Source organism: Castanea sativa, chromosome 1 (assembly GCF_040712315.1).
Source record: "Castanea sativa cultivar Marrone di Chiusa Pesio chromosome 1, ASM4071231v1".
Taxonomy (NCBI): Eukaryota; Viridiplantae; Streptophyta; class Magnoliopsida; order Fagales; family Fagaceae; genus Castanea; species Castanea sativa.
Window position 1 is genome coordinate 16136536 of NC_134013.1, and position 142153 is coordinate 16278688.

The 142153-nt window shown below is 36.3% G+C and overlaps 12 protein-coding genes and 1 pseudogene across 23 annotated transcripts; 5 read left to right on the forward strand and 8 right to left on the reverse strand.

The window, feature by feature from the left end:
- The first annotated feature begins 14510 nt into the window (after nt 1–14510).
- Nucleotides 14511–20626, forward strand: LOC142621659 (DEAD-box ATP-dependent RNA helicase 45). Of its 4 annotated transcripts, XR_012841822.1 has the most exons (5): nt 14511–14746; nt 14863–14915; nt 15034–19331; nt 19490–19590; nt 20017–20626. XR_012841822.1 is itself a non-coding variant. In XM_075794986.1 (3 exons), exon 2 carries the CDS (start codon nt 15059–15061, stop codon nt 18779–18781), a length of 3723 nt encoding a protein of 1240 aa, XP_075651101.1. In that variant the 5' UTR covers nt 14512–14746; nt 14863–15058; the 3' UTR covers nt 18782–18783; nt 19490–19923. The 4 variants fall into 4 exon arrangements, 1 of the variants encoding a protein (XP_075651101.1); XR_012841823.1 differs by lacking the exon at nt 14863–14915; XR_012841824.1 differs by having other exon boundaries at nt 14512–14746; nt 14863–18783.
- Nucleotides 20627–33698: 13072 nt separating this feature from the next.
- LOC142621856 (protein PIN-LIKES 3-like) lies at nt 33699–40379 on the forward strand. 4 transcript variants are annotated; one of them, XM_075795224.1, is made up of 11 exons: nt 33699–33820; nt 35048–35219; nt 35477–35556; nt 35683–35807; nt 36675–36796; nt 37160–37411; nt 38121–38213; nt 38834–38934; nt 39326–39378; nt 39482–39667; nt 39871–40379. In XM_075795224.1, exons 2-11 carry the CDS (start codon nt 35085–35087, stop codon nt 39993–39995), a joined length of 1272 nt encoding a protein of 423 aa, XP_075651339.1. In that variant the 5' UTR covers nt 33699–33820; nt 35048–35084; the 3' UTR covers nt 39996–40379. The 4 variants fall into 4 exon arrangements, with proteins under 4 accessions (XP_075651339.1, XP_075651340.1, XP_075651337.1 ...); XM_075795225.1 differs by having other exon boundaries at nt 33732–33820; nt 35045–35219; XM_075795222.1 differs by lacking the exon at nt 33699–33820 and adding an exon at nt 34222–34343.
- Nucleotides 40380–41167: 788 nt separating this feature from the next.
- On the reverse strand, nt 41168–43304 carry LOC142616886 (cyclin-dependent kinase B2-2). The gene is made up of 8 exons (XM_075789643.1): nt 42846–43304; nt 42525–42666; nt 42352–42413; nt 42149–42260; nt 41949–42042; nt 41786–41855; nt 41547–41685; nt 41168–41457 (listed from the first exon to the last, which is right to left on the reverse strand). Exons 1-8 carry the CDS (start codon nt 43079–43081, stop codon nt 41365–41367), a joined length of 948 nt encoding a protein of 315 aa, XP_075645758.1. The 5' UTR covers nt 43082–43304; the 3' UTR covers nt 41168–41364.
- Nucleotides 43305–44093: 789 nt separating this feature from the next.
- LOC142616876 (protein FAR1-RELATED SEQUENCE 5-like) lies at nt 44094–50515 on the reverse strand. Its single transcript, XM_075789636.1, has 2 exons — nt 48148–50515; nt 44094–44572 (listed from the first exon to the last, which is right to left on the reverse strand). The coding sequence occupies exons 1-2, from the start codon at nt 50281–50283 to the stop codon at nt 44408–44410; spliced, it is 2301 nt and encodes a 766-aa protein (XP_075645751.1). The 5' UTR covers nt 50284–50515; the 3' UTR covers nt 44094–44407.
- Nucleotides 50516–60236: 9721 nt separating this feature from the next.
- On the reverse strand, nt 60237–63746 carry LOC142639024 (UDP-glucosyl transferase 74CD1-like). 2 transcript variants are annotated; one of them, XM_075813115.1, is made up of 3 exons: nt 63654–63746; nt 61756–62425; nt 60237–61135 (listed from the first exon to the last, which is right to left on the reverse strand). In XM_075813115.1, exons 2-3 carry the CDS (start codon nt 62398–62400, stop codon nt 60413–60415), a joined length of 1368 nt encoding a protein of 455 aa, XP_075669230.1. In that variant the 5' UTR covers nt 62401–62425; nt 63654–63746; the 3' UTR covers nt 60237–60412. The 2 variants fall into 2 exon arrangements, with proteins under 2 accessions (XP_075669230.1, XP_075669238.1); XM_075813123.1 differs by having other exon boundaries at nt 61756–62437; nt 63654–63743.
- Nucleotides 63747–68549: 4803 nt separating this feature from the next.
- LOC142607889 (UDP-glycosyltransferase 74E2-like) lies at nt 68550–71267 on the reverse strand (annotated as a pseudogene).
- A 4345-nt stretch (nt 71268–75612) lies between these two features.
- On the forward strand, nt 75613–78298 carry LOC142620020 (non-functional pseudokinase ZED1-like). Its single transcript, XM_075793491.1, has 2 exons — nt 75613–76482; nt 77481–78298. The coding sequence occupies exons 1-2, from the start codon at nt 76107–76109 to the stop codon at nt 78290–78292; spliced, it is 1188 nt and encodes a 395-aa protein (XP_075649606.1). The 5' UTR covers nt 75613–76106; the 3' UTR covers nt 78293–78298.
- Nucleotides 78299–79196: 898 nt separating this feature from the next.
- LOC142637986 (pyrophosphate--fructose 6-phosphate 1-phosphotransferase subunit alpha) lies at nt 79197–86236 on the reverse strand. Its single transcript, XM_075811975.1, has 19 exons — nt 85917–86236; nt 85014–85186; nt 84809–84921; nt 84359–84433; nt 84159–84272; nt 83995–84062; nt 83713–83796; nt 83267–83320; nt 83013–83093; nt 82802–82895; nt 82630–82703; nt 82310–82420; nt 82163–82207; nt 82023–82079; nt 81243–81347; nt 81031–81147; nt 80565–80668; nt 80096–80261; nt 79197–79721 (listed from the first exon to the last, which is right to left on the reverse strand). Exons 1-19 carry the CDS (start codon nt 86004–86006, stop codon nt 79599–79601), a joined length of 1848 nt encoding a protein of 615 aa, XP_075668090.1. The 5' UTR covers nt 86007–86236; the 3' UTR covers nt 79197–79598.
- A 4848-nt stretch (nt 86237–91084) lies between these two features.
- LOC142614219 (bZIP transcription factor 60) lies at nt 91085–93660 on the reverse strand. Its single transcript, XM_075786787.1, has 3 exons — nt 93105–93660; nt 92399–92622; nt 91085–91508 (listed from the first exon to the last, which is right to left on the reverse strand). The coding sequence occupies exons 1-3, from the start codon at nt 93533–93535 to the stop codon at nt 91249–91251; spliced, it is 915 nt and encodes a 304-aa protein (XP_075642902.1). The 5' UTR covers nt 93536–93660; the 3' UTR covers nt 91085–91248.
- A 3422-nt stretch (nt 93661–97082) lies between these two features.
- Nucleotides 97083–101063, reverse strand: LOC142614560 (splicing factor U2af small subunit A). 4 transcript variants are annotated; one of them, XM_075787126.1, is made up of 4 exons: nt 99876–101063; nt 98024–98108; nt 97871–97943; nt 97083–97745 (listed from the first exon to the last, which is right to left on the reverse strand). In XM_075787126.1, exon 1 carries the CDS (start codon nt 100772–100774, stop codon nt 99923–99925), a length of 852 nt encoding a protein of 283 aa, XP_075643241.1. In that variant the 5' UTR covers nt 100775–101063; the 3' UTR covers nt 97083–97745; nt 97871–97943; nt 98024–98108; nt 99876–99922. The 4 variants fall into 4 exon arrangements, with proteins under 4 accessions (XP_075643241.1, XP_075643231.1, XP_075643221.1 ...); XM_075787116.1 differs by having other exon boundaries at nt 98037–98108; nt 99876–101062; XM_075787106.1 differs by having other exon boundaries at nt 97083–97943.
- A 2175-nt stretch (nt 101064–103238) lies between these two features.
- On the reverse strand, nt 103239–108127 carry LOC142608326 (mitotic spindle checkpoint protein BUBR1). Of its 2 annotated transcripts, none has more exons than XM_075780090.1 (11): nt 107834–108127; nt 107674–107733; nt 106834–106978; nt 106558–106715; nt 105678–105759; nt 105516–105582; nt 105380–105425; nt 104299–104458; nt 104114–104184; nt 103660–103740; nt 103239–103560 (listed from the first exon to the last, which is right to left on the reverse strand). In XM_075780090.1, exons 1-11 carry the CDS (start codon nt 108034–108036, stop codon nt 103497–103499), a joined length of 1137 nt encoding a protein of 378 aa, XP_075636205.1. In that variant the 5' UTR covers nt 108037–108127; the 3' UTR covers nt 103239–103496. The 2 variants fall into 2 exon arrangements, with proteins under 2 accessions (XP_075636205.1, XP_075636198.1); XM_075780083.1 differs by having other exon boundaries at nt 104114–104193; nt 107834–108126.
- A 9080-nt stretch (nt 108128–117207) lies between these two features.
- Nucleotides 117208–123948, forward strand: LOC142638144 (chlorophyll a-b binding protein 7, chloroplastic). The gene is made up of 6 exons (XM_075812146.1): nt 117208–117461; nt 117574–117740; nt 120026–120172; nt 120940–121072; nt 122721–122813; nt 123516–123948. The coding sequence occupies exons 1-6, from the start codon at nt 117300–117302 to the stop codon at nt 123816–123818; spliced, it is 1005 nt and encodes a 334-aa protein (XP_075668261.1). The 5' UTR covers nt 117208–117299; the 3' UTR covers nt 123819–123948.
- A 15563-nt stretch (nt 123949–139511) lies between these two features.
- LOC142620106 (uncharacterized) lies at nt 139512–140798 on the forward strand. Its single transcript, XM_075793554.1, has 2 exons — nt 139512–139679; nt 140049–140798. The coding sequence occupies exons 1-2, from the start codon at nt 139512–139514 to the stop codon at nt 140796–140798; spliced, it is 918 nt and encodes a 305-aa protein (XP_075649669.1).
- The last annotated feature ends 1355 nt before the right edge of the window (nt 140799–142153 follow it).

Sequence of the window (142153 nt, forward strand, 5' to 3'; positions counted from 1 at the left end):
CATTTTCAGAATGTTACCAAACACTTGAAATTATTTTCTAATATAATTTTTAAAATGCAACCAAACACTATAAAATATTTTCCTTTCCTGAAAATATTTTCACCTGAAATTATTTTACACCCGAAAATTAATTTACACCGAAACAAACGCAGCCTAAGTGTCAGCTGTAACCCATCCATAACACGACAAGTTTGACAATATATATTTTAAACAAGTAGTAATGAGTAAAAAGTCAAATTAAATGCTGTGTTTTTTTAGAAAATAACTTACCCAATTTAGTTAAATATTCAAACCTACTTTTATCAAAATTTATTTAGATGGAAACAATATAAAAAAGTAATTAATTATTTTTTTAAAAAGTAATTAAAAAGTGAAAGACTTATTTTTATACATATTATCTATTATTGAAATTAAATATATATAAAAATAAGAGTTATAATCTTAAGTAGGGGTGTCAATGTTCGACCCAACCCGCAAACACGACACGGGTTTTTGCAGGTTAGGGTTGTGCCTTGTTTGGATCATAAACGGGTCGACTTAAAAGCGACACAATAAGAGACATGTCATAAGTGGGTCAACCCGCATAACTCACAATAGGCACGTTTAACACACCGATTTATTTATGTCAAACCAAAATGATCCACTTAACACAACCTGTTTAACTCGTATAACAAATAATATTCATTTTATTTTAGATTTGTCAAATACCTTTTATCTCCAACATATATTTTAAATTTAAAAAGAAAAATGAGTAATTACAAAAACTTACAAGGGATATAATTGGAAATTAAAACTTTACAAACCCTAGATCTCTAGACCCTACAAACCCTAAATCTCTAAACCTTCTTATAAATATCTACTTTTATTTTATTTTTTAATTTTGGTCGTGCTACTCAATCTACTATTTTATAGTCTCATGCCCAATTCTCAAACTTAAAGTCTCAAACCGGTTATTGCTTTCTCTCTCTCTTTCTCTCTCTCTCTCTCTCTCTCTCTCTCTCTCTCTCTCTCTATGGATGATAATTGTAGTCATAGTCATGATTAGTCTACTATTTGCTCCAATTATTTCAATATTGATACTTAGCATTTAACGAGTTTCAAGGATATTATATTTTTTGTTGAACTATGTTATTTTTGTTAAACTATGTTATTTTGAATTTGGGTTGAATTGTATGCACTTCTTTTAGAGTGTAAAGAACTTATTTTTATATATATGTTATATTTTTGTTGAACTATATTATTTTGAATGTGGGTTGAAAATTTGAAGTGTATGTACTGCTTTTGGAATGTAAAAAAAAAATTATTTCTCGATGGATGTTACGTTAAATATTATGCAGGTTAAAATTGGTTGTGTTACATTCGTGTCAACCCAACATGACTCGTTTATTAAGCGTATCAAATGGATTGGGTCAGGTCAACTCGCCTTATTAACAAATCAGGTTAGGGTTGAAGGATCATGACACGATTATTAAATGGGTCGGGTTAAAATTGAGTCATTTAGTCGAATATCCCTATCTCGACACGACAGGAACCCGACACGCTAACCCGAATTAACACCCCTAATCTTAAGCTTACACAATTTAAAGTTTACAAATATCACCATAAAAATATAGGTGGTTTGAGTTAAGTGCCAAAAAAGACATAATTTTGGTTTTTCGTGTTTGTTTGGCAAGATTATTTTTGGCAACTTATTTTACTATTCAACTTATTTTTGCTACTATTCATGGATCTCATTGCACTTTTTGGTACTATTTATGGGTCTTATTGTACTATTTTAGTTAACTTTTACTTTTATCTATAGTACTTTTAGCAAAAAAAATCTAGTTTCAATAAAATAAGTAGATTCCAAACAGACCCTTCATAACTATCATTCCTGGCTCAGCTAGGTTGGGACGGTCTGAAAAAAAAATTATAAAAAAATATTCTTAGGATTTTTACTATAAAAAAGAACAATAAGTGTCTATAACTTTGATGATATTCTCATTATACATTCCTTTGATTCTTGTTTTTTAAAATACAAACTTTGTTCCACCTGAAAACAATGAAATTTATGTTGGTTTACTTGCAAAAGATGAGACTAACAATGACAAGAATCTTATGAATTTGATTGCAAAAATGTGGGGTTTATACTAATACTCTAAGTATTTTATCACACCAAAGAATATAGAGATGTTATTTAAATCTAAGCTACTCGATGCTCTCAAAATTTATATTATAAACTTAATTTCTCTAAATCTTGTTACCTTATGGTCAAACTAGGAAAAAACAATTGGCGACCTATATTTGATTTAGTGTAGCAATTACCTCTGGATGGTTGATATTGTGAGGGGTAAAAAACTCCTGAATAAACATTTGGGCTTTGGGCCTGATTGGCTGGTACCAGTTTGTTTTTTATCAGGGCCTCTAGGCCTACAAGTCAATCTGCACTGTAAAGGTCCGAGGAGTTGTCCGAGGAGGAATGTCTCTTCAGACAGGCTCGGCAATGACCCTAGGACTTGCTAACGGGTTAAAGGCAGAATTCTGGAAAAATTAATGGGTAAGAGGGTGATCCAAGCACCCTCTAGAAGCGAGGATGTGAGAGAAATATCTAAGGAAAAGGCTGCTACCGCCACATTAAAGACCCTGCATCTACCTCCCTGGCCGCATTAATGGGGAAATGACCTCTGAATAGTAGGATTCAGCCTCCTTGCTATTATTTGAAGACTTCAAGAAGGTGGTTGAAGTGACAAGTATTCAGGGGGAAGATTTGTATGACACGTGGATGAACCAGTGAAGAAGAAATATATAAGGAAACGAAAGAGGAAAGAGGGGGGGATCTGCGCTTTCTGCTGAGAGAAAACAGGAACTAAGAATTGTAAATTTTGGCATAGAAAGAGAATATATATGCACACATCGTCCTCGGCTTACGTCCGAGGAGGTCTCTTTGTCATATTCGTTTACCTTTTGTTTAGATTATGACATTCTAGTCTGTTAATCAAACTTCCAACATCCCGAACCTAGATTTCAAATCCATTCTCTACAAGTTTATTGTATAAGGCTCATTGGGCCCGAGCCCAACACTTGTTTTTGGGACCGGGTACAATTGTGCCCTTACAATTGGTGCTGTCTGTGGAAACTCTAGCGTTGAAGGAATTGGAACATCATGGCAGGCTTGGGTTCGCATCATGCGAAATCTCAAGGATCACAGCCCGAAGATCTTTTTGAGCGTCTTGAGCGCCGGAGGGATCGAGAGGGAAGTGTTCATACCGTATATCCTGGGGCGAGTCATACGCGCGGCGGAGGTAGTGCCACCCATGAGGATGATGCCAAAGCCATGCGGAGGGAGATTGACCACCTCAAGAAGAAGCTGCGCCGTGTCAGACGAAGGCGGGCTTCACCCCCATCCAATCCTTCTTTAGGGGAATCCTGGGGAAGCAGTTATAGTTCAAGGTCCAGGACTCCCCCCAGCGAAACCTTCTCTTGCGAAGAGGATGACCTACAGGGTCGTAAGCATAGGAAGCTTCCCTCTAGGGGCTTGGGGAACGACGCTATGAGCCGAGCGCTACACCAACTCTCCAAATCACCCTTCTCATGCAGGATTGAGAATGGAAGGCTCCCTAGGCGGTTCACCCAGCCCACCTTCACCATTTATAATGGCCGAACAGACCCGATGGAACATGTGAGCCACTTTAATCAGAGGATGGCGGTGCATTCTCACAATGAAACCTTGACGTGCGAAGTCTTTCCTTCTAGCTTAAGACCTGTTGCTATGAGATGGTTCAATGGACTAAAGTCAGGGTCTGTCGGTTCGTTCCGGGAACTTACTAGGGCATTCGCGTCTCAGTTCATTACATGCAGCAGAGTTCCTCGACCGTTGGACTCGCTATTATTTATAGCCATGAGGGAGGGTGAGACGTTGAAAGCATACTTCGACAAGTATTAAGAGATGTTCAACGAGATAGATGGAGATTTTGACGAGGTGGTGATCAATACTTTTAAAGTGGGCCTTCCCACTGATCATGACTTGAGGAAATCCTTGACCAAAAAGCCCGTATGGAGTGTACGTCGCCTCATGGACCGTATTGACGAGTACAAAAGGGTTAAGGAATGTCAACAGCAGGGTAAGGGTAAGGCGAAGGTTATCCCGCAGGAGAGAAGGGATTTTAGGTCGGACAGGTATCACAACAATAAGCCGAGGAGAGATTACTCTGGGCAGTCTGGCTTAGCCACTCCTCAAGCAGTTAATACTGTATTCCGAGAACTAGTGCACCAACTACTGGAGAAAGTCCGTAAGGAACCCTACTTCAGATGGCCCAGTAAGATGGCGGGGGACCCTACGAAGCGAAATCAGAATTTTTTTTACCGGTACCATCAGGATGTGGGTTATACTACCGAGAATTATCGGACCCTCTGGAACCATCTAGAACAGCTTGTTAGCGAGGGGAAGTTGAAGCAGCACTTGTACCAACCTAACGGGCGAGGCAGTCAGTCAGGCTCAAATAATCAGAAGAACAACTCATCTCGGCCACCCTTGGGAACGATTAACGTCATCTTCGCTGCACCTGGCAGGACCGGTTCCTGTCCTACCCGGGTGATGGCAGTGTCACACTCCCAGGCCGAGGAGTCAGGCTTGAAGCCAAAGAGGATTAAAGGGAATGCGCTTGTCTTGGGATTCTCGGAGGAGGATAAGGTTGGGACCATCCAACCCCATGATGACACCCTGGTGGTCACTTTGAGAATAGGGAATTACGACGTCAGAAGGGTGATGATCGATCAAGGCAGCGGCGTGGATATTATGTATCTCGACTTATTCAAGGGGCTAAGGTTAAAATTGGAGGATCTCACTCCTTATGACTCCCCACTGATAAGCTTCAAAAGGAAGGTTGTCATACCAAAGGGACAAATTCGATTGCCTGTACAGTCGGGCTCGGAAACAGTCGAGGTGGATTTTATTGTGGTTAACGCATATTCCTCATACACGGCCATCCTTGCCAGGCCTTGGTTGCACGCTTTGGGTGCTGTCTCCTCAACTTTGCGTGTTAAAGTAAAATTCCCCTCGGGGGGATTCATCGAAGAAATTCTTGGTAGCCAAACAGTGGCAAGGCAATGCATATCGGTTGCAGTATTGCATCAAGCCAAATTAGAGTCCTCGGCCTCGGTTATGAAGGACTTATAGCAATTAACGACTCTGGATGCGCCCGATGCGGTGACAGCAAAGGAAGCCATGTGTGAAGATTTGGAGAGGTTTCTCATAGCCAATGACCCCGAAAGGTTCTTTCAAGTTGGTATACGGTTACTACACCAAGAGAAGATGAAATTGGTGAAGTTTTTGAAGGACAATATCGATGTCTTTGCTTGGGATCCTTATAAGGCTCCGGGGGTTGACCCAAGCTTCATTTGTCATCATTTGAACGTCAACCCTGTTGTTGTTCCTAGGAGGCAGCCACCTCGGCGTTCCTCCAAAGAGCATTCCGAGGCTGTTAAAGAAGAAGTGCTCAAGCTCAAAAGGGCTGGGGCTATTAAAGAAGTTTTCTACCTGGAGTGGTTAGCGCATACAGTTGTGGTGAAAAAGAAGAACGGAAAGTGGAGAGTATGTGTGGACTTTACAGATCTAAACAAAGCTTGCCCAAAGGACTCTTTCCCAATGCCACGCATCGATCAGCTTGTGGATGCCACGGTCGGACATCCTCGAATGAGCTTTTTAGATGCTTTCTAGGGGTATCACCAAACTCCATTGGTGGCGGATGATCAGGAGAAGACTGCTTTCATTACTCCAACAGGGAACTATCACTATAAAGTAATGCCGTTCGGGTTGAAAAACGCTGGGGCTACTTACCAAAGGATGATGACCAAAATGTTTGAGTCGCAACTTGGAAAGAACATTGAGGTATATGTGGATGATATGGTAATAAAGAGTAAGACAGTACCTACGCATGTGAAAGATTTGTAAGACAGCTTTCAAATACTTAGAAAGTATATGCTGCACCTTAACGCCTCAAAGTGTTCTTTTAGGGTGGGTTCCGGAAAGTTCCTAGGCTACATGGTGACTCATAGAGAAATGGAGGTGAATCCAGCGCAGGTTAGAGTCATCCAAGGCTTACAACCACCTCGAAATCCAAAGGAAGTTCAGAAATTGACCGGAATGACCGCCACCCTCAACAGGTTTATCTCTCGCTCAACTGACAAGTATAGACCTTTTTTCTAACTGTTGAATAAATGGAAAGGATTCCAGTGGACCGAGGAGTGTGCTTTAGCTTTCCAGCAACTTAAGGAATATCTTTCCCGGCCACCCATTATGTCTCAGCCAGAGGTTGATGAAATCTTGTTTGCATACCTAGCTGTGGCTGTCCATGCAGTCAGCCTGGTCCTTATAAGGGACAACGGTGGGGTATAGAGACCGGTCTATTATGTCAGCAAATCCTTGAATGAAACTGAAGTGTGTTATTTGCCTTTAGAGAAGGCAATTCTGGCTGTAGTTCATGCCACGCGGAAGCTTCCTCACTATTTCCAATCCCACACTGTGGTGGTTTTGACCCAACTGCCTCTCAAGTCAGTATTGGGAAGTGCTGACTATTCGGGAAGGGTAGCTAAGTGGGGAACTATTTTGGGAGCTTTTAATATCAAATACATGCCACATACCTCAGTGAAGGTCCAGGTTCTTGCGAATTTGGTGGCAGAGTTAGCCGAACCATCATTAGAAGAAACTGTGAAGGAATCACACATGGATGAAAAATCAGTTGGCATGATCACAAGCAAAGGACCACCGATTTGGAACGTGTATGTTGATGGGGCAGCCAACCAAAAGGGGTCTGGGGTTGGACTTGTTTTGGTGTCCCCTGAGGGGATTGTCTTTGAAAAATCGTTGAGATTAGCGTTCTCGGTAACTAATAACGAGGCCGAGTACGAAGCGGTTTTGGTAGGTATGAACATGGTACGTACAATGGGGGGAAAGGAAGTTCATATGTTCTTGGATTCTCAGTCAGTGGTTGGCCAAGTAACGGGGACCATGGAGGCTAGGGACCCAAGAATGCAAGAGTACCTGACCCATGTCAAGTGCTTACAATCTGAGATTGAGTCTTTTATCCTTTCTCACGTTTCTAGAAGTGGAAACACACATGCAGACTCGTTGGCCACTTTGGCGACGTCCTCGGCTCAGTGTTTGCCTAGGATTATCCTCGTTAAAAACTTGCTAGAACCAACTCTGACCACTGCAAGTGCCGTCCGTATCCATCTGATAAGGCCCGGACCTAGTTGGATTGACCCTGTGGTATCTTTTCTAAAAGGCGACATTCTTCCCGTGGACAAGTTTGAAGCAGATAAGATTCGTCGAAAGGCGCATCGATTCTGGCTGTCCGAGGATCAGAAATTATATAAACGCTCTTTCTCCGGACCATACTTGTTATGTGTACACCCTGAGTCAACGGAGGCACTTTTAGAAGAATTGCATAAAGGGAATTTGCGGAAGCCATACTGGGGGAAGGTCCTTAGCCCATAGGGCTCTGACTCAGGGATATTGGTGGCCCAATATGCAGAAGGAAGCTCAAGACTACGCGAGAAAGTGTGACCAATGCCAAAGGTTTGCTCCCAGCATTCATCAACCTGGGGGAGTCCTTAGTCCTTTGTCCAGTCCTTGGCCTTTCGCTCAATGGGGATTGGATATAGTAGGGCCTTTTCCGAGGGCTGTGGGAAACAAAATGTGGCTACTCGTGGGAACCGACTACTTCATCAAGTGGGTCGAAGCTGAGCCCTTAGCAAATATTAGGGATATCGACTCCAATAAGTTTATCTGGAAGAATATTGTCACTAGATTTGGGGTACCCTACACACTTATTTCAGATAATGGCGTTAAATTTGATAGTAGAGCTTTTAGGAAGTATTGTAGTGACATAAGCATCACAAACGAATACTTCACCCCAGCTTATCCTCAGGGAAATGGGTAGGCCGAGGCCGTTAACAAAATCATAGTCAGTGGACTCAAGAAGAGGCTAGATGACGCGAAGGGTAGATGGGTAGAGGAGCTACCGCATGTTTTATGGACGTATCGGACTACGCCGCGCAGATCCACTGGAGAAATATCATTCTCTATAACTTATGGGGCCGAGGCGGTGATACCTTTAGAATCTGGTTTCCCCACGCTAAGGATGAGTTCTTTTAGTCCAGAAAATAACGATGGTCTCTTGGAGAAAAGCCTGAATTTGGTTGAGGAACGGTGAGAGACCGCTATGGTCCAAATGGCTTATTATCAGCAGAAGCTTAAACAAGGGTATGATGCCCATGTGAAGCTAAGGCCACTAACGCCTGGGGATCTGGTGTTGAGAAAAGTTGTGGGTACTGCCAAAAACTCAGTATGGGGAAAGCTAGGACCAAATTGGGAAAGACCCTATCGGATCATCTCTGTAGCAGGCATAGGATCATATCGACTAGCTGATCTAGATGAAAAAATTGTACAACGCTCCTGGAATGTAAACAACCTACGAAGGTATTATTATTAATAAAAAGCACTTTTATCGTTCGTGGTTCAAATTATCAATATGTATTTGGGTTTATCTCTTACTATTACCAAGTATCAAACAGAAACTTGGTCATGGATGGTCCTCGGATCACATACCTTGTGGAAATTAATATCTTATAATTTGTTAAATAGAACCTTAGTTATGTTGGGTCCACAAACCTTCTACTTTGGGGAAATTAACATCTCAAGTTACTATTACCAAGTATCAAACAGAAACTTGGTCATGGATGGTCCTCGGACCACATACCTTGTGAAAATTGATATCTTATAATTTGTTAAACAGAATCTTAGTTATGTCGGGTCCACAGACCTTCTATTTTGGGGAAATTAACATCTCAAGTTACTATTACCAAGTATCAAACAGAAACTTGGTCATGAATGGTCCTCGGACCACATACCTTGTGAAAATTGATATCTTATCATTTGTTAAACAGAACCTTAGTTATGTCGGGTCCACAGACCTTTTACTTTGGGGAAATTAACATCTCAAGTTACTATTACCAAATATCAAACAGAAACTTGGTCATGGATGGTCCTCGGACCACATACCTTGTGGAAATTGATATCTTATCATTTGTTAAACAGAACCTTAGTTATGTCGGGTCCACAGACCTTCTACTTTGGGGAAATTAACATCTCAAGTTACTATTACCAAGTATCAAACAGAAACTTGGTCATGGATGGTCCTCGGACCACATACCTTGTAGAAATTGATATCTTATCATTTGTTAAACAAAACCTTAGTTATGTCGGGTCCACAGACCTTCTACTTTGGGGAAATTAACATCTCAAGTTACTATTACCAAGTATCAAACAGAAACTTGGTCATGGATGGTTCTCGGACCACATACCTTGTGGAAATTGATATCTTATCATTTGTTAAACAGAGCCTTAGTTATGTCAGGTTCACAGACCTTCTACTTTGGGTAAATTAACATCTCAAGTTGCAATTTATAAGTATTAGATAAAGCTTGGACATGCATGGTCCTCGGACCACATGCCTTGTAAAAATTGGCATCCTACTTGTTCTAGAAAGGAAGTTTGGTTATGTCGGGTCTTTGAACCCTTTACTTTGAGAACATTAGCAAAAAAAAAAAAACCATTTCACATTAGTACTGAGGAGTTAATGAAACACTTGGATTGCTTTATGTCCCAAGTTAAATTCTAAGTTAAGTTTTTTATTGTATATTGCTGTTTCACATATGTTTTGTTCTTGGGTCCTGATTTGCAAAATATAAGCTAAGTATATGTGCTTTTATTTAAAATCATGACAAATTAAAATATTGCAAGTGGTGTTAATTGTTCCATTCATTCATTTTTGTGCTGATGAGCATTATTATACTAAAAATTGCAAGGCAAATGAAAATCGAACCAAACAGTTTGTCATTAATTTTTGTCAATGTACATACAAAGCAAAAATTCAAAAATTTGTTACACGATAAAAAGAGAAGTCCTAAATACCCTAAACCCTAAGCCTTAGAAGGGGGGTTCTGCTCGGAAGTGCTGGCAGCTTCTATGCTTTTTAGCTCCATTTCAAAAGAGGACTGGACTTGTTTTCCCTTGTTTGTTGCCACTGGTGGAGGGACATTAGGCTCGGCGCTTTGGCTAGTAGCCTCCTCGGCACCTTCACCCTGTTCCTTCTCTTTATTGGAACTCGTAGGTTCTGTAGGAGTAGGAATGGGCTCTGGGATCTTGGGAGGGAGCATGGAAGGTGCTATTTCAGGGGCAGGGGCGACAAGAGGAAGTTCTTCTATCTCCTAGATGTCTAAGGGAAGCCAAACGTTTTCGGGCTTCCTCAACTCGGAAGTTGAGGGAATCCCTGCCACATTTAAGGCTTCCTCCCAAACTTGCTGGCAGTACTCTCAACACAGCCCGGCGAACTCCTCAGTTCGCTGGTTTTCTGTCGCCACTACCCCTTCCTTGTAAGCGGCCTTCTTCGCGGCCTCCATAGAGTCCTTGAAGGTACGAGCCTCGTCCTTCATCCTGGCAAGCTCCTTCTTCAAGTCAGAGTGTTCCTGTTGAGCTTTGGATAACTCTTCATCCCTTTGATGAAGAAGCTTGCGTTGCCCCTCCACCTGGGTCCTCATTGTCCTCAGGCTGGCCTCGACACCATCTTTTTCCCTTTTTAGCTCCGCTAGCTGCGTGGTTAGCTTTTCATTTTGCGTAAGGGTCTGGCCTAAGGACTTCTCGGTCTCCAGCCTAAGCTCCAGTTCAAGTCCAGCCTTCTTCCGAGAATCCTCTACCCACTTCTCGGCAGCAAAGACTTCCTGGTTGGCCTGTGGCGAAATATCAAAATATCAAATGCATAAGAATGTCTCTTACAATAAGGTGTGATGAAAAAATAAGGTGAAGATAAGACTTAAATACTTACCAAGGCCAAGTCCCTTTTTAGCGAAAGGAACAGATGGGGCTAGTTCATCTTGTCCAGGGCTTCCATGTCCTTGGGCAGAAGAAGGGGACATTCCAAGGCATCAGCCAGGTGGAGAGCATGACCTTGTTGGAACACCCTAATATTAGACTGGGAAGAGATTGGTGCCCCATCCAGCATAAGCTCGGGAGACCAGTTAGCCGGTGCACGGCGCACCTTGGCAAGGTCCCTGTTCTCCCCGCTTTCTACCGAAGAGGCACGTCCCTTGCCCTTGTTGGGTTTTTATTGTTGGGGTTGTTATTGTTGTTGTTTCATCTTCTTCTGCCTCTCTCCATCTGCCTCATCGGCCTCACCCTTCCTTCTCTTCTTAGGCTCCGCAACGGGAGGCTTAGGATCGGAGGGAGGAGGGGGTGGGGGCAAGGATGGAGGAACTTGCGACCCACCTGTTCCCTTTTGGGAGACTCTCGCGCCCCTTTTGTGCATCAATTGCTTTAGCGCGTCCATTTCTTCTTCTTCTTTTTCGGAACTGGAGTCAGGTTGGGCAATCACTAGACCTTGTATCCCCGAAGTCTCGGCGGGCGCGTGCTCGTCGTCCGAGAGAATAACAGATGGATTTCCTCTAGGCCTTTTGATGTCCTCGAGTTGAAAATTGTCTATCTTTTCGTCCGACGAGTGTTGCGAGGACGCTTGCTCTTCTCGGACGGCGGTTGTCTGGGATTGCACCGAGAGGGGAATTGCTGCTATAGGGCGCGTGTATAGAATGGTGGTGGGATCGTCGGGAATTTCGCGGTCGAAAAGGAAGCCTGGTCTTGCCACGTCTATCCTTCTGCGTTGCTTATCTCCTGCGATGATGGCTTTTTCAATTTCTTGGAAGTCCACCGATATGGGGTCGTATCCCAGTATCAGGTGGGCAGCTCTCAATTGTAGGTCCTCACTGACAAATACTTCGGAGCGAAGGACACGGTTCAGGTCGGCAACGTTGCAGAGGCTGAGGCGTGCACGTACGTGTTGTTTATCTGTGAGGAGAAACATCCGAGAAGAAGAATATGGTCAGACTAATGATAAACATCAAGACAAAAATGAACAATATGCAATAAAAATTAAAAATGGTAAAGGCAACGGGGTTGAATCATGGGTTTGTAATTCTAACTCCTAAGGATTCACACCTGGTTCTCCCCATTCGACTGGGCAGTGAGGACCGTCATACCAGTTTCCTAAGGCGATGAGGTAGTCGTCCTTCATGCCTTTGTTAGATTTAGGAAGACAGGAGATCAGTCTAACTATGCTAGATCGGGATTTAATGCAATATCCTACATTTTTGAGTTTGTGGCACTCGTACATGAAGACAACGTTGTGCCATGTGAGGTTTAAGCCCATTTGCTTGTTCAGAGCGTCGACACTGCCTAAGACCCTAAACACGTTTGGTACACACTGGTCTGGGCATAACCTATGGTTGTGAAGGTATTCACTAGTCACATTTCTCATGGGGAGAGTCATCCCACCTTCTATAAAGGCAATCATGGGAATAATGACTTCTCCATCTCTCCTAGCGCTACCTACGGCTTCTACTGGACAGTATCTCAAGCCTATGTCATTGGGAATATGGTACTTGGCCCTAAAACCTTCCATACCAGCGTCAGTATCAACTAGACACTTAAATCTACCCATTTGGGAGAAGTGAAAATGAGAGTTTGAAGAAGAAAAGAGGTTTAGATGGGAGCCGATGACAAAAGCCGAGAAGGAATGAATAAAGAAAAGCGAAAACTTACTGGAGTTGGTTATGCGATTTTTCACGAGCTTCTGGAGAGAAAAGGTGATGATTGACACTTTGATACGATTGATTTTTGAAGAAATGAATGAAGGCGCAGGTTTCCAGGCGTTTTGACGTGCGGGAGGCGGCCTTGAAATTAAATTTGTCCTGCTCAAAATTTCAGGGGCCAACTTGGACCGTTGGATGTCGATCTTACCGTTGAACGGGGGGAACAGGATGTAACTTGCGGTCATAAATGCGCGCGTTCTGGGTTTTGAAGCGTTAGAAGCATTTTCAGGGAACAAAAGGACCCATACACGCGTGGCGGTTTACAAAACGTGTGGGAGGTACTCTGGTCGGATCAAAACTCTATTTCTCTCCTCGGATGGGTGGGAAAAATAGAGTTTTGAGGGGCTATTGTGGGGGGTAAAAAACTCCTGAATAAACATTTGGGCTGTCGGCCTGATTGGCTGGTACCAGTTTGTTTTTTATCAGGGCCTCCAGGCTCACAAGTCAATCTGCACTGTAAAGGTCCGAGGAGTTGTCCGAGGAGGCATGTCTCCTCAGACAGGCCCGGCAATGACCCTGGGACTTGCTAACGGGTTAAAGGCAGAATTCTGGAAAAATTGATGGGTAAGAGGGTGATCCAAGCATCCTCTAGAAGCGAGGATGTGAGAGAAATATCTAATGAAAAGGTTGCTATCGCCACATTAAAGACCCTGCATCTACCTCCCTGGCCGCATTAATGGGGAAATGATCTCTGAACAGTAGGATTCAGCCTCCCTGCTATTATTTGAATACTTTAAGAAGGTGGTGGATGTGACAAGTATCTAGGGGGAAGATTTGTATGACACGTGGATGAACCAGTGAAGAAGAAATATATAAGGAAACGAAAGAGGAAAGAGGGGGGGATCTGCGCTTTCTGCTGAGAGAAAACAGGAACTAAGAATTGTAAACTTTGGCATAGAAAGAGAATATATATGCACACATCGTCCTCGGCTTATGTCCGAGGAGGTCTCTTTGTCATATTCGTTTACCTTTTGTTTATATTGTGGCACTCTAGTCTGTTAATCAAACTTCCAACATCCCGAACCTAGATTTCAAATCCATTCTTTACAAGTTTATTGTATAAGGCTCATTGGACCCGAGCCCAACACTTGTTTTTGGGACTGGGTACAATTGTGCCCTTATAGATATCATGTTACTTTCATATGGTTTAGCATTTTAGAGTGATTTGCTATTATCAAGTTGCTTTGAGTAAAAAATTATCGAATTTAGATACAATATTTTTCCTTTAGGTTTAAGCCGAGTTAACAGATGAGATCCAATTTTACTAGTTATTTATTTTCATACTTTTATTTTTCAAAATAGTTATTAGATAGTTTGAGAGCATTACTCCCTCCTCTCACATAAAAAGGGATTCAGATCCTCTAGAGTTCCTAGGTACTCTACCAAGTAGAGTTCATTAAATCCTAACCACTCTTTAATGATTTAATGGTTTAGATTCTGCCATGTCAGCATTTCATTAATAATATTCTTAAAATAATAAAATAATGTTGTAAACAAAACAATTAAGATGATTGTTAATAAAATGCTGAGATGACAAAATCTAGACCATTAAATCATTAAAGAGTGGTTAGGATTTAATGAACTCTACTTGATAGAGTACCCTAGAAACTCTAGAGGATCTGAATCTCATAAAAAGAGAGCTCTCACTAGAGGAGAGAGCAATACTTTCGTGCTATCCAATAGATTTCCTATTTTTCGTTAGTAAATTCATGGCCCGCCCAAAAAAGAAATTATCCGCTATAAGAAAGTCCAAGCCAAAGCCCAAACTGTATTCATGACCCATCAATGGACAGCCACACCTACTATATAAGGCCGACCCAGTGGAAACACACAAGAACTCTATGGCGGTTCCAGCTACAAAATTTTCGGCCCTAAAAGTTTAAAACGCACCCATAGTGAAGTCAGGGTATCCTTACGCTAGCCGCTAATTCTTATATATTCGACCAAAACAGAGGGTTAGGGTTTAGACTCTCGAAACTTCTTCTCTCTCTGGATTCAACATTCCTCATCGCCACGAATTTGTTTTCCGCGATATCTTGCAAAATTTAGGAATCGCTTAATTTTTCTGGTAATTCTATTTTCCACTTTTGAAAGATTAGCATACAGTTTTCAGTTTCCAGTTTCCAGTTTTCGTTTTCGTTCTCTTCATTGTTTGCGTGCAATTATTTTTCTTTGTTAATTCAGGTCTCGTATAATCTCAACCGCTCGTACTTTCATCACATAATAAAGAACTTGAAGTTAGTCACTCGTATCATATAGTTGAGGGATTGTAGAATTGCACGAATTCTCTTACCTGCTAGGGTTTCGAATCTCTTTCCTTTTTTCTTCTTTAATTGATTTGTTGTGGATTGTTAGGTTTGTGAATTCATAGGAGAAAGCAATGGATGAGGGGAAGCATAAATCTAGGAGGGAGGATTCGGAGAGGAGTGAGGTGGAGGATTTGAAGGAGTCGAAGCGGAGCCACCGTGATCGTGATAGAGAAAGAGATAAGGAGAGAAATGGGGAGAGACATAGGGACAGAGACAGGGACCGGGATAGGGTGAAGAAAGACCGTGATAGCAGGCGTTCTGAGAGAGAGAAGAGTAGTGAATCTGATGACAAGGAGAGAAATGGGGAGAGACATAGGGAGCGGGATAGGGAGAAGAAGGACCGCGATAGCAGGCGTTCTGAGAGAGAGAAGAGTAGTGAATCTGATGAGAAGGAGAGAATTGGGGAGAGGCATAGGGACCATGAGAGGGAGAAGAAGGACCGAGATAGTCGGCGTTCTGAGAGAGAGAAGAGTAGTGATTCTGATGACAAGCTTGATAGAAATAGGGAGAAGCATAGAGACAGGGACAAGGATAAGGATAGGACACGAAGTCGGGACGACGACAGAGAAAGAGAGAGAGCCAGAGAAAAGAAGAGGGAAAGAGACAGGGAAGAGAGGGAGAGAGAAAGGGAGAGGGAGAGGGAGAGGGAAAGGGAGAAAGAGAAGAGGGAGAGGGCAAGAGAGAAAGAAAGAGAGAGGGAAAGAGAAAGGGAGAAGAGGGAACGTGAGAGAGAAGAGCGAGAGAGGGAGAGAGAGAGGGAAAGGGAGAGGAGGGAGCGTGAAAGAGAGAGAGAGAAGGAGAGAGAAAGAGAGAGGAGGATACGGGATAGGGAGAAGCATCGAGAAGCCGATAGTGATGATGGTGATGATAATCATAGGGAGCATGATAGGAAGCGACGCAGGAGAGACGATGATGGTTACAAGGATAGAGATCGTGAACGGAGCAATAGCAGGCCTCGCAAGCACAGGGTTGATAGTGAAGAGAGCCCAAGAAAAAAGAGTACTGAGGATGATTCTGATAAGGAGAATAAATTGACCCGTGAAGAGGAGTTGAAGGATGAGCAGCGGAGATTGGAGGAGGAAATGGAAAAGCGGAGGAGGAGAGTGCAGGAGTGGCAGGAGACGAAGAGAAAAAATGAAGAAGCTGAGAGAGAAAAGCGTGGGGAAGGGAATGCTGAGGAACCCATGTCTGGGAAGACCTGGACCCTTGAAGGAGAATCTGACGATGAAGAAGTACCTCCTATGGGGAAAATAGAGACAGATATGGACATGGATGAAAATGTCAGTCCTATTGACATTGAAGTTGGGGATTCAATGTTGGTTGATACTGAGAATGGAGTAGCATCCACTTCACAGAATGGGGCTGATGGTGATGCTGGGGATGAGGAAATTGATCCATTGGATGCCTTTATGAATTCTATGGTATTGCCTGAAGTTGAGAAGCTAAACAATACTTTGGCACCTCCAAATTTTGATGATACGGATGTGGACTCAAAGAATAAACCTAAGAAGGATGAATTAAGTAATGGTGAACAGCCAAGGAAAGGTTCAAATAAATCTATGGGGAGAATAATGCAGGGTGAAGATTCAGAGTCAGATTATAGTGACCTTGAGGATGATGAGGATCCTGTACAAGAAGAAGATGATGATGAGTTCATGAAAAGGGTGAAGAAGACAAAAGCTGAGAAGCTTTCTGTAGTTGACCACTCTAAGATTGATTATGAACCGTTCCGGAAAAACTTCTATATTGAAGTGAAAGAGATCGTTAAGATGACTTCTGAAGAGGTTGTTGCTTACCGAAAAGAATTGGAATTGAAGATACATGGTAAGGATGTACCAAAGCCAATTAAAACCTGGCACCAAACAGGGCTTACGAGTAAAATCTTGGAGACAATAAAGAAGCTGGAATATGAAAGTCCAATGCCAATTCAAGCTCAGGCTCTGCCTATAATTATGAGTGGTCGAGACTGCATAGGCATTGCCAAAACTGGCTCAGGCAAAACCCTTGCATTTGTGCTGCCAATGTTGAGGCATATCAAGGACCAGCCACCTGTGGTAGCTGGAGATGGACCTATTGGGCTTATAATGGCACCTACAAGGGAGCTTGTACAGCAGATTCACAGTGATATAAAGAAGTTTTCCAAGGTACTTGGTATCAGGTGTGTGCCTGTGTATGGAGGTTCTGGTGTTGCTCAACAAATCAGTGAATTGAAGCGTGGTACAGAGATTGTTGTCTGTACTCCGGGTAGGATGATTGACATACTTTGCACAAGTGGGGGGAAAATTACAAATCTGCGTAGAGTCACATATTTGGTTATGGATGAAGCTGATCGGATGTTTGACATGGGTTTTGAGCCTCAAATTACTCGAATTGTTCAAAATATTCGGCCAGATCGCCAAACGGTACTCTTTTCTGCAACTTTCCCTCGTCAGGTAGAAATTTTGGCACGTAAAGTGTTAAACAAACCTGTGGAGATACAGGTTGGTGGGAGAAGTGTTGTGAACAAGGATATAACACAGTTGGTTGAGGTGAGGCTGGAAAATGAAAGGTTCTTAAGATTGCTAGAACTACTTGGGGAATGGTATGAGAAAGGGAAAATTTTAATTTTTGTCCACTCGCAGGAGAAATGTGATGCTTTGTTCAGGGATCTCATCAAGCATGGTTATCCTTGCCTCTCGCTTCATGGGGCTAAGGACCAGACTGACCGTGAATCCACCATTTCTGATTTTAAGAGCAATGTCTGCAATTTGCTGATTGCTACAAGTATTGCTGCTAGGGGTTTAGATGTGAAGGAGCTTGAATTGGTGGTTAACTTTGACGTTCCAAACCACTATGAAGATTATGTCCATCGTGTTGGTCGTACAGGTCGAGCTGGTCGGAAAGGTTGTGCTATCACATTTATTTCTGAGGAAGATGCAAGATATGCACCTGATCTTGTAAAAGCATTGGAACTTTCTGAGCAAGCTGTTCCCGATGACCTGAAAGCTCTTGCTGATGGTTTTATGGCAAAAGTGAATCAGGGACTTGAGCAAGCCCATGGTACTGGTTATGGTGGAAGTGGTTTTAAATTTAATGAAGAGGAAGATGAGGTGAGGAGAGCTGCAAAGAAAGCACAGGCCAAAGAATATGGTTTTGAAGAAGACAAGTCAGATTCGGACGATGATGATGACAGTATACGGAAGGCAGGTGGTGACATATCCCAGCATACTGCCTTAGCTCAGATAATTGCTGCTGCCTCCAAAGTCAGTACTGCGAGTACACCTATGCCGACCCCTGTCTCTGCTGTACAACTGCTTCCCAACGGTGGACTACCTGTTACACTGCCAACAATTGGTCTAGCAATACCTGGAACAACGGCAGCGGTGTCTGCGACTGGCTTGCCTGTTGTTGCCAATGATGGAGCAGGGGCAGCTCGGGCAGCAGCAATTGCAGCGGCTCTCAACTTACAGAAAAATTTGTTGAAGCTTCAAGAAGTTGCTATGCCAGAACACTACGAAGCGGAGTTGGAGATAAATGATTTTCCCCAGAATGCTCGATGGAGGGTTACCCACAAGGAAACTTTGGGCCCAATTTCGGAGTGGACTGGAGCTGCTATTACTACGAGGGGGCAGTATTTCCCACAAGGTCGGATCCCAGGACCTGGCGACCGCAAGCTCTACTTGTTCATTGAGGGCCCTACTGAACAGTCTGTCAAGAGAGCTAAATCAGAATTAAAACGAGTTTTGGAAGACATCACAAACCAGGGATCACAACCAAACAGTGCAGCCCAACCTGGCAGATACCAAGTTTTATAAGTGTAAGCACTTGATTTCAATTCATACAGCCATTATTGGCATAACATTACCTGCTTAAGTTGGATTTAAGTTGAGACCCAACTTCTGGTTATTCTCTCTTTCTTAGTTTATATGTTGGATAAATTTCTGTTAACTAGTTTTTTGCCCTCCACCTTAAACAAGGGAAGGAGGTGCCATTTGAGCTAGTTCATTAGCTAGGAAATGATCTTTTTGATTTTAAAAAATCTTTACAAGTGGCTTGGGGATTGTTTATATTTTTATGGTGTAACTTTAGTTTGTGAGTAGCACAAGATATGTAATATTATCTAGAATTGAAATTGTGACTTTCTTGTTCTTCTTTTTCCAGATTTCCCTCCCTCCCTCACCATTGTAATACCTTGTGGTGTCTTGGATGTAGCATAAAATGTTATGAATTGTTTCTTGCTTACCACATTTGTTCGACCCTTTTGATTTTTCTTTTCTTTTGGTTTTTCTTTTCTCATGGCACGAGGGATGTTTTAAGCCTATGCTCGCATTTGCTATCGTGGATGTGAAAGAGATGGCGATTATGGTGCGATACTTTTTTCCTCGCATTCATGTTGTTTAGTTTAGTCTGATGTGTTTTGATCTGGGTTTTCCATCCTTCTTATCTGACTCTTAGCAGCATGAGTTTTAGGATCTGTGATGTTATGTTATCTAAAAAATTTAATTTTGTTGTATGTTTTTCAGGTTCAGTTGGAAAATTTCAGGAGCCAATTGTTGCTTTGTGTGCAAACTTTTTTTATGGTGAAGATATCGACAGGACTACCATCTAATCAGGACACCTACTAGTAAGAAGATCTCCATTTCTTGGTTTTTCATGGGGTTGCTTAAAGTGATTAAATTTAATTGGTTTGGCTGAGCTTAAAATGGATGTCTATATCATACTTCATAACAAGTTACTTGGTCTCTTTACAGTAATAATCACCTCGAGTGCAGTATGTGTTCCATATACTTGTGAACTTTGGGGATGTAACATATGACCCCTATTGTTGATGTTTTTGGTTTGATTTTTTTTTCTTTAATTTGGATGTTCCTATACGATTGATATTGGAAATTCTTCTTGGTTTGTTATTGGCCATGTGGAATTGTTAAAGTGAAAGTCTGCTAACGTTTTGTTTCTCTATTTCAGCCTGAACTCTCAGCAGATCAATTTCTAATGGTTTTTTTAATTTTTATGCATCAAAGTTTGATTTAAGCATTTTTAATTGGTTCAGCCACCACCAGTAAGCCTTCCAGGACTGTCAATCTGTAACTCTGATCATATCAGAAGCTAGTAGGGAGAGAACTGAAAGGAGGTTTGGAAGAACTGGACAAGACTTAAATCAGCATATTGGATTGGCATACTGGAACTCTGGTATGCTTTTTTCCGAACTCGTGTCTTGGATGTCCTTTATGTGATGAAGGAATTGCTTCACTTGGTGTTGGATTCCTATGGATCAATCTGCTCGTGTCTCAGAAGGCTGCTTCCTTCGTTTGATTTACAAGATTAAATGTTATTTTCCTTGTTTTATTGTGATGTGCAATAAGTATGATGCGGTGCTATAGAGAATTGTTAGGTATCTTGTGGGGGGGCAAAAGGTTATGTGGTGTTGAAAAAATGAGTCCTTGCAATTTACTGCCTTAAAAGTCTGGGTCACTCTGGTCTTGTCCCCCAAAGTTTAAAGTTTTAGATTGTGACCCATAGTGTTTGGAAACAAGTCCATCCCTCAATGGCCAGTGTTGACGTGTCTGTTAAGTGTTAACTAAGCTCTAAACAATGTAGTTTTTGCTTAGAACATGTATAAAAAGAAGAATAAAAAATAAAAAATTTCCTTTTTAACTTTTTATATTAGCTAATTTGTAAATATCGGGTCCCCTCTACAAACACCTTCCGCAATTAGCCACCCAATGATGTTTATGGAAGGATGGGTTCTCTTGCCTTTAAGAGATTAATCTTACGCGTCTTTCCTTCTCCTCTTGACCAACGCACAAAACTAAATCTACACTACAATATTTTCACCCAAATAGATCAACGAAACATTTAACCCCAAGCTCTAGCCACCAAAATCAAGGAGCATACCATCATTGCCATGATTAAACCCACAAACTACTCAACCTACACTGCAGATTAAAGTCAGTAAGCCGTCGGCCAAGCTCATTGCCACGGGCTTGAAATTTTGAGACCCATTCTTAAATCAGGGGGGAGAGAGGGTGTGTGTGGAGAGGGGGAAAGAGAGGGAGAGGAGGGAGAGGGATCAGAACAAAGGGAAAAAAGGGGGAAAGCGAAATAAAATAAGGAAAATGAGGGCAAAAAAAGAATGATATATGAATTGATAAAATAAATACGCAAACATGAGTTTAATAGAGTTTAGAATGAATAACGTTGTTTCGAGCTTAATCAGCACTTAGCAGAGGGATTACTGTTTCCAAACGTTATGTAACGTTAGAGATCATAAGTGGAAATTTTAAATTATGTTCACTGCCACATTTTCTTCTTCTCAAACAACAAAATCTTAAGGAGAAAAGATACAATAGGGCTATGGGCACAATAAAATACACAATATTTTGATTATTTTCACAATAATGCCCATCTTCCTATCCCCTCATACAAATCTGAGTCCACTACAACCCCAATTGGAGAGACAAAACTCGAAAGGGAAAAGAAGAAAATTATGCAAAGCCAACAGTTACATACATTTGATGGGAAAGAGGATTTCAATCCTGGTTCCTGGAGATATCGAGATGATGCAAAGTCCTTGGTTCTAAAAGTGATTTTCAAAGCTAATTGCGTTTTTAATCCAAAAAACCAATGGGAGAGAACAATGATGACAAGAATATTGAGGAAATAAAAATAATAAAATTATGCACACAACAAATACAAATAGGGGAAGTGCCAAATTTGGCAAAAATCAGGAGGATAACCATCACGCTAAAATTCAGCCTCTTCATCACGACCTCCGACTTTGTGACGATCATTGTTGTTGAGCACTTGCACTTAGGGATGGCAATTTAAATCCGACCCGCGGATACCCGGTCTAGCCCGACCCTCGGTTACCCGGTCTAGCCCGACCCTAATGGGCCGGGTTTTACCCGGCCCGATAAAGAATAGGGTCGGGTATGGATTTTAAAATAAAAACCCGAAGCGGGTCCGGGTCGGGTCTGGGTTTTATCAAAAAAATCCAGACCCGACCCGGAACCCGACCCGGATAAATACCCGGTTAAATACCCGGTATATGAAATTACTAAAATACCCCTTATATATATATATTTTCTGATTTTGTATGGAAAACCCTAATCTCTACTCTCTACTCTCTACTCTCTCACACTCACACCAGCCGCCTCTCACACTCAGCCCTGCGCCCCTGCCCTCTCGCCTCTCTCACACTCACAGTCAGCCGCCCTCTTGCCTCAGCAGTCAGCACACAGCCCTCTCGCCTCAGCCCGCAGCTCTCGCCTCGCCTCGCCTCGCGGCCTCGCCTCGCCTCGCCTCGCCTCGCCTCGCGGCCTCGCCTCGCCTCAGCACAAATTTGAGGCAATGATTGTTTTTGCCTTTTGAAAAGCTCAGCTGGGTTTGATTTGGTTTTGTTCAATTTTGTCATGTTTTGGTTTGTGATTATTGTTTATGATCTGGGTTGTGGTTGTTGAGGAAATTTTTTCAGAACAGGGAAAAAAGATTGGTTGGGCTAAATTTGGTTGGCCTTGCGGCTTAATTTTTTTTTTTTGGTTGGGCTAAATTTGGGCCCAATAAGTTAAACGGGGCCCGCGGGGCGGGTCTGGGCCCCAAGAAAAAAACCCGATTATTATTCGGGCCGGGTCCGGGTTTCGGGTATTGGCCCGCGGGTCGGGTCCGGGTATGCAAAAACCCGGCCCGAACCCGACCCGTTGCCATTCCTACTTGCACTTGAGCATCAACTCAGATTATCTAATGCTCTAGAATAGGCTCAACGAAATGAACCTTGTCGACATAAAAGAAAGGGCCTTTATTCTTTCACACCTCCACTTTTTTACATCTTTTTTTTTCCCATCCACTTTTATATTTTAAATGTGGACAAGTTTTTATTTTTTTATTTTTTTTTTCAACTTTTTATAATGTGTATATATATTTTTTCAATATCAATTATAGACGTGTCAGTGGCAGAGTCAAGATTTGACTTCAAGAGGGGGCAAAATTTATACACATTATGTGCATTCATTAAGACATGTATATGCAGGGACGGACCCAAGTGGAGCCCAATGAGGTTGGGTCCCCCGGACCAAGGAAAAAAGAGATTTTTTTTTATTGGTTATCTATATATATATATATATATGTATGTATGTATGTATGTATGTATGCATGTGTGTATATATTTTTAATTATTTAATTTCTAGAGTTGCACTTCCCTCTCCTAAAAACTTAGACCCCATCTCTTTTAATAAGCCTAACTCAACTATCAAACTCAGAAACTTAACAAAAACAAAATTTTAAAATAAAAAATAAAAAATCTCAGTTAGCCCCAATATTAGAGTACTAGCATCAGGTATTCTAAATGATAAATATTAAGTATTTAGAACACCAAATACCAAAAATACTACTGTACGAGACATTTCAAATGCTATATTAAAGTAGTAAAAGTAAATTTTGGTTTGTGAAAATAAAATTTTCTTGCAACAGCTGATGCTCTTAAGAAACAATATTATTTTGTCTTTGTTGGTAAATGATTACATCTTAATGTATTAAGAAATAATGATTTTGTGTATTTATCTTGGTTGATATTTGTTAGCACTATATAGATACCTATTTGAATTTTTTTTTTCTTATGCTTTGGCCCCTAACTTGAAATCCGCACCTTATATGTATATTACTTGATATAAAAAAGCAATACACATATTCTATTGATATTTTAATGCAATAAGACCTACATAATTGAAAATAAAATAATAGAATAATACTATTACTTCTTAAATAGAGTATACTATAGAACAGTATATCAGAGCCTACTTAATATGAATACTCTAAGAGACTAAGGCACGTTGCACTAAAAGAAAAAAAGAAAAAAAAGAAAAAAGAAGACGTGTAACACTAGGAGAATATAGCTCAGTTTTCAAAGAATCTAATACCTAGTAGTCACTAGAGTGTTGGTCTCATTTCTGGAGTTTAGATCAAGTTCTCTTCATGTACACGTTTAGGATTGAGAAGAAAACAAGAAAATGAAACCATCACAAGGCAAAGTTAGGATATCTCTTAGTGCCTAATATTTTTTGACGGGCCAAGGGGGATAAGTGCCCCCCTTGACTCCCTGGCTCCGCCCCTACATGTGTGTATGAAATAATGGATGTAAAGTAATGTGAGCAAATATTTTCTCTAAAATAAACAAACTCGAAAGTGTAATAAAAAGGCCACTAGCACAAATATATTATTTTTATCCCATTGTTTATCTCGTCAATTTTTTTCATTAACTACTTTACGTCAATGACTAAATTAACACATTTCAAAAGTTAGGAACTATATTTAATCATGGGACAAAGGTTGAGGACCAAATTAGTAATAATATATATATATATATAAATAAATAAATAAAGGATTATAAAAAATAAATAAATAAACCCGAAGGAGAGATGGACATCTTAAACTACAACTTATTGGGTGAATTCAGGCTTGATCCTTGACCATTGAGTTTGACATCTCTAACATGGTCAAAGCTTCCTCACCCATTGCAATATTTGCTTAGCGGACCACTGAAAATGCTTGAATGGCCCTATCCACCACCGATTAACCCATACTCAGGAGAAAGAAAAGGGAAAAATATGAATTAAAAGAGGTTTGTACCATTGCTTTTAACCTTGAAAATGCTGAGGCTGGTTATGGAGAAATTATTAGAATGGACCAGTGTGGTCCTCCTAAATCCTTCCCACCCAAAAGAAAATGCCACCTATTTTAAAATTATGACTCAACTCTCTCTCACCACTTACATATTAATTTAAATGTGGTTAAAATTAAAATAGAGACACAGTTGTTTGACTCAACCTATTGAGTCACAAAACCAGCCGCTTATAACCCATAATCACTTTGGTCTAAACTTCTAGCCCCAATTATGTTAGCCGCTTCTCACCTAATTTTCTGAAACTCAAATTTTTACTTTACTAGCTCAGTTCTCTTCTCTCTTCCTTCCCACATCATTGAAGGAGCCTTTCGAACAATTTTATGCTGATCTTGTTTCTTTTTTTTTTTTCCCTTGGATGAGTAGTGAGTACAACTTGTTGTAAATTATGACTAAAGTGGTTGTTGGAATCCAAACTTCACAATTGGAACTAACCATGACGGATCAGGGTTATATGTTATAAAGACTCATTTCACTTTTCAATGTATCAAAATTTTTTTTTTTGTCTCTATGTAATAATTTCTCTGGGTTATGACCGCGAATGGAGAAAATTGATAATTTTTAAGAACACAAATTGAATAGTATATAATTATCCCTTAGGATTTTAAGATTTTATTTAATTCATTTTGAAATTGGTTTAGATTAAATATCGCCACCATCAATAATTTAAATAAATATAAAAAAGGTGTTGTATAATATCTATTTAAAAAAACTCTCTCTTGTTAATTTAGACTTTTTTTTTTAATAAAACAAAGGATTCATTAATTAATTAAGGAGCATTGTTACAAGTATTTTTCATTGGGCACTCTTAAGGAGTGCCTAGTTACAAAAATATCACACACACACACACATGTTACATAAACAAAATTTGGACATTCATTATATTCTCTAACATTGCATTGGTGCTCCCGTCCTCTCTTTGCTAATTCATCTATCATGTCATTTGCTTCACAAAAGACATGACGTGGAAGGACAATCAATTCTTGGCTGAGCAGCATCCTGCAATCCAAAATTAAAATAGAAAGTTCTGGTGCCAAAACACCATATGTTGTTAGCCAATTGAGGAGAATTTGAGAATCAATTTCTAGATTTATTTGTTTATACCCTAATTCCCATACCATTTTTAAACCATATCTAACAGCCAATATTTTTGCAATATTATTTGAGGCAATGCCAATGTGAATTAAGAAACCTTTTATCCATCTTATCTTACTATCTCTTAATACACTGCCACCTATTGTTTTACCAGGATTATATTTAGAACTACCATATGTATTTAAAGAAACAAAAGGGGGTTATGGAGGATGCCAATATATTATTTTAGTGAAATTTGTACTTTTTGTTTTTCTATAATATGCAAGATGATAAAATTCTACAGCTAAATGTAAAGTTTTGTGCATAAGCGGGTTAAGTGTTTCAAAAAGAAGATTGAATATCCTATTATTTCTAGAAAGCCAAAGTTGCCAAATTCCATAAGCAAATAAAATATTCCAAGGCATCATTTGAAAGGAGCTGAGGAAATATATTAGTCAAATTTTCATGTAACCATTCTACCAGTGATTTATAGAAAAAGATTTTTCTCGTTTTCCAAGAAGAGCAATGCAAAATTCCTTTGCCCAAAGGTAGTCTCGAATGACATGTAAAGTACTCTCAAGATTTTGAAGACACTCAGGCCAATACCATATTGGTGGTGAGAAATAAAGGAATGCATCGGTAATCAATTATGGGTGCATTTCCATAAAAAAATTTGAATTTTTCATGGACTTGGGTTTTCCAAATCCAATTTTAACTACTTTTATCAAATTGAATCCTTTCATGTGTGTATATGACTTTGGATGCTTCTTTCACAATGCACTAGCCATTACTATTTGGCCAAATCAGTTTGTCTCGTTGGACATGGTATTGTACCAAAGGGATACCTCTAATAAGTTCCTTAATTTCGTGAAGTAGTAGAATGGTTAAAGATTTTATATTCTATGCAACTACTTGATGTATAAATTCAACTCTAATTTCGTCTGCACGAGGTGATGGCTCTCAATGCGATACCTGAGAGGTCGTCCTGGCATCCAATTTAATCTTTCTTGTTTGATCACGCATTTTCTGTCTCCTCGTAAACAAGTTTCAATTTGGGTATGATTCTAAAAAATAGAAGTTCTAAGAGCATCCACAGCAGTGGAGCTAAAAATTTAGCTTTTTAGCTTCACAAAAAGTTACTTTATCTATTTTACCTATACATTTTACAAAACATGCTGCAGCAGTGGATCTATTTTAACTTTCAACACAATAAAATAATATAAACTTCACAATAAAATAATATATCTACTACAATAAAATAATATATTCATTACAATAAATAACAATCACAACCAACCACTATCACTACCACTACCACCACCGCCACCGACTCTTCCACCGCCACCGCAATCACTACCGCCGCCACCGCCGCCACGTAATAGAATAATATATTATCTACAATAAACAACAATCACAGCCACTGTCATCACCACTGTCACTACCATCACCGCCATTGCAACTGCCACCACCACTGCAACCGCCACCATCAAAAAAATTATTTTTTTCTCACCAATATTAAATAGTAATAATCTACCGCTTAAAATTTATTACAAAAATATTATAAAACATTACTTAATTTTAATTTCTTATTATTCTTTATTTTATTTTTCTTATTTATCTTATTTGTTGGTTTCACCCAAATCCCCGTATTTTTTTTTTCCTCTTTGTTTGTTTCATTTCTTCAATCCTCTGAACTTTTCTTTCTGAAAGTGAATGAGAGACAGAGAGAGGCACGGTGATAAAAGATCGGCGGTGAGCTCAACCAAAAACCCAGATCAAACTCATAAGGATCGGCGGCGTGGGTCTGAGCTAATCGGCGGCTTGGAGGGTCGGTGACGGTGTGGGTTTGAGAGCTTGGGACGGAGTGGGTCTGAGGTTGAGAGGGTTGCTCGGCGGTGGGTCGGTGACGGTGGGTCTCAGCTGGTGGGTCTCGGCGACGGTGAGCTTGAGAGAGTTGAGAGCTTCGGACGGCGTGGGTCTCGGCGACGGTGAGCTTGAGAGAGGACGGCGTGGGTCTCGGCGACGGTGAGCTTGAGAGTGTTGAGAGCTTCGGACGGCGTGGGTCTCGGCGACGGTGAGCTTGAGAGAGGACGGCGTGGGTCTCGGCGACGGTGAGCTTGAGAGAGGACGGCGTGGGTCTCGGCGACGGTGAGCTTGAGAGAGTTGAGAGCTTCGGACGGCGTGGGTCGGTGACGGGCCGGCGGCGGTGAGCTTGAGTGAGTTGAGAGAGTTGAAAGAGGAGATGAGAGTTGAAAGCTTCAGTGCAAGAGTGACTGAAAGAGAGAGAGAGAGAGAGAGAGAGAGAGAGAGAGAGAGAGAGGCCGAATAAAAAATTCTTTTTTTTTTATAACTCTCAGCTACAGTGCTCATGTATTGATACATGAGCACTGTAGCGCAAAGCTAAATTTTTTTAGCTTTGCCTCCACTGCTGCAGGATGGTTTTTGGGGTTTGAGTGGAGCTAAAATAGCAATATAGCTATTTAGCTCCACTGCTGTGAATGCTGGGGTACGTCTCTTATGCCAATTGCAATTTGTGTTCTGCTTTTCCTCTCCTTCTGTCTTTTCATTTATGTTTATCTTTATCTTTATCACTCTTTTGCCTTTTGGGAGTTGCATCTGCAATACGCCGGACAGTGATGGGTCTTTGGTTGGATCATAAATGACACGTAAGAGAGAATCTATAAACACAAAAATATATAAAGAGAAAAATCAGTACAAACTTGTCGTATTAGCAATGTAAAAAATATCGTCAAATTTTTGGTATGTGTAGCATTGCTCGACTTATAATCGAGCAACATTACGATTAATGATCCAATATTAATAAAGAAGGCCATCACAGCTAGGTTAAAAGAATGCTTTCAATCTAATGAACTGGTTTACTAATCAAATTAGTTTTCTTATTTGATAAACTGAGAAAGTATTTAGAGAAATTGCATAAAAAACATAAGACTATATAAAAAGAGCCAATGGCTCTTACTACATTACATTCAATCTTTGCCTTTTGTAACAAGTCAAAAAGGTGAGTTTGGTGAGAAAGAAAATTTTTTAACATTAAAATTATGCCTACAATATTTTCACAATAAATATTAAGTAACAAGTTATTATTTATTATTATTGGTGGGAAAGATAATTGTAGTAATGGGTTCAAATTAGAATCATTAATATCTTATGTGGGGGATAAAAGTACTTGAATATACGTTTGGGCCTTGAGCCTGATTAGTTGATACAAATCTGTTCAATCAGGGTCTCTAGGCCCACAGATCAGTCCGTACTAAAGTGATCCGAGATATTGTCCGAGGAGGAGTATCTCCTCGGACAGGCCCAGCAAAGGCCGTGGGACTTGCTAAACGGTTTAGAGGCAGAATTCTGGAAGATCTGTTAGGTAAAGGTGTGATCCAAGCACCCTTTAGAAGCAGAAACATGTGAGAAATATCTGAGGAAAAAACTGCTACTACCGCATTAAAGTCCCTGCATCTACCTTCCTGGCCGCATTAATGGAAAAATGACTTCTGAACAGTAAAATTCAGCCTTCCAGCTATTATTTGAGGCCTTTAAGAAGGTGGTGGATGAGACAAGTATTTGAGAAGAAGATTTGTGTTACACGTGGATGAAATAGGGAAGAAGAAGAAGGATATAAGAAGACGAGAGAGGAAAGAAGAAAGAAGGGCTTCTTTTTTGAAAACTAAACATTGTAATCTTTTGCTTAGAGAAAGAAATACTATACAAATTGTTCTCGGCTTACGTCCGATGAGGGTTTTCCTGTCGTATTCATCTATCACTTGCATAGATTGCGGCATTCAAGCCTGTTGATCAACTTCCAACATCTCAAACCTAGGTTTCAAACCCATACTCTACAAATTTCATTGTATAAGGCTTTTTGGGCCTGAGCCCATCACTTGTTTTTGGGTCTGGGTACAAATTGTGCATTTACATCTTACAATTGAAAATTTGTTGAAAAAGTATTGTAGAAGTAACAATTTTGCCTTGTTTGGATTGAGGGGGAAGGAGGAGAAGTGAAGGGGAAGTAAAGTAGAGCAAGCTGAAAATAAATTTAATTTTGGACCAAATCTACTCTACTTTAGTCCACTCCTCCTCCTTCCTCCTCAATTTAAACAGACTATCAGTATTTAATACTATTACCACAACTAAAAATAAAGGTATTGCGAAAAAAAATACTACATCTACAACATTTTAATAACAATTCTTAGATGGGAGATTGTTATTCTAATTTAAACTTATTAATGAAATTACTTTATTGCCCACCAATAATAATCTGTAACAACTTACTACTTATAATTTGTTATAAATGTTGTGGACATAGCATTTCTCTTGTGAAAAATATTAAGACATCTTGTTGTCGTCACAATATTTTCACAACTACTGATGTGTCAATTTTTTACAAGTCAAAGTAAAATATAACAAAGTTATACAGTTATTATGAAAATGTTGTGTCATTCTTTGTGTTTCTAGAAATTCTTTTTATTAGTTAATTTTAGTTAAGCCAAAATTCACTCTGTTATGTATAGTTTTCTTAGGTTGATTATATATATATATATATATTTTTTTTTTTCTGCACTATTTTAAGTGAAAACACATTTTTACACAAAAAAAAAAAAAAAAAAACTTAGGATTAAAATACTTTTCATCCTTTATGTTTGGGGTAATTCACAATACTTCCTTAAACTTTAAAATCAAGTAATTTCCCCCTTAATATTTAGGAAAAGAACAAATATGTCATATTGTTATTCCATTGTGTAATATCTAAAATACTGCCACTAAATTTTAACATCCAAAAAATTTTCTTCATGTATTTGAGTTTTAGATGGTAGTAATATTTAGAAAGTTTGAATGGTAATATAAGGTATTTTATCTTCTTGCCTTTTTTTTTTTTGTGCCTAAAATGGGTGTTCATTAAAAACTAATTAAGCTAAAGATTGTATCTAGACTCATGTACAATGATAAAAAAGATAGTATGAATGACAAATTTTTCAGTGTATGGTTGAAGGTATTTGATGAAGAGTTTCAATTATAGCATATGACATCATTCATTATGAAAATTTAAATATTGTACAAGGTTTTAGCAAAAATCAGTTGCTTATTGTTAGAAGATATGATATTTATTATTATTCTTAGAAGTTTTTAATGAGTGGATATTGCCTTTAGCAAATAGGTATCAAAATTATTATACGAATAAGATTAAGTTTGTATGACATGCATTTTTTATATATTTTTTATGTTGAGAAATAGCATTTTTTGTGTATATAGTTTCATACTTCTTCAAATAATTCTATCTTAATTTTTTCACTCAAGCGGTAACACTTGCCTTTCACATGCCACCCACACTAGTAGTTATAACATCTCTTTTTATTTTTGGTGTAAAATGTGGACGGTTTCCTTGTCATTCTCTTGTTGAATTAAAGATGAAAGTGCAAAACTGTGCCAGAATATGATGCAACGTTATTTGGTAAATATTTATTGGCTATTATTAGATGCTAAGAAACCAACCTTAGGATCAAGCGGGGTGGTATTTAAGTTAACATTCTCTCACTTCATAATATGGTATTTGAACTCGAATTTAAGTACACTGATATGTCTTTTTGATTGTAATGTAAGCGTTTTAGTAATTTTTATTTTTAAGATTGCAACTAAAAATAAAAGTTATGTAATTTCATCATTGATGCACTTGTTATTTCTTTTAGTAAATGAAGGTTTCTTTAATTTTCATCACTGTTCTAATAATTAAAGCGACAACTTCAGTGTAAAATTCCTCTACTTATAAGAGTTATAGACATCCATGGTTGATTCTATACTTTGAGAATTGGATTAGGGAATCCAAAAATACTCAAGTCGTTGGCCAATCTTCCAAATACGAGACGCTTTTAATATTAGTTGTTTTCTTACAAATTTGCTACTTTTGGTATCATTTAGAATTGGTAATTCCCTCCAATCTTTTTTTTTTTTTAATCCAGTTTACCATTTTGAGATATCCCAAAAATATTGTCCATTCACTCCAATGTGAAAAGTTAAATAAACAAAATTTTATAACTTTCTTAATTTTATCTTTTTTATTTGAAAAGTAAATACATTTTTAAAGAACTATTTTAAATTAAGAAGAATCCTTTTCAAAATGAGTAATTTTTGTTATAACTAAATATATTAAATAGTTTTTTGTGAAAGCATAGATTTTTTTTTATTTTTTAATCGTGGAGAATCAAGGCATAAGTCTCTCTCTCTCTCTCTCTCTCTCTTTTTTTGGAATCAGGCAGAAGACGTAGAAGTCTTTGTTAATACACTCCACAATAAAGTGATAAAAATTGAAATCGAATGGTTATGGAAAAGTTTGATGGTTTACATTGAAACATTATTTATCTAGACAAAACTTAAGCAAAACTTAAGCATAGTTTTTTTAGTGTTATATTTTAGATTCCTCATTTATATTCTACTATATTATTGTATTGATTAATAAATCACAAGATTAAATTTAATTATCTTTTAGAAAATAAAATTATTTACGCTCAATCTAACAATATAACTGAATTTAATTAAAGACAAAAAAGGTAAGTATATAAGTTTTGTCCTAAATATTTTTTCCCTTTTAAAAAAAAAAAAAAAATTGATAGTTAAGAGTGGAATATTTGCACCGTGGATGTCACTCTTAGAAACATTGAAAAGTGCCAACAAGCTACAAATAAGGACCTTCTCAAAAAATAAAGAAAGAAGAAGCTACAATTAAGGATGGCAATGGGGTAGAGCAAACTAGATCATGGGTGCCTCGTACCTACCCTACAAGGTAGTTGCCTTGTCCTGCTTTGCTTTCATGTGTTGAGGCAAACTGCCTTGCCCCGTTCCTCCCTCACCTCACCTTGCAAAACCTCACCCCATTTTTTTTAAAGAAATAACCTCACCCCATTTTAATTTGCCTACCCCTATACCATTACAATATTTCTTTTAATAAAACTTGTTACAATAATATAAATCAAACTTGAAATTGTAATTAAATTGATTACATCAAATCAAACTAATTTTTACTAAGGACTTAATAATAAAATTAGTACAAAGTATTTAACAAGATAATATAACAATATAAACAATAAGTCTTAACATCCAAACATTTAAATGCTTTGTAATACAAAAAATCTAAGAAAATGTTGTGAAAATTAATAACATGAGCATTTTTGTAAATATATGTGGGGCAAGGCAGGTTAGCCTCTGCCCCGCCCTAAGAGGTGAGGCAAAAATCTCAATCCATCCCCACCCATCACCTTTATGATGTAGAGGAATGGACCATGGTAGATTGGAGTGAAACGAAGCAAAATTATCATCCCTAGATAAAAGCTTTTGGCCTTCCCAATTATTTTTGAGTCTAATAAATTTGGGAGCATGATATTAATCACAAGTTGTAATCTTTTAAAGATGTGCATTAAAGTTTTTCAAGAGTCCTACCATACTCCAATTATAATGAAGGATCACGTTAATGGATACTCTTAGGGCAATTGTTAATAAATAATAGTTGACAAGTTTTGACACAACTTTTATAAGAAATATAAAAAATTGTCAACAATATTTAGTGTGCATTTGGCATGGATTATTTTTGCCAACTTATTTTACTATTTAGCTTATTTTTGTTATTATTCATAAGTCCCACTATACTATTCATGAGACCCACTATTGTATTTCAACTAATTTTTACCTTTTTCTATAGTATTTTTACCTTACTTTTATCTACAGTTTTCAATTTTAATAAAATAAGCCGATCCCAAATAAACATTTATTATTTTATTGTTCGTACAATAAAATGTCTCTACAAATCACTCCAACAATGAAAATGAAGAAAAGTAGGTATCATGGTGTGAGTCGGCGGTCGCAAATGGCAACTAGAAAGTAGGCGGTTTCTCTCTAATAATTTGCTCCACAGAAAACAGAAAAAACAGATGCCCATCGTGTTACAAACATTTTACGCGTCTCTTATTTGTTGTCATCTGTGACATTATTTGCCATTTATATACTAGACAACACATACACACATATGAGATCATTCATCTGCTACTTTCTTTTCGGAGTTCATTTTGGTCTTTGGACTTTGCTACCACTTCCTACGAGTTATTAGGTGAGAGAGATAAGTCTTTGTTTTTGCTTATGTGTCAACACATTCATTTTATATTTTTTATGTTTCAAAAATTAGGAAATATTAATGAATGCCTTAAGAGTGTTTATTAATAAACCATTTCAGAAAATATTTTATAAGAAAAGAGTAAAAAAAAAAAAAAATAATTTAATATTTTGATAGTTTTGTCAACTTCCCATAAAAGTGATATAAATTTTTTTTAAAAATAATTTATTAACAATTGTCTTAAATTTACCTGTAATCACAATTAATATTACAATTTTAATCAATATTTTTTCATTATTTAAGATGGTAAATCAGATAGACATTTAAATATAGTTTGTCTTTCCCCGTCTTACGTGTCATATCTATCCTTTTTTTTCTTAAATACATTCATGAAAAGTAAAGTTAATAAGGCGTAGGAATTGGCTTCATTGAGTTCTTCACACACGTGGGGTTCATTGCATGGGAGAAAAATAGGGTCGATTGACACAGAGGAAGAGGAGGGTCTCTTGACATTTTGAAGGTGTGTTTTGTTCTGTTCTGTTCATGGTTTACAGTTTGTGTGTCATATGACAGCAAACTTTTCTGAATCTTTCTTGTTTGGAAATTCAGAAAAAAGTTTTTTGATTCAGAACGACTTTTGGTGCCAGCTCTTATTAGCTTTGTTCAATCATTCTTTTATGTAAGCTCCTGAAGCTAAACATATATGGGTTCAGGTTAAATGAATGTATAACATTTAACTTTTTCCATGTCAGTAATCATTTTCTTTTTTTTAACCTTTACGCATGTTTTGGGCAGGAGTTGTTTAATCTTTAGCAATAGTTTAATGAATGTTTCACGGCTGTCAAACATACATCATACATGTTCTTGACTTCTTGTGATATATTCGGTGCAAATGTACAGTTCTTTTTCATAAAAGCGTGGCAAGAAAATCTTAAGAGAACTCTTTTGTATAGAAAATTTTGAAATAGTCTAAAGAGTGCCATGTGAATCATGTGATTCACTCATTAATCTGTTCTGCTTTTTATGGCATCTGCTTGTTGGGTTTAATTTGTAGGAATGGCATTTTGTTTTGTTTTATGCCTGTTCTGTTTAAGATTAACAATGCCAACGTTGTGTTATGCCCCATTATCTCTAACGAATCAATTCAGTTTCTGACAGCATATTTCAGATATAATTTAAACTATCAAGGCATTTTTCATAATATTGGCTTTATATATATAGCAGGTGAAGGTCATTTTCAGAGTTGTGAAGAGATCTCAACATGGGCATTTTGGAGCTCTTCATCACCGCATCAATTCCGGTGTTGAAAACGCTATTGATAACCGCACTAGGGTCTTATCTTGCCCTAGAAAGTGTTGATATCTTGGGGGAAGACGCTAGGAAGCATTTAAATACTGTGAGTTGTTGATTTATTCAGTTCATGTTAGTTTTACTTGTAACATATGGAAGAAATGATATTGAAAAATTATACATCTGAACATATAATTTTGATTTTGTTTTGGGATAACAAAAAGGAAAGGTACTTATTTATGTTTTATGTCGTTATGTAAGCATTATCGAATCAAGCTGTAGAGATGGTGAGACATACATTCTGATTATCCAATGCACTGCTCAGTTTCTTAGTGGGTTTTTTTTTTTATAAATGTTTAACAGGTAGTATTTTATGTATTCAATCCAGCCCTTGTGTCCACCAACCTTGCTAAAACAATAACGAGCGAGAGCATGCTTAAGTTGTGAGTTACACTCTAATCACTGCATCAATTCATTTAATCAATGCCAAAGCTTTCCCTGGGAAATATTTGACACCCTTTTAGCATCAGAATTATAGTATTTTGAAGTAAATTTGATTGAATGTGTAGGTGGTTCATGCCAATCAATATCCTCATCACATTTATTATTGGCTCATTACTTGGATGGATTCTTGTCGTAATTACAAGAGCCCCTCCACACCTGAGAGGCCTTGTAGTGGGTTGTTGTGCTGCAGGTAAACATATAAAAGATCCTAACTTGTATTTGAAAAGATTGCTTCAACTTCTATGTTAAATGCAACTAAATATAGTTTAGAAAGTACAGCTTAAATGGTTACGTGGACTCAAATAAAAAGAAAATAAAGTAGCATTGTCCATCCCATCGTCAAATTGGTTATTACTTTTGTCATGGATAATTTCTTACAAGTTTGTTGTTTCCCCTACTGAATTTCACCTATGTGCTGAAAGATACCAAGGAGAAGACTAAGACCACTAACTCTTTGTTTCACCCAGAATTGAGAGTTAATGTTTTCACCATAGCAAAAACTTAATCTATCAGCCTCATTTTTGCTGATGGTGACAAAATGTAATTATTAAGGATGTCTCTCTGTCACTTGGAGTGTACAAGGACTTTCTTATTTAAGGGAAGGGACTTCAGGAAGCTCTATGTCCTAACAAAAGTTAGATGTCTTGCTACTGCTAATCAAGCTCCTTTAATATTTTTCTATTATAACTCTAGTTGGCCAATTATGTATTGGAGAGGTGCATTGGTGCTGACTGTCAAAAACTGGATCACTATAATAGCTTGTGAAGGCTTATGAGCTTTACTTACCATTGGCTCATTGCAGAAATGATGGGTTAGTTTGACCAAGGATATTGGGATTGTAACAGCTGCTTACCTTGAAAACAAGCAATAAGCAGGATATATTCCTATTTGCATAAATAGTTTCCCAAATTCTTTTCTTTGGTATGAAACATAGCTGCATTAGCTGCTTCAAGAAAACACTGTATAAAATCTTCAAAAAATGCTCCAATGTTTGTTTGACTAAATATATACCACTTTGTAAATCATTGACAAACATTTTCTTTCCTTATAAAAATAGGAAATTTGGGGAACATTCTTCTTATTATGATCCCAGCTATTTGTAAAGAAAAAGGAGGGCCATTTGGAGCTCCTGATGTCTGTCATAAGTTTGGAATGGCTTATGTTTCACTTTCAATGGCGGTATGTATCTTTTCATTTGCTTCATATATCATTTTGGACTGAAGGTTCTTTTCAATCTTCATGGAATTCAAGGGAGAAGGATTTTAGCTATTTTTGCTTCTTGAATGTACATGGTGTTTATAAGCACTTTTACTATATAATAACCACCTTTAATTCAGTACACACAGGCCAGCTCTTGGATGGGTTGTGGTTGGTATCTCCTGAGGAGACAATATTTAAATCTGGTTGTGAATAATCATATTTATTATGTACAATATATGTGTAATTTGTGACTTTGTTTCAGTACATCTTGCCCAGTTTAACTATAATAGACTAATTTCCACATATATTTCTATATTGGAATTGTTTGTTGTGATACTTCAGATAGGAGCCATTTATTTGTGGTCTTATGTGTATAACATTGTTCGGCTATCTTCAAGGAGAATCACCATAGAATCCGGAGGAAAGGACATCTCTAGAGAATCCTCCACCTCAGACCTGGGGAGTTGCACGGAGCCACTACTTTCTTCCACCAAGGAATACTCTATATGTGAGGTCCCCAAGGAGTACTCAATAACTGAGGACCATGAAGAGCAACATTCAGTGCCCTGCGCTAGAACTGTAACAAAATCTGAGGTTGCTCCAGCATCATATTTATGATGAATTCTATGCTTTCTCTGTGAATTACTTATATTATCTTCTAGTGAGGTGTTATATATGGCTTTTCTTTGCCATTTTTCAATTTCACTGCAAAGCTCACCAAAACTGTTTCAGAACCTAATTTAAGGAATTCTTGTGCAAAACTGTGAAAGAGGCATGAAAGGGTATAGACCTTCACTACTAAAGTTTCAGAACCTAATTTTGATTTGGATTTTTTTTAATCTCATCAAAGTAATTCTGAATACAGATTTACCTGGTAATGACTATTTACAGGTGGACTTCTTTTTCTATTTTTGTTTTAATGACTAGAGAGCTTTACTTCTAATTAGTTATATTATGCGGAAACATTTCTATTTCTTTTTTCTTTTGGAAAGTATTTTCTGGTATTGACAGTTTCAATTGTATTATTAGATCACCTGACTCAGTCAGGAAGCCATGTTGGCAGCCTATGATGAGATTGACTTTTTTCAAAGAAAAGTTTCATCATAACAATGATTTTCTTTTATAACTTTTATCCCCAAGTAGTTGACATATAAAGTTGCCTATATGATTTTGTTATTTGATTCGTTGTGGTAGATCTAGTAAATACTTCACACTGCCTGTGATATGATAAAACTATGCTATCATATTTGTTCCTCTTCAATGAAAGCAGCATTCTGAAATCTCAATATTTATTTTATTGCAGGTTGCAATCGCAGATAAAATAAAGCAAAAGTTAGCACAGCTGTTTAAAAAGATTAATCTGAAGGCAATATTTGCACCTTCAACAACTGGAGCGGTATGACCTTTTAGCTTATTGTTATCATCTCATCCCTTTTGACGTACGTTTTAGCACTCTTTGATTAGGTACGTACAGTCCTAATGAACCTGTCATGATATAGACTAAATTTTATATGAAGACAATATTTTCCCCTTCAACCACAGGAGTGGTTTGATCTCAACTTATCATCGTCATTTCATTCCTCTTGATGTACTTTTAGCACCATTTCATTAGACTAGTTCCAGTTCTAAATGAGCCTGTCATGATCAAATCTAACTTTATCCGGCCTCCTTGGAGTGTACAACTTGGTGAAGGAGATCTATTATGGTTCTTGCTTCTGTATAGAATAAATTTTCAATTTTTTAGAGAAACAAGCCATGTGCAACATCCTAGTTCAAACTGAATGTATTTGAGGTTGGAATTAGGACCAGGATCATGTCTGAAGCCACTTTCCCCCCAAATTGAACAAGAAAACAGGACTTCATTCTTAAGTGCCCAAGCATGTCCATCCTGGCCATGAATTCTTTATGATTTGGCTAGTGTTGATTGGTTTTCTTGCTATGGCGGCTTCTGAATAAATTGAAGCTTTTGATAATTTATTGATATGTGGACTAACCTCATGCACTTTTCTTGTGTAGATTGTTGGGTTCACGGTTGGACTCATCCCTGAGATCCGAAAGTTATTGATTGGTGAAGTTGCTCCTCTTCGTGTGATCCAAGACTCTGCTTCCTTGTTGGGGTATATGACAAGAAAAAATCTATTAAACTCTAAATAAGTTGGTCATGATTTTGTTTCAGGATGCAGGATAATAGATAACCACTAGTGTCGGTAGATTGAATGGTTTTCATCTGTTTGTAGAACTTAGCACATATCATTTATATAATGTGCACTCTCAAATCTCAATCCTCAAATATAATGGTGTTGTTATATGTCATTTTGAGAGTTCTTGCTACACTAAGTCACTAACTCTATGGCCTACACAAACTATTTGCATCATATGACACATTAACTTGGATTTTCTCTACAATTAATTGGCTCATTGTATTTACATAGTTACTTTCTGTAATGAGAAATTTTTCGATATTACTTCTCCCTTTTGCTAAGCTTCTGAATTAATCTATAACTGCAGTGATGGAGCCATCCCAGCTCTCACTCTAATAGTAGGTGGAAATCTTCTCAGAGGTAATACTAATAACTGATATGGAGATTAGCCTGACTTTTGTTGGACCTTCGTTCTCATTGGCAATAGTAAAGTTGTAATTGATATTGGTTTTTTTTTCTTCAGGTTTGCATGGGTCAGGAATTAGTAAATCCCTCATCTTTGGCATTGTAGTTGTTCGTTATATAGCTCTGCCTCTGACAGGGGTTCTCGTCATTAGAGGTGCACATCAAATTGGTTTGGTGCATTCTGATCCATTGTATCAGTTTATTCTTCTGCTCCAATATGCAGTCCCTCCTGCTATGAACATAGGTATATAACTTAGAGCAATTTCACAACAATTTTACAGTTTTACCACTGTTTTTTTGGTACTTAAAAGTAGAGAATCCACCATTACATATTAAAAAATGACTCAAATCTGTTAAAAGCTTAGTTGGAAATGGAATTTTCTAAAATCACTCAGTTGGCTGGCTGCTTTGTTCCCATATTTGATTTTTGACATCCTTGAATGGCAGGAGTTATCACTCAATTGTTTGGAACCGGAGAGAGTGAATGTTCTGTAATCATGCTGTGGACTTATTCCTTGGCTTCAGTGTCACTTACTGTTTGGTCAACCTTCTTCATGTGGCTTGTGTCTTGAAGTCTCAGCCTTTCATTAAAATGACTTCCACCTCCAGGCATTGCAGATTTGCAGCAGATTTTTAATTCAGAGAGAGAGCTGCGTGTAGCTCAAAGCAGATTTGATCGACCCTTGTAGTTCCACAAAATTTTGAAAGTTTTGTGTTACTCATATAGTATTTGATATTCACATTCAATTAATGTATTTTGAGCATGGAAGAAAAAAAAGTCGAGAAAGTTAAAGAGAGCCACTGTTTCCTTAATGAGTTTTCATGCTTTAAGTTAGCAGTTATTATCATTAAAAAGAAAAGCAAACTTGTGTACCGGCTGTGTGATGTAGGTGATTTAACATCTATATCTGCTCAGTAGGTGATTTCAATTTAATATTTTTAATCTTTTAGTCAAATTTTGTGTATCATGTCAGATTTCTTGATTATATTACGCAACTAATTTCTTAAAAAAACCACCCCCCCCCCCCCCCCCCCAAAGATAATATTGAGAATCTGCATTATCAATTCGTTCCTGTAGCTTTGTCTTCCTTCCATGCTCGCGTTTAACAAACTATCATATATGACTTTCTTAAGCACTAAAAGCCATTATTAGTTTGCACAAAGTTTTTTGTCTTCCAAAAATTCCAATTTTGTTGTTATAACTAAATACAAATCAACTGTCAATATGAATACAACATGCACTAAAATAATTGACTAAAACTTGCTTTACCATCAAAATTCACAACCACAGCCCAAAAATTTTAGGATCAATTATGGATCCTCAACAAACATCAAACTTGTTTGGGATATATGACTTTCTATCTAAAGATTAATTAGAATGAAAGTCAATTGAAGTGCGAGATGTGGATTATAAAATTACTCTTTAAGGAACCAACGGATATGGTAATTACTCTGAATGGACTGTCAAGTAGGAGGATCCAAGGTGCTGATTCATTGACACCTCCACCTTTCACCTCCCCCTTGCGCACGTATCTGGCCCAATATTTGAGACAATTCATGTTAGCTCATTAATCACCACAATTAAAAAGAACAAAATAGTCTCTCTCCTTTTCAATGTGGGATTAAACATTTTTCACTAACTCCTCATCTTCCACATTCACTCTCACATCTTTACATTTATGTTATAAAATTTATTCATTTTAATTATTTAATATTAAAATGTTCCAACAGATAACTCTAATTGGAAGGACTAATATATAATAAGCAAACCATATTGTCATTAGAATTGCATAAGCAAGGTTGAGCAATTGTCTAGAACAGATTCTTCGTGCTACAAACACAATTAACATGACTTGAAGTATGCTTGAGGGAAGCAGATACAATTTGCTACAGAACTTCTGTTACAAGCCAAAATAAGATTTCTCATCCACATAGCTCTGTTCAGAGAGAGTCCTTGTTCAGATCATCAAAGTAAGGATGTTCCATAGCTTTCTTTGCTGAGATCCGCTTTGAGGGCTCATACTGCAACATTTGCTGCAAAACACGTGTCAAGCGAGTGTCAATCATCATAAAAATAAACATTTTAAATTTATTCAATGCCAAATTATAAGCAACCAACTTACTGCTAGCAGATCCAGTCCATCTTTATCCAAGTTAGGCACAGATGTTGACAGATTTTGAGGGCTCCATTGTGGGTACTCATGCCAATTCATTAGTTTGCTGACCCCAGGCCACACTTGTTCATTTGGAGTACCTAGTAACCTGCATCAGAAACCAGAAAAAAGAAAAAATTATGAGGACACATCATTATATAGAAACCAGGGAGGCCATTAGAAATGGATTGTTGTTGTCTTTACTGAACCTGAATATATGAAGGAGCTGTTGCAGTTCAGAATCTCCTGGGAAGAGTGCTTGCTTTGTGACAAGTTCAGCTACAATTCAGACAAAATAGATCAATTAATCACACATTAAGGAAAAGTAATATAATTTGGTAAACAACAAATTCATGGAGTGGGGATGTGTACCAAATATACAAGCCACAGACCACATATCTACAGCAGTAGAATAATGGGTCGAACCCAGAAGGACCTCAGGAGCTCTATACCAAAGAGTCAATATCTAACAACAGCCATGACACAAAAGTTTGATTAATTACTTGTTAATCAAGCATAAAGAACAAATAAAAAAAAATAGTTTGATTAATTACTTGTCATATTTTTTTTACCTCATGGGTATACTTCTTAATTGGCACAGTAAATGCTCGAGCTAGTCCAAGGTCTGCAATCTTAAGCATCATCGTCTTTCGGTCCATCAACAGATTGTGGGGTTTCAGATCCCTGAGTATCATAAAAACACAGTTGATTCCAATTAATTACCCAAAAAAAAAAACCCAATTTGAGAATGAATTGTTTCAGATGAAATTAAAACCTGTGTAAGATTCCATGACCATGGCAAAAGGCAACACCCTTGCAGAGTTGGAACATTAAACACTGCGTTGAAAAAAAAAAAAACCCCAAACATCAAGAACACAGACTTTGATAGAAAAACAACTATGAACAATCACAAAAGAGTTTTCAAATGTAAAATTAAGAATAATTAACCTTAACAGTATTAGCAGGAATGTCCTCTCCAGTTTGACGGAAACTCCGAATGAACTTCTTGAGATCAGTGTCCATATACTCAAACACCAAGTACAGTACAGTCTTCCCTTCTTTATTCTGACCTTGTTTCACATCCATCAACCTTTTTTTTCATCACAAAAATTTAATAACACAATCTTTTTCAATCTTTAACAAAATTGAAGGATCTAAAAATCTAAAAAACCCTAGAAATCTGACAAGAAAGAAAAGAAATTCAAGAAACCAAGAATCCAAAAAAAAAAAAAAAAAAAACCCTAGAATTGGGAAAGTGGAAATTGGAACCTGACGACGTGGGGATCGCGAGAGAGCATGCGGAGAATGGAGACCTCGCGAAGAGTGGTGGGAGGGACGCCTTCTTCGTCCTCGTGGAGACGAGTTTTCTTGAGGGCTACGATTCTCCCAGTGGCTCTCTCTCTCGCTCTGTACACCTTCCCGTACGTCCCTTCTCCTACTTTCTCTAGCTTCTCGAACGCCTCCATGGCCGACACCGCACGAGTCGCACCAACTGCTTTCTCCATTTCCTTTCGCTTCTTTTCTTTCTCTCTCTCTCTCTAACGCTCTCTCTCTCTCTGTGTTTTTTTCAAAATGTAAATGTACGTACAGGGGGGCTTAAAGTGAGGGATTTCGATATTTATAACGGTTTGGGGGAAAAAAAGTAGGGTTGGGGCGTGGAATGGAGTGGGAGTTCTGATCGTTGCTCAACGGATACTTTTTTTTTTTTGAATTTCAAAATGAAAATTTGTCCAGATCAGATCAGATCACTACTCGTACTTTTATGGGCCTATGCTCCTTTTTTAATTGGTTGGGTACAACTGGACGGCCCATCATTATTAATACTGAAAATAAACCCCAAATGGAGTATTTTCTAGCTCATGAAAAAAAATCAATACGGTGTTTGAAGCAAAATAAAAATGGATTTTTGCGAAAAATGTTTTTTCAGGAGTTTTATCATTTCAAAGGTGTGAATACATGGTAACAAATATACCAAAATTAATACATTTTTATTTTTAGTCATTTTCTATTTTCCTTTCCTCTTCTCTTATCTCCCCCTCATCTCCTTCCATTCAAAACTTTGGAAAATAAACCCAAATGTATTATCTTAAAAGCGTCACTTTCTGCCATGACAAACCCCCGTGATAGATGGCCTCGCCAACCCGGTATTAAACCCAAATACTAAGGTGAGGCATACAACTTGCTTAACCACTAAACTCTCCCACCTTAAGGTCGAGATAGGGAAAGAATGGAAGAGAGAAAAGGTGCCCTAGTACACTATTTTTACTACATTATGGTCGCACTCACTTTTTTCTCTCCCTTTGTCCCCATCTCTCCGTTGAAATGCGCCATTATACAATCGGACTCGAAATTTTTCTATACCCGAAAGCTTGGCCGTAAGTGCACACATTGAAACATAACAAGCAGCAATAATGCCAATACCTATTCCAGAGGTCGAAAAATAGTTTGGTATTCTACCTCTAATTTAATGAACTCCACCTGAAATTCCTCATTTGAGAGCGCATCACCAAAATTACAAGAACAAAGGAACTGATCACTAACTTATAAAAGCGCATCACAGTTTATTCGACTTTCACCACCACCCACTACAGAAACTATTCTATGGTCACATCCAAATATAAGTCCACATAGCTTATGACTATCCTAAACTAGGGGGAAAAATTTATATCCTCTTTTTAGTAACTAAACAAATATGTTAACAGTGAGCACTAAGTGCATGCACCCTTCCTAGATGTATTTTACAGCCTTCTAAGACAGTTTTCAGTTGCTACATGTATTTTACGTGAATGATGATGGAAATGGCACCACCAGCCCATCACCAACCAGAAAAGTTAACTTCTTAGATTGAGCCTCACATTCTGAACCTTAACTGATATCTTTAGCTTCTGTTCTTCCAAGTTTTTCAAAACAGCTGACAGTTTTGCTCGATATGCTTCACATTGCTGACTTGCATTCTCCAACTCAGCAGTCAATGCCTGAATTTCCTTGTCCTGATCCTACAAAAGGGAAACAAAAAGACTATAAATTAATTTAAATTGAGACACAGGTGCACATATAAGAAACAAATTAAATGCAAAAAATAACCAGAATGAAGAAAGCCACTTCTTGCACACAAACAGCTCCAAAATACAAATTATTGAAGAGGTATAATACGAGTTGATTTTTGAAGATTCAGAGTGTATGTTTATTGGACAATCTTCTAGACTCCTGTTTATTAGCTGAGACTTGGCCAACAGATTACACCTTTTTTTTTTTTGTTCACCTTTTTGTTTTATATTGATAAGTTCATTTGAGTTTGAAAATTGAGGTTTGAGAATCTTATTTGACAGTTGAATGAACTTGATCAGTTCTACAAGTCCCATACCAATGAAGTCAAATCCTCATGACAAGCACATTTATTATACAAATAACAAGAGATTTTATACCAGAGTTGGTCTTTTCAACAGAGATATAAATGAATAGCAACAGTCAAGAGAACAGGAAAAGAAAATAAACACCAGTAGCCATGAGTTCAAAGCTGTTCAAACTATGATAGACTTGAAACAGAACATCCAATATCTTCATTATCATCATACTTACTTCCCCTGGTACTAGGCTTATCTCCAATGCATGCAAATGATGCCAAAGCTCTGGAAAATTTGCAAGCTGTAAAACTTACTATATTCTTGACTATGGATAACAGCAGCACAGAAGAGAAAACGAACTTAAGATAAGAACAGAAGGTTTAAGGAATCTTGAATATTTAGAAGTCAGAGCTCAAGATTTTTTTTTATTCGACTTACATGTAGTGATTAGAACCAGCAATGATTGTCTTTTTCACAGACTATATTACCTAAAACAGCATTACTAGATTACATTTCCTACAATAACAATGGTCTGGTAGCAAAGTGGTACTTCTCCTTGGAAACGTGGAGTTCTAAGGATCAACCCACTGTGGGTGAGATTTACGTGATTTCTATCCACCAGATTTGTCCATCAACCTTAATATATTCATTCATCTATCCCAATAAAGAGGGCAAAGACAGACAAAAATGGAGAGAAAGGAACAAAAAGAAACCATTCCTTTGTCTACAATTACAAAAGTTTGAAATGCAACAAGCAATGGAGGGATGATAACAGGGCTGGTATCCTATTCCCTGCCCCACTCCTGCTTCAAGGAAAGTTTTTTTTCCCTCCTGCCCTGTCCTAGAGGCCACCCACCCCGCCCTGCCTCACTCAATTTTTTTTACACAGTTTATTAAAATTTCATTTAAACTATATCATACATTAAATTAAAAAACATAAAACATTTATAAAAAATAAAAAAAAAACACTAGTTCTAACATTACAAAACCTTCTTAAAGCATAACCATTCAAGTCTTTAAAAACACAAGAACAATTAAAACATAACAATTCAACAATTAAAAAACACAAACAATTTAAATCTTAAAACATAAAAATATAAATACAATAATACAATGCCAAAAGACAACATAAATTTAAAGTTTGATGGCTTAATGTACATATATATGCCTTATAAAAAACCTGTATAAAAAATACTTTTTAATTGTTGAAATATAAGTGGGGTAGGTACAGGAGAAAAAGTTAACTCTCGTCCCCACCCCATTTGCTATGCAGGGTAGGGTGGGGAGAGGTGGGTGGGTACCTGCAGGGGCAGGTTTAAATTTCCATTCCTTTATTTACTCTAAATACCAAGGCCACTCCATGAAGATGCTGCAGATAAATCAGCACTTGAATCAAACAACTATCTATATAATCTTTCACACTGAACTGACCAACACACGAACATCTTCCAAGTAAATTCCACACCAATATCACATCTAAATTTAACTGAACATGCATACTTCTCAAAAGTACTCAAACCACACTTCCAACTTCAAAATGACCTAATCCACTCCTAAATGACAGGAACATGTTCAATACCATAGTGTATATCAAGTAATCTTTTTTAATTTCTCTCTCAAAGGTTATTTAAAACATAGATACTTTATAATGATTGACAGCATATATCTCACAAGAACCCATTCAATAATGCCCCAAGTTTTGGTGAGCTGTGTCTTTGAAGTGTGAAGGACAAAGTCAAGTCAGGTCCAAATCAGACCCACTTGGAGAAGAAAACCTTTCAGTAAACAAAATTTCCCCTAAGAGTAAATTTTGTAGCATAACATACAGCCAAGGATTCCTTCCTTCATATGAATCAAGTGTTACATGTAAAGAGTAAAAAGATAATACCATAAAGGAATGCATTATCCATGAACGGCATATCTTCTAGCATTGTTAAGCAACAATGTCAAGAAGGAAGAAAAGTTTTTTCCTACACTGGGGTTGCTTATCTGCTGTTATGCTAATAATAGGCAGAAGCAAAGCTTCAAAAGAAAACTCAAACAGATACATAGAGTAAGATGTATCTAGAGTTCAAAGAATACAAAATTTCTTGATTGCCTGCTGCTGATCCTATTATAGAAATAGCCGATTTTCTTGATGCAATTTTTTTCTAACCTCATAATCTAACTTTTAGTCAAGAGATTACATTCAAATATTCAGTAGAATATGCGACAGCTTAGAATATTGCTCCCTATAACTTTCGTTTTAGTTTGTCCTCACTTTTATGTTTGTTTGTAGCCATTCTGGTTTCATCAACCCACATAAAGACATCTCCAGACCTTCAATAGACAACAGATACAAACGCTGAAGTTCTTGAAAGATAAGTAGAGAACAAAGTACCCACACAAATAATAATACGGTTCAGTAGTAGGACTTTCAAACCTCATAATCTAACTTTTAGTCAGGAGATAACAATCAGATATTCAGTAGAATATGTGACAACTTAGAATACTGCTCTCTATAACCTTTTCCTTTTTTCTTATTATTATTATTATTATTATTATTTTTTATTTTTTTATTATTTTTTTATTTTTTTTTATTTTTTTTTATGACGAGGAACCCCCTCAAGGTATGGGGCAGTGGGACCCCCCCTGAGGGGCAAACCCCGAATGTCTACATGCCGCCACTGAGCAGGCATTGGGTAAATTGCAAAATACCTCAATTAGGAGTTGAACCAGAGATTTCTAGGTTTACAGTTAGTCCAGGCACTCTCCCTTACTGCTGAGGCATGGGTAGGGGATTTTTTTTTTTATAACTTTAGTTTTAGTTTGTTTCACCTTTAAACCTATAAAAAAAAAAAGTTTGTCTCATCTCTAAACCCTCAGGATCCATGCAATGGATCCACACTTTTATGATTGTTTGTAGCTGTTCTGGTTTCATCAGTCTACAGACCTTGAATAAACAATAGACACAAACGCTGAGGTTCTTGAAACATAAGTAGAGAATAAACTCCCCTCACAAATAATAATACAGTTCGGTATTAGGACATATCCAAGGTTCATGCTAATAAAGCAGCATTTTTATCTAGCAATAAATCAGCTCTTATTCCTGTGGAAGAGGAAGATTACTGAAGAAAAGACTCAATGAATTAAGTAGATCATGTTTACTAGGGGGGGGGGGGGGATCAGAAGACGATATGATGCAGAGGCCATGAAGGGAGGATATCTTTTATGAGAAAAGAACATACCAAGGAATAAGACTGAAGCTGTGGACTCCCATTATCCAGTGCACTCTGATGAACCCCAGAACCATGCTTCTTGGCTGCAGCAACCTTCTTTGCAGCCTCTTGAAGAGCAGCCATCGCCACATTATAAATAGGCACAGATTCAGCCCCTTCTTCTACATATTTGATGGCTTCTTGTCGTAGATTGTCATAACGAGCAGCAGATGACTCTTGAGAATCACTAGGCAATCCAAGAGTGCACTGATCCAACAAAACCCCACTTTTTGCATTTCTTGTCCACCGTTTCAAGATATAATGAGTTGGAAGTGTCAAAACATTGGTTACTCTAAATACTGCTAATATGTGCCTACATATAATACCTGCAAATTCAAACATTTGACAGCTACAACTGGCTTTCTTTTCAAAAATGTTGAACCTAACAAAGTGCGTTTTGTGGTCTTCCCCAAATTTTGCTACCCGGTACATAGTTTCTGATCCTGTATCATCAATTATAGTTGCAGGGTAAGCAAGAGTTTCAACCAATTCTTCTTGGAATATCATAAATATTTTCCTTGTGTAAAGATTTGCTGCTTGTTTTTCCATGGGAGATGGTGTTTTTAGAACTGGTAAAGTATTAATCGTATCATAATCTGCCTTTACTTCTTTTTCATACCGAGTGGCAATTGCCTTTTCATACTGCTTAATCAGCACCTGAACATTAGTTGATGCATTTATATAGCCATCAAAGTATGAGTTTATGTTATCACTTCCTTGATTAATTGACATCTCCCCAAAGAATGTGTCCCGTAGATATACTGGGACCCATTGGTGGCGAGCAGTATACATTGACTGAAGCCATTCATTATCCCCAAGATCATATCTTTGAAGAAGGGACTCCCAACATGACTCAAACTCATCGATTGTCTCTGTCACATTGATGCACTTCTGGAACTCCACTTCAAAATTAGGACGTGCGTGATACACATCAGACAACTTCTCTTGAGCTTCCCTTAACACATTCCATTTACAAAATCGGTGACGGGTTTCAGGAAACACTTGCACAATTGCTGCCCGTATGATCCGGTCTTGGTCTGTCGTGATTGAGATGGGATAGCGACCAGACATTGCAGCTAGCCAAGTTTGGAATAGCCAAACAAATGAGGACTCTGACTCATTAAGGAGTAATGCACACCCAAACAATACAGGCTGTCCATGATGATTCCACCCTGTAAATGGAGCAAAAGGAACTCGGTAACGATTAGTTCTATATGTTGTATCAAATGTAACAGTGTCTCCAAAGTAATTATAATTCATTCTTGAATTTGGATCAGCCCAGAAAATGTTTCCTGTTAAAATTTCAAAATCACCCTGGACTGCACAAAAGAAATCAGGATCCTCAGCCTGCATCTGCTTCAAATAGTCAAAAACAATCTGACCCCCACTCCCTAGACTCCTCTGCCTGCTACTACTCATATAATTCTGGCAATCAACTTTAGTAAAACCAACATTGTTAATTCCACCAGATTCTTTGATCAACACAGACATCACCCCACTAGGGCCCATCCCAGCCGCTTGAAGAGTATCAATCAGGCTTCGAGCAGGGCCAGATACATGCCTATGTGACCGGAGGCAATGCACCTTATCGGGGGGCACAAGCTCATGATTATGTTCCTTGACGAGTTTTGACACAGCCCATTTCCCAGAACTCTGCTTCTTCACAGTCATCTGTGCTTTACACCCAACTCTAGTAATCGTCCGCTGTCTCTTAGACCTATTTTCACCTCCCTCGCGACGAAACCCTTCACGGGAACACACAATTTGACGGCATATGATGGAGCCATCACGGCGTGAACGCTGGTAAACACTGACCCGGGTACTAAAACCAATACGCCGGGCATACGAGTTATAGAAAATTCTCGCAGCCTGTTCGGAATCAAATTCCATACCCTCATAAGGTTCAAGATTGGGTTCTTCCCCATTGTGGGTCAAGAGCACATTAGACATACTAGGATTAGAACTCTCAAATGATTCATCATTGTAATCTCTTTCATAGTCATCATCGTGGTTTTCTACGTCTAGTGTGGCAGTGTCATCTTCCATAGAACCACTAGCGTCAAATTCCATAACCTCATTTTCAATGTTCAGCGGTTCAAAATCCATAACTGGGTTAACAAGTTTCTAACTTTTCCATTAAATTATCACATTTTTATAGCAACAAACAGTGTGGGTGCTGGAAAGTAAGAGAGAAAGAGTGAGAGAGAGAAAGCTAACTGACCGGGAGATCAGGAGTGAATAGAGAGCCCAAAGTTGCAGATTATCAACACCAGGAAGAGAGAGATTGATTGTACAAAATGGGTTTTTTGGTGAGAGAGAGAGAGAGAGAGAGAGTGGTAGCTCTGGTTTGTTCAGTTGAGGAGGGAAATTGGGGTGTTGAGGGTTTTCAGCTTGGGGAAAAAGTGTTGGGTGTGAGAGAAAGATATCAAACTTTGTTGTTCCATAGGACTAGAACTGATCTCCTGCCACACGACACAGCTTTCTTTTTGTTACACACTGACACTAGTACACTAACAAGTCTTCAAGTCTACACTACAGTCTCTCTCTCCTTTTTTTTTTTTTTTTAATTATGAAAAAAAGAAAAGACAAAAAGCTACTTGTTATAGTCATCGACTCGTTGCTTCCGACCCACTTAAATTCTACTGATCAATGCTATGGGATCATTCATACAACAGTGAGATTTGTTTTACTCTTGAGAGGCTGGTGAAATTGATTAGGGTAATTTCTATATTTCGCATGGAAAATGGGGGAAGAAATACACTGAATAAGACTTATAGCTACTTTTAGCAGGTTAATTTTTAGCTAATCAGGTTTGTTTGGTTAGAAATTTTTAGTAATGTTGTTTAAGTGTTGTGAAAATACGTAGGGTTAAAAAGTATTATGAAAATACATTAAGGGTATTTAAACATTAAATACTGTTATTTAAACACCTCTAACATTTGGTACACAATAGGGATATATTAATGTAAATAGAATAATATCTCATCCCTCTTCCCTATATATATGTGTGTGTATATTTCTCAAAAAAAAAAAAAGTAAATTGAATAATATACATGTATGTGAGTAAACTTTTATTTATTAAGCACTAGCTTGTAACTCTATACATATACATGGATACACTTAAAAATATACAATAAGATGCATGATATAATTTCTATATATATAATTTAAATATTATTGATAATCATTTTTATATTTTCTTAACTTTTTAAAAAATTTTGTAAGGATATTATTAGATATAAAATGTAAATTTTCCATTTAAAAAAAAATTATTGTGAAGTTTTTTTTTTTTTTTTTTTTTTTTTTTTTTTACGATTAATTTATTCTAGACTTTTTGATTTTTGTACTTGTGGGGGGCAAAAAGATCCTGATGAGAACGTGGGCCTTTTGGGCCGTGTTAAGGAAGGCCGACCTGCTCCTGGGTTTAGAATTTGTTAGTACTATGGGTCGGCCCATACGCCGAGGATCAGAGGATCCAGCCGAGGGTGAACTTACCCTCGGATGGACACCGAAGAACTCGGGATTTCGTAGTAAAGATTAGGAGATGACACGGTTAAGGCCAATGGTTAAAAGGGGGAAACCCTAGAATGCCCCAGAAGCACCGGTGTTGAAGAAATGTCAAAGATAAAGGCTGCCACCTCCACATTAAAGACCCTGCACCTACCACCCTGGCCGCATTTATGGGGAAGTGACACCTGAACAGTGGAAGAGAAACTTCTGGTTACTATTCAAAGGCACTGAGAAAAGAAATATCTAGGCTAAGGGGGAGGTGAGGCAACACGTGTACAAAGTATTCAAAAGAGTAGTATTTAAAGAGCAATCTAAGACAGAAAACAGGGACGGACTTTTTGTAACCTAAAAAGAAAAGAAACAAAGAGAGAGATAATATAAGAACAACTCTCGGCTTATGTCCGAGGAAGCTGATTTACTATACTCCTTGTTGTTTCTAAGTACTTGCAATCTTTAGTTTGTCATTTAATCCTCACACGCTTCTAACCTGGGTTTCAAGCCCACACTCTACAAATTCATATTGTTTAAGGCTCATTGGGCCTGAGCCCATAACTGTTCTTGGAGCTAGGTGCAACTGTGCACTTACAGTACTTAATAACTTAATTGGATGAATATTTATGATGTATTTCCACATTTTATTCTAAAATTAAGAAATACAACTCTTTAAGAATAAATAATTTAGGACACATGGCGCAAAATTAAAATTCTAATTTGAGTTTCTCTCAGTTTCACCTATTATTATTATTATTATTATTATTATAATATTTATAGATTTGAATTTTAAACCTTAACATCTTCCTTGAAAATACAAGGAGATGGAAGTTGAGATACAAAATTCTTAGGAAAAATGGATAAAATATTTTATCTATTTGCTAATGTGTAAATCTCAAAACTTACATAAGCAATAGAAAAGTCTTAACTAAAGTACAAAGTTATGGATTTTAAAACTATTTAAGTGTTAGAAAATGACATTGATGTTATTAAAACTGATTTTTTTTAAAGCATAAATAAATCGATCATAAGAGCATTTCTAACAATTTAGCCAAATTTTCACACTGGTTACAAGGCAAAAAGTTTTACTTATCTACTTTTTCAAATACATTTTTCAAGTGGCGTTGTATTCATTATCTATCACATTTAAATATTACATTTTCATTATTCTTTAATCTCTCTTTATTCTTTATTCATAATGTGCACAAAAGAGAGAGAGTGATTGAATATTTTAATTAGTGGAGAGAAGGAACTTCATAAAAATTCATTTAAAGAGCAACAGTAACTCTCCATATGTGGATAGTACTGTAGCTAATTTATTTTATTTTTTACAATTTGGAGAGGTTGTTGGAGCTAATTTTTGTGGGTTCGCTCTTTAAACATGACTTTAGAGAGCCTATTGGAAATTCTTCAAGACCACTAACATCCATTAAAAATTATACTTGGTAATGACAATTAACAAGAGTGCATTACCAATTAACAAGAGTGTTATGACAAGGTACCTATATGTAGTCGCTATAAACATAACATCCGCTCAAAATAATCCTTTTGTATCATTTTAATAATCTCTACCAACTTGGGGGAAGGACAAAGGACAATTTTCCTATATTTTCTTCTTCCATAGTTAGAGCCCCTTGATTACACTTTGGAATGGGTAGAAACCTATCCAATTAATAAACCAAAATCTAATGGATTTTTCATGATTAATTAGCCAGCCAGCCCCTTTATCACATTTAGCATTAGTATTGCACAAGCTAGTCCAAACAATGGATTTTCTCTTAGTAGTGTTTTGGTTATTTGGGTATTTGCATTTAGTAATCACCCACTTATCCTCCGATCCAATTCGTAGTGCCTAATTGCTCTTTGATGAAGAGCTAGGTTCCATAATGCTTTTCCTAATTCTAATACCCCTTATCAAAGTGTTGAACACAAGGAAGAAGCAAGAGTAGAAGGTGGAGCTAGTTCAGAATCAACAAACATTGAATAAAAGCTACATAAACGATATTAGCTAGTGTTTGTACAGTAGATACGACTTGTAGCTTAGTGATTGTTTTATTTTGTAAGTGATTGCACGTGGGTGTGTTAGTTATTGTTGTATACTCACGTGTGAGAGTTAGTTTTTAGTCTGTTAGTAGCTTTTAGTTCGTTAGGCTTGCTCTATGTGGTATATAAGAGATTGTAATCTTGTTTCTGCTAATTAATATACATACAGAATTTCTTCATTCTGTTTCTGATATGGTATCAGAGCAAATTACCAAATCTTTCTAGGGTTTTGCTTTTCCTTCAATTCCTTATTCAATTTTCTCGAGAAAACACTCTGTTTTTGAGAAAATTTTCTTCCTTTTGTCAATAATGGCTTTTGCTGCTACAGCCACAACTACAATTGGTTCTGTTAATGGTTTTGTACCAAAAAATCCATCTTCTTCTTTGCAAGATTCACCAATGGATGATCCCCTATTCTTGCATCACATTGAGAGTCCAAGTTTAGTGTTTTTTACACAACCTTAATTGGTGGAGAGAACTACTCACCAAGAACAAATTGGGATTTATTGATGGGACTCTGACTCTCTCATCACCATTGATTTCTTCTCCCTCATTTGTGCAAGCATGGATTAGGTGTGACAACATGGTAGGAACCTAGTTAACCAAATCAGTCTCTTTGAAGCTTCAAGCAAGCATCATTTATGAAGATATTGCTCTTGAGATTTGGAATGACTTGAAGAATCATTTTGCCCAAACCAATGGACCAAGGGTATTCAATCTTTAAAAAGAAATTTCCGAATCACATCAAGGTGAGATGAACATTATAGATTTCTTTACTCAATTGAAAGTCTTTTGGGATCAATTGCAAAACCTTAGTCCATTTCCTTCTTGCACATGTGGAAAGTGTGTGTGTAATATCAACAAAAGGCTTATTGATTTGCAAGTTAGAGAATCTGTTATGAAGTTCTTAATGGGTGTGAATGACTCTTTTTCCCAAGTTAGAGCTCAGGTGTTGCTCATGGATCCTATTCCACCTCTTAGCAAGGTTTATTCTTTATTAATTCAAGAAGATACCCAGAGATCAATACCAAATGCAACTGTTGTTAAAGTATATTATACTGTTTTAGCTGCTAAGATGTCCACTGATCATGTCACTCATGGTTCCAATCTTGTTAATTTTAGTGGGAAGGGTAAGGATAGACCCATCTGCACTCACTGTGGTAAGACTGGTCACACTCTGGACAAGTGCTACAAGCTACATGAGTTTCCTCTAGGGTTTAAGTTCAAGAATAAACCTGCTATGGCACACCAAGTTTCTTCAAGTTCAAGTTCAGAAGTTGCTTCTCCAATGCATCAGTCTTCAGCCTTCACCCCTGAGCATTGTTAGCAGCTTCTAGCTTTGTTTGGTGCATCCAACTCTTCTCTTGCACTAACACCTCATGCCACAAATAGCTCAATGGGTAGTGTTGGATATTTTTATAAAAAATATCATATTTATTTTAATACTCATTTATGTGAATTGAGGAAATCAATTATCCCTTAATGTCAGATATGTTAATTGCTAAATTTTGAAAATTAAAATATAATTCAAAATTTGAATAATTATTGTCAATGGTTTTAATTAGGAAATCTCTGAAAATTAATGTGAATTTTAATACCATATATTGTCAGCTTTTAGTATACTTTCCATTCTAAACGTTTTGTATTCAAATGTTCTTATTTGAATATGACATAATAACGTTATATATGCAAGAATCTTCAGCACTTAAATGTACAGCTATTGCTAAATTATTTTATGTTATAATAAGTTACCATATATACACAAATGTTTACTATTTGGTTTAATAGAAAGTGATCAAATAGCTAGTAATTTTTTTTTTTTTTGGAGAGTAAACGGCAATAATGTTTGTAACATAAATTCAAAAAAAAGACTTTTGAAAAGTTATTGTAATAATGGGTCATTAAATGCTTGGCTTTATGATCCTTCCTTTTTTGTTTTTTGTTCTTAACGTACAAAAGGTTCTGACTCATTTAAAATTTTTAAAAGGAGATAGCAAACATTTTATTTCTTGGCTAAGGACAAGCACATGTCTGGAGAGAGAGAGAGAGAGAGAGAGAGAGAGAGAGAGAGAGAGAGAGAGAGAGAGAGAGAGAGAGAGAGTTTAATAGATATACACATATTTTTTAATTTTTTGAATTACAAAGCTGCAAACTTTTCAATAACAATTTTTTCCTTAAACACTTCTCATCTATTACTTCTTACTATTCACAAAAATATTCTATCTTTTTACAAAATTTTCTGGGAAAAGAAAGTACTATAGAGAGCTTATATCCTACGAGCAGTATAGGCTCGCAAGGATAATCAGCAAAGGTGGCTGGGCTGTTGTATCTTGGGGACAACGTGCAGAAACTATTTGTCTAACTACATCGGATATACCGTAGACGGCACGATTTGTCTCAAGACAGTGACTTGGTCCACGCCTCATCTCCGCCACCTTTTTTGGTAAAATCAAATTGTGTAATTTTCAAGGAAGATTTAGGTATTATCTCTCCTTTATATCCAACAGGTAGTGCAACCTCTTCTTACACCTCTACCAATGTGGCAATGGCAGGTATGGACTTTTCCCATAGTGTTTTTGCTGCACAAGTGGTCGATAGGAGGGCTTATGGTGGTAATACTTGGGTGTTGGACACTGGTGCCACTGATCACTTTGTATGTTCTGTTGATTTGTTAACCTCAATCACAGCTATTAGACAGTCCTTGGTTCAATTGCCTAATGGGGAATCAACTCAAGTGACTCACATTGGGACTGTTGTTCTTTCTTCTTCTCTTATTCTTAAGAATGTGCTTTGTGTTCCATCCTTTTCCTTCAATCTTTTGTCTATTAGTTCTTTGACTCAATCTCAGCCATATTGTTGTGTTTTTCTATCTGCTTACTGTTTTATTTAGGACCTTACTTCTTGGAAAATGATTGGGGTAGGCAAGGCACTTGATGGTTTATATCTATTGCAATTAGACAGCCGTAAACAATCTTCTAGCTCTTCACTTGCTGCCTTCTTAGCTGCTTACAACATCAATGGTGTTTTTGATCACTTCACTGCAGCTACTTCAACTCCTATATCTTCTTAATCTTCTTCCATTTGGCATGTCAGATTAGGCCACCCATCTGATGTTAAACTCAATAATTTGTCTCATGTAATTCCTTCTTTGAAACCTTCATGTAATAAACATTGTCAAATCTGTCCTATGGCAAAATCTAAGAGATTACCTTTTCCTTTTCATAATAAAATCAATTCTTGTGCTTTTGATTTGATTCATGTGAATGTATGGGGACTATATTCTACTCCTACTTTAGATGGCTTCAGGTATTTTTTTTTAACTATTGTAAATGATGCTACAAGAGCAACATGGCTATTTTTTATGAAGTCCAAATCTGAAGTTAGGCAGTTATTTTCTTCTTTCTATACTATGGTTCGTACACAATTTGGCCTTAAAATCAAAGCAGTTTTAATTGATAATGCGAAGGAGTTTGACATGTTTGATTTTTTCAATTCTCATGGAATCATCCATCAACTTAGCTGTGTTTACACTCCACAACAAAATTCTGTTGTGAAGAGGAAACATCAGCATCTTCTTTGCATTGTTAGAGCTTTGCAAATTCAATCCCAACTTCCCATTAAATTTTGGGGTGATTGTATTTTACATGTTGCCTATCTCATTAATAGGCTTCCTTCCCCTTTGTTGCATGATAAAACACCTTTTGAACTCCTTTTTCACAAGCTGCCAGATTATTCTCTTCTTAAAGTTTTTGGTTGCTTGTGTTTTGCATCCACTATCTCTCATACCAGAACCAAATTTTCTCCGAGGGCAAGGAAGTGTGTTTTTCTTGGCTTTCCTTTTAATGTTAAAGGATATAGGTCTTTGACCTTGACTCTTATACTGTTTTTGTTTCTAAGGATGTCATTTTTCATGAAAATGTTTCCCATTTGTTTTAGGTTCTTGCAGTTCTGTTCAACATCCTACTTCCTTACCTCTGCCCTGTGTTCTTGATATTAATCCTATTTTTGATCCTATAATTCAATCTAAATCCACTTCTGCTATGCCTCATGATTCCATCATCCATATTCATCATTCTCTTGATGATGATCTACTTGATAAGGTTCCTACAGAACCCCCTGATCCTATTGTTGATCCTATTCCTCTTAGAAGGTCTTCTAGAGCTGTCAAACAACCTTCCTACTTACAGGCTTATCACTGCAACCAGGTATCTTCTATTCTTGCTGCCTCTCCTTCCCAATTGGGTACTTCTCATCCACTTTCTTCCCATCTTTCTTATCAACACCTCTCTCCTTCTTACAAATCGTTTTGTTGTTCCATTTCTTCCCTTGTTGAGCCTACTTATTATTACCAAGTTGCTTTTGATCCCAAGTGGCAACAGGCCATGGTTGCTGAGATAGCTGCCTTTGAGGAAAATCACACAAGGACCTTGACCCCCTGCCTGCTGGTAAGAAGCCTATAAGGTGTAAGTGGGTGTATAAAATTAAGTATAAGGCTGATGGTTCAGTTAATAGGTACAAGACTAGGTTAGTTGCTAAAGGCTTTACACAAAAAGAGGGTGTGGACTACTTTGAGACCTTTTACCCTATGGCTAAAATGGTTTCTGTCAAAGTGTTTTTTACTGTGGCTGCAATTCAGGCCTAGTTTCTTAGTCAATTGGATGTGAATGATGCCTTTCTTCATATTGATTTGGATGAAGAGGTTTATATGGCTCTTCCACAAGGGTTTCATAGCCAGGGGGAGGTGGTTTGTAGGCTGAATAAGTCCCTATGTGGCCTTAAACAGGCTTCTAGGCAATGGTTTGCCAAGTTTTTTGGAACTTTGATTCAGCTTGGCTTCATTTGATCCAAAGCTGATTACTCTTTGTTTAGTAGAAGACAAGGTGATGTTTTTATGGTTCTTTTGGTATATGTGGATGATGTCTTAATAGCTTGTAATGATAAGGTTGAGATAGACAGATTCAAGCTTATGCTAGATGACAAGTTCAAGCTCAAAGACTTAGGTGACTTGAAGTACTTTCTTGGGCTGGAGGTTGTTAGATCAGACAAAGGTATTGTTCTTTGTCAAAGAAAGTGCACTCTTGAAGTACTCAATGATGCTGGTATGCTAGGATGTAAGTTAGCTAAGACACCTATGGAACAAAGTCTCAAATTAAGTAAATTGGAAGGGGAAGAGCTTAAAGATCCTAGCAGCTATAGAAGATTGATAGGCAGGTTGTTGTATTTGACAATCACAAGGCCAGACATCACTTTTGCTGTCCATAAGCTCAGCTAATACATGTCTAGACCAAGAAAGCCACATCTAGATGCAGCCTATGGAATCTTACAATATATGAAGAATGAACCAGGAAAGGGTCTTATGTTCTCTTCTAAGACAAATTTACATTTGAAGGGGTTTGCAGATGTTGATTGGGCTTCATGTTTTGACATAAGGAAGTCTGTGACAGGGTATAGCATCTTCATTGGAGATTCCTTGGTGTCTTGGAATTCTAAGAAGCAGTCCACGGTTTCAAGATCTTCAGCAGAAGCTAAGAATAGGGCCATGACAGTTGCTACATGTAATTGTATGGATTTTATACTTCCTCAAAGACATTGGAGTTAAACATGATAAAGAGGCATTGCTGTTTTGTGACAGTCAGGCAGCATTGCATATTGGTTGCAATCCTATTTTCCACAAAAGAACAAAGTACATTGAGATAGATTGTCATGTATTCAGGGAAAGGTTTTGGAGAGGGTTATGAAGCTAAATCATGTGAGGACTCACTGCCAATTAGTAGACATGCTTACCAAGGCATTGGGTTACAATCAGTTTTCTAATCTTGTTGGCAAGATGGGAATAATAAACATACACCACCAGCTGCTCTTGAGGGGGAGTATCAAAGTGTTGAACACAGGGAAGAAGCAAGAGCAAAAGGTGGAGCTGGTTCTGAATCAACAAACATTGAATAAAAGCTATATAAATGACATTAGCTAGTGTTTGTACAGTAGAAACCACCTATAGCTTAGTGATTGTTTTATTTTGTAAGTGATTGCACGTGGGTGTGTTAGCTATTGCTGTATACTCACGTGTGAGAGTTAGTTTTTAGTCTGTTATTAGCTTTTAGTTCATTAGGCTTGCTTTGTGTTGTATATAAGAGATTGTAATCTTGCTTTTGCTAATTAATATACATACATAATTTCTTCATTCTGTTTCTGATACCCCTTGCTTTTAGGTCTAGTAACAGTGTCCCAATTGACAATGTTTTACTTTTTCTTTTCCTTGCTATCGTCCCTAAGGAAACCTCTATTATGCTCGTCCATTAACTTGTATACCCTACTTGGTAGTTAGCCAGATTGCATTAAGTGTGTGGGAATAGTTGTCATTACCGAATTTGCAAGATCGAGTCACCCTGCCAACGAGAGCTTATCCTCTCATCAGTGATGATTGGAACTCCCAAGTATTTTCCAAGACTGATGATTTCAACAACATGAGCAACAACAGTTCAAATTCACATCTAGCAATTATTCTAGAACAATTATTATACTGTAAAGAATATAACATTGTTGCAAACTGGGTATAATGAAACAGAACAGAAGCACATCAATAATCTGTTTAGAGTCTTCATAAAGGAACCAAAAACAAAAATCAGCAGTACAGTTGGATAGTACGTGTTTTATTAAAATAGGTGCAGACTCTAAGTTGAAGAAAACAATGTTAGGCACCTGTTAATCGAGCAATAATTTCATTTATGTACTTATCTGAACTTCCACCCTCATCCACTGCTTCCTTGGCAAACTCTTTCCACTGCTTAGCATTCTTCTTAATCTCCTCTGCTCTCTCCCCATGCATGACTTCACTGATGCATCTGTCAATTTCTTCCCTAGTAGCAAGATTATTCTCATTTACCTTTGGTTGAACGCCCACTGCCCAAACTTTCTCGACAAAATATGCATTAGTCATTTGATCTAAAAACTGTGGCATTCCCACCATTGGGACTCCAAAGCTTATTGCCTCAACAGTGGAGTTCCATCCGCAATGTGTTATAAAGCATCCCAGAGCATGATGGGCCAACACCTCCAACTGTGGGCACCATGTCACCAACAATCCTTTTCCTGCTGTCTCCTCCATAAAGTTATTAGGGAGATTGCTATCTTCGGTTATCTTCACCACCCATAAGAAGTTGTAGCTAGTTTGCCTTAGGGCCCATGCCATTTCAGTCATCTGTTCAGCATTCAAACTTGCAACACTGCCAAATGAAACGTACACCACTGAACCAGGTTCCTTTGTGTTAAGCCAACTCATGCATGACTCACTTTTTGGCTTATAGAGGTTGAAACCATAATCTGTGTCGTCGTCCACCCTCTTGTCCAGATAAAAAGATGGCACGGTTGGTCCAATAGTCCTAACAGGCCAGAGATTGGCCATCCATTTTACAACCTACACTTTCCCAAATTTATTTTGTCAAAAGTTAATATGAAAAAACTGTGATGATAATGAATTTAAATCGTATAATTTAGGTCTGCATACAGATTTGAGTTTTGGCAGATCATGGTTCATCTATATCCAAGCTTCCACAACATGTATTAAAATTTCCATTCAAATTACATTTCTATCAGATTTGACGAAACCTATTAGATCATGAAATAATTTATCATAACCAAATTGAATAAGTAGATTATCAATTTACAAATAAGATGTAAATAGGTCCGTATGAATCTGGATAATGCATCCATTGATATAACTGCATATGTAATCCTATGACAAGTACTCACATGCATGTGTGTCAGACTTAGACAGTTTTGAATGAATTGAAGTAAATTCTATGTATGAACCTCTTGTAAATGGATTTAACAGATTGATCATCTTTATTGGACTTGTGGATTAAGAACACTATCAAAATCGCATATTGATAGTTGTGCCAATCAACTAACGTCCAGATCTTAAGGATTGGAACTTCAAAGAAAGAAGTGGATAAAGAAAATTTAAGAATATATTAACTGTCTCACTAATATTTCAATGCACTGAAAAAGAGTCAGAAAGTATAGTACCAAACTCACCTCTTCTTCCAACTTATCAAAGGAGTTAAAAAGGACCCAATCCGCTTGCTCAATGTTGCTGAATTGGTTCAATATGAGCCTGACTACAGGGGGGTACGGTCCTGTATCTGAACCAAGAGATGACAAGTTTGGAAATCCAGGCTTTGGTAGTCCAGGCATTGAAAATGCAGGAATGGTTAGTTGCTCGCCAGATAGCTCCACATGCATTGGATAGTAGCTGGCAATGGCAGCACATGGTTGAGTGAAGAATGCAGCACCAGCAACACCTAGTTGCTTGGCCATATTCAGAGCCCATGGTAAATTAGCATCATACACTAGGCACTTCACAGGGTACTTGGAGTTCTCAAGTTTCTTGATGAGGTCAACTAAGCCCCGTTTGCCACTAGCTTCAAACCTCTCAAGGAAGCCCTTAAACCCACCTGGTCCCCTAATCCCACCTTCAATGCAGTCATCATATATTGGTTCAATTGTAACTGATCCAGCCCCAGTTTGCATGGACTTACTGACAGAAAGCAAGGCTGCTACTGTGATTTTGAGCCCTTTCGAAGCCAAACGTTTAGAAAATTGGAGCATTGGATTTATATGGCCTTGTCCATGGAAGGGGAGAACCACAACATGAGCACTGTAAGCTCTTTCTTCCTCCATTTCTCTTTAGATTTTTTTTTTTTACCTGCATTATTTCCTGAGCTGATATAATGTTGGCTTTGTATAGAGGTCATAGAGACAAATATGAAAATTTTATAAGATTGATTTCTTAGCAGATGACCATATAACTGGCCAAGTAGATCCAAGCAAGGAATGCATCATCAAATGCAAGAGTAGAGGTAATGCATGTCTCTCCCGTACCTCATGAGGGTTCAACTCGGCAAAAGGCGGCATTGTGAAAGAACATATGTAAAAGTAAAACAACTCTGAGCCTCTAAAGCTCAATTCACAGAAAGGGTATCTCATATTTCCATATACATCTCCAAATTTTCAATAACTAAACTAGCTGCCTAGTTCCACTTGTCAAATGGAAAGTACAATTTACAAAAAGGGAGCTACAAATGATGTTTGATGAAGATGTCATCATTGTTGTCATGGTGCTACAAACAATGCCGTGCCACCAATATGCATCAAAATCTGTATGATGTGAAACGAAGGTAGATAACCAGCCTTATGTGCAACTCATTTTTGACAAAGCATTAACTAGTTCTGTGCGAACAACATGCTGGTAGATTAGTTTTTTGTTGGTGCAAACAATGTTACAACATTTTTATCAAAGCTAAACTTGGTAAGGTTTCTTGTCAAAAAAAAAAAAAATCTAAAATTCTAGTCCTGCCTATCTATTAAAAATAAAAAATAAATATTGGTAGCTAAACTTGGTAAAGTTTCTTGTGGAAGAATAATTTAGATCTAGATCTAAATTTCAACTCTGCCTATCTATTAAAAAAAAAACCTAGTAGCTAAACTTGGAATACCAAGATTTAAAAGCCACTAAATTTCTACCCTTCTTTATGTTCACTCTGTTTCTTTAGTGTTTAAATTGCAAATAACAATCATAAACTATCATCTCAAACAAGTAATTTGCCATTAATTTAATGGCAATGAACTCACTAGACGCCATCTAATACTGTAGTACAAGTAGCCAGAAAAAGAGTCTCAAAATAGTATCATATATATGGTTAAAAGAACAGAATGAAAGTATCAAAAGCAAGGACAAAGGAGGCCCTGGCTCACAGGTCAAAGCATAGCCCTATTGTAAACAATCAAAAACTAATGACAAAATAATAGGACGATCTATAAATCTAAAGATTAAAAAGAAAACGCACTCTGATTAAAAAGGAGCAAAAGTGACCAATTCTAAACCAATGAAAATAGTAGTCCGGAAAAGAGAGAGAGAGAGAGAGAGAGCTTACCAAACTGTCAAACCAAAAACCCTTTTGAATCAGCTTTCTAATTCTCCACCAACTCCAAACCAAACCAATGAAGGAAGAAAGAAAGAAGGCAGGTCCCAGTCTACGAGTTTAGTTTAGTCACAACGGTCAAAGGTGCTTTACTATCACGTGCTGCTGTTTCATTTACCAATGCACTGACAACACGTGACTCTCTTGAAAGAGTATGGAGTGGAGTCAGCTGAGTGTGTTGTCGGAACCCACGTGTAGCAGGGCATGCATTTATTGGGGTTTCAAACTTCCGATCTTCAACACTAAAATTTTAGCTCGGTCGTTAAAAATGAGCTTTTTCGCTGCTTACAGTTTATAATGCTTCAATCCAAAGTTTTTTGCCGATCACACTGCTTGAAATAAACCTTGCTTGTACTGCAATTATGGTTTCATTGGACTCGTCCAAATCACTTGTGTCTAATAGTCTTTGTCTCTGCCATTCAACTACATGATTTCGCTAAGACGTACTTGTATAATTGATACGAGAGACAGAGAAACAATTTGGGCGGATTTGGAGAGAAACAAAGGAATAAAAATAAGTAGACCGCGCCCACACACACACACACACACACATATATATTTTATGAACCAATTTTACATTTTTGCCCAAAACTCTCATCCATCTTTTACATTCGTGTGGGCATAAAAGTAAAATTACATATATTTTTCTTTTGGTTTCCTTTCTCTAGACTTCTCTTTTCTTTTTTCTTTCCACCCATATTCTACGTGTTCGTTTGAATACTGCTTATTTTCCTGAAAACTAAAAACTGAAAAAAAAAAAAAAAAAATTTCTTGTTACTGTTTACTACTGTTCATTGGCCTAAAGACACTATTCATGGGAGTGCATTAAGCGCTGGTTAAAAATAAAAAAAATCGTCTGAAACGCAAATGTCCAAAACGTGGATGTGATCCAAACAAACACTACATATGAGAGAATTATTTTTTTCTCCTCTCTCATCTCATTTATTTATTTCTTTTCCAGTGGCAGAACTAGGAATTTATATTTAGAAGGCCAAACATAAAACTAAACAACTAATTTTTTCTCTGTGTATATATTAACTATATCAACACTAATAGTAATGTACATACAATTTAATAATCAAGACCCAAAAGTGCATTATTTCTGAATTATTGTCTTCTAAGTTTGTTCATGAACCTAGATTTTTCAAATTAAATTATCACCCATTGTGGTGGGCTTTTTTGTGTTTTTGGGCTGGATTGCCTCCTACTGTACTGGGTCCAAGTATTCTGGATAAGAGAGTCGGGACCGGCCTAATTGTAACTCACTTTGGTCCGGTTTGCGCACAAACTATGTCTTTGTTTGTCAAAACTATTGTCATATGCCCACGACAGGTGAAACTGCCGCAGAAGGAAGTTTTGGCGGAATGGGTGCAACAAAACAATGATAAGCGAGATACGTTATTGTTAGGCAAACTAAATAAACAATCTTTCACTAAAATAAAAGAAGAGAACGGGTTATAAAAGTAATAATAAAGGCTGGAGGAGAAAATATAGCAATAATTAGTAAAGTTAAAGAAGAATATGACTAGTTTGCCACATTTAGTTTAGTTACGGGGCTATAGCCAAGGAGGGAACCATTTCCTCAATGTGGGTAACCTCGTAGGAGTATCCTGCCGCGGAAATTACACACTTTGAGGGAGCGGACCTGAATGGCTTGTACTTGAAAATGTTTCTTAGCAGAGGGTTGGCTTTTAAAAGGGTGAGAAGGAGAAAACCCATTAGTGCATGCCTGCCATTCTAATCTCTCTTCCTCTTCTAACACTTAGTTTCTTTCCCCTGTTTTTTTTTTACTATTTCAATTTTCCGTTTTTTGTTTTCTCTCTTTTCTCTAGTACTTTCTTGTGTGGCATGATGGTGATCACTCTCATGGTGATTGTTACCATTTTCCCCCCTCTTTACTGTGCACAGAAAAGGCTATTTATATATTACCTACCGCGACTGTTTCTTTACCATTTTACCCCTTAACAACCTTTGTCTGGTCTAAGTGTCCTTGCCGACCACCACTAGTTTGTAAGTGCCTTAGCCTACCACCACTTACCTGTGCTAGCTGTGACACTTCCCATTAACAGACAAAGAATGTTATTTTGTTTGTTTGCTCACCGCGGCCTTCTTATTTGCCATGGTGTAAGTGTTTTCCCTTCCTATCTCTCATGACATGCACCTAGTGGTTCCAACTCATTCTTCCTCTTTTGGGTAGTATGTCATCCCAGCATGACATTTCCCCTAAAAGAGCTTAAGCAGGAACCCCAGAATAGGCTTCCCCTTCCCCCCACCTCTAGACCATACCCTCTCTTACCTTTGACCCATGACCCACCACTCCTGTATTAGCTAGGTATAGGCTGATAGGGCTTAGGTCTTGTGTGTGCTCCATTTCTTGTGTGTGCTCCATTTCTTGTGTACGCTTAGACCTGTCTGCTGCTCATAAGTTTGCCGTGGTCTGGGGCTCATTTGTGTGTTCTGCCGCCCACCCTTGACCTCTTATGGCATGAATCGTCTGGTCTTTCATTCTTTATTGATTTGTTTCTTTCCAAGGACTGGGCCTTTCTTGGGCTTCTCCTTTAAGTCCATTTCTTGCTTCACCCGTAATTTTGTTGTCATTCCTACCACATCATTCTGCTATTCCTGCCACGGAATTATTGGACTCGTGTTTGCTGGGCCTTTTTGGGCTTGCTGCCCTGCCTTATTTCAATGACTTCGTAAGTTCATTCATGTCACTTTGGGCTTTCCCAATCCGTTACATTGCGTATGGGTTCCTTTGTCCCATTTCTTTCTCCTTGGGCATCCTTGGCCCATTTGCTTTCTTTGGGCATCCTTGGTCCATTTTCTAATTCTGCATTCCCATGGGCACTTTGCTAACTCTTTTGAGCTTCTTTAGTCCAATTACTTTATCCTTAATCCTTGGGGCTGGTGGGCTTTTCATCAATCCCTTTCTTTCTTACTTCATTACATTGGGCCTGCTGTTGCCCATTCTTGCTTTTCTTTATTGCATAATACCCATGAGTTTACTACTTCCTCCCATGGGTTCCTCTAAGCCCATTTGCTTTTCTTAAAACCCATTTATTTATTTTATGGGTCTGTGATTCATTATTCCTGCTATTAATGGTTTCATCCTATCAATCCACTAACTCTATTCTTGCCCATATTGTTGGGCTTCTTCCTATTGGTGGGCTTTTTCGAAAAATGAGCCTTAACACCCATTAAACATAATGACTAAATTTTAAAAAATATATATACTGATAATTTGAAGATTGCTAAATAAAAAGACAAACAATAATTTAAATTTCAATATAAAAAAAAATCTAATAACTACAACCAAATACATGTTATATTATTTTTTATATAAATTAAATGATAAAAATAATATATTTTAATCATATACATTTATATTGTTTTGATATATTGATCATTTTAATTTTTTAAAGAACAAATAAACATATGAAAAGTCAAATCAAACAAAAATGAAAATAAAATAAAAGTACACGATAAAGTGGGAGTAACTTACACGGCTACATCCTTTTGTATAAATAATTTGAAACACACACGTGTCTATCTAGTGAAGGAGGATAATTGCTTGCAAAGTGTTATGTCCACAATATTTTTACAACAATTTCATAACAAATTCTAAATGGTAAGTTGTTACTGATTCTAATTTTAATCTAAAACTTTAATAACTTTTTTTCCATTCGTAACAACTAATAACAACTTGCCACTTAAAATTTGTTGTAAAAATATTGTGAATATAACATTTTCTTATTAAAATAACTCCACTATATATACTATTTTTTTTCATATATTTTGGGGGAGGGCAAGGCCCCCTTCGGTCTCAATGTGGCTTTGCTACTATTCTTTTCTTTTCTCTTCCCTTGTTTGCAACCAAACAAAGAATAAGGGTGAAGCTTGTGTCCAATGCCTTTCTGCACTAAACACAATACGATTCGGATACGTGTCTATTTTTGGACATATATCTACATGCAAAAAGAGAACTGGACACAAGTGATATCCATAAACTAACACCAATCTCTCTCCTCCCCAAACTCTCTCAAGTCAAGTCTTCTCTAGAGGTACCAATATGTAGTGGCTAATGGCTATAAACATAACATCCACTCAAAACAATCCTTTTTTACTAGTTTAATAATCTCTACCAAGTTGGGGGAAGGACAAAGCACAATTTCCCTAGACACCAGTTTCTCTAGGGTCCCAAGTGTTGACTAGTTTAAATTTTTCTTCTTCCATAGTTAGAGCCCCTTGATTACACTTTGGTATGGGTGGAGATCTATCCAATTATTAAACCAGAAGTTAATGGTTTTTTAACGATTGATTAGCCAGCCTGCCCCTTTATCACATATAGCATTAGTATTGCACAAGCTAGTCCAAACAATGGATTTTCTCCTTGTAGTGTTTTGGTTATTTTGGTATTTGCGTTTGAGAGTAATCACCCACTTATCCTCCGATCCAATTCGTAGTGCCTAATTGCTCTTTGATGAAGAGCTAGGTCTCTTAATGCTTTTCCTAATTCTAATACCCCTTGCTTTTAGGTCTAGTAACAGTGTCCCAATTGACAATGTTTAACCTTTTCTTTTCCTTGCTATCGTCCCAAAGGAAACCTCTATTATGCTCGTCCATTAACTTGGATACTCTACTTGGTAGTTAGCCAGATTGCATTAAGTGTGTGGGAATAGTTGTCATTACCCAATTTGCAAGATCGAGTCACCCTGTCAACGAGAGCTTAACCTCTCATCAGTGATTATTGGAACTCCTAAGTATTTTCCAAGACTGATTATTTCAACAACATGAGCAACAACAGTTCAAATTTTCATCTAGCAATTATTCTAGAACAATTATTGTACTGTAAAAAATATAACATTATTGCAAACTGGGCATAATCAAACAGAACAGAAGCACATCAATAACCTGTTTTGAGGCTTCATAAAGGAAACAAAAATAAAAATCAGCAGTACAGTTGGATAGTACATGTTTGATTGAAATAAGTGCAGACTCTAAGTTGAAGAAAACAATGTCAGGCACCCGTTAATTGAGCAATAATTTCATTTATATACTTATCTGAACTTCCACCCTCATCCACTGCTTCCTTGGCAAACTCTTTCCACTGCTTAGCATTCTTCTTAATCTCCTCTGCTCTCTCCCCATGCATGACTTCACTGATGCATCTGTCAATTTCTTCCCTAGTAGCAAGATTATTCTCATTTACCTTTGGTTGAACGCCCACTGCCCAAACTTTCTCGACAAAATATACATTAGTCATTTGATCTAAAAACTGTGGCATTCCCACCATTGGGACTCCAAAGCTTATTGCCTCAACAGTGGAGTTCCATCCGCAATGTGTTATAAAGCATCCCAGAGCATGATGGGCCAACACCTCCAACTGTGGGCACCATGTCACCAACAATCCTTTTCCTGCTGTCTCCTCCATAAAGTTATTAGGGAGATTGCTATCTTCGGTTATCTTCACCACCCATAAGAAGTTGTAGCTAGTTTGCCTTAGGGCCCATGCCATTTCAGTCATCTGTTCAGCATTCAAACTTGCAACACTGCCAAATGAAACGTACACCACTGAACCAGGTTCCTTTGTGTTAAGCCAACTCATGCATGACTCACTTTTTGGCTTATAGAGGTTGAAACCATAATCTGTGTCGTCGTCCACCCTCTTGTCCAGATAAAAAGATGGCACGGTTGGTCCAATAGTCCTAACAGGCCAGAGATTGGCCATCCATTTTACAACCTACACTTTCCCAAATTTATTTTGTCAAAAGTTAATATGAAAAAACTGTGTTGATAATGAATTTAAATTGTATAATTTAGGTCTGCATACAGATTTGAGTTTTGGCAGATCATGGTTCATCTATATTCCAAGCTTCCACAACATGTATTAAAATTTCCATTCAAATTACATTTCTATCAGATTTGAGGAAACCTATTAGATCATGAAATAATTTATCATAACCAAATGGAATAAGTAGATTGTCAATTTACAAATAAGATGTAAATAGGTCCGTATGAATCTGGATAACGCATCCATTGAAATAACTGCATATGTAATCCTATGACAAGTACTCACATGCATGTGTGTCAGACTTAGACAGTTTTGAATGAATTGAAGTAAATTCTATGCATGAACCTCTTGTGGATGGATTTAACAGATTGTTCATCTTTATTGGACTTGTGGATTAAGAAACACTATCAAAATCGCATATTGATAGTTGTGCCAATCAACTACCGTCCAGACAAATAATCGGATTGGAACTTCAAAGAAAGAAGTGGATAAAGAAAATTTAAGAATATATTAAATGTCTCACTAATATTTCAATGCACTGAAAAAGAGTCAGAAAATATAGTACAAAACTCACCTCTTCTTCCAACTTATCAAAGGAGTTAAAAAAGGACCCAATCCGCTTGCTCAATGTTGCTGAATTGGTTCAATATGAGCCTGACTACAGGGGGGTATGGTCCTGTATCTGAACCAAGAGATGCCAAGTTTGGAAATCCAGGCTTTGGCAGTCCAGGCATTGAAAATGCAGGCATGGTTAGTTGCTCGCCAGATAGCTGCACATGCATTGGATAGTAGCTGGCAATGGCAGCACATGGTTGAGTGAAGAATGCAGCACCAGCAACACCTAGTTGCTTGGCCATAATCAGAGCCCATGGTAAATTAACATCATACACTAGGCACTTCACAGGGTACTTGGAGTTCTCTAGTTTCTTGGAGCATTGGATTTATATGGCCTTGTCCATGGAAGGGGAGAGCCACAACATGAGCACTGTAAGCTCTTTCTTCCCCCATTTCTCTTTAGATTTTTTTTTTTTTTACCTGCATTATTTCCTGAGCTGATATAATGTTGGCTTTGTATAGAGGTCATAGAGACAAAGATGCAAATTTTATAAGATTGATTTCTTAGCAAATGACCATAAAACTGGCCAAGTAGATCCAAGCAAGGAATGCATCATGCAGTGCACGAGTAAATGTAATGCATGTCTCTACTGTACCTCATGAGGCTTCAACTCCACAAAAGGCGGCATTGTGAAAGAACATATGTAAAAGTAAAACAACTCTGAGCCTCTAAAGCTCACTTCACAGAAACGGTATCTCATATTTCCACATACACCTCCAAATTTTCAATAACTAAACTAGCTGTCTAGTTCCACTTGTCAAATGGAAAGTACAATTTACAAAAGGGAGCTATAAATGATGTTCGATGAAGATGTCATCATTGTTGTCATGGTGCTACAAACAATGCCGTGCCACTAATATGCATCAAAATCTGTATGATGTGAAAGGAAGGTAGATAACCAGCCTTATGTGCAACTCTTTTTTGACAAAGAATTAACTAGTTCTGTGGAGACAACATGCTGGTAGATTAGTTTTTTGTTGGCGCAAACAATGCTACAACATTTTTATTAAAGCTTAACTTGGTAAGGTTTCTTGTCAAAATAAAAAAAATCTAAAATTCTAATCCTACCTATCTATCAAAAATAAAAAATAAATACTAGTAGCTAAACTTGGTAAAGTTTCTTGTCGAAGAATAACTTAGATTTAGATCTAAATTTCAACTCCGCCTGTCTATTTAAAAAAAAAAAAAAAAACGTAGTAGCTAAACTTAGAGGGCGTTTGGTTTCAACGTCCACATCCTGCGTTTACGTTTTCGTTTTGTTTTTTGTTTTTTTTTTTTTCAGCGTGTCTGTCACTGTTCATTGGCCATGAACAGTGATTTTATGCCAATGAACAGTACTTTTTACACATTTAAAAATTATTTTGCTACAGTATTTTCAGTTTTCAGCAATAAGTTCTATCCAAACAGACTCTTAGTATACCAAAATTTAAAAGCCACTAAATTTCTACCCTTCTTATGTTCACTCTGTTTCTTTAGTTTGTAAATTGCAAATAACAATCATAAACTATCATCTCAAACAAGTAATTTGCCGTTAATTTAATGGCAATGAACTTACTAGACTCCATCTCATACTGTAGTACAAGTAACCAGAAAAAGAGTCTCAAAACAGTATCATTATCATATATGGTCAAAGCCTAGCCCTATTGTAAACAATCAAAAGCCAATGACAAAATAATAGTACGATCTATAAATCTGAAGATTAAAAAGAAAACGCACTCTGATTAAAAAAGAGCAAAAGTGACCAATTCTAAACCGATGAAAATAGAGAGAGAGCTTACCAAACTGTCAAAAACAAAAACCCTTTTGAATTAGTGCTCTAATTCTCCACCAACCCCCAACCAAACCAATGTTAAGAAGAAAGAAAGAAGGCTGGTCCCAGTTGACCAGTTTAGTTTAGTCACAACTAAAAGGTACTTTACTATCACGTGCTGCTGTTTCTTTGAGCCAATGCCCTGACAACACGTGGCTCTCTTGAAAGAGTATGGAGTGGAGCCAGCTGAGCGTGTGGTCGGAACCCACGTGTATCAGTGCATGCATTTATTGGGTTTCAAACTTTCAATCTACAAACATAAATATTTTGGCTCTGTTGTTTAAACTGAGCTTTTTCACTGTTTACAGTTTATAATGCTTCTATCCAAAGTTTTTAGCTGATCATCACACTGCTTGAAATAAACCTTGCTTGTACTGCAATTAAGGTTTCATTGGACTCGTCCAGGGGAGTCCAAATCACTTGTCTCATAGTCTTTGTCTCTGCCATTCAACTACATGATTTAGCTAAGACGTACTTGTAAAATTAATAAGAGACACACAAACAATTTGGGCGGATTTGGAGAGAAACAAAGGAATAAAAATATGTAGACCTCACATATTTAATTTTTATGAACCAATTTTACATTTTTGTCCATAACTCTCGTCCATCTTTTACATTCGTATGGGCATAAAAGTAAAAGGGAAATGGTGCTTGTTAATATTTCATTTTTTGTGTTTTATTTAAAAAGAGGAAAAAAAGCTGTCAAACAAATTGCCAAAAAAAATGTCAAAAACTGAAAAAGTGTTAAAAGTTGAAAAAATTACATAAAAAATTACTCAAAATGTGTTGTTAATAGACACTTTACAGTGCCCGTTAACCCAACCCTAAGTAAAATTATATATATATTTTTCTTTGGGTTTCCTTACTCTAGAGTTCTCTTTTCTTTTCTCATCCCCTCCTTATTCAACCACATATAAGAGAATTATTTTCCTTTCTTTTCTCTCATCTCCTTTCTTTTGTTGGAGAAAAATTCTAATCCTCTCTTTGTCTATGCGTGAATTAAAATATATAACTACCAAGTAATAACAATATTATGGAAATAAAAAATTTCAGTAAACATCACATAAACATAACCACACAAGAACACCAACTCTTACGTGGAAACTCCTCAAGTGTAGAGAGAAAAAACCATAAGGCAGCTCTAAAAAATATCCGCTCTGAAAAATATCCACTATAAAATAGAGATTACAATTATCAAATTTATACTAAACTTGAGTCACAATAAATTAGATATACAATAAATAAATCTCAAAGAGTAAGTATAATCTCACCATAAAGCCAGTAGCAAAATCTTCCTCTGAATACTCTAACTCTTCATAGTTGTAGCACTCAAAAACTCTTTGAGAACTCTACCAATTTATCTTCCTTGGGTGTAACTTGAACAAAGAAAAAATGTCTCTATTTTCTTTTTCACCCTCTCACACTTTCACTGTGTTTTTCTCTATCTCTTCAGACTGCACCTCCTAAAGCTCTCACTTGTGTTTTCTTAACGGCCGAATGGCTCTCTTGCTTCAGCTCTTCACACAAGGTTGAATCACCCTTGCCTTTTTGCTTCACCCAATTTTCTTTCTTCCTTCAGCGTGTTAGACACACCAGAGTCAAGTCTCGTTAAGAGGCATGGCTAACTTGAAGACTTTTGGAAGTAAGCTCATAAATTAGCTTTGACAAGGCATGTGGGCTGGACCACACGGTTGCACCCAACATCCTTTACCTATTTCTTTTCCAGCGGCGGAACCAAAAATTTATATTTAAGAGGCAAAATATAAAACTAGACAATTAATTTTTTGAAATCATATTACGAGGAATTAAAAAAACTGTAAAAAAAATTTCAATTCTTGATAAAATTTTTTAAAAAAATGGTATATTATTGTGTGCACTTGAGACACACATTAGTTAAATCCTATATTAATTATATCCATACTAATAGTAATGTACATACAATTTAATAATTAGAACCCAAAAGTGTATTATTTCTAAATTACCGTCTCCTAAATTTGTCCATGAACCTAGATTTTTCAAATTAAATTATCACCGATCAATATCAATATATATATAAAAGCAGAGACCTCATGCAGAAGTGCACGAGGTTCTGCCATGTGGCGCTTTGTATGAGTACTTTTTCGTTTAGCCTTTCACCTTCTATCTTCTTATCAATGATTAGTTAAAGCCATAAATGTAAAAAATTAAGAGATTTGGTTCTACTCCTCTTTCCAACTTCTTGAATTCTTCCACTTCTAATTTCATTAATTTAAGAAATGAAAGTTTTTCTCCATTCAATGTTAGTTTTCATGTTCTTTTATATATTCTAGTTTCACAAAATATCAAAAGACCAAAAGAAAAATAGGACTGGAGAGATAGAGAGACAAAGAGTTAGAAATTAGTGTCTAAAAGAGTATGAAATTGTCTTTAGTTTCAGGTGCATATGCTCTAAACTCCTTAACAACACTATCAAAGCTTGATACAATGCTTTCATAACATTAAGGGTTTCTAAAACGTATGTGTTTTTTGTTTTTATTTATATTTTTAGAAAGTGTTTAATCTTTGTAAGTGATTAAGGTACTCAGATGTAAGTAAAATTAAATGTAAGATACGAAATAGTATAAGTTTATATTTCCTTGTTCAATTATTGTTTTATTTTTAATCTCTTGGCATGTATATTTAGCTTTAAGAATTAGAAACTATAAACCTTAAATCTTAAATGTTTAGCCTTCAAAATTTCATGTGTTTTCTTTAAAAAAGAAAAGAAAAGGAAATAATAAAAAATTTTATATTGGAAACGATCAAATGTAAGAACTAAATATACATGTACACCGAATCAAACAAAAAAGGGCATATAGTGCCATTTTTAGACTCTAATTAATTATGGTTACTTATGCATATATCGTGTTACAATTTTTTTTTCCATTCATTATTTTAGTGACGTATAATACATAATCGAAATTAATTTTTCAAACATTATAACACATAAGTATTATAAAATAACTAATAATGAACACACGCATCACGTGGGACATCCACTAGTTAAATATAATGACTAAATTAAAAAAAATTCTAAATTTAAAGATTACTAAATAAAAGAAAAGCAATCATTTAAATTTCAATATATAAAAAAAATAATCTAATAACACAACCAAATACATGATATATTATTTTTTATATAAATTAATTGATAAAAATAATATATTTTAATCATATACATTTGTAAGGACCAAAAATTCTACCAGGTATTAAAGCCACCTCAAAACTGAAAGTGGATCCAATCACCCTAGGCCCAAAACAAAGAATTTTTAGAGAGGGAACAAAACAATAACCGATAGATATGTCCCAAGGATACCATTTAACATATAAGGAAGAAGAAAACACACTCCCACAAGCTTGCCCGATGAGGAATCTATTACATTCAACTATCCATGTTCCTACTATTTTCAGAGTTCTTTCTCTCTCTTTTTCGCCCCCCTCTCTCTAGCCTCTTTCACCTTTATCTATACTCCTTTATCTATACTCCTTTCTCCTTACATCTCCAATGTCAATCTCCCAATTAACCCCCTTCTTATGTTGACACTTGTCCGATTGCTTGTAGAATGTGGTAGAAAGGAACTAACGAGCTGTGATTCGCACTGTTCAGGTTACCTCTACATTAATGTGGCTAATAAAACTCTTGTTCCTCGTTTAATGCGGCCAAGAAACTAAGTACAGAGCATTCAATGCGGAGTCCACAGGCTATCTACCCTCAAACCAGATATTTTCTCTCTCTTTGCCATATATCACCAGTCTACCATTTATACTTCTCCATGCAACCTCGTCCTTGGGTCCTCGGCCCTCATCCTAACTAAAATCTCTTTCGTTCCTTGATCTTCATCCTTGGTCCTCGGCCCCCCACAACATTTATAATGTTTTGATATATTGATTATTTTAATTTTTTAAGAAAAAATGAACATATGAAAAAAAAAAAAAATCAAATGATACAAAATGAAAATAAAACAAAAGTCCACGGTAAAGAGGGAGGGAGTAACCTCCATGACTCCACACTTGCTTTAGTTTTGTAGAAAAGATTTTAACCACATACATCTCCCTCCTCCCCAAACTCTCTCAAGTCAAGTCTTCTTTAAAGAGACCAATCTCTCCTCCCCAGATGCTCGAGTCAAGTCTTCTCTAGAGAGAATTCTAGTGAATACTTTGAGATCAAATATGCTACAGTGTTTCAGGGAACGGAAAAAAGCCATAGCCCAAACAGAGGAGAGTTTCTACTTGGAAAATGGGGGGCTGATGTTGGAGCAGCTTATCACTTCTTTTGATGGCAAACACAATTCCTTTCGGATATTTTCCAAACAAGAGCTCGAAAAGGCAACAAATGACTACCATGTGGATGGAATACTATATAAGAGTTTCCAATATATAGCATACAGAGGAACCCATGATGGTCGTGAAATATTTGTCAAGAAGTTTACCTCAAGCTCATTACAGACGTACAAAACACTGGGTTGCACCGACACGCCATTTTTGGCATCGTGTCGGTGTCCGACACGTATCGGACACCGGAACCGGTACGATTCGCCGGACTCCGGTGTCCAAGCAGTGTCTCTTTTTTTTTTTTTTTTCGCTTCTCCGACACGGCACCGACACGGCTCCGACGCGGCGCCGACGCGGCTCTGACGCGGCGCCGACACGGCAGCAGTGGAAAAAAAAAAGAAAAAAGAGAAGAAAATCGCAGATTCTCAAGTCAGACCGAAACCCACATCTCAGATTCTCAATTTCTCACTTCTCAACCCACCCACCCTCCCTCGACCTCTGCTCGCTGCCGCCGCCGCCGTTGCCCTCTGTCCATCGCCGGAGCTAGATCGGGCCGATCGGCGAGCTCCATAGACGTCGCCGCCGTGCCCGGTCCCTCCCGATCTCTCTCTCTCTCGGCGTGGACATCAGGTCCCCGACCTCCATTAACGTCCCGTCTCTCTCTCTGTTGTTGTTGTTTTTTTTTTTATTTTATTTTCTTTTAGATATTTGGCCGGTGACGTTTGGGTCATTGGGTGAACGGATCAGTTATAAATAGTCACTTATTATAAGTGACTATTTATAAGCACAACGTGCTTTTGCTTTTTTTTTTTTTTTTTTTTTTTTAAATCCCACTATCACTGTCACTTTGTGAGTGTGGGATATAATGTAATGTTATTATTGTCATTATGTGCCAAATATAATGTTGTTAATTGTTATAATATAATATTGTTATTTCTATAGTTTTATTAATTTATTAAAGTTAAACTTAAATATTATAGATGATTTTACTAAAATAAATACTGAAAGTATAAATTGAAAATGAATATGATAGCTTTTGAATGTAGCTTATTTAAACTTTTGGTTTGTACTTTAAACATTTTATGTGTATTATTGTACTACTTTGAGTGTTAGTTTACTTATTTGTAGTTCTTAGATAATTTAAATTCTAGACATAAACGTATTTTATGACTAAAAATATGCCTAAATATAAAATTTAATTAATTATTTAATTGCCGTGTCCATGCCGTGTCGTGTCCTTGTTTTTCAAAAATTGCCGTATCGCCGTATCAGTGTCCGTGTCGTGTCCGTGTCCGTGTCCGTGTCCGTGCATCATAGACAAAACATGGTGCATAAATGAGATAGCGGTTGTGTCCCAAATGAACAACCACAACAACGTTGTTAAGTTCTTCGGTTGCTGCTTAGAGACTGAAATCCCAACGTTGGTGTATGAATTTGTAGAAAATGGAAATCTCTCTGATCATATCTTTGATGATCGTCGATTGCTAACATGGGAAAGCAGGCTTAGAATAGTGACTGAAGTGGCACATGCAATTGCATATGTTCACATGGGAAGACCTAAGACTATTGTCCATCGGGATATAGAGTCAAGAAATATTTTCTTGGATCAAAACTATGTTGCCAAAATTGCCGAGTTTGGTTTCTCATTACCAATTCCTTTGGACAAAAAATATGTAGATGCCGAAGTTGTGGGGGCTGTTGGGTTCATTTCTCCAGAATCACACTATACCGGCCGATATAGAGAGAAGAGCGATGTTTATAGCTTTGGAGCTGTCTTGTTTGAGGTTTTAACAGGAAAGAGATCGTGGAACATATTACATAATGAGTTTGAAGTTCCTGAAGAAAATTGCAGAGGAGAAAGTTCACTTGTAGGGGTCCAACGTTGCAGTTGGGATGAGATTGAAAGCAACATCCAATCCTACTTGAAGGCTAATCTGTTGGATGGAGGAAACAGGAAGCAACAAATTGAATGTGCAGAGCTTGCACAAAGATGTCTCAAAATGAATTCTGATGAGAGGCCTACCATGAAGGAAGTTACACAATCTCTTAGAGATATCAAAAGGCTTCTAGATACTCCAACCTGAATTTGTAATCCTGTCTCATTAATAAATGCATCATTTAATAAAATCTAGTTCATGAGGATAACATCTATGACTCTTTGCTTTGAGTAGTTAGAGCACTTGCAGCAGTGGAGCTAAATAGCTATATAGCAATTTTAGTTCCACCAAAACACCAAAAAGAAGCATGCAGCAGTGGAGCTAAATCTATTTTTTTTTAGCTCATTGCTACAGTGCACATCTATCTATAGATGTGCACTGTTCATGAGAGCTAAAAAAAAATTAATTTTTTATTTTGCGTTCACATTACTTTTTTATTGTGATGTTTTTATTGTAGTGAGATGTATTATTTTATTGTGGTAGATGTATTATTTTATTGTGGTAGATAGATGTGCTTCTCTATCATATTCATATAAGAACATTTATAAATCATTCTTCAATGAGTGGCAAGCAGGACAATATGGATTGTATACTGCCTAGAAGCAACATTGCCCGGCAAGGAAAGTACTCATGCCTTTTATTCAGAGAAAATAAAAGAGCAGAACATAATTCAACGGGGAAAGGAAAAAGAAATAAAAGATAACGATGATAGATTTCGTCTCTTTACTTTCTTTTTAAAACCTGCAGATTGAGAATAATATAATTTTCAGTTTATTTTTTTTCTTCAGTTAATTTTCCATTCTAAATTGTGAAGCAAACGTTATGTAAAATATAAGCACAATAAATCCAACAAAAACTGAAGCCGCACACCTGGCTTGCAATTCAAATCAGAAACTGGAATTATCAATCACAAAAATGTCATCCCAATACCTCTCAACTTTAAAAGCCTAACCAACGGAGGCAAATTGATTCTAATCCACAATATCTAACAGACAAACTTCCTTAGGGCTCTGATTGAAATTTAAAAACAAAAATACAAGATGATGAAGAATAGTTAAAAAAGAGGCTGCTTCCTTGGGCAGGCACACAATAATCTATCAAATAATGCCAAATGAAACTGTATCAGACCACGTCGTCAAATTCCATGAAGCCATTGATCTTATAAAGCTTCAAAACAGAGAGAACATAATCAACCTTCCTATCATAACGTAAACAATAAAATTTCTCTTCCAAAACTTGCAATACAATCCACCCATAATTATTTGGTACCAAAAGAAAAATGTTAAATAACAAAGAAAAACTCAGTTTAATACCATCATCTATCAGATCCGCCTACAATATAAGGATATAAAATTTGGGGGAAAAAGAAAAAGAAGCAAAGAGAAGTGAAGATAACAGGTATTTTGGAAGACAGGTACCACAGCCATCGCAACCAGAAAGGTAACAACTGTGTTTAAGGGGATGTGGTAGTTGAAGGTGAAGCCAATGCAGTAAGAACATCTGTCACAGACGCCATGACACTCAAAGCGGCTTTCAGAACCTCCTGTGAACACCCTGGCTTTACGATGGTTCGCACCTGGAGAAAAGAGAAAAGGTAATTTTAAGAAAAATAGATGACAATAATGGAGAATATATGTCAAATGTTGACATTCACATCATGACTAGAAAACAATTTTGCACAAGTGCAAATTTGAGAAGAAATAGAATTTGTGGCTTTGATCCCTAAAACAGGTTGTCATGTCACGTGAGAACATACAAAAAATTATTAAAGCCATGCTTGATCATCCCAATTATCAGAAACATCAACAGAAAGTGACAGATTAGAAGATCTTGCGGTCTGAATAATTGTCCTTGTTTTTTCTCTTTTCATTGTAAAGTTCATAGCATGTACAAAGAAGACCTGAGAGAGAGAGAGAGAGAGAGAGAGAGAGATCAAAGAATAGTAAGCACCTTGTCAAGGTATTCCTGCAGTTTCTTGATACGGCCCATGTAATCCTGGTCTTCAACACATAGAGTTACAACCTTAGCATCAGCACCAGGACCATCGAACTGAAGGGGTCCTGGATTTCTGTAGATATCATCCATCAGAAATCTTGCTGCATTTTGCCTCAACAGACTGCAAACAAGGTCATGAATCAGTTGACAACCAAAGTGATAATGGAATCTCGTGAAGCAGAAAGACCAATGTTTCATTTGATTTATATGAACATCAAGCAAAGCTGTGGCCACTGGCCAACACACACACAGATTCTATAACAAAAGTAATGCCATTTAATAATAAAATAAAATAATCAAACAAATGAGTCATATAATCAGTTAGAAATTTTTATTCTTTTCTTCCCTTCTTCCTTTATCCTAAATCCCAACTCTATATCAATTAAGCATCTTTATTCTTGCATGCAATAATGAGGAGACTTACTCATATGCTTTGCCTCTCAAGTCCACAGTTGCTGGATGAATAGCAGGTTTTCCTATTGACAAGGCCCCCGGATTTTGAGACCAACGCCTCACAGTCATCATTGCCTAATGTCCAACAAATACGGTCAATGGAGTTAACATTCTAGACAAATGCAAGCATTACCAAAGAACCAAAAATACTGGACTTTCACTTGACTAGAAATAATAGACATTTAAGGAAAACTACAAAATCCATATTTGTGAGTTGCAATGGATGAGAAAAGCTTTTTTTTCCTCTTTTGTTTTATTTTATTTTTATTCCTGATAAGTTAGTGGCCCAAGGGGAGGGAAGAGTTGAACCAGTGATTATACCTAGTAAATATAATTTTACGACTAATTTTTAAGATCAAACCCCCTGCAGTAGGTCCACACCTTGGGGTTTATGGAGGAGAAAGGCTATATAAGTATAAAAAGAGAGAAAACCCTACTGTCATTGGAGCAGCAGCACAACGCCACTTATTCACAGGATTCTTCAAGTTAGTTACAGTTGCCAAGTAACCATTCAAACCAGCTGCTAACATATGATAGCAGATGTGTCCAAGAACCTGCAAGGATATCAAATAACTATGATCATGACAGGTGATAAAATATTTATAGCTAAAAGGCTGACAAGCCAAAGCAATGCCAAGTGTTTCCATACATAGGCATAGTCACAGTCAAATTTTGATGGTAATGATCCCCGAGCCTGATAACCAAAGAAGTGACAGATAGCATTGAATTTCTTCCCTTTGTATGTGCCTTCTTTCTGCTCAAAACACCAAACACATCAGCAACTGCATTTTGTTACAAAAAATAACTTAGTTTAAACAGTTAATTGTAACCAATTCTAAGCCAATTATGGTTTTCTTATCCCAAGAAGCACTTATTATCTCACCTAGAATCATGGTTCAAATATTTTAGGCATCAAAAAGAAAAACATACATGATAGAAGTAAAACAAGAGGTTAAGGAATGCCTTCTTAGAGGTGTTTAATGATAAAGCGAAAGGAGAGCTAGATCATCATATGGCACATAGATTATCAAAACTTTAACGAGGGCTACAAGTTTTGAAGAATGACAACAAAATGCCATGCTAGCATAAAAGAAGAGAGAGAAAAATGACAAGCAAAGAACAAATGGACACATTATGGGTAGTTAGGCCAATTGGATTCATTTTCCCATCCTCTTAAGTGGTTAGCATTTCACTTCTAATATCATTTATTGACATTTCCTTCTTTAATAGAGTAGAGGTCTTTTTTTTTTTTTTTTTTGAGAAAAATAGAGTAGAGATTCAAGTATGAGAAACAGAGAGGGAACATCATTGGATAATTTGCAACCAGAAAATTATTCACAGGAAAAGAGAAAATTAAAAATACAGTATTGACAGTATATGGGGGGAAAAAAAAGAAAACAAAAATTGAATGGAGATTAATCTATAATACCAGTCGCTTGTTCATTTCTGCCTCCACAAGATGTGCGAGAAGTTTCTCTGTCTCAATCTGTAATATAAAGCAAAAACGATATAAGAGATCTTGAAGTTTGATGATTCCTTTTCAAAACACAACTCTCTGAAGACCATTACCTGGGACAACTGTGCAGAGTCATCAGATTCAGGGTAAAGGAGCAGCTGTAACATTCAAAGACACAATCTTAGATGAGCCCCATAACTCATTAGAATAAGATTAAGTACAATGCCTTATAATGTGATTTTTTTGTGGCAAATTGGTACCTGTTTCTTAATAAAGGGTGGCAAAAATTCAAACAAAGCAGATGCCCAGGGTGAAAGTTGAGTAGAAATGTTGTCAGTGGAAATACCTTGCCTGAGCAAACTATGAATTTCCTGAGGTCCAAGATGTTTATGTTAGAGCATAAAATAATATAACTCATTAGTCTCACATGAAACTATGAAGAGAAAATTGCAACATCAGTTTTCCATGGAAACAGAAGCCACTGGTATGAATGATGGTTCAAGATAATTCATCTTAACAGGGGGGTGGGGAGAGAGAGAGTTGCTATGAAAAGGAATTATTAGTTCGAACTGCCTGTTACCTTCAATAGGGCATATATTTCAGGGATGCTTTCTATAAGACCTTCTGGTAGTAAGATGACTCCATGATACTTGTCTGGTCCCCAAAATGAAGTGGGGAAAAAAAGAGATAGGTCAGATAACAAAAACTGAAATTATCACCAACAACATGAAAAAGCTTGAATTATTTAGAACCTTGCTCTGCCCTAGCTTGAACTGCATCACAAATTTGTGCTGCAATATCAAAAAGTGTAAGCTTTGAGGCAGCCACCTCCTCCCCAAGAATAACCTGCAAAGAGCATATCAGGTTATATTTAGAAAAGAGATCAAGAAAAATATAAAATATATGTCGATAACTTCACAATGGCATAATCAAATTGCATAACACCAAACAAGAAAAGCTAACCATATTGGGATGGGATTGGAGGGTGCACTCCAAAGCAACATGGGATGCCTTCCGGCCCATGAGTCGGATAAAATAATAATACTGGAACAGAAAAGAAGTTATGGAAACTTTTAGATTGAGAATAGAAGAAAGGAACAAAACAGATAGGATACTAAAAGCAATTACAAGAGCTCTCGATTCACCATAAAAGAGGTTTATGGCGCAACAAGATCAATAAGGCTACAGAAAAATTCTAACGTCAGTTCACCCTTTACCTTCTCCGCGGAGAGTGCATCAGTGCAGACATTGCTAATGAGCTGGGAATTGACCTGAAAGAAAAGAAGAAAATTGATTTCTCATCCTCAAGATTCTTTAATTACACCTAATTGCAAATCAAGGGTTAACGTGCCCCAGCTGCTACTTGCATGTAATCTCTCAAGGTAATAAGAAACAGATAAAGGAAAAAGGAGGTAATATAAAAGAAAAAATATAAAGGGGGAAAAAGTTTTTCATCGTCCTTAATCAATAAATTTGCATGCATATATTTCCCTACCAAGTAAAAGGTCATTACCATTTGGCTAATTATGCACTAGGGAAATAAAGGCTTCCTCCAGGAACCTTTTTTTTTTTGTTCCTTTTTTTAGGTAACTTCCTCAGAGAGCATGATGGTTATTACTACACTTCACTTTCAAGTAAAAGATCAACATCAATTGACTAATACCTTACATATTGTATCAAAACCAACATTGGTCTCCACAAACTGGTTCTTCAGATCTCCATTCAGTGTAACAGGTACACCAATCACCTGTCAAATTAATAGAAGTTCTATTAATAGACCGTGCTATCATAAAAACATATCTAGATTAAAATTACAAATGATGCAAGTAATAAAATTGCAACAGAAGCATTTAAAAATCCAATTGCTTTATTCTGGAGACAAATACCTATAAATATGAATGAAGTAATACATAAAATTATAATAAATACATCACATGCAAAGTACCTTCGTTGGGCATTTTGCTACAGCAAACGTTTCAGCAAGCTGAGCAGCATCTGTGTTTGATGTCACTCCTACAAAAATATCATAGATTTATACTCAATAACTTCAAATTAAAAATATATATATATACACACACACACTAACTGCAAACATATTCTACACCTTACCTCCAATAATGACAAGGCCATCCAATTTCAAATCTTTGCAAGCATTTAGGGCAGAATTAACTTGCTCGGTTGTTCTAATTTGATCCTTTGTCCGTCCCAGCAAATCATAACCACCTGGCCAAGCACAGCCAATTTATACGGTTCATAAAATTCAAATAATTTAATATCTCTAAGTGGTGATTTTCTTCCAGGATACCTACCTTGATTTTTGTAGGTTGAAAGAATGTCATCTGTAATCTCAAGAGTTTTCTTTGCGAATAAACCTTCTGAACCACCTGTTACCAGTTACAAAGGCGCTGGCTTAAGTAAATAATATTTGCTTCAACAGAGAAAATGCACACACCATTCACTTATATCCCAACGAAAGCAAAAATAAAACATAATCTAGAAATGAAACCCATCCATAATTCTTTATGAGATCTAATGTTTTAAAGCAACCAAACAAGCCAGTTTCAAGTGTTGATGTGAGGAAAAATTCAAAGCAAATAAATAAAAACAAAGTAAAATTGAAAATAATTATACATATCTAGATTTATACACACACACGCATATGGATATAATAAAATAAATAAAAAGACACAACAAACAAGCATACTAATTTAATTACAAAAAACTAGATACTAAAAACTCAAATAGAAAATGCAGTTTACCGAGAAATCCAAGTAAAGTACTCTTGGGGTTGTGAATTTTAAGAGCACTGTAAAGACCCCATACAACATTATGTCCTCCAGGAGATTGTCTCCCACAAAAGACTATTCCCACCCTGTTAAAAGATATGACATTGGATAAATAAGATGTAAATGTAATATAAAAAATGTACATGAGAGGACTATGCAATTATAATCAGATATGCACCTAAAAGCCGGATGCTCGGTTATGATCTGAGCATCTGGGACTTTTGCAGTGGCCCTGAGAAAGTGAGCCAAAGGCTGACCATAAGTGTTGGGAAAGTAACGGGCTATGGAGTGGGCATCAGCGGGGTCTGCTGCTGCAGCTGCATCACCAAATTCAACCCTGACAGTGGTTCCCTGTTTGATGATAATGTAGGATTACCTCAGTCATTATTCCAACTCTGTTAAAAATTAAATTATTAACCAGAAAGCACCCTTTCATGGCACGGATTAATAGATATCTCATTTATGTTAATTTTCATCATCAATAAACAGTAATAACTACACTAAAACACATGAGTATATGATTTATCGCCATCAAATCAAAACCCTAAACTTAAACTGAAAAACACAATAAAATATTTCATAGTAACACAACTGACATGGGAAAATTCTGAACATCAATGCCATGAAACAACAAATACGATTGAAAACAGTAATACCAATTAACAAGAAACCAATGGTCAAACTCAAAAGCATAAATCTTGAGCTAAAAAAGTTGCAACAAATGAACGTTGCAGGGTTTTGAAGATATTATAATAGACAATTCTCAGTGACAAAACAGAGTGGCAGTAGACAAAAATAGATCTAATCAACCAGTTCCATGAATTCTTTTCGCACGCAAGTAGATCTAACACACAATCAGATCACAGATTTTTTGTCAAACACATAGTGAGCAAGCCATTGCATGTAAAAACCAAAACCAAAACAAAAACAAAAACAAAAACATATTCAGCATAATAGGAGAAAACCCGATTGGAGATCAACCATAAAAAAAAAAACACAAAACGAATACAAGTGTAAAATAAAGAACAGATTTTTAACACGACAAGAACTTCATAGTAAAAGAAGGGACGGGGGGGGGCACCTGGAGACAAGGAGGGAGTTCAGGTTGGTAAAGAGATCGGAGTTGTTGAAGGTCGGAGAGTTCTCTGGGAATGCCGTAATCTGAATCCATCAGAGAATTCCTTGGTGTTCGCTAACTCTGTCTGCGACTGAGAGTTCCTTTTTTTATTTTTGGTTTTGTTTTGTTTTACCTAGTTTTTGAGGAGGGAGGTTTTTGGTGTTTGTTGGGGTTTGGGTTTGAGATTAGTAGTAGTAGTTGTTGTTCACTGTGGGAGGGTCCTTATAAAGACCGTTTTTAAAGGGGGAAAAGGTGGTGACTCGGCGATACAACCAACCTTGTTGCGGCCACAGTTTTGGTTGTCCTAGCTCTTCTTTCTAACTTGCCTCTGTTTTTTCTATTTTATTACGTAAATGCCATGGGTTTTTTCTTTTTTTGTGGGTTTGACTGATTTGCCCTCTGCTTCTCGAATCCTTGAATTTTACTCGTTGGGATCCTGTTCTGCGGATTTCAACTGTACTTCACCGACCCTTTTGTCATCACTGGTATACCAAGATCAACGTGATTACCACCGTTGATTTATCTCTTCTTACGTACTTTGTTTTTTCTTAGCAATCTTTTTTTCAACAAATTTAGAATTATTTTTAAACCCAAATAAAAAATTACAAAGATAAACGATCCGTTTGAGATCGGCTTATTTTACAGAAATTGAAAATATTTTAGATAAAGGTAAAAGTTAGCTGAAATAGTACAGTGAGACTCATAAATAATACTAAAAAATATAATAAGACTATAAATAATAGAAAAAACAAGTTAAATAGTATAATAAATTGGCAAATTTTTGCCAAATGCATCCAAAGTATCAAAATAAAAACAACAGGCACAAAGACATACTTTAGTTTTTTTTTTGTTAGTTGTATTGGATCTGGATGGTATATCCATGATTCTAGCATGAAGTCATGAGCTCGTAATGGCCCATGCGGATGGTTGGAAAGTTGTAACTCAAGAAGGATGGAGTAATTAAAAAGGCACAATTATCAACACAATTATCAACACGGTAATCACTTTCACGTATACTCAAAAATAAATTTATCACTTGCACTTTGTCACATCACTATTGTGGTAAAAAATTGTAAAAAATTTTGTAATTCTAGACTTTTTCAATAAATTATAACATATGCACTATATATGCACCATCTATAGTCCTTCCCATTAACATAATTTAAGAATAGAAGTGTTACCATCTACAATATTTTCATAATAGATTACAAGTAGTAAGTTGTTATCACTTAAAAATTTTTTTTTATCTATCGATAGTAGCTAATAACAACTTGTCACCTAATATTTATTATGAAAAATATTACGTAGATAGCATTTCTCATTAAAGAATGATTAAAACATAAATTAGTTATTAGGCAAAACAAAGTTACAGTTTTTCTCAACTAACAAAAAAAAAAGATGAAAAGTTAGATATATTTAAGAAAAAGAGATTCTAGCTTCTGGTATATGCTGAAAACCAAAAGTCAAAACATCTCAGTTCCTTTTTCACAGTTTCCCATGTATTTATTTTCATTTCATGTTCCTTTTTAGTACCAAAAATAGGTATTCTGTTGAATATTTCATTCATTTTAATTTTTCTAAAACACTTTTTATAGTTTTTTAATACAAAACATCACGTTGAGAGGTCAACTGCTACGAAGCATGGTCATCAATGTTATTATTATAATTCATTATTTTTCTCTTTAAAAAAATCGTTCATCTCTTTATCAGTTTTTTTCTCTTTATTTTAACAGTTTTTTCTTGCTTTCATCATTTATCTCTTCAAAAAAAAAAACTCTCCATTTCTTTAATAATTTTTTTTCAGTGACAAAATTTGACTACAAATTTAATTATATATAATCAAGTTTGTAACCAAACTTTATTCTTATTTTTAATTTAAATTCAAGCCATAATATTACTTAACCGGTTTCGGCCGCCCTGGGTTTAAGGATGTAGCCTACAAAATAATATACTAATACTTTAAGATAGAAGTAGAACCTATTAGCTAGGGAGCAAAAGTGGTTCGCGGATTTGTTTAATTTGGTTGAATCAAGATAATTTTGTTTAACATTACACAAAAGTGGCTTTTAATAAGATAATTTTTAACTTAGATGTGAAATACAGAAAGTTGAGGGGCAAAGTATAGAAAGATAGCACCGGTCGCACTTAACAAAGCTGACCGGCCGGAAGATGAAAGATAGGTGCTTGCTTGTGCTTCATTGTGCACATTCGGTTGGAATATGCTGTTAGGGACATTTTTGTAACTTAATGGAGGCCCACTGACTTACCAACCAATGTTTTTATGTAATACTAACTTCAAAAACACTGGCTATATGTATCCTTCACCTAACTCTCCACCAATGAACTTTTCTCTAACGCCATGTCTCCTCAGGTCAAGGCATTGGGCTACTCTAGAAATAGGAAGGGTCAGTTTTCGTTTTTTTTTCTTGAGCTCTAGAATAGGGTAGGGGGTTGGAAAATGGAAATGGGACAAGATGGTTCAATTTTGGATGCTCCATTTCTTTTTTAAGACTTGGAAAAAACTGACATTCACTGTTTCACACAAGGCGAGACTAGAATAAATCATCACAAGACGTAAACAATTTATCATCTAGAATATAAACAAGATTGTTTAGATTTGAATTTTATCTAGGTCAATGAAGAGTTTTTAAGATAGAAATTAAAATAGTGAATTTGAAATACTAATATTGAATTTAAAAATATGATATTCTAAAAATACTTCAAGCTAATACTTTGTTTTTAACGCATACCACTTTATAATCTCTGTTTAGATTTATCTTGAAAGAAATAAGATACATACAACACAAACGAAGTTTTTTAGCATGGTAATTTAAGTTATTAAGTTATTATTACTTGAAATAATAAACGGAGCAAATTAAAATACCTTACTTTCTAAAAAAATTAAAAATAAATTGAAATATCTTAAAATTTTAAACTTTTGCTATAAAACACTCCTTAACAAGGTTGTAGTCCTTATTTTATGCTTCTAATAAATTTAAAAGATTTGAGTAGCTTTGCATCTTCAAATCCTTTATACATGTTAATCTAAATAGAAAAAATAATTAAGAATCTAATAATTTTGTAAATTAATAAAAATATAAAAAAGATTGAGATGTTACAAGATGTCAAGATCTAAATATGGATCTCACAAAGATCCTACGTATTTATAATTTTACTTAAAGATGTGAATTAGATCATAAAATTTGAAGATTTAAAGATATAAAATAAGAATTTGATAACTATACGAAGAAGGTAACTTTGACATTATTTTTTCTTTTTTTAGAAAGTTGATTTGACAGTTATGAGATATAGATATGAGAAAATAAAAGAATCACTAATGTTGACAATAACAAGATATGTATAAAAAAATTATGAATAAGATACATATATATATATATATATATAAAAGATTAAATCATACAAATAAATAATTATATACACACACAATACTTAAAATAGGGCAAGCAAAACCCAATCCTCCTCTCATCCCTCTTCAAGAGGGGAAGTACCCAAAGAGCAACTGAACACGAAATTTTTACCATCCCTGTATTCACTACATGAGAACATATCAATTTTTCAAAGAATGTTATAACTTAGTCCAATGCCAAGCAAACAAACAAAAAATTAATGTGGATATTATCATTAATTTTCGCCCCAAAGGCCCAGATTATTTATAGTTGGTCTGTTAGAATTCTAGGTTAGGTCAAGTTCACCTAACCTGATAGGAGCACATTCCAAATGAGGAGAAGAAAATGAAATCACACCCAAAGCATATGTGTCATGTGGCAAGAGATCTCCAACAACAATCTCTCAAAATGCGTAAATCTCACAATAATGCAGTAATCTCTCAAAGTGTGTAAATCTCACAATAACGCAATAATCTCTAATTACAATGTGTAGACGATCGTTCAAGTTTTCTAGTTAATCTTTAGCCCTTCAAAAATCGTACCACTATGCTCCAAATTCTTGACAAATATTCAGAAAAAGGAAAATAGGTAGATATCGGATTACTTTCTAGCTCACCTACCAAAGACAAAGAAAGCAGCCCCATATTCGCATTTTATGTCGGTCTCTCTAGCAAACCTCACACTCTCCATTTATTTTGGGGTAAGCAATGCTACCTAATTATAATATAACTAGCATCTAACCACGGGTGTTACCGGTTCTTTTATTTTTTTAAATTAAAATTAACAATAATTTGTATCTGTTATTCGTAATTTAAAAATATATTTATTTATTTTTCAAACAAATAAAAATAAAAATTATTAACTTTATAGATAAACAGTAATTTCTTTCTTAAATGTGATGAAAAAAAATCCTAAAAAAAAAATCTTAAATTTTAGGAATTTTTTTTGTTTAAAATTCAAAATTCAAATGAAATTTGTTATTTAACATTTATGACCATTTTTCTAAATAAAGTTACTTTTCATTAATACGGATATTTTTAAATCATATAAAAGACCATTGAAATAGGAAAATCCTCTTATTTATAATATAGATAATGATGAGATTTAAGGTCCATTTAAGTAATAAGGATGAAATTTAAAGTCCGTTTGGTAACAGCTAAATATAACTGAAACTTAAAATTTTATTCTAAAAATACTGTAAATAAAATTAAAAGTTAACTAAAATAATCTCATGAAACCCACGAGTAGTATTAAAAAGTGCTATAAGCCCCATGAATAGTGACATAAACAAACTAAATAGTAAAAGAAGCTGAACAATATAAGCTTAACCCAAACGCAACCTTAGAGGTGCAGCTTTGTCAATTGAGAATATATCTCCTCAGCCAGAGATCCCTTCTCTTGCCCGAAGGAAGATGAAAATGGCTACTCCATGCATAAAACTCAGTCCACATTGTGCTACAATGAACATGGTAATATATACTAATATACATCCAGAATTTTTTCATGATATTGAAACTTCAAACTGTAAATAACCAGCTTGAAAACTTCATATATGCTTTGATAAAGATGCTTAAAGCTCCTTTTACTTTTTTATGATTGCTAAATTATAGTCACGATCCAACAGAGAAAGGTGGAGAACCATGCCTCAATAATGGAAACAGGAATACATACTTTCAACACAAAATAATATACCATGCGAAAAGGCAAAGAATAACGATTCCGCTATAATAAATAAACAGGGAACCATAACTTAATTTACTCATTAAAAATCCACCAGCATGTCCGTTAGTATCATTTATTATCACTTAACTAACTACTCTCAACACCTAGACATCAAAATAGAGAGACAACTGAGCATATAGAGGAAGAAGAAAGTCTCTCACAAAAACTCAGAGAACAAGGTTTGTGAGAACAAGGTAACTCGGTTTCATTTTTGTCTTCGAAGCTTTGCATCTCCTACTCTTTACAAACGATTGTACCATCAAGTCTCCAAACGTCTTACTTCTTGCCCCTCTTAGAGCTACTCCTGGGTTTCCCTGTCCCACGTTTACGAGTGGAACTATTTCCAGGATTAACCGGGGCATTGCTGGCAGATTGAATAGGCACATGATGCCCAGGAACCAAAGCAGGGAACCCAACAGCAGGGATTCTGCAAAGTAACCATGGTCAACATCATCCAAGTCAAAAAACATGATTAGATTAGCCATCACATAGGACAGAAGCATTATGAAAACAATACTCTTTCTTTTCCCACTTTTAAATGAACTAGGTAAAAGCTCAAACTAAAGATTTACTGAAACCATAATGGTAATTCAACCAAACTTTGCAAGCACAGGCACAACAACCTCTTACAAGTAAGGTCATGAGAAATGAAAATTAGTAGAATAAGGAATACATAGAGCTGATTAATCAACTGAACACAAACATGCAAGTTGCATGATGTAGTTGGACAAGAAAAACCAAATAGTTTACACACACCAATGTGAAGGCCAAACTTCTAAAAGATCATCAAGGCTACTTTTTTTTTTCATTTAAAAGCATCGGTGAGTGTAATTTGGTCAAGATGAAGTTTAGTGCAGAACGTTGCTAGTTCAGAACAAGCAAACCTTCAATTATATATCTGTCAAGAGATAATTAAATTCAACTTTCTGGAATATATTTGAATATCATCTTATCTATAAGGTTAGTCAGACTCAATAAATAAAAAAAGTGCTTTAGTACTCTCCCCTCAAATTAGAGGGGGGGAAAATCAGACCCAGACTGAACAAGTGAAAGATCTTTTAGTTAAATTTGTCAAATCTTATGCCACACTCAGCCAATTGTAAGTTCAAACCAGCTGAGCTCAAACAGGAACACCTAGTTCAACGCAGTCCACACAATAGTTCAATTCACTAGGCAGTTATACATGGCATGTTTCCAATGGTGATTCTATAGTTCTCTCAGAATTAGCTATTAAACAACTTAGTCCCCTAGCCAAAAAAAATTAATAATAATGGTAATAGAAAAAAAAGCAAGAACCAGATGGTTGATGATTCATACCCATCAAGAGCACAGCAGACTCCTGCTTGGTCGCTGAAGCACCAAATGCGCTGCCCGAATGCAAACTAAGCCGTAATGCTTGATTCTCGGCGACACAGCACTGAAGCAAATGCCCCAGTCTCCTACATTCCCCTTCCAGATACCTAATCTTCAACTCAAGATCCCTCACATACATCTTTTTCCTCTCCCTCGACCTCACCGCCGCGTCCCTATTTCTCAGCTGCCTGAAAAATCAAATCCATAAAGACATACAACTCTTAAAGACTCTTTACCATTCAGATAAAGTAATGTATCAAACATTCATACTCTTCCAATTGTATTGAAAGTCACAAATTCCCCACAACATCTTATTTTGCCAAAAAATTATAGCCCATATCGATAAAATGTAATAAAGCACCACAGACAACAAAATTCCCAACATAATTGTTCTTTGTCATACAATTTCCTAATAGTAATTTAGTACCATGAATGAACAAAAAAATTCACCAACATAATTTGCCTTTACTAAGCAGTTCTATTTTAAAAATTTTAACAAAAAATTAAATATATAATAAACAAAGACTTGTTCTTTAAACGATTATTATACAAAATCAAACCCTAATTAAACATTACCTATAACAAAAAGTCTTTTTTTTTTTTTCTGATTTAAACAATAAGCATAACGCAAAATTGATATTCAAACCCTAATATAAAAACTTAGCAGTACCTTCTTCGTTTCTTGGAGGTAGGATCATCAGCACCATCATTATCATCATCTTGAGTTTGATCATCGTTATCGACCTTCTCCTTCACCGAACTACCGTTTCCGTCATCGGAATCACCGGAAGAGTCCTTATCAATCAGAGAAGACGCGTCGACGACCTCACCGGAAGCCTCTACAGGGGAATTCACGATTATATCGGCGAAAAAGCTGTCACAGAACTCGATGCTCGGCTCCGCCAGGCCGGAATTGTTGTTGTTGTCGTTGTCGTCGTTCATCAAAAACGTCTGGATCTCGTCGATTCCCGGTGAAACCGAATCGGGTAAACCCATGGGTTCGAGAGAAAAACCATTTCCGTCCTCTGGAAAGTCATCAAAGAAACAATCCCAATCGATTTTTTGGAGTATTTCATCGTTTAAAAAATCAGCATCATCCATAATAACCCACTAATTGGGATTTCAAAATTTTTTTTAAAAAAACCCCTAATTGAAATTTTACAATAAAAACGAAAAGAAAATTAAAAATATTCAAATGGTGTTCTACTAGTTCTAGTTCTAGTTCTAACTGGGTCTAATAAGAAGTACAGTTGTGCTTTATAGTTGTATTTAGAAACGCGTATTTTCGGTTTCCTTTGGGGGTAAGCAAAGGAAAGGTCAAATTATATTAAAGTAAAAAAGAAAATGGGAAAGGCTACAGAGTGGAAACTAGTTTCTTTGCACCAGAATGGTGGTCCATTCGCGGTGGTCCACGTGTGATTGGAGGAGAATTGGGGTTAGTGTTTGATGACGTGGACGAATAGATTTTTTGTTGCACAGATTCTATTGAGAGCCTCGGAGCAGAGGATTAAGTTCTGAGTGTTCCCGTCACTCAACCAATAGAATCGCAGTTAGTGGACGCAGAGAAAGCCGTGGCGTTAACACGTGCAAATAGTGTGCCTTTTTTTTTCTTTTCTTTTCTTTTTATATTCTTTTTGGGACTCTTTTTTTAGGGTGTTTCGTTGCATTTCAAAGAAAAATTTGAAAAAGAAAAAGATTTCCAAGTCTTTAATTCTAATGAAAAATAATAAACATAAATCCACCACGATGCCAATGAGTTTACAATATCAAAATCCTCTATTTCATGTCAAAAATCTTGTAACTTAATTGGTTAACATTTTGTCGTCGTTTTCAATGGAAACATCAACTCTCCCACATCTATCAAAGCTTACCCATTGGCCATAAAGTTCTAGCCAAATCAATAGACCAATGTTCAATTGATGTGGAGGCTGAATATATCTAGGCTTTGCAAGATGGACAATAAGGGTCTGTTTAGAATCTGTTTATTTTACTGGAATAAAAAACTTTTTTTGTTAAAAATACTATAAATAAAAGTAAAAATTAACTGAAATAGTACAGTGAGACCCATAAATAGTACTAAAAAGTGCAGTGGACTCATGAGTAATAGCAAAAATAAACTGAATAGTAAAATAAACTGACTTTTTAATTTGAAGCCAAACACACATTAAATGTGGCCTATTCAAGATTATTTAGTGAACAGTTGCCTGAGAAGAGAATGTAAGACTAATGTTGTTGTCATTAGAAGAAAAAAAGAACGAAGAAGAAGATACTAATAGAGCTACAATTGAATTGCAAATCGTGCTTTTCAAAGAAAGCAAAATGCTATATGGGTTGAAGAAACACCACCTTGTATTAAAAATATTTTACAGTTTTATGTTCAGTTGGATTAGTTGCCCCTTCCTTGAATTAGTGTCTCTGTTATTCTGTATTGGTTGATTTTTTTATATTATAAAACTATCGTCTATTACTCAAAAGAAAAAGAAAAAAACATAAGATATCATCAAAAGCTAACACATTTATGAATTTACTTTCCTTAAGAGCTTAACACATTTTGTATTTAGAGAAGGGATTTAACCTAACCATTACTTTTGATTATTATTTTTTATCCTTAGACCAAAATTCCTATTCCTATTCCTATTGGTTTTTGGTATAAATGGAGTTATATATAGTAATTATAGTCAAATATGAGTGAAAAATTATTCAATCCTCGAAGAGTAATATTTCTTTCTCTTATATGAATAGTAAATTATACCATGAATTTAATTAATGGACCTCAATATTTTTATTTTTATTATTATTTTGAGAAAATAGTGGACCTAATTATTAAATGAGGAAAAAATAGAAGTAATGAATAATTATTTCATATGAGCGCATAGCCTAGCTAGATAAAAGGTCCAATGGACATGTATTTTTATTATATATTAAAGACATTTTTTTCTCTCAAAAAAAAAAAAAAAAAAAAAAAGACATGTCTAGCTATATTATAGCTTGAATATATTCGCGCTTGCAAGGAATGGCAGCACGATGGAGGAAGATTTTTGTGCTTTTGATTCAACCCCTAATTTTGTTAAGGAATTGTTATGCTCTGATGTTAATGGGATTACCTATTGTAGGCTCTCAGCCACGAACTTAGCCATTTTGGCTCCTAGTTGTTGTTTATCTATTTCCTCTTAACCAAAAAAAAAAGAGCTTGAATATTCGTCCCTTGAATAAATCCATCATTTTGAGGAAGAAGAGAGCAGGTTGGTTAAATCTGGGACAGGGAGACTTGGTACCAGGGTAGGAATAGGTAGGTGTCAATTGGATAACAAACCTGTAGACATTTTCTTAAAATAATTTTATTGCAACCATCATATATTCTTACTCTTGTGCTTAATGACTAGTTCAAAATTATGAATAGAATTATTAAATCATACAAAATCTATGAATAAAACCATTCAAATTATTGAACAGCAAACCCAACCTTAACAGCTGCATACAATAAGAGCCCATTTAGATTAAGAGAGAGTAAATGGAGGAAAATAAAGTAAAATTAGCTAAAAATATACTAATTTTGGCTAAATCTACTCTGCTTCTGCTTCCTTCTCCTCAATCCAAATGGACCATAAATTACTACACAACATTCTCTGAACAAATCACATATCCTTGGTCATGTGTATCCCACGTTACACGTTTCACATTTTCTCAAATAAAAAGACTCCAGAGGAAATAAATTAACAAAACGGTATATTCCCTGAAATTGAACCACCAAGAAACATGTAGCAAAAGGTCATCGTCGGATGAGTTTGCAGTTTCTGTGTAAGCCAACACCATCTAAAATAACTATAACTAGATAAACAAAGCAAGAAATATCTTGTACATGACCTTGATTGTTTTCGAATTAAGGAGTAAAATTTCCATTCAGACAAAGAAGGAAAAAACAATCGCCAAGAGCTTCACAGCACGTTGGCACATCTGGCCCTCTCCATCCAGAAGCCAGGAAGGTTCAGTTCAATTTCCTGGGGTCATGCTACTCTACTCAACGTAGCCAAAAAAGAAACAAAAGACAAACAAACCTACACCACACCTCAGACATCTAGCTACAAAGTAAAGTTGCAACCAGAACTAAACAACAAACAGCAAGCACAGTTGCGGCAGAGAACACAACACATGACAGAAAGGCAAAATCATCTCAGATGCCTAACACCTCAAAGGAACCAAGTTTTTTGATAACTGAAAAAGATAAAAGAGTCCATCTTGCAGAGAGGACGCAGTTAAGGAGGGAATTCTTCCCTGTCTTACAAGAGAGCTTGACATAATTTTTAACCAATCAATACACTCTTGTGAGGATCCTACCATTATGAACCTGAACACTTCTACGTGACCATGATTTACTCCTTGTTATGCAATAAGCACATGATTATTGCACTTTGTGATAATTTTTTCGCGATTTCAAACATTCTATACACCTTTAAAATATACATACACACACACTCTTACAAGCGATAGGATTGGAATTTATGGTATCCACTCCATGAAGATTGCCTTGGTTTTTAGTGTAGGATCGAACCCCACCATTCTATGCACTTATTAAAGAAAAGCACAAAGAGGTATCACATTATACATAAATTGCCCTATAAAGTATGCTGAATTAAAGGTCTACTTGGAATTTGCTTATTTCCAATAGCTAAAAGCTAGTTCATTACCGAAAAGCTAAAAGTTACAGATTGTTTGCAAAAAAAGTTGAAACAAAAAGCAAATAAGCAATTGCCAAATGCACACCACATATTCAAGCATGATCATTACAAAAGAATAAATTTTATTGAAGATGACAAGCATTGAGCACCAAACTCCAAGAACATCAAAGTCCTGTGCATCTCATATGACCACTGTATTTTGTGCTGATAGATCAGTGTCATGGAATGACTCCAGCTAATAACTTCAATAAACTGGTAGTAAGGTAACAGTAGATAATCAGGCTCTGTATAGGTAAAGGTGGGGTCAAGAGTTCAAGTGTTTAAATAGAATATGTAGAAGGTGCTCCAAATTTCCTTCTCACATTATGTAGGTCTCAACAAGTGGAACTTCACCATTTCCTGTGACATCAACGGACCTGTCACTACAGATCACACTGCCAAACCCCATGAAACTTGAAGAAATGTCAATATTGGAGTTGCTGAAGTTATGACACTTCAATCCTCGACTTCTTTTCACCTCCAACAAATGAACACTTTAAGTTGTAACCCATACATTAATATGTGTATTGTCACCCTCCAAAAAAAACAAGTTGTCTTCGCCAGATCAAACACGGGTAGACCCTATATCTGCATTGCTAGGGCAATGGGTGAAAGAGGTGAATTTAGGACTCTCAATAGTAGAAGGGTAAAGAGTGTTTTTGTTCCTCAGGGGGTCAACCTAGTATCCTATAAAGCCACAAAACATTGAGAGAAGCACTACCTCAAAGCTAGATTTAAACCCAGACTTCGTGTTGTCAATATTCCCGCGTTAAACATAACCTGTTTTAGCTTTCCTAGAGGCAGAAAAGCAGAATATTATTCCCTGATAAACATGTTTATTTTGATTAGAAGAAAACAAAACTTAGATACACACTTCATACACTAACCAGACAACTTGCCCATTTTCTGACCCACTTTGAGTACGGCAAGCCCAATTTTCAGGGCTACCAGACCTGGCCCTAAAAGCATAAATAAAAATCATTAGAGAGAGAGAGAGGAAAAAGAAAAAAGATTCTGACTAGAAAATAACACCAGGAACAAAAATATAAGAAAATGCTCTATATCTGTTGATCAATGACCTCCAGATGCTCAGGAAGCACCTACAAATTGCAGTGACATCTAGGATCACAGAAACAATCACAATCAGTTACCTAAAACAGATGTGGACTTGTAACCACAGCCCAAATTAAGCTCTGATACAAGACTAGCAGAAGTGCAGAACCCACCACACAACAAGTGTGCCGAGGTCCTACAGTAAGTTCATATTGACCAAAGACTACATTATATTATACATCTTCCTGGAAATTTACACAAAGGATAGTGTCAATAAACCCTAAAATATTAACCTTGTCATTGTTATTTAGTTTTCTAACATCTACAACTCATCAAGTCAAGCTTGATTATCAAAGGAGCACGGGGCTTATGCCTCTAACCATTGAACGGTCAACTTATTGAACAAGTAAAACCTCAAATGAGAGAGACTGAAAAAATGAATGACAGATACCTGCAAGCCAATTTCACAGCTCCTTTGTCCTCAAATGACAAAAGACTGTCTTTTCTATTATTTCTAATTATATTATAAGCACTAGGATTATTTACATAAATACATTTAAATTTATACAGATGCTCTTCAAAAAACCCTGCCACTCTAGGAATGGGTGCTCCTATGTGATTTATGTAGCTGCTTGACAACCTACAATAAGATCAGTGCAGCTGAAAACTAACTAACTTGGCACTGATAGCCAAACCTCAAATAACACTCAAAATTGCAAAAGGCCAACCAAACCACAAAGACCTCACCAACTTCCAAATACAGTGCTCTAAAATCTTAGATCATGAATTGAGCACCAAACACTCCAGAGGAGTTCCAACTTTCTCTAAATAACAGAATCAATTTGAAACTACCACATCCTAGGGGGATTAATATTTACTCCAAACAAACTGATGCTTACTTATGATCCCAAGATTTCACACCTAGCTAAAAAGAGCTTATTCTATACAAATTCAACACAAGCTCTGAAAGCTTTAACTATCACCTTGACAACTCCCAAATTGGTCCAAATTATTTAAATTCCAATCCTAGTATCAAGCGAAGAATAAATAAATACCAACAACCTGATCAAACATTTCACTCAAAATGCATAGATATTGAGCAACATTATGAAGCCTGATGATGGGTAGTATCATCCACTTGGACCTAATTATCTGGTAAGAGATAATAGCCCACCAATAAGAAAGCGGCCCAATTCTAACGTAAAACTTAGAGAGTACCCTATTGAAAACTGTTTAGCATTTGGAAAGCAAATGGTTAAACAGTACCTTAAGACTCCAACCAATCATACCAGATAAGTACCACAAATAACATAGATTCTGGATTGGCAACTCAAACTTAAGCCAATACACTTAAATTAATGCAGAAATTTGAACTAAACACAAACCCCATTACAGCCCATACTTGAACAATGAAATTTCAACATAAAGGAAACTTAGAAGCATAAAATTTTCAAAGCATTAACCAGTACCAGCACAGTTAAAAGATTTAAATAAAAAAAATAAAAAAAACTACAATTCAACATACCACATTTAATCTACTATCTTAATTTGACACTACAATCATGGCCCGATGGTTCAATTAAAAAGAACACCAATTTGGAAGTCTCAAGTAAGCATTAAAACAAACACCTGAAGAGCAACCTAGAACGAACTAGATTTAAAAAGTAAATTACCAATGCCAAAGCCAAAGTGAGCTAGTTATATATCATATCATATAATATCACTCCCTCTCCTCCCTTTCTCGATTCCACTGCTCAATTCTAGCTCGGCGCTCCTCGCTCCCGTCCCTAACAGGACTCCTGCTCCGCTTAGGACTCCCATATCTTCTCTTAGACCCATCTCTCTCATGCCTATCACCTCTATCATGCCTATCATACCTGTCCTTGCTGGATCGCCCGTTTCCGCGATAATCACGGTCCCGAGAATCCCTCTCACGCCTATCGTGATCCCTCCGGTGCCGCTGCGGGCTCGAACTCCGGCTCCGGCTCCGGCTCACCCTATACCCACGGTACCTCCCAAACAGCTTCCTCCTCAATTCTCTTCCAATCAGCTTCACGTGCATGAAATTGCAGTACCCACCTCGGTTACAGTTATTCTCCTCGAATTGCCGACACGTGGCTTCGCGAAAATCGGTCACTGGCGAGAAATCGGCGATAATGGGTCGACCCGAATAGAACCGGCCCTGTAAGGCCTGTAAAGCCGAGGCGGCTTGGTCTTCCTCCTTGAACTGAACGTAAACGTTGCCGATCATGTGGTCGGCGAGGTTGTCGCAAACGTTGAGGCTCTCGATCTCGCCGAACTTGCTGAGTTCCTCGAAGATGTCCTCGTAGAAATCCTCGAAGTGCTCTTGGATCTTGCGCGGGTCAATGGTTTGACCCTGAGCGTCCACGCCCGGCGTGATCATGTCGGGTCGTTGGTACATGTTCGATAAAAGCAAGGTCGGAGAGATCGTCGGTCGGTTGTGGAGGCGAGAGCAGCGATCGCCGTGGCGACACGCGCCGATCTTGAAGTAGAATGGGCAATTCACTCGGTCCTTCTCGGTGCCGAAGATCGAAGCCAAGTGCTCCGCCATGGTTGTGGAGGTAATTGAATATTCTCTGTTCAAATCGTTGATTAATTTTAGGGTTTGAGAAATGGGGGAAAATAAATTGAATAAAACCCTAATTTAGAAGAGGGGGAAATTGAAAACGAAAATGAAAACCCGGGGTGTGAGGAAATTAAGATTAAAATAAATAAAAAATTCGGGGTTTTGGATTTGAGGAAGATTCTAGGCTACGTAAGAAAGTGAACTTCAATTGCTGGTTTTTGATTTATCCATCGATTAGGGACTCGAAGCGAAGGTGGAACTTAATTGGGTATATAAATTACAATCACGAATCACAAGGTGTAAAAACCATGGGTAGCATCACGGGCGTTAATTGCATTGACTTTTCTGAGTTCATTGAACAATGACAGTCTTGTGGTTTCTTTTTTTTTTTTTAAATTTATGACAAATGTTAAGAAGTATCGTCCTATTTAATAAAAAAAATTGAATAAATAAAAGAAAAATGACATAAAACTAGTTTTACATTTTATTTTTTTTCCTCTCTATGAAGCTAGTCTCGCAGCTTATAAAGCTGGAAAAAAAAAACATAAAACTACAAAAAAGATTTTAAAAAAATTTATAAAAAAAAAGTCAAAAAATTGTTGTTAATAAGTAGCTTACGGTACCCGTTAACGCAATTTTTTTATTATTACCAAAGCTTTACTTGGGCTTGAGTCAATTCAACCTAGTTCATTTGATAATCGGAATAAGCCCAAGGTTAAACATATTTGGTTGGATTTTCAACATTTGTCAGCATCTGTAAATTTTTTTTTTTTTTTTTTTTTTAATGAGAAGTAGCATCTGCAAAATTTGATCTAATTGTGGGGCGCCCTTGGATACGTTAGGGTTATCCACAACAACACAACGTTTTTTGTTGAAGTGTGTGGCTCGAACCAGCATACCCCTGCAAGCACCACGTAATGCTATACCGAGACTCCTACCAACGCACCCTGCCAACAACTCTAAATTGTCTCTTTTGGTTCATTCTAATGAAGGCTACTTTGTACCAATTTATAGTTCTATATTTAGAGTGACAATGTAAACAATATCCTATTGGCTACCCTATACTTGTCTTAAAAAATACATTGTCACAATCACTTTACGCTCAATAGAATTAGAGTGGGGATCTCACATGCTGGTGCTAATTGAAAAATGATTTACGAAATACTTAAGTTGCAGTATAAGCTTGATAAAAAAAATAAAAAAGAAATCATAATAAAAATGGCTGATTTTGTGCGTATCCGTTGATAGTTACAATGGGTCTTTAAGCGCTGCTTGAACATTTGGATTATGTGTTTATGGTTTACCACTAGAACCTGATTATTTGTAAATGTTATAAGCACCTGATTCATATTTGTTTTGATAATCATTGTGACATGATTATTAATGTTTATACAGAGCATACACATTTATCACATTTTTGGGTTCCTTATTCCTCTATGAAAAAGTATTGTTAACGTTCCTTCTGAAGCCAGTCACTCGAGTGATCACCTCTAACACTATGATAGCGAGTAAAGATAAAATATGATATTTGGCACTTTGATAGCAAGCAAAGTAAATATCAAATTCCTTCAACACTTTAAATTAGACAAATGTCATTTAGCACTTTGATAACAAGCAAAGTAACTATCAGATCCTTTCAATATTTTAGATTAGATGAATATGAGACACATTTACCATCCATCTGTCTAAAAAAAAAATAGAAAGGGCCTACAATCCATGTAGCTTATAGAAGACCCGAGATAGGCGCTTTGATAGCAATTGGACTTACAAGTTACATCCATGTGCCTTGTGACTATATTACAAGGTAACGTCTACACTAACACTACCCTATACCCTAGCATGTTGTCTGTGGCCATGAATGATACAGCCTAACAAGACAGTTGGGAGCGATTCAATCAAAGCTAAATAACAAGAACCAAAGCAATTCTACCCATAGCCAACAAGTTTTGTAGCTTCTTTGGATGTTTGTAACATAAACATGAGTATATTGGTGGAGATAATTAAGCATACTTATATATATATATATAAGGAGATAATTAAGCATACTTATATATATATATATATATATATATATATATATATATATATATATATATATATACTCGAGGGATTACATATGCCTAATTTGATGTTACCAAATGAGTTTGAGATGCTAATCTTTTTAACAAGGCCTAGTGTAGTGCTCCTAAATTTTTCTAGCAAGCATGCTCGACAGTTGCATGGCTTAATTTATTTACCCATTCAAACAAATTTGGAAGTAGCACAAGAGATGCATTATTTTCTCGTGCACAGTGTTCAAGTGGAAGACTTCTAAAAATTTTGGACCAGACTTCCAATAACTACCAAAGTCAAAATCTATAATTGGGGGCAGTATAACTAACTTGTGAATGATTTTTTAGGTTTTGGATTTGTGAATGAATAGAGGAAGAGGTTGCAGGACAGCAGGAGCAAGCCAAATTTATATTTCAAATTGAATCATTCAAGAAAGAATGTGAATTGAGCAAAAAACAGCATGCTTGCTCAACAATGCAACAGTGTTTAAGAGGGGAAAAAAAAAAGAAAAAAGAAAACTAATCAATCCAAATTTATGGTTCACATTTGATGAAAGAAATGGATAAGCATAGATCAGGGCTTTAGAGATAAAAGCTGACCCCCACACATGAAATCATACAACACTGCAAGAAGCAAAACCACAGATAATTGAAAATCATCTCGGAAGGCTGTTTGGAGGGAAATTACGTAATGGATTCTCCCTCAGTAGCTCTGTTTCCCTGCACAATTAAAATAGTAAAAGGCTGATAAGTATCACTTAAGAGATTGCCAGTATACTGAAATAGACAACAACATATATTCTAAAGTAGATTGCTTACTTTTTAAGGTCTTGGCCATCCCCATGCCTAAGTTGCAACATCGAAGACTTATCACCACCCTCATTATTCCTCTTATGAATTCTGAAAACAATAATAATAAGAACAACACATTATCAGAACAGAATTTCAAGAATGAGATCTAGAATGCATTGGCACTTTGATTCTACTGGAACAAATGGCTTTGGTGTTGGTGTTCATTTTTAAAATGTCCCTCAAAAAGATTTCAAATTTCAACATACATCAGCATAACAGCTGCATATTATTACAAATGATGTCCTGTTATGCAGCTGCATACTTCAAATCCTGTGTTCACATCTTTTCTTCTTTGGACAAACCAAAACAACTAAGATTGTAATAAACATTTTCAGTAGAGTGCAAGGCAGGATATAATTGGGAGACAATGCTAATATATCTAATAATAATCGCTTTAAATATAATTTAAAACGATACTCACTCTTCACATTCTTCATCGACAAAAACCTCAATACTACTGGCAGTTATTCCTCCTGTTATAGACCCAGGTTTCTGAGGAACCTAAAAGAAGCAGGAATTAGAGTTACTTAGATGCTATAAGAATGATGCAAGGAAGAAAAAGTATAAGGTTTGAAGGGAAGAGTGGGAAGAAGCTGAATGGTAAACCTTGTATGTTGTCCACTTGGTAGGGATTGCATTATTTTCTTTATTTCTCTCTGCTCGAGCTCCAAGAGTGCGCCAAGAATTCAAGTCTGTCTTTGATGCATCTGGCTGACGATCCACATTGTTTATATCTTTGAAAATAGTGAGTGGAGTTGCATGAGCCCTATAACATGGAACCAGAGCAAAAAATTTAGAATGGAAAAATGAAAATGTATAGTTTACACTTGCTAAAGTACCATCAATCATATCTAGAATGTCTTATTGACATATTGAATGAAATCATCCGATCCAACTTTAAGGAGGAGAAACATCAATGGACTAGTCTATATTAATGGCATCAAACATGCTCATGATAAGAAAGACAAACAAAATGAATACCTAAAGAACTTATGTCTGAAACTTGCATTGATTGAAACTTCCCCCTTTCAAAGCTGGAAGGTGAGCTTCAACCCAAGTAAAGGGTAAGTTTAATGCATTTTGTTTCAGAAAGAACACGTGAGCTGCCAACCAATTAATATGAGCATCAAAACTCTAAGACAAAATTGTGCTCCAGTTTGGAAATGTAATCATGTTGGAAGGGGCGTTTTGGAAAGAGAAGCAATGGGGAGATATGGAAAACTATTACTTTAGAAAGAAAGGAAAGCTCATTGTTTTGAGGGGAAGGAGCAAAATTTGGTGAGTAGAAGAAGTTCTTCTCTTTGAATATTCTAGATGATTGGACTTTGAGTTCTCATATTTTTTCTACTATGCACTTTCTAGCATTCCCAGATACTTCGAGCTGTTGTTAATTGTTTTTGTACTTCTATTTTCTTCCTTTTCACTTATTTTGTTTGGGGTTTCCTTTGTAAACTTCCGGTGTACGGCTGCGTCCCAATTACTTATCAACAAATAAAAAAGGCTCTAAACAGACTAAACAAGAAATTTTGACTACCAGAAGTTAACATTACAACAAACTTTGAATGAAAGGCCCATTTCTGCAATGGTTTGGGGATCCTAAAGAAACTTTCATCATTAAATTTAAAGAAAAAGCTTTGAGGTTTCTGTCTAGAAAAATTAAGTAAATAAATTACTCCATATTGCTCACCTAACATTTTTCTTGACAAGATCAGAGTTCTCAGTGGTCTGCATTCCTGTAACATTAGAGAGAGTTTTAAAATGCATATATTTTTATAAGTAGAATGCAGAAATTCAAGAAGGCCAATCAGAACAATGGATCTTACGATTTTCTCCTCTGGAGAGGACAGTTCCAAAACTCCGTCCTGGTAACCGCTTCTCCACTGTATCTTCCTAAAAATGGGGATAAATGGAACAATGAATGGTTTATAAAAAATAAAAAATAAAAAAGTGATATTAAAGTTCTTAACGAAAAGTTGCAAGCATACATCTGTTGGTTTTGGTCTTCTCATTGAGCGAGCAAAATACTTCCTATAAGAATCCTTCAATTTTTCGAGTGGTTGAGCATTCCTATTTAATGGAAAAATTAATCAGAGATGTATTTCTGCAATGCATGAAAAAATAAGAAAGAGAGAGAGAATATAAAACTGAACTAAGGCTCAAAGAAAGAAATTGAGAAATCAGAATCAGCATAAAATTATGGGCAGAACATATGTAAACAACTTATAAGTGACAAATAAGGCTACTCAGTATGCACATACTACAGATTCCATTTGTATTATAGGTTAATACATGTGTAGAACAATCTTCAAGAATCGCATTACCAATGTTGCATTTAAAACACAAACTCTAAAAAAATGAGGTACTAAAACAAACATGAGAGAGAGGAAGAGCACATATTTTCTCAAAATTAGATCTTTTAGCAGGATGCAGGAAATATTACAAACCACATTCCCAATAATGTAAACATTGTTTTGTCCCTTAATGAAGACCTTACCTAAACCATAAAGCCTTAACCAAATAACAACTAGAAACTTAACACCACACTACAATATTTTCGAATACCAATGAAACAACACTACAAACTGTGCAAACATTAAAAACTAACTCTGAAAAGAACATGCATTAAGAGATCTCAAATGAGCAAAATCTTTTAATTCATTCCAAAATCAAAGAGTTCTCATCAACCAAAGCTGACAGGTTACAGTTACAGCCACGTTTTCTTGTTCTTTGAATACTTCTTCTTCAATTAAAAACATAAATTACATTTCATATATGAATACAATTTTCAAGTTCCATTTACTGGTAGATTACAACCAAAAAAAAAAAACAGCAGAATACATAATAAAACATTACAACAAATCTTACCTAGATATGCCAAGATTATAAATTTCGTTGGCGAGTTTCATCTTATTCTTGGATTCTAAGTGTGAAGCATAGGATATATAGTACACAGCATGAGTCTTCCCAATTTCATTTGCCTCTAGAAAACTGTATATGATTTCTGCATCACCACAATTTTCAGCCTGCAATAGCATTTCATTTTCAAACATCAATCCAAATAGGCAACAGTTGTGATGACACATGCATTATATTAAAAGAGAACAAATAGAAACAAAATTTTAGAAAGTAAAAAAAACTCACATATTCCAACCACACTTTCAGATAGCGTAAATCATCCTTATATCGGTCTGAATGCCAAAAAGTGCGCACACATTGTTCATATATCACAACCAACCCGGAGTAGTCTCCTCCCATTGGAAATGCTTCTTGAACCCACTTAATACACCTTGCAAAAGAAGCAAAGATACCATTAATCAGTTTGGGCATGTGTGACAACATTTGAAAAGCCGTTTGCTCAAATAAATTCTTTACAAAAAAAGAAACGAATATAGAGCATTTTTAGAAATAAAAACCCACAAGTTCAGGAGAAAAAAGTCATGGATAAATTGTACAAAAAACAAAAACCCAGTATCATGCAGGAATCAAAATGAAAAGGGCAAAACTTAAGTACAGTTTCTTAGTTGTTGTAACTTAAGTTCTTCGATTAAATTTAACCATGTTTATCAATGAAGGCATTAAATCTAATTCTCTTCCTCCAAAGACAATTAGATTCAACTATGTGACTCATTGGCTAATGCAGTCACATGATTGAATTTAATCGGAAACTTAAGTTACAGCACCTAAGAATTTGTGGTAAATTTTGCCCATGTGGAAAAAAGCTAACTTATAAAAAAGCTTATTATATTTTCTCAAATCTTAAGTCTCAACCTTAATTGTAACAAAATACAAAATTTGGGACAAACCCTTGCCCTTAGTTAGGTAGGTTGTGAGAGAACAAAGATGAAATATTAAGGAATAAAAACAAAAATCATACCTCTTACGGTTATGGGCTTTCAGATATGACACAAATTTCTTCGAATGAATTGATAAAATCAAGCAAGAAAATCAGGAAACAAAAATGGAAGAGTTGAGAGTACTCACTCGAGCCATGGGTGTAGAGGATCATCTCCTTGATACTCATCGATTGCCTCAATCAACCTCCTAAAACCCCACATCAAGAAATTAATCACACACAAAATTTATCAAAGAATATACCAAAGAAAAATAGTCCAAAGATTGAAAGAAAGAAAGAAAATGAAACCTTCGGTTCTCAAGCAGAGATTTCTTGAGTTGATTGTCGTTGTGGGATTTCAGAGCTTCGTTTAAGAGGTGAACCTTTCTGCCTCTCTTCAAGGGCCTCACGTTTTCTTTGAAAAGTTCCCACTCATTCCCAGTCTGTCTCTTTGAGAGAAGAAACTCCGTCTCTGGGTCCAACCTCTCAATCTGAATCTTACCCTCCTCCATCGCTGCCTGCTGCTATTACTCTTTCTTCTTCTTCTTCTTGATGAAGATTCAAATTTTGAAACACAGATTGGTTTTTGGGTTCACGCTAACTAACCGTTAGAAAGTGTTTTTTATAGAAATTGGAGTTTGTGCGCTCTGCTGGCCCTACCTTCTATGAAATTTGAACTTTGAACCTGCACTAGCCGTTAGGCCCAAATCATTACGAGTTTACTCAACCATTAAGCCCAATAAGCTATGGTCCAGATTTTAGTTTGTTAGTTTGTACCCCTGCAGGCTTTCTCACTATAACCCATATCATGGGCTTTGGCCCATTGCAAATGTACTATATTATTTTTAGCTTTTTTGAAATAATCTAGTTTTTACTTCTTCTTTTTTAGCTTTATGTAACACATTTAACATAAAAATGACCAAATAATATATCTTTTTTATAAACACTCTGCCAATAATCTACAAAAAAAAAAAAAAGCAATTCATAAACAGACACTCCAGATGTGTTTGTTTGGAAGTGAAATAAGGTAGATAGAAAACTTTGGAGATAAAATAGGAAGGAAAACTTTTTTGAAATATATTTAATTGGGTGGGGAAAAAGAAAAATAAATGGTGGGTGTAGATACCGCATTTTATACCCCTTACAGCTCGGGCCCCCGTTTTCCAATGATGCTGAATTCTAACACCTAAATAGGGCTGTCCAGTGGGCCAAGTGACCCAACCAAACTGATTGGACCTGCCCGACCTGAGGTCCAATGGGAGGCTCGAATAGCATGGTCAGTCGAATTCGGGTCCTGTGCTTTTAAAAACCGAAATTTCGGTTCAGGTTGCGGGTTAATGAATATAAAAACTGTAGAAACCGACCCAACTGCTCTTATGTTTAAAAGGAAACATTCTAGGTCTTTCTAGTTTCTACCGTTCTCTATTTTTCACGCTAACCCACCTCTCAATTTTTCACTCTCTCTCTCTCTGTGTCTGTCTTCCTATCGCCGTAGACTTACTTCTCTCAAATTACTAGCCCCCAGACCTGCTTCTTTGTAAAGCCGCCTCTAATCTGCTTTGATCTTGTACGATTTGATGGTGGATGTACTGATATTGTGATGCATGCAGTGACGGTCGGAACTGGGAGGAGGAGTGGTGGTGATGCCGTTTGTTGATTATTTCTTTTCTTTCTCTCTTTATTTCAATCTCAAATATGGGTCTCATCTTTATCTCTCTTTCATCTCAGATCTGAATCTCATCTTTCTCTCTTTCTTTTGGTCTTAGATTTGGGTTTGTAGTGCTTTGGTGCTATTTGGTTTCAATCTTAGATTTGGGTTTGTGATATTTTTGGTGTTATTTGATTTCACTTGTTTTGGATTGTACTTGTGACTTGTGAACAATATTATTTAGGTTTGGGTTTTATTTTTGCTGTGTTGTTCTTCAAACCCAAAATCACCCGACAACTTAGACCCGCTCAACCAATGACCCAAAATATCGGGTCTGACCTGAATATTCAGTTGGCTGTGGGTCCAATTTTCATACACCCAATCTAATCGGGTTGATTGCGGTCAACCCCAAACAAGATCCAACCCAACCTATGGACAGCCCTACACCCAAGGTTGGTTTAAAGACCAATTAGATGTTAAATTAAGTTGAGAAATGTTAAAATGAAAAATATAATATGATCAAATAAATCTATTTTTGGAAAAATAAGACCAAAGAAACCCTTGCTATGCACACTCAGCTTTCCCGATCTTGCACACGCATAACGATTTCTAGAAACTAAATAAGACAAGTTTTCTGTATTAATGTTGAGATTTGGAACAAATTCCACATTGTCTAGAGTCATTTTAAACTCCTATTTTCACACTATAAATAATTTTACATGGTATATTTTCAAAACAAACAGAAATCCCACGAGAAAACACTAAGACTCACTAGAAATAGTGAATCAAATAGGAGTTTTTTAAAAAACACCTTAAAGTCAATTTTCTTTTAATTATGGCATTTTTCTAGCCTTGATCTTTGAGTTTAATATTACTAATCACTCTTTTTGTTGATTGTGAATAAATTTGACTGAGGGGAACGGTAAAAAATCAACCTTGAAGAGCTTTTCTTTGAAGTATTAGTTTCAAACTTTTCTTTTTCTTTTCCTTTCTTTTATGCTCTTTAATATTTCTATCTATTGTAGTTTTTGTTGTTTTATGTTTTTAGGTTTATGTAGTTGTATGTTTTAAAAGCATGCTAAGTTGCTAGAATTTCTGTTTAAGAGCTCTGCACTGTTTATTGTCTTTTTAGGGCTTCTAGGTAGAAACCCACGAGCACATAATCTTGCTTGCACACGTAGGCTTGATTATGCACATGCAGGGTTATTCATGCGTGTGCATGAAACATGCCTAAAAACCCTAATTTTTATTATTTTTTTTGCCTTTACTTTCACATGTATATTTTTGTTTAGCCTATTTTCTGTATTTTTATGTTTTCAAAGCTTCTGTTTCACATGTTTAATTGCTTGTTTGCCTTCACATGTTAGAATTAAGGTTTGTTTTGATGCCATGAACATGCATTCACATGCCCATGCATAATGTCATAGGTGTTGATTGCTGCAATGTAAGTAAAGGTAAGTCATGCATTCACAATACACATGCATGGTTGGTTTGATGATATAATTGTGATCTTAATGCCTTGGATGATAACATGTTTTGGTTGGCTTTGTTTTTATCTTTGTTCTTAATGCTCGCATGTTTTTGCTTTGTAACGAAGCATGATTAGATGTATGATTAGGGTTTTGTATTGTGATGAATGCCTTGGTGCCATGACATGTATGATAGATGTATGATAGGAAGTTTGTTAGATAAAATACTGGGGTATGTAATGATAAACGTATGGTTAGGGATGATTGATGTCATGTTGATTGTTAGATGTATGCTAGTGTGTGTGAGTTAGATAACAATGTTGAGTGTGCCTTTAATAGTATTAAAACATAAGACACAATGATGGGAAGCCAACATTAGGGTTAGGCGGTTTAACACCTTCCCAATACCATACTTTAACTCTGAACCTATATCTCTAATAGTAAGATCAAAAGGTCCTTCATCGAGAGGACGTTATATATATAGTTCCTAAGCAATTGCAAAAAATAGGTGGCGACTCCCCCCTTGTGTCCACAGTAGGGTCTAGGTGTTTTCTTCTCGGACCCACTAAAAAATTTTCTGCCCAAAATGGGGAGAAAACTGAGAGGGGGAAGCTCATAAAATGAGCTTCCAAAAATACCTATCACGTTGGATTTTACCTCCAATGTGTTGGTTTTTTTTTTTTTTTTTTTTTCCTTTGATTTTTTCTTTCTTTGTTAACGTGTTGGCTTCTTTTTTTTTTTTCTTTCTCTGTTAACGTGTTGTCTTCTTTTTTCTTTTTCTATTATCGTGTTTGCTTCTTTTCTTCTTCTTCTTTTTTGTTGGCTTCTTTTTTTTTTAGAAAATACTTTGGGTCAAGTTTTTATGTTTTTTTTTTTGTTTTTTTTACTTTAATGAAGTGTTCGTCTATACACAATTTTTTTAAAAGTATAATGTGTTACTTTTGTTTTATTTAATAGGGACATAATGATAAATTTATACAAACTTTATTTTCAACCAAACAAAAAAGTTTTCCATCTCTCAACTTTTCCACCCTTCTAATCAAACACAAATGAGGGAAACTAAAAACTTTTCTATCCTCTCACTTTTTCATCCTCTTTCTATTTTCTATCCTCCCAACCAAACGAACCCTCAAAGTGGGTTAACAAATGGGGTAAGTTGTTTAGTTGTGTAATGCGGCACTAAGCTTATTCTGGATAAATCATATGATTGACTACAATGGACATTCCTTCAAGAATCAAGACACACTTCAAGTCTATAATTTTCAATATTTCATCTTATAATGCCTTGTGTAATGACCTAAACTCTTTCCATTCCTTAGAATAGGACAACAACAAGTCTGTCTCCCCTCTCATTCTCTCTCGTTTTCATTTAAATAAATGATACGTGACAAACTAACCATCCAAAAAATTTTTAAAAAAATCCTTAAATGGTATCATTAGGGAACAAGAACCCAAGTTGTACGTGGTACAAAATGGGTTGCCTTCAACCCTAAAGAACCAAGATGCCAATCCAAACACTATATTCTCAAGAACCTACTTGAATCTCCAACAACCCTAACCCTAGTCATAGTTTTATAGAAAATATTTTTTTAGAAAACATTAGCATCCAAACCAAAAAAAAAACCTATTAATTTGTTTAAGTTATAAATTAAACATTATAGTTTAGGGATATTTTCAAATTAAACATAATAATTTTATAGGTTAGAAATTAAATACTGAACTTTCAATTTAATCCATAAGCTTTCTTAAATATTTGTAGTTAGTGGCAAAGAGAGAGAAGATAGGATTTCTATTTAAAATTCAAAATTTAACTTATAATTTATGGAACTATATGATTTTTTTTGAACCATCCCTAAATTAGGATTTACTTGTTATAATAATTTTTTATGGGGTATATTGCAAATTACACCCCTAAAGTTTGGGAATGTTTGGATTTTAAATCCTAAAATTTTAAAATTTAGATTTTACTTCTTGACGTTTGAGAGTGTTTGAATTTTTTATCCTGATATTTTAGAATTTGAATTTTACTATCTAAATTTTAAGGTTATTTGGATTTTACACCATAAAGGCTCAGAATTTATGGGTTAAAATCTAAATTCTTTCAAACTTTAGAGAATAAAATTCAAATTCTAAAATGTTAATGTGTGAAATTTAAACACTGTCAATTTCAAAAATAAAATTTAAAATTTTAATGTGTAAAATTCAAATTTACGGTTTTTTTTTTTTAATATAAAAAAGAAAAGGAAAGAACCAGTATAATATTATCCGAACAGTGTGAAGATGTTGAGGAGGAGGATTCCGGAATCCGGATAATGTTGGAAAAGACACGTCACAAATTAGAAAGATTGGTTTAACTACGCTGCTTCTCAACTACACACATCCAGATCGAGCCCTCAAAAAGCTTCAAATCCATACCGTTCCCTACAAAAACTATGGATTGTGGGAAGGTACAGCAAACAATCAATTATTGAAAAAGCGAACCATAAATAGTGGTGGACCCAGTGTCCACTACATATTCCACAAATGCCCCAACTCATTCAAAGTTCATCTCCAATCAAAATTCAAAAATTCACCAGAGAGAACTAGTGGGAGGGTCTTTACGTAAATCACTTACCTATGGATGGAGACAACAGACAAGAGACACAGAAGGTAAACTAACTCAGGGTGGTTAAGCTCACCAAACAAAACATTAACCCTGGTTAGAGTACGCAAATTCTAGAATCTCTAAAACTAAATAAATAGAAAGAAAAAAAAAAAAAGCACGAAGAAAACGAGAGAGAGAGAGAGAGAGAGAGAGAGAGACTTTTTTAAAGGTTAAAACTATTGTTCACACTTCCATTGTAGAGATCGAAGACCAGCAAGATGGCGTGTTTAGCGGCAGGGACAGGGGTCGTTGGCTGTTGTTCTTCTCGCACAGTACGAGGAGGGGGAGGAGGCTCCTCGTTGCTGCTGAGATCGGAGGCTTTGTTGTTTTCTTCGAAGGTATCAGTAGTACGGATGGGTGAGGCTAAGAAGGGTTTGTCGGTGAAAGCGATGGCGGTGGCGCCGAAATTCATAGGGACGCAGAAGAGAGAGAAGCATTTGACGGAGATGATAGAGAAGAAGGTGATAGAAGCGAGGGAGGTGTGCGGCGAGGACGAGAGATCGGACGAGTGCAAAGTGGCGTGGGACGAAGTGGAAGAGATTAGCCAAGCCAAAGCCGATCTGAGGCTCAAGTTGGAGAAACAAGATCCTCTCGAGTTCTTTTGCCAGGACAATCCTGAGACTGATGAGTGCAGACTCTACGAAGACTGATCACTATTACACATGATTCTATGATTTTGTGCTTGTCTTTGTCCTATTAAGTCCTTTTCTTTTTATTTTTTCTTTGTTTTTGTGTATATGCTTTAGTTGCTTACTACGAACTAGACTATGATGTTATAGGTTAGAGCACTTGCAGCAGTGGAGCTAAATAGCTATATAGCTATTTTAGCTCCACCAAAACACCAAAAAGAAGTGGTATTTAAATCTATATTTTTTTAAATTATTCTTACATCTATGCATAGATAGATGTGCACTGTTCATGAAATAAAAAAAGTAATTTTTTATTTTGTGTTCACATTACCTTTTTTATTGTGGTGTTTTTATTGTAGTGAGATGTATTATTTTATTGTGGTAGATATATTATTTTATTGTGATGTTTATATTATTTTATTGTGTTGAAAATTCCATCAAAATAGATGTCTTCTGTGTGTGTGTAGGTAAAATAGATAAAGTAACTTTTAGTGGAGCTAAATTGCTAAATTTTTAGCTCCACTGCTGTGGATGCTCTAACTTGTTGTGAGATGTATGTATTGTAGTAGTATTCAGCTACATCTATCTATGTTGTGCTTGGTTCCCCTGGCATAATAATTGATAGCCTGTGAAATCAATCGCAAAGTTTCGATAAAAATAAATGTGAAATCTTGGTACTCTCTATTTGATATCGTTTGGTAAAAGTGGCACTAATTGTTTTATGTTAAAAAGAAATTGTTAATTATGTTTTCTTAAACTTATTAACTAGAGGTTCCTCAATTCAATTTGTCAATTGAGTCCTCTGCTTTTCCAATTGGTACCCGTACCACTCTCAGGAGTAAGGACACGATTCAGGACCAGCTGAATGTGTAACTTGTCAATAAAAATAAAGAGGTTCCTCAATTCATCTATATGATTTATATATAGTACAACCATTATTGAAGGCTATCAAGATTCCCAACCCAAATTTTGTTTCTTATATGTCACAATACTTATCGTCACGACAGCCAGGGACGTAGCTAGCTTTGGAATTGGCCCCCTAAATTTTTTTTTTTTTTGAAAAATATTATATACATGTGTACTAATTTTAGCAATTTTGTTCTATAAAATTATATTTTTTCACTTAAACAATATCAATGATTCTTTTAAGAGTAGTATTATACTCATAAGCTTTTTTATAACATTTTTACAAATTGTTTTGGTAGCAAATTCATATTAGTTTGCGCATAGACCCATCACTCATATTATTTTTTTACTTACTAATAACCACTTATTATATCAATAGTTTATAAAAAAAAATTTGTAGTGCTAGTATTTTCCTCATTTTAGTAACTATAAAAAAATTTATAGATCTAAAATTTAAAACAAAATATACAAGTCCAAAAAAAAAAAAAGTTCAACAACAAAAATTACAAATAGTAAAACTTAAAAAAAACTGAGCTCAATTAACCAATTTTATTTAAAATAAACAAAGCGTGTCATTTAAAAAATTCTAAACAAAAATAATTTTGTTCTTACTGACAAAAAAAAAAAATAGCAGTTATGTAGTAGTGGAGTCAAAGGTTGAAACTGCTGTAGCCAACAGTAAACTGCCCCCCTTAACTCAAAGCTTTGACTCCGTCCCTGCTCACGAGTGAAAACTATAGCACCCCTAAATTCCTTTTTCCGCATCACTTAACACAAAGTGTTAGTTAAGTTACATAACACTTAGTTAATATCGTGTCTTTTTAATAGAATCAAGAGATAATTTTGGACCTAACCCTAACTTTACACATGAAAGTTGCCTCTGTGAGACCCATGCATGTGTGAGTGAAATATGTTTTATGAAATTGTCTTATGAAATAGCTTCTCCAAAGATATCCAGAAAATCTCATGATCCGATAATATGGTAGATTGAATGTAATGTTTCCAAGTCTTTCATCATATTCTAGACCAATGAACCCATCACCCACGTAACTCCTAAGGGTTGAAGACTACCTTAATTATACTAGTAAGTGATATGCACAACAACAATCATCCTCCATTAGACAACAAACGAACAAACGTTAAGAAGTCAATAAAGTGACCACTAATCACATTATGTTTTTAACGGCTAACTCATAAAAAAGTTGTAAAACCAAACCACCAAATAGGAGTGTCCAACTAGACTCGGTACTCGACTAACTTACCCAACCCGGACAATCTGGCTTGAGAATCGATCAACCCAACGATGATGTCGGTCAGCAGCGGGTCTTCGCCCCCAAAACCAGAGACTGGCGGGTCGGTTAATGGGTTTGAGCATGGAAAACTGATTTTCAACTATCTTGACGGGAAAACACACCGGAACTTGTTGTTCTCCACCAATTGGAGTGGTTGGCTGGTCTAGTTTTGTCCCATCTGGCGAGATCTTGTCGAGATCTAGCCTGATCTCATCGAGATCCACCCTGATCTCATTGAGATTTGCCAAGATCTCTTCAAGATTTGGCCTAATCTCATTGAGATCTGCCAAGATCCCTTTGAGATCCGGTCAGATTCGGCAAAAACCAGTAGATTTCGGCAAAATTCAGTGACGTTTCGCATAGTTTAAAACCAACTGAGACCCAACCGAAAACTGAAGACATCCGACCACCTGAACCGTCTCTTTCTACCGGTTGGCGACGGGTCCAAGTATAGGAGACCTAAAGTGATCAGGTCTGTTCCAAGTTGAGCACAAACCCGACCTGTGGATAGGCCTACCACCAAAGACAAGAGGGGTCCGAAAAATACTTATCATCTTACTAGAATACTTTCTTTCTATTACTCTACTCCATGTGACTAATTTCATCATCGGAGGGTCTTTGGCTGATACCATACTGGTGTCTTTTACTCCATATAACTATTCTTTGTTACAAGATTCGTTCAGTCGTCCATCTGCCCTAGACAATGAATCTAATTGACAATTTTGTTTTTCATTAATAAGTATATACGTTATGGATGTATTTTAGCACTATAAAAAGTGCTTTAAGAACTTCAAAGATTTCTTGGCAAAAATTTGTCAAACGTTTGACAATTTAGCTAAAGAGCTATTTCTCAACAAAAAAAAAAAGAAAAAAAAAAAGCTAAAGAGCTTTTTAAAGGGTTCTTAAACCTAAAAATAACTTTAATACTAGGTTAAAGAAAGAATTAAAAAACTTTATATTATAAAATCCAAAAGGCTTTATATTGATTTTCCTAACTCCCTTTAATCTGAAACAGACTGGTGGGTGGGAATGCAAAAGATCAAGAAAGCTCAATGAAAAAAAGTTGTCTTTGTGTGTGGTTTTTTTTTATTTTTTATTTTACAGCAGTGCAAAATAAATTTGCAACGGCTAAAAAACCGAAAGGATGAAGAAGCACCTCCACTCCACGCAAATCTCAGACAAGCCCCATGGCTCTGTTTCAACCTTGTTCAATAATTTCATCTTCTTCTTCCTCTTTCTTTCAAGGCTCTCATCCCAGTCTCCGCTCGAAGTTCTTCGTCCCAAAACATCAAACCCACCTCATCCCCAATCCCAAGTCTCGTTCACTCTGCACAGCTTCATGGCAAGAGGTCCGTCTCGTCCGTAATTTTTTTTTAATTTTTTTATTCTCTCGGAGGGTTTTCATGTTATTCTGTCTTTCTATTTTACTTGGGCTACTTCTTTTTGTGATTTTGGATGAAGCTTGCGGGAGTTCTAATATTCTCGGCGATTCCTTTCACCGCTGTAAAAGCCATAGCTAATAGCCCACTCGGAGAGTCGCTTCAAAGAAGAATGGAGGAGAGGAAGAAGTTTGCTGTTCAAAATTCCTCCAAGTTTAAGACCTTGTCTGAGAAAGCAAGAAAAGAGAGGTAATTCCGGGTAAGCGATTATACATTGTAAAAGCACTCGTTGACAAAAATGGTTCCTGTTTAGTTATATATTGTTATTAATTTAATAAAGTAAACGAAAAGAGAAAACCAAAAGGTGTCGAAAGTTTTGTACAACATGAAATTCAAAGAAAGCTAGTTGTGGCGTTGCCGGTTGTTGATGCAAATTAGAGTGAGAGAACATGTTTTGCACGGCATCTCCATGCTATAAATATACTAATTCTGCATGAGCAAAGTTGTAGTCTTTCTTCTAAGAGAGAGAGGAAATAGGAGAAGAATGAACATGGTTCGCCCGTACCCCGTACAGCTTACTCTCCACATTGAAAAAAAGCTCTTAGCGGTGATATCTTTACTATTCAAGTGTGTGTTACTGTTCCAATGAAGTCAATGTAGCTATATATAGGAACAAATTGGGCTTACTATGGTAACCTTACACAGCCACACAGTAACCCATGTTATGCTACAAAACCATAGTCTGACATCCCCTCAAATCTCAAGTTGGAAGCCTAGTGAAAACATGAGTTTGGAAGGAAAATCTTCACTGCCCATCCAATGAATTAGGACCCACCAAAAACCCTTGAAAACTATCACTATTGAGGAGGAAGAATCCCATGAAGTGCATGATTTGAAAAACCGAGAAGTGCTCTGGCACAAGAGTACAACTGTGTGCATCTTCAACATTTGTATTGTGTAGCAAGGACAATGGGAGCCAGATACTAGGTTAGGAGCGTTGGTGGGAAGAAAATAGCACGTGAGGGTTCTAAGCACATTTGAGATGTGGAAGGTGTGTTTAGAGCAGGAAGTGCATGATTGGGACAAAGATGATGCGCAGGGTGTGTGTGTGATGCTGAAACAACGATTTTGAGAGGACCTGAATGCAGATATAAGGAGTCTAGGTATAGATGAGATCCCCATGAACTCTTGGGTGTGGGCTCTTATGCAACGGAAGAAGTGACAATGAAGGTTGATGAGGAACAAAGATTGCGGTTCTGATACCACGTTGAGAGAGAGATGAAGAAGAAGAAGAAGAAGAAGAATAAACGTAGTTTGGCCTGGCGGCCTACATCTATAGCAGTGACAATGAACCCAATATAGGTTATATATATAGAATTAGATTAGGTTTAGTATGGTAATCCTAATACCATGGCAGCTTATGGTATTACAAAACCACAGCGGTACATGTTATTCTACAAAACCATGATCTATATATTGTAGTAATGTCCTAATTTATTCTAACCGACTAGTAAGAAATCTAGTCATTCTATTATGAATGCACCCTAATTTATTCTATCAATCTTTGCATTTACACTTTATGAAGCTAGAGTTTATGCAATCGTAACATCTCTGTTAAATGCTCTATAATTTCATTGGTTCACCTGGAAACCTTTCAATGTAATCATGATTTGGTTATTTGGTTTGTGTCATCGTAAAATTGCGGCTGAATGCTCTTCATAGCATTGTTAAATCTTGTTCTTTTTTCCCCTGAAAGTTTTGGACTGTGAGGCTTTGGACTTTCAGCTTTTATTAGATTTTAGTGGTGAGTTTCAGAGACTCATGTTTTTATATCATCCTGTTTTCTTATTAGTGATTTAAGTTTAATGTGTTTTTCTTCAACTTCATTTGCCCAATTATGGGATTTTTTAGCACTTTCTATGGTTACCACTTACAATTAATTGGACTGATAAATTAAATTTGTCATTCATTGACATGGTCAGGTTGATGTTCTTAAATAAGGCAAATAAACTAGCACTTTATGTTGTCTTAGTAGCCTGGCAACTTTTTTTCCTTTGATAACTTGAATTATTTTCTGTGAAAATTAGTAAAGACATACCCGCTGTACTATAAGCAAGAAGCACTAGGTTGGTATTCCTACAATTACCGATGAAAGATTTTCACTTCGTGCAGTTCAGATATTCTGATTCTTTTTGATGAATTTAATGATATAGAACAATTTTATTTACCATATTCAAAAACAAATAGGGCTGTAGAAAATTTTTATTGAAAAAAATATATATAGGTCTGTAGAAAAATTTCTGCTATCTGGTTTTGTCTGTTTAATAGTTTAAGTGCTTAACACTTGTCTGCTACATGCAATGATGCAATACTGCAAATGATCTGTGATTAGATCATATTAGTGTTATAAGAGGGTGGCAGATATGCAAGTACCTAAAGACATTACATTTTCAAATATGTATCCACATGATCAGAGTTACTGTTGAATGTACTTATCATGAGTTATATGTTCACTTTCTTCTCTGATGTTATAGCATGTGGTATGGAGAAGAGCGCCCTCGCTGGCTTGGTCCACTTTCATATGACTATCCTAAATATTTAACTGGTGAACTACCTGGGGATTACGGCTTTGATGTTGCAGGTCTGGGCAAGGATCCTGTGGCTTTCCAGAAATATTTTAAGTACGTTATGATTTTCACTTTTGACCATTGCTGCCTCAATAATGCCTGTTTAGTAATAACCTAATCCTTTGAATTGTTATTTCCATAGTTGATATAGCACTACAATTCCCTCTGAAGTGTTGGTATTTGGATTCAAAATGTCAAAGTTTTCCTGATGTTCCCTTATTATATTAATTTGGATGCAAAATATCAAATTTTTGTGCATTGGGATAAGATAACAACAACAACAATAACAACCAAGCCTTAGTCCTAAAATTTGTGGGGTTGGCTATGGATCTTCAATAGATGAGTCAGGGTCAGCCACAATAGAGCAAGGTGTGAGGTCATGGGTTCAAGACCTATTATGCGTGTGTCTAATAACCAATTCAAAATATTGTATTGTAGTCATTAACTATCCAGGTACTCAGTCATATGCAAAATGACAGAGTTTTGAACTTTGGACTAAAATTAGGGGGTGATGAGTTATGTAGTCAGTCAAAGACTCTGCTATGTGTTGTGAACATTTGCTATCCAACTATTTGACTATCGTCATAAATATTAAGCTATGACTATGAGTAAATTTTTTCCCGACACTCTTGTAATTTACATGACAACTCTATGAAAATACAACGATTATTTATTCCAATTTGCTTTGCTTTGCTTACTATGACTGTCAGTCAAATATGGCTTCCATTTCGTTAAGAATGTCAACTATGAGTTGCATAATCGACAAAGTTTGTTGAGTCTCATGTTTAATTTTCCAAATGATTAGTTTAATCTGTATACAGCTTTGAGATACTGCATGCACGTTGGGCTATGCTTGCATCACTTGGTGTTCTGGTTCCAGAAGTATTAGACATATTAGGAGCCTTTCACTTTGTTGAGCCTGTCTGGTGGCGAGTTGGTTATTCAAAGCTTCAGGTAATTTTCTGCCTGAGTGTATATATCATCATCTGGGGATATGTTCCTATTTGTTCATTTTCTTCCTAATAATTTATGTGCTATATTATCCATTAGTTTGCACATTCAACTTTGAAGTAGATACTCTTTGATTATGGCCTTTTCATTTGCTTAAAGAGATCACGACTTGTCTTATGGGTTCACATCTCAGTCTATGGCTAATGAGCATCTCTCTGATGATCTGATTGCTCATTGGATTGAAATTACGGATATTTTACAGCCATATAACAAGATCAGTTGGGGCGATTTCTAGAAGGGGCCTCGGTTGTGGTTTTAATGTTTTGCAAAGTAATTTTTACTGGCTCCTGATATATAGTTAGTTATTAGTGCCCGGACAATAATATATAAGTTATCAGCTTGTCGGTTTCTATTATTTTTAACTAGATAGGTAATCAAGTTAGTGCTCTGATAGTAATATTTAGGTTATCAATAGTTCAAACTTCTAACATTAACAGTTCACACAATGTTTAATGACTTGTGAATGCTGTGTATATAGACATTTTGGGGAAAATTCGAAGTTTATTAATGAATTGGACGGCTAGGATCAATCAACATGTCTGCATACTGTCTGAGACTCTAAGGTAATATCTAGGTAGGGCCCATATATTATGTATAGCTTGATGTGAGTACTGTTTAGGTGTACAGTAAACATGATGGTGATATAATTGATGATTGTCTAACCAGGGACCAGATTTTGGACAATATTATTTAACAGAAACAGTTTGGACTAAATTTGGAAACCAAGAACTTATTTAATTTTCCTAATTTTAACCCAAGTTGATGTCAAACAAAAATTTGAGAATTAATAGACGATAAGATGAAGAATTAGAGAATTGGATATGAACATATTAAGGAAACAGATTTCTTCTGCAAGGCATGTTTTTAAAGCTTTACTTCTAGATTTGGACTACTCAGTCCTGCTAAACCTTAAGAAATATAGCATTGAAGAGAGAATAGCAAATATTTGAACTCTGATGCAGTATGGGGCTGTTGGGCTCTTGCTATGTTCTATGTGATCTAAGAGTTCAATTTATGAGATGCAAATTTATAGGGTGGATCTCTTCAATGGAAACTAAGGTCATAAATGTTGTTTGTGGAATTTTTTGGAAACACATTAATATATTTCCATGATGAGTGAGAATTGAGAAATATATTGAAATCAAGCTTCTTACTAAATTACACTTCTAACTTTAAAATCAATAATAAATTGCACTTCTACATCATCCTTTCTTCAAATTAGGCAAAATGAAGATTACTAAAATGTCTGGATTTATAAAAAAAAAAAATTGACTGAAACTGATTTGCCATCCTTCTTCGTATCAATATTTTAACATAAGAACTATTCCGCTGGGAAAAAAAGTTCTTTCTGAGAACTAGCCACATGGTAGTTGAACTATTCAACAACTTAAGCATGGTCTGCCCCTCTTGCTTGAGCAAACTTTTGGACTTCACTCAGATTTTTTCTAATCTATTTGTGTTTTTGACCTTTTGAGCTCACCCTCACTATAATCATAAGTTGATTCTACACTTCTGTGAATATAATCTTAATAAGCGATGTTAACGAGAGGTGTTAATGATTTCTTTTTCTTCACTACTTCAATTTCACCAGGGAGATACTCTTGACTACCTCGGCATCCCAGGACTTCACTTAGCTGGAGGCCAAGGAGTGATTGTCATTGCTATTTGCCAAGCACTCCTGATGGTAACAACTGTATTTTGCATTCTTTTTCTTTCTGTATTCTCATAAGACTATCCCCAATTTTATGCTCCCATAATCGTACATTCTACTTTGTGGCTTTGTGCCCATGTAAGGAGTGCAATTATCAATATTAGAGGTGAAATTTTAGTTCATGATGGATTGTCTGAGATGGGGCTTCCACCAAAGCTTCAGGCTGCTTGTTCATAAGCCTTATTCTTCTTTTCTTTCTATGCAAATTGTCACTAAAGCAGAAACTGAAAGTGTACCTGGGACTTTGTCCCAGGTAGATGGTTTGAAGAGATGGAGAGCCAATAACTGTATTTTGCATTCTTTTTCTTTCTGTATTTTCATAAGACTATCACCAATCATATGCTTCCACAATCATGCATTCTACTTTGTGGCTTTGTGCCAATGTAAGGAGTGCAATTAACAAATTTAGAGGTGAAATTGTTGTCCATGATGGATTGTCTGAAATTGGGCTTCCTCCAAAGCCTCAGGCTGCTTGTTTGCGAGCCTTTTTCTTCATTAATTTCTGTGCAAATTGTAACTAAAGCAGAAACTGAAAATGTACTTGAAGAGATGGAGAGCCAATAAGTCTGTTCCAAACTGAATTATTAAAGTTTAACAAATAATGTGCTTTATTGACACTATAATAGTTTCTAAAGATGGGTATCTATTTCTTTGTTGGATATTTTTGATAAATAGGTTGGACCAGAATATGCAAGATTTTGTGGGATTGAGGCGTTGGAGCCTCTTGGCATTTACTTGCCAGGTGATATCAATTATCCAGGAGGAGCACTTTTTGATCCCTTGAACCTCTCACGTGATCCTGTAGCTTTTGAGGAGCTGAAGGTGAAAGAAATAAAAAATGGGCGCTTAGCTATGGTTGCTTGGTTAGGCTTTTACACACAAGCAGCTTTGACTGGTAAGGGTCCTGTACAGAACCTTCTTGAGCACATCTCAGATCCCTTCCATAATAACCTGCTTACCATGCTCAAATCCATGTAAAGACGTTCTTTTGATTCTACATGCATACAACTCCAAAAGCTTTGTTCCATCAAGTTCCAAGGTTATGTATATTAAACAGTTAATTTTTCTCAGTTCACAAAACTATATTCTAGTCCTGCAATTTGATCTAGATGGTTTCAAAGTAGTACTATTTCTTTTGCACACTCAAACAGATCAACCCACAATCTCATAAGTCATACTATCATCAAGGATGGAATGGCATTTGACTATAATCCACTGGTACACAAAGTAGTACTATGCCAAAGGAGCCGAAGGCTAGGTTGTTCCAGGGGTGATCACTTGTCAGTCGAGCTTGGGTTGGGGATCAAATCACCACTCAATTCAAGCCTTTTAGGTGGAGAACTCTCCTACACATTGCCAACTGAAAAATCAGACAAAGCCATCTACACTCCACATTCAAGTGTAGGTATTCAAGTATGCCCTCAAATATAAATTAATCCCTAAAAAAAGGTATAAATTTTCCTTTGTTTTCCAAGAACCAAATAGAAATAGATTGCAAAAAAGTGAATGAAATCAAATTAAACTGATACAGCCAGTCACACAGAAAAAACTTTAGTTGTAATGATATCAATAGAAATTTTTATTGATTTTTGCAATGACCACTGAAGTTATGGAGAACCAGTAATGTTGTGGTGTTTGAAAGAGGTCAAGTAAAATCAGAAGCTATTCCACTCAAAATTTCAACAAGTTGTTGCTATGTATTCTCAAGGAATGGAGTTGAGGGATAGTGCAGGCTGTTTGACAGATGAGCTGCTACTGCTCACCAATAATTAAAAATAAATGTTGATTCTGCCTGGGTTTTGTGCAAAGCCTGCTTGGCTGTTGTTGTTCTTAATCATAAAGGTGAGTGTGGTTTAGCATGGGTGTCACTGTCAAACAATTTTACAGCTCTGCTGAGGTAGCTGTGTCTTCAGCTTTGAAAAGTGCAGTAGAGTTTGCAATTGCTGAAGGTTTTTCCAAGTTATTGTTGAAGGTGATGCATAGGGGATCCTTGATTGTATTGAAGTCTCTCAGAAGTCTCTAAGCTGGGAAGTGGTTCAGATTGTGGATGATGTCTGTGAGTTAGTAGAGAGTAAACCTGATGTTAAGTTCTGCTTCGCTTGGTCTCCAAGGTTAAGAAATAAAACTGCTGATTGCTTGGCTAAATGAGGCCTTCAAAACTTGAGGGCTAACTTCCCATTATAGTTTCTTAAGTTTGTTGGGTCTTTCTCTATGTTTCTTGTTTTCGTTTGTTCTGGTTAGTCTTTCTGTGGGTTTGTTTTGTTGGTGTTTGCCCTCTAGTTTAGCAAAAAGGATGGATGTGATATGATAAATTTGGTGCAAAAAAAAAAAAGTACCCTGAAAAAGTATAGGGGTTTTGATTCTCTTACATCCACACTTTCATATATCTTTTTGCGCATTCACTTTTATGCCTTAAAATGTAGATATTCCTGCATCAATTGTAGATATATGTGTGAAATAGTAGACATAGCACTTTTTATCGTGTGTGATGGGCTTTTGGCCCCAAAAAAGCTGGCAATGGCAACCAATTGAATAAGCTGAAGGCCCACAAAGAACAGCACGTGCAATAATGAATAGCACTCTTGAGGTGGTTGTCCTCTTCAAGATTGTAGCACCATTTACGTTTAGGTATGTGTGTGTGTGTATATATAGGGTTGTGGTGCCCGTTAACCACAATATTTTTGACAATTTTTGTTTTTTGTTTTGGCAATCTATGCCATTTTTTCAGTTTTGTAGGTATTATTTGGTTTTTTTTTTTTTTATAACTCTTTTTGACAAATTTTTTTGTCTTTTTTTTTTTAGTACTTAATAAGCACCAAGCGGTGCTTGTTAACAATTCTTATATATATATATATTAGGAAGGGGTCATAAGTGTGGATAAGTTGTTTATTTTCATTTTTCGGTGTTATTTGAACAACTTAATTCTTGAGGGAGCTAGGGTCAACTGTAACTTCTGAAAATCTAATCTTCAAATTTTAACTATGCATAGTATAAAATTTATAATAAAAAAATTGACAACATTTGCATTAATAAATATGATCTCAATGCATCTTTGATCTTATGCGTTTTGGTTGGGACTTGGGATTAATTGAATTCGAATTATCGGGGTCCAAAGTTGTTTCTTAGGATGTCCCCTTGTTGATGTTATTAGAATCTTGGTGGGGTTGGGATCAAACTATGGTCGAGTCCATCTGAGGGAGGGTTTGTAGTCCCTTATCCCTTGTCTAGGCCTCTCAGCTATTGATTTCTCAGCAGGTAGCCGTAGCTATGGTCGTGCCTAAGTAAGGTTCTTCATAGATTGATCACTCCTACCTTTTTACCTAAAAAAAACGTCTATTACAATCCCCAAAATGAAATTGACTGAATCTAGATCTTGTTTGAATCAATTCTGATGAAGAGAAACTTGTGCCCCATGTTACCATGCTGCGATCCAATCAACTAGAACAAGTCAAGGTGTTATTAGTCAATAAAATAGGGCAAAAACCTAATATAGGTGGAAAAGGCAGGGAATCCAAAGTGGATAGTCAACAAATTAAAACCAATTGTATAAGCATTGGGTTGCTTCAAAAAGTGAACACCTTGGGGGAGGGAAATTCCTATAGATGACTTCGGCCCTCATGTTTTGGCTTTGAAACTTGAAAGTTGACAAATTCTCTTATGTATGGCCGAAAGCTTTTAAATGATTTGATTTTGTCTTAAAATTTGAAACCCCAATAGGATTTTTTGGGGGGGTTTTGGCTAGTAGTGGCCGTCAAGGAGAGAGTAAAAAAATGGCACCATTCTATTTGTTTAATGGCAAAATGTAAGTGATGTTGACAAAAACAGTGAATTGATAACTAAATTGAAAGTTTTAGGATCAAACTAACAACCCATGTAAATTTTAAATGATTAAATCCAAACTCTTTGTATAATAAATTTGGAGGATTAGTAGAGATTCTGTGTTTAGATGCATACAAAGGGAAAAAGTTGGAAGACTTATTTTATTATGAATAAATTATGTATGAACCATTTAACTATTTGTGTATTATGTATGAACTGTCTAAAATAATGGGACTCCGTGTGTGCAGTGTAAGAGTAGTTTTTTAACCATCTTGCTTCTTTTTGTGTTTTTATTGACTACAAAAGCGCCATGCAACAAAAATACAAAATTGACCGTCTTGTTTTATCTTTTATGTGACACAATTGTAGACTTGTAGTAGAGTAGTAGACTAGTTGGTCTCCTCTCCTCAAATTCTTCCGCTAATCCGCTTCCATTTTTTTTTAGAAAACATCAAAATGATGTGTCTTGAAACTGTATTATATATATATAAAATTTAGGACAAACAAAATTATTATGAACATTTTATTTGTAAATTGTTTTATTCTCTTAAATAATTTTTATAATCGAATGTCTCAACTCTCGAGTTTTTTTTTTTTTTTTCTTAGTAGAAAATGATAATGCATTAAAAAATGGAAGAACAAAAGTCTCAAGACATCGCCTGGTTAGGTACAAGCCACTACCATTTGAATTGAAAACAAAATCTAAATCCACAGGCATCCACAGGCGAATAGGTACACAAGCAAATAAAATAAAGTCTTGAGATTGATGAACCTCTAATCTAGCAAGGTTGTTTGCACATCTATTCGCCTCGTGGAAGTAGTACTTAATAGTTAATACAAATCTAGTAAAATTAGGAGACCAACTGACTGCAATTATTCACAGGAGGGGAATTAGTTTAGTTAGAGAAGTGATGATTTGATATCCACCATATTATTAATTCTTATGATTTCCAAAGTGTCTCATGAGTAAGGAGTGAAATAGTCTTGCTAAAGGCTTGACATCACTCTCTTATATCTATTTTTTTTTTTTAAATAAAGCAAAGAGAAAGAGCCAAAGACACTACTAAAAACAATGAAGTATTTACGTTTGCTAATGGGTCGAGATAATATAGTGATATCATATTATCATGTCCTCCTATAGTGTATTGTTCTTTAAAAAATGGATTATTGGATGGGGCTTTGAAGCATCTGGATATTGGAATATCGGTAGAATATTACAAAAATATGACTAGCGAACAAGAAAGGGACGAGTTTAAGTGTAACCATTATCCTTTGAAAACGAGGTTTGACTTGTGAAAATTGCACATGATGTAGAGAGAATGAGAAAATGTGTTTGCCTAGCTGGTGATTAAATTTTTTCATGTGGGTACATGTGGGGAACAAGCGTGCTTAATTGCAATTGCTTCTACTCTATCATATATCTCTGTCTTTATACTTCTTTTTAATGGGACAAGTCTAGCGTAGCTGCTTTTAATTCTTCTATAGTGACCTGCTATTGAAAAACCTCCTAAAATAATGTGCCAAGATTCAAGATTCATGGGCTCTGAATTTGCCACACCACTTACTACTCTACGATTTATCTTTCTACTATGAAGTCTCTCTCTTTCTCTCTCTGATTTGTAAAATGCTTAAAGAGGTGACAGATATCTAAATCTTATCCTTAAGCAATGCACTGCGTCTTGACCAGGAAGACTAAGATTTAACACTGAAATAGACTAATAACATTAACTTTTATATAAATTTGAATTAGATAAGAGTGTGGGACTCTTACCAATAGAGGATAAAATCCTAAATCATGAATTAACGTGGGACATTTATAACAATTTAACAAATGAACATCTAACAATGTTCAGAATAATAAAATTCCTTTATGCTTTCTGTCATCTTTGTGGGGAGAAAACATTATGAGTGTGGTTTCAAGTCATATAACTGAAAAGCTTAACTATTACATAGGTTTAGATTCGTACATGATGAAACACGGATTCGTCAGTTGTAGTGAGGTCGTCCAGCTGGGACCAGACTGATGAATCACGAGTTCGTCAGTCGTAGTGAGGTCGTCCAGACGGGACTAGAGGTCTATTTGTGTCGCGGTGGAAGAAGAAATTCTCCAGAATGGTCACCGGTGTGGTGCCTGCCACAACGTCTCCGATGCCAAAGTTAGTACAAGGGAGTTTATAATAATAGACTATAAGAATGATTAGGGATATCTTGTAATTGTGTTCGTACCTTCTGTTGGCAATGCGTGAGCTTTATATATGTTGTTCTAGATTCCAGCCGTTGTGGCAGTTATTGTGGCTTTAATGCCTCTTTTAGTAACGCTTCTTGCTGAGTAATGGGGTTTTAATATGCCTTCAACGGTTCGTCCAGCTGGTTCTGTAACCATCCGGGGTATTATTGGTGGCATTGAATGATCCTGCTATCCTCGTCAGTGACGTGTATACTTGTTTAAGCTCGCCTCAGAGAGTAGTCTCGTTAGTCCCATCAGATGCCTTTAGTCTCGTCGTCAGTTAATCTCGTCAGTCCCATCAGATACCTTAGTCTCGTCAGTAGTTGATTTCGTCAGTCCCATCAGATGCCCCCAGATTCTGTGGTCGTCATGATGTTCCATGACGACCATAGAAGATGAAAAGGGGTTTGTTTTTTTTTTTTATAATAATTTTTTTTGGCTACGTCAGTAGTGTACATCCATCTAGGCGGAATCTTATTACAAGACTTCGTCAGTAATATACATCTGTCTAGGCGGAATCTTATTACTTACTTCGTCGGTAATGTACATCCGTCAAGGCGGAATCTTATTACCTAGCCATTCTCGATGATCTTTTGGCTTTGTCGGTAATGTACATCCGTCAAGGCGGAATCTTATTACCTAGCCATTTTTTATGATCTTTTGGCTTCGTCAGTAATGTACATCCGTCAAGGCGGAATCTTATTACTGACTTCGTTGGTAATGTACATCCGTCAAGGCGGAATCTTATTACCTAGCCATTTTCGATGATCTTTTGGCTTCGTCAGTAATGTACATCCGTCAAGGCGGAATCTTATTACTGACTTCGTCGGTAATGTACATCCGTCAAGGCGGAATCTTATTACCTAGCCATTTTCGATGATCTTTTGGCTTCGTCAGTAATGTACATCCGTCAAGGCGGAATCTTATTATCTAGCCATTTTCGATGATCTTTTGTCTTCGTCAGTAAACCAACGATCTGGACACTCCCTATTTCGTCCTTTACGTTCGTCCTCCCTCTTTCCCTTTTCTTCCGTTTTCTCCATATCTTTAATGGCGGCTAGCGCATCCTCAGCATTCATGTACTTTTGCGCCTTTAAGAGCATTTCTGCCATCGTCTTAGGTGGATTTTTTGCCAGTGACATCACAAACTCTCTAGACTTCAGCCCTGCTTTAAAGGTTGTCAGCTGTACTTTGTCATCAGCGTCGTCCACTTCTAGGGTTTCTCGGGTAAAGCGTTTTACGTATGACCGCAAGGTTTCTTTCTCCCGTTGCTTAACAGTGAGTAGGTGGTCTGCTGGTCTCTTAGGACGTTGCCCTCCGACGAAATGGCGCAGAAAGGCGCTACTCAACTGTTCAAAGTTATCAATGGATGAGGTTGGCAACTTTATGAACCACTCTCTTGCAGCTCCCTTAAGTGTGGTAGGGAAGGAACGACACATTATTTCATCAAGGGGCTGTTGGAGGCCTAATGTCGTCTTGAAGGTATTAAGGTGATCTTGGGGGTCCTTAAGCCCGTCAAAATGCTCAAGCTGAGGCAACCGAAACTTCGCCGGCACTGGTCGTTCCAAGACTGCCACGGAGAAAGGAGAATCTGTTGCCCTGACCATTCTATCTAGGCTCTGATCTGTCTTCTCCTTAATAGCATTTCTCAGTTCGTCCATCTCTTTCCTCATCTCTTGAAGAAGATTAGAATTTTATTCGTTTGGAGTAGTGGTCCTTCGTCGATCGCTTCTCCCATGACTGTCTCCTTCATCCTCCTGGACAACTCTAGACCGATTCTCCTTATGCTGAAGCTGTTGTCTCATCTCCTGATTCTGCCTGGTGAGCTCTTCCACAGTGGCCGCAAGAGCTTGAACTTGCTGAGCCAAGGCTGCTGAGTCTTGGTTGGACTCCATCTGGATATCGAAGTTGGTAGGAACTGCGCTTTCGGATCGTAGTACGAGAACGTCGTCCCCACAGACGGCGCCAAACTGATGAAACACGGATTCGTCAGTTGTAGTGAGGTCGTCCAGCCGGGACCAGACTGATGAATCACGAGTTCGTCAGTCGTAGTGAGGTCGTCCAGACGGGACTAGAGGTCTGTTTGTGTCGCGGTGGAAGAAGAAATTCTCCAGAATGGTCACCGGTGTGGTGCCTGCCACAACGTCTCTGATGCCAAAGTTAGTACAAGGGAGTTTATAATAATAGACTATAAGAATGATTAGGGATATCTTGTAATTGTGTTCGTACCTTCTGTTGGCAATGCGTGGGCTTTATATATGTTGTTCTAGATTCTAGCCGTTGTGGCAGTTATTGTGGCTTTAATGCCTCTTTTAGTAACGCTTCTTGCTGAGTAATGGGGTTTTAATATGCCTTCAACAGTTCGTCCAGCTGGTTCTGTAACCGTCCGGGGTATTATTGGTGGCATTGAATGATCCTGCTATCCTCGTCAGTGACGTGTATACTTGTTTAAGCTCGTCTCAGAGAGTAGTCTCGTCAGTCCCATCAGATGCCTTTAGTCTCGTCGTCAGTTAATCTCGTTAGTCCCATCAGATACCTTAGTCTCGTCTGTAGTTGATCTCGTCAGTCCCATCAGATGCCTTAGTCTCGTCAGTAGTTGATTTCGTCAGTCCCATTAGTACATATATGTTTCCCTTTGTTTTAAATTATCATCGTAAGATATCCCAAAATTTTGTTAATTTTTTTTAGAACTTTGTTTAAGGATAATTTTGAAAAGTTGTATCTTTTTAATTAAAAAAAACAAGACAATCTTAAAATGTTGGATTTTTTAAACAGGACCAAAAATTTGGGACGAAAATAAAATTTTCTAATTATTTGTCATTTCTTCACGTAAAACTTACTTAGCAATTAAAACTGCTTCAAAATTTTTTTAAAACTAATTTCAATTTGAAAATTCATCCTTTGGCGAGGATCAAATTGTTTCATTTAAGTTCATATTGATTGCCTAGAGATAGTCGTAAGCAACAAAAAAAAAAAAAGAGTTATGGTGTTTAAAAAATAAAAACCCGTCTTTCATGACACGTAAAGCATGACGTATAGTGTTGGAGACGAGTAATTCGAGCACTACCATATAATAAACCTAAACAAAATGGGTTTTTTATTTTATTTTAATGTAGTTCTATAATTTTTTGCAAATAAAAAGCGACAGGTGCCCACAGCACACCGACATCGAAGAGGATAAATGGACCCAGATTGATTGAACATCATGTGGTCTATATGGAATTATTATGCGTCTCAATCGTCCTATTGAAATTCTGGGAATAAGACATGCTTTTTTTTAGGTCCTCTCTGCTAATATGTCCCAACCATTTTAGGCACCTGTTTTTTTGTAGTATAAAGTTAAAAATAAAATTTTCAATAAATCATATTTTTGACCGGAAAAAAGTTTATCTTCAGAAAGAAAGAAACCATATGTGCTTTTAGATAGTGATTTGACTGATTTCCAAGTTAATAATTTAGTTTTCAAAATTTTCCAATTAATCCTCTATTTTTCTATACTGAACAAATAATTTGGGACAGAAGAAGTAATTTATTTATTCCTCCTACCGCTATTGATGAGTTGTTTTACTGGAATTTCAAATTAAAACATTGTTTGCATCAGCGATGATATTATAGGGGAAATTAATGGAAGGATTTATTTGAATTATTTGAAATGTGTAGAATTTAATTTGAAGTCACCCCTTTATACATAAGGTTTAAAGTATAATTTGTCAAAATAAAATGTTATAATCGCAATTATATATATATATATATATATATATATATATATATATATATATATATATATATATATATATATAAATTGAGTATAGGTTACTAGTACCAATGTGTCCAAGTCAAGAGGCAAGCTTAGGATTACTTTTTTTATAATTCGATAGCTAATTAGGAAAGCTTAGAATTGCTGTGGTCCTATAAGTTTACCTTCTTTTTTTTATCTTTTTTTTTTTTTGAGAAAAAAAATGACAAAGTTTGATAGGAAACATGAAGAAGTATCAACCAATTGAAATGTAAAATGATAAAATTTGTCTATAAACTTGATTATAGCTTAAATCTACAAGTTTCTTTAAATAAAATTAGTATTGTTACATATTTTGAACATTTAATCATTATATTACTTGTTTTTTACACTCTTAACACATATGTCAAATTTTGTATCAATTGGATATTATTTACTATATAATCTATAAACTTATTTTTTATGTATAATTATAGACTACAAAAACTTGCAATTTAAATAATTGATTGATGACATAGACATTAATTTTTAATTTTCTAAAACTTTTGCAAGTATTGATAATATAAGAAGAAAATATAATTAAATTAATGGTGGATTTATCAATATTCTCATCAAATAAAAAGATATTGAATAATTTTTAGCCAAACTTTGTCAAATGCCAAATTATGTGTATCCAAGAATTAGTCCATTTTGGATATATACCACTATCAGTTTTTTAAGACTTTCTCCACTTTTCCCATGTGTATTAAACACTTAGTATTCTTACCATTAATATTACTTTTTTATTTACCAATAATCACTCACTACATCAGCAATTTGTAAAAATATTTATATGTCTAGCATTACTCAACATAAAATGAACACATAAATCTTATTATTATTATTATTATTATTATACATTGCACTTTTTCTTATATCAATAAAATTATCTTCTTCTCATCAAAAATAAAAAATAAAACTACTTTCTTTATTAAAAAAGAAAAACAAAACAAAAAAGACACATCACTATAATAATACCAATTTGCTTGCAACTAGCTGGCATAAGTTGTTGTGATTGGACTCGAACCCCCACATACTAGTATAGTATTTGTAACTCAGTGATCATAGTTATTTGGTATAAGGCAATGTAGATTGAAATTTTTAATTATACTAACTAGAAATCATTTTTGTCAAGAATGTCAAGAAATTTGTAACTCAATCGGTACTTCTTAATATTTTTAACCAGATGTTTATGGTTCAATCCCTCTTTCCCCCATTAGACTCCAACTTAACTTCTTAAATTGAATTTATTTTCATAATCCTATTAAATAACAATTAACTACATAATCCATAAAATTGTGAAATTTGGTTACACTACATAGAATTTAGTCTTAAATGATTTGATTTTTTAACAGGGAGCCTCAAGCAAACCTTGCCTTATTTGGTAGTTCTCCCTTAATAAAATTCCATCCCCCTCCTATCTCGCCACCTCTTTTTTGATGGGTAGATGATAAGGAAGGGGGGAGGGGTGAAGCCACAAACACAATGGTAGAGCAAAAAAATATTCAAGTAGAACCAATCTAAAATATATTAATAATTTTTAAATCCATGAAATAACACTTATGTATAAAAAAGAAAATTACATTTAGGTTATGTTTGGCATGGCTTCAAAACCAGCTTATTTTACTATTTAACTTCTTTTGATACTATTCATGGATCTCATTGCACTTTTGGTACTATTTATGGGTCCCACTGTACTATTTCAACTAACTTTTACTTTTATCTACATTACTTTCAGCAAAAAGTTTTCAGTTTCAGCTAAATAAGCTGTTCCCAAACGGACACTTTTAGTTGTATTTATATTATTTAAAAACAATATTTTTCTTTCATTTCTCCACCCTCCCTTAAAAGTTACCATGACTTTTAAGTGGAGTTTATAGTGTGCTTTTATGTTAAAACATCTTTTCCTCTTCCTTATACGTGTGTGTGTGTGTGTTTGTTTCTCAATTAAACATTTTAAATCAAGGGTTTTCTCTTAAATAAATTGAAGATTACAGATTAGATCACAACCATGATTTTTGTAAATATAAAATATGTACACATCAATTGATTTCAAATAAATAAATAACAAATGTCACTTTTATAATAATGACACAAACTAAATAGATATATATATATATATATATATATATATATATTTTATGGATGAAAATGTATGACTTGTCCCTAAATTTTAACATAAATATTATAGAATCTTTTCTTGTATTGAAAAAAAAAAATCATGCATATCTCCCTAGCTCTCTAATGCTTTGTTTGTTTTGATGAAAAATCTTATGTAAAGATAGTTTTTCGTATTTTCTAGTGTTTGGTAGTATTTAAAAAAACGTGTCAAAATAAAACTATCTTTAGTCAATATAAAAAAAGTATATCTTATTTTTAAAGATTTTTTTTCAATAATTATTTTTTGAAAAACAACTATATCTCACATCAAGCTAAACAAAAGAAATTAGAAGATTATTTTTCAACTTATTTAAGATTTCTACAAAACATAGGAAAATAAGATTGTTTTATAGAAAATGCTTTTTGAAAAATGACTCAATTACTAAATAGATTTACTTTTCAAAAAATGAATATATGCTTTAAATGCTCCTAAAGTTGATGAGTTATACATGGTAAAAATGTGGATATAAAAAGAAAAAAGAAAAAAAGCTAACCTATCAGGCTGTCATAATTTGCAATTTGAATTTTTTTAATGGCCCATGTGTTAGGGGGAGGCTAATTTGGAAATGTTATGAAATTTTATTGTGTCCCTAGAAGGACTTAAAGAGAGAGAGATAGAGAGAGAGAGAGAGAGAGAGGTTTGTATAAATTTATTTATTTATTTATAAAATGAAAGGGGCATTATATAAAATTTTGACATAATTATTTTTTGTTCTTAATAAATAAAGGGTGAGGAAGAAAATTTCCCTTCACCATTGCATATACATAGAGTACAATAAAAATCGTTAGACTATCATTCGAGGGACCTCAAGAAAGTTGTTGATAATAATCGTTAGAATTGCAAAAAATGCATTGGTGATTTTACACTGCATTTGAAAAAGGAGGAAAAAGAAAGAGAAAGGAAAGTTAGAGGGGAAAATTAGGTTTCTATCGTTCCGTCAGAGGAGAGAAGAGAAATAAGAAGGAAAATAATACAACTTGGTCCACATTTTAATTTCCACCCAAGTTGGGCAGAAATGGAATAAACATGCAGACGCCAAGTTTGACTTTTAATGATTATAAAATTACATATTTGCCCATCAATTTTCATTCCACTCTCCATTTTATTACTGTAAAAAGAAAAAAAAAAAAAAAAAATTCCACTTTTCTTTCACTTGCAAACCAAACAATGGAAAGAGAAATAATTTTTCTCTTTTTCTTTTATTCTTCCCTCCCCATTTCCTAATACATATATTAAAAGATTTTTTTTTTATTCATTTCTTTTGTGTTGTGCTAGTGTCATATAAAATTACACAATTCACCCACGTGACGAGTTGTACGTGACAAAGAGATAATGGTAGATCCGTATAAAAACATCTTCCTACCATTCACAACTCATTACCTGAGCGAAATGTATTACAATTCCTTTCTTGTTCCTCAGCTTGAACCAAACAAACTATTAAAGATGGCCATGACAAATTGCCAAATCCAGTAAGTTTGACAGAATTAATAAAGGTAAGGAAGAATGTGCTACGAAGGAATATTCCCAGTATTGTTTATTCGAAAGCAATCGGCCAGTAAAAACTAATTGAGGCACATACTATGTTATTTCTACATGTGATTGACTTCCGAGCAAGATAGGCTTCTGTTTTGAACCACAAGCCAAGGTATAGCATGTCCTTCCCATAAAAAAAAAAAAAAAGGTATAGCATGTCCTAGAGTTCAGTGTACCTTACTACCTTGTCTTAGAGTTCAGTGCATTTCTATGACAATTTCGAATGCTTCTTTCTTACGTCAACAAAATATACATTATAATAACTAGTAGAAGTAGTAAACTAGAGAGTAGTTATACTAGTATACAACTGCAGTGAGATATTTCTAATTTTCAAGTAACTTTGGAGTGAAGGCAAAATCTGAGAAAGTGCATTTTTGCTTAACGTAGTGAATTAGAATGTATTGTATGATTAAAAGAAAAACGAGGAATAGGGGAATAGCTAGGGATCCACAAGGACCACAACCATATATTATAAATTGTGACTTGACAGGCTCTCCTATATCTTAATGCACGTTAGTCCAAATGCCAGTTTGAGTGCCCAACATGCACTTATCAAATTATTGTTTGCAAGATAAATTATCCTCAAATAATAATAATAATAATCATTGTTTTCATGATAAATTAAGTTGTGCATGTTACTCTTGGAAAAGGACTTGAAATCTCATGAAACTAATTGCAAACAATAATTACCCCCAACCCAAAAAAAAAAAAACTAATAAACCATTAATTAATTGTGATTAGTGATAACCCCACTCATGTGGCCATATTTATGATGAGAAGGTACCACTTCTCCTCTTAAAACAAGAGGTTTAAAATTCAACTTGTGGGCAAATACTAGAGGGGTTAGCTACCTAATTTTGCATCTCTCGCTAGAATTTTGATAATAGAAAACAATAAGGTTGAAACTGAGCATTAACTCTCTTTTCTCCTCGAATATTTTCATTCACACCACCATTTAATCCAATAGTTTTCCTGTTTTTATAGTAAAAGAAAGAAAATTGGTGTTTTTTGCTTATACTAATTGACTATAAATAATAGTCGGTGATTAATTTTTCTTATTTAAACAATTAAAGTTTATATATATTTATATAGTGCCTATTCTTAGGCTCAAATAGTCAAAGGCACCTATGGTCACCGTCACTTTTTTTTTTTTATGGGGGATAAGTGATGGCTAGGGTCACATTCTCTTATATTTTATTGATGGGTAGGTTTGGGCCCTATTGAATCCGCAAGATCTGTTAAGAGATCGGCAATCGCTTTTGCACAATTGCACTCTCAAAAAGAAAATATTTATGTGTCCCTCAATGAAAATAAAGGCAATTTTGGGGACCCATTCTCTCTCACAAGATTTCAGTTTCACACGGAGGTACTAATCCGAGGCTTTTATTAATAATAAAAATAAAAACAAATACTTAACTTTTTATCTTCTTAATAGATATGAATTTTGAGAAATTAAACATTAAATTACATTTTCTTCTTATATTCTTATTTGTAAATTAAAAAAAATAAAAAATTAATAACTATGTCATCAATCAAATGTTTAAATTTTAAGTTTATGTAGTATAAAATTATGAATAAAAAATAAATTTATGAATCGAATAGTTAATGTGGGGGGGCAGAATGGTCAAAATACGCTTTTGGGCCTTGGGCCTGATTTAGAGGTATTAATTCGTCCGAGCAAAGCCTTGAAGTCCATAAGCAAGCTCTTGTTGGAAGAGTTGGTGGGGTTGTCCGAGGAGGGGCATCTCCTCGGCCAAGTCAAGTGGAGGTTGAACGATGTGTCATGATGTATAGAGGAGAATGCTGGAAGGTCTGTTGGGTAAAGATATGTTCCATACAGTTATAAAGAGGAAGAACACATGAGAAATATCATGGGAAAAGCTGCTACCACCGCATTAAAGACTCTGCACCTACCTCTTTGGTCGCATTAATGGAGAAATGACATCTGAACAGTAGTGATTAGCCTTACAACTATTATTTGAAGACTTCAAGAGGGTGGTAGATGGGACAAGTATCTGAATTGGTGATCTGTGTTATACGTGGAAGATAGAAGAAAGAAAAAATGGGATATAAAAGGAAAAGAAAGGCGTTAGAGGAAGGGGACAAAAAAAAATAAAGAAAGAAAGCACTGTACACATCATCTTCAATTTTAATCTATTATTTGGAGAAGGAAAGACAATACAAGTCATCCTCGGCTTACGTCCGAGGAGAATTTTTATCCATTGATTGTGTAGATAGTGGCAATCTAGCCCACATATTTGTTGTCCAATATCCATATAACCTAGGTTTCAAGTCCATGCTCTACAAATTTGATTGTATAAGGCTTTTTGGGCCTGAACTCACCACGTGGTTAGGTCTGAGTACAAATTGTGCACTTACGATTGACGCCGTCTGTGGGAAATCTTGTGTTAAAGGAATTAGAATACTATGGCAAGCTTAGGTCCGCATCATACAAAGTCTTTAGGGTCCTAGCATGAGGATCATTTCCAACATCTTGAGCGAGAAAGAGATCGAGAGGGCAATGTGCATACAGTGCGCATCGGAGGGAGCCGCTTGCGGGGTGGAAGCAAAATCCCCCATGAGGACGATGCGAAGGCCATGCAAAGGGAGATTGATCACCTGAAGAAGAAGCTACGCTGTGCGAGACGGAGGCGAACACCATCTCTTTCTGATTCTTCTTCTAAGGGCTCCCAAGGCAGTAGTTACAGGCCTAGGTCCAGAACTCCTCCTAGTGAAACTTTCTCACATGAGAAAGACGATCTTCATGGTCGTAGGGGCAAGAAGTCTTCCTCCAGGGGCTTGTGAAACGATGCTATGAGCAGGGCGTTGCACCAAATCTCCAAGTCACCTTTCACACGTAGGGTCGAGAGGGGGAAGCTTCCACGACGGTTCACTCAACCCACGTTCACCATTTATAATGGTAGAACAAACCCAGTGGAGCACGTGAGTCATTTCAATCAGAGGATGGCAGTACACTCTAAGAATGAAACTTTAATGTGCAAAGTCTTCCTTTCTAGCTTGGGACCTGTTGCGATGAGATGGTTTAATGGCCTGAAGGCGGGTTCTATTGATTCCTTCATGAAACTCACTAGGGCATTTGGGTCTCCATTCATCACCTGCAATAGAGTTCCTCAGCCTTTGGACTCATTATTGTCCATGGCCATGAAGGAGGGAGAGACCTTGAAAACATATTCTGATAGATACTTGGAGATGTTTAATGAAATCGATGACGATTTTGATAAGGTGACGATTAACACTTTCAAGGTGGGCCTTCAAATTGATCACAACTTAAGGAAATCTCTGACCAAAAAGCCTGTACAGAGTGTGCGTCGGCTTATGGATCGTATTGACGAGTACAAACGGGTTGAGGAAGATCAGCAGCAAGGTAAGGGGAAGGCAAAGGTTATCCCTCAAGAGAGGAGGGATTTCGGGTCGAATAGATACAATAACAATAGGCCGAGGAGAGATTTCGCTGGGCAATCTGGTTCAGTCACTCCTCAGGTAGTCAACATCGTGTTTCGAGAACCGGTGCACTAGTTATTGAAGAAGATCTGGAAGGAACCATACTTCAAATGGCCTAACAAGATGGTTGGGGATCCTACGAAGCGGAATCAGAATCTCATTTGCCACTATCATTGAGACGTAGGTCATACCACCGAGAATTGTCGAACACTATGAAACCATTTGGAGCAGTTGGTTAGTGAAGGAAAGTTGAAGCAATTTTTGTATCATCCCAATGGACAAGGAAGCCATTCAGGTTCGATTAATCAAAAGAACAACTCATCCAAGCCTCCCTTGGGAACGATTAATGTCATTTTTGCTGCTCCTAGTAGGACTGGCTCTTGTCCTACTAGGGTGATGTCTGTGTCACATACTCTCGCCGAGGAGTCTGGCTTGAAACCGAAGAGAATTAAAGGGAATATTCCTCCCATTTCGGGCTTCTCGGATGAAGATAAGATTGGAACTATTCAACCGTATGACGATGCTCTGGTGGTTACGCTGAGGATAGGGGGCTATGAAGTGAGGAGGGTAATGGTTGACCAGGGTAGTGGGGCTGACATTATGTACCCTGACTTGTTTAGGGGGCTTAACCTAAAGCTCAAGGATCTTACTGCTTATGATTCACCACTAATAAGTTTTGAAGGGAAGACTGTCATTCCAAAAGGGCAAATTCGGCTACCTGTGCAATCGGGTCTGGAGGTTGTGCATGTAGATTTCATCGTGGTAGATGCTTATTCTCCCTACATGGCCATCGTTGCAAGGCCTTGGCTACATGCTTTGTGTGCTGTTTCCTCAACTCTACATGTCAAAGTGAAGTTCCCGTCGGGGGAACTGATTGAGGAAATTGTTGGGAGCCAATCAGTGGCAAGACAGTGTATATCGGCTGCAATTCTGCATCAGGCTGAACCAGGGTCCTCGGTCTCGGCTACGGAGAACTTATAGCAATTAGTGTCTCTGGGTGCGCCCAATGCGGTGACAGCAGAGGAGGCAATATGTGAAAAATTAGAAAGGATTCTTATAGGTGATGACCCTGAAAAGTTCTTTTAGGTTGGTGTTCAGCTACCACACCAGGAGAAGATGGAATTGGTTATGTTTTTAAAAAAGAATGTAGACGTATTTGCATGGGATCCCTATGAAGCCCCGAGGGTTGATCCAAGTTTCATTTGCCATTATTTGAACATCAATCCTACCGTTGTTTCGAGGAGACAACCACCTCGGGGTTCGTCTAAGGAGCATGCCGAGGCCGTCAAGGAAGAGGTGCTCAAGCTCAAAAGGGCCGGGGCAATCAAAGAAGTTTTTTATCCGGAGTGGTTGATGCACACAGTGGTGGTGAAGAAGAAGAATGGGAAGTGGAGAGTGTGTGTGGACTTCATAGACCTGAACAAGGCTTGCCCTAAATATTCATTTGCAATGCCTCGTATAGATCAGTTGGTGGATGCTACAGTTGGACATCCTCGGGTGAGTTTTTTGGATGTTTTCCAAGCTATCACCAAATACCTTTGGCACTGGATGATCAGGAAAAGACAACCTTCATTACTCCTACGGGGAATTATCATTATAAGGTGATGCCATTTGGTTTAAAAAACGCAGGGGTTACCTATCAAAGGATGATGACCAGGATGTTTGAGCCGCAGCTGGGAAAGACTATTGAAGTGTATGTGGATGATATAGTGGTGAAAAGCAAGATGGTGCCTATGCATGTGAAAGATTTGGATGACACCTTTCAAACGCTCAGGAAGTACAAATTGCGCCTTAATGCCTCTAAATGCTCTTTCGGTGTAGGCTCTGGTAAATTCCTAGGCTACATGGTGACTCATAGAGGAATAGAAGTAAATCCGGCACAAGTCAGGGCAATCAACAGCTTACAACCACCTCGGAATCCAAAGGAAGTTCAGAAGTTGACTGGGATGACTGCTGCTCTCAACAGGTTTATCTCTTGATCCGCTGATAGGTGTAGACCTTTCTTCCAGTTGCTGAATAAGTGGAAGGGATTCGAATGGACCAAGGAGTGTGCCTTAGCTTTCCAACAACTTAAAGAATACCTTTCTCGACCACCCATCATGTCTCAGCCAGAGGTAGATGAAATCCTGTTTGCGTATATAGCTGTGGCCATTCACGCCGTCAGTTTGGTTCTAATACGGGACAATAGTGGTATACAGAGACCAGTTTACTACGTGAGTAAATCTCTGCATGAAGCTGATGTGCATTATTTGTCATTGGAGAAAGCGAGTATGGCCATAGTGCATGCTATGCGTAAGCTTCCTCACTATTTTCAATCCCACACAGTTGTTGTTTTA

Bases quoted from the DNA above. Each gene is read 5' to 3' on its own strand.
- LOC142616886 (XM_075789643.1), bottom strand. From the start codon at position 43,081: ATGGAGAAAGCAGTTGGTGCGACTCGTGCGGTGTCGGCCATGGAGGCG. The intron at 42,414-42,524 runs GTTAATTATTCT...TTTTCAACGCAG, and splicing joins TTCCTGCTAATACTGTTAAG to TGTTTAATGTTCCAACTCTG. The intron at 41,856-41,948 runs GTACACATCCCC...TCTGAATTGTAG, and splicing joins GTCTGTGGCTTGTATATTTG to CTGAACTTGTCACAAAGCAA.
- LOC142639024 (XM_075813115.1), bottom strand. From the start codon at position 62,400: ATGGAGGAAGAAAGAGCTTACAGTGCTCATGTTGTGGTTCTCCCCTTC. The intron at 61,136-61,755 runs GTGAGTTTGGTA...GGGAAAGTGTAG, and splicing joins TTGATAAGTTGGAAGAAGAG to GTTGTAAAATGGATGGCCAA.
- LOC142637986 (XM_075811975.1), bottom strand. From the start codon at position 86,006: ATGGATTCAGATTACGGCATTCCCAGAGAACTCTCCGACCTTCAACAA. The intron at 84,063-84,158 runs GTAAGGTGTAGA...ATATTTTTGTAG, and splicing joins TGGCCTTGTCATTATTGGAG to GAGTGACATCAAACACAGAT. The intron at 80,669-81,030 runs GTAGGGTTTTCT...GTTGGACATTAG, and splicing joins GTGCTGCTGCTCCAATGACA to GCAATGATGACTGTGAGGCG.
- LOC142620020 (XM_075793491.1), top strand. From the start codon at position 76,107: ATGCTACAGTGTTTCAGGGAACGGAAAAAAGCCATAGCCCAAACAGAG. The intron at 76,483-77,480 runs GTGTCCAAGCAG...TCGCCGTATCAG, and splicing joins GTACGATTCGCCGGACTCCG to TGTCCGTGTCGTGTCCGTGT.
- LOC142621856 (XM_075795224.1), top strand. From the start codon at position 35,085: ATGGGCATTTTGGAGCTCTTCATCACCGCATCAATTCCGGTGTTGAAA. The intron at 35,220-35,476 runs GTGAGTTGTTGA...AATGTTTAACAG, and splicing joins CTAGGAAGCATTTAAATACT to GTAGTATTTTATGTATTCAA. The intron at 35,808-36,674 runs GTAAACATATAA...TTATAAAAATAG, and splicing joins AGTGGGTTGTTGTGCTGCAG to GAAATTTGGGGAACATTCTT.
- LOC142608326 (XM_075780083.1), bottom strand. From the start codon at position 108,036: ATGGAGGAGGGTAAGATTCAGATTGAGAGGTTGGACCCAGAGACGGAG. The intron at 103,741-104,113 runs GTGAGTATCGTT...TATTGTTTTCAG, and splicing joins GTCGATGAAGAATGTGAAGA to AATTCATAAGAGGAATAATG. The intron at 103,561-103,659 runs GTAAGCAATCTA...TTAATTGTGCAG, and splicing joins GATGGCCAAGACCTTAAAAA to GGAAACAGAGCTACTGAGGG.
- LOC142621659 (XM_075794986.1), top strand. From the start codon at position 15,059: ATGGATGAGGGGAAGCATAAATCTAGGAGGGAGGATTCGGAGAGGAGT.
- LOC142620106 (XM_075793554.1), top strand. From the start codon at position 139,512: ATGGCCATGAAGGAGGGAGAGACCTTGAAAACATATTCTGATAGATAC. The intron at 139,680-140,048 runs GTGCGTCGGCTT...CATTTGGAGCAG, and splicing joins CCAAAAAGCCTGTACAGAGT to TTGGTTAGTGAAGGAAAGTT.
- LOC142616876 (XM_075789636.1), bottom strand. From the start codon at position 50,283: ATGGATTTTGAACCGCTGAACATTGAAAATGAGGTTATGGAATTTGAC. The intron at 44,573-48,147 runs GTATGTTCTTTT...TCCCTTTTGTAG, and splicing joins AGCTTCAGTCTTATTCCTTG to GATCAGGACAAGGAAATTCA.
- LOC142614219 (XM_075786787.1), bottom strand. From the start codon at position 93,535: ATGGATGATGCTGATTTTTTAAACGATGAAATACTCCAAAAAATCGAT. The intron at 92,623-93,104 runs GTACTGCTAAGT...TTGATTTTTCAG, and splicing joins ACCTCCAAGAAACGAAGAAG to GCAGCTGAGAAATAGGGACG. The intron at 91,509-92,398 runs GTATGAATCATC...GTTACTTTGCAG, and splicing joins GTCTGCTGTGCTCTTGATGG to AATCCCTGCTGTTGGGTTCC.
- LOC142638144 (XM_075812146.1), top strand. From the start codon at position 117,300: ATGGCTCTGTTTCAACCTTGTTCAATAATTTCATCTTCTTCTTCCTCT. The intron at 120,173-120,939 runs GTACGTTATGAT...ATCTGTATACAG, and splicing joins GCTTTCCAGAAATATTTTAA to CTTTGAGATACTGCATGCAC. The intron at 122,814-123,515 runs GTAACAACTGTA...TTTGATAAATAG, and splicing joins TTTGCCAAGCACTCCTGATG to GTTGGACCAGAATATGCAAG.
- LOC142614560 (XM_075787126.1), bottom strand. From the start codon at position 100,774: ATGGCGGAGCACTTGGCTTCGATCTTCGGCACCGAGAAGGACCGAGTG.